At 39.7% G+C, this 144,179-nt stretch overlaps 2 protein-coding genes and 1 non-coding gene across 5 annotated transcripts; 2 read left to right on the forward strand and 1 right to left on the reverse strand.

Annotated features, from left to right (window-relative positions):
- Positions 1-20,997: 20,997 nt before the first annotated feature.
- Positions 20,998-27,845, forward strand: LOC124266290 ((Lyso)-N-acylphosphatidylethanolamine lipase-like). The gene is made up of 6 exons (XM_046701107.1): positions 20,998-21,081; positions 22,740-22,834; positions 24,040-24,561; positions 25,108-25,225; positions 25,603-25,789; positions 26,677-27,845. The coding sequence occupies exons 1-6, from the start codon at positions 21,032-21,034 to the stop codon at positions 26,818-26,820; spliced, it is 1,116 nt and encodes a 371-aa protein (XP_046557063.1). The 5' UTR covers positions 20,998-21,031; the 3' UTR covers positions 26,821-27,845.
- Positions 27,846-33,703: 5,858 nt separating this feature from the next.
- On the reverse strand, positions 33,704-94,928 carry LOC124266291. Of its 3 annotated transcripts, none has more exons than XM_046701110.1 (6): positions 94,710-94,928; positions 56,464-56,628; positions 40,245-41,228; positions 37,310-37,474; positions 36,386-36,805; positions 33,704-35,940 (listed from the first exon to the last, which is right to left on the reverse strand). In XM_046701110.1, exons 2-6 carry the CDS (start codon positions 56,537-56,539, stop codon positions 34,619-34,621), a joined length of 2,967 nt encoding a protein of 988 aa, XP_046557066.1. In that variant the 5' UTR covers positions 56,540-56,628; positions 94,710-94,928; the 3' UTR covers positions 33,704-34,618. The 3 variants fall into 3 exon arrangements, with proteins under 3 accessions (XP_046557066.1, XP_046557064.1, XP_046557065.1); XM_046701108.1 differs by having other exon boundaries at positions 37,310-37,486; XM_046701109.1 differs by lacking the exon at positions 94,710-94,928 and having other exon boundaries at positions 37,310-37,486; positions 56,464-56,690.
- On the forward strand, positions 79,249-79,322 carry Trnan-guu. The gene has a single exon. It is a non-coding gene; the product is annotated as a tRNA-Asn (tRNA).
- Positions 94,929-144,179: the final 49,251 nt, after the last annotated feature.

Below are 144,179 nucleotides of genomic sequence, written 5' to 3' on the forward strand. Positions count from 1 at the left end.
ATGGAACAATCCTTTTCAAATCCTCCTCCTTCACTAATCCTCAAGGTTTGCTGATCCTGATGGTCCAACCTTAAACTGACAGCGCATGCCATAGGCGCGATGGGAACTGTACGTGATGCTATTACACTTAGAGACATTTGACCGGTATAGCCTTCACATGTATCGGTAACGTTGACGCTGGGGTATTGACAGTGTATGTTTTCCCATAAACTATGGTATATTTACTGTTATGTTCTGCCATATGTGTTCCCATGATACATCAGGGATGACCACCATTGCTTACATTGCAAAACGTTTGCAGTGATTGGTCGTTTTGTTGACGTTTTGCAATCTGTCTTTCATTAGCTGTTTGAATATCGCATTTTTAAATCTTTACATTGTAAACGTACTCGATTCACTGTCGTATTATCGCCTATTCAGCTCTATGCATTCAATTCGGTACGGCGGGTAGCTAAAACGACGAAATGTGAAGGTTTAGATCTTGTATACAACGTGTGAAATTTGTGATCAGTCATCACCTAAATATCATGATACAATGTTCAAATACGAATGTAAAATGGATTGGAAATCACTGAATGGATTGGTATCTGTAAGCGTTGATTTAAGGTGCATAGTGTATAAAATGATTGTATTGATGAATATAGGGTATACTTTGCAAATATTTACAAGGACTGCACTTCACTTATACATGGCATTTTTAAAATTTTGATTTTTTCAGACACAGTAGAGGCTATTACATATTCAAGAGACCGCCGCCATATGGCTGGAATATTGCTGAGTGCGGGTTAAACAACAAACCAACCAACCAACATATTCAGGGGCACTTATAAATCTTCTTCCTGTTCCTCTTATCCCTTACTATATATAAGTTTGCTTCACAACGGTATAAGGATCAATAGCGAAACGTCACTATGTCCATCAAGATAAAGAAATTGTTATCTATTAAGTCTTGTATACTTAGTAATGCTAACAGCACCGGAAGACGGCGAGAAGTAAAACAGATGCGACAGAAACGTGATGTACTTCGTGAGAGCAATTTGTAGACATTGATGGTATGTCCGATAAAAGGTCATTATATCCACCAGGAAACTAGAAATCGGATAATCATTATACCTCACGTTAATGGGATATTACGTTCCGACACAATACGTCCTTTGTAATCACAGAAAACAGATCAAGTTGGAATATTGTTTGAACAATTGTCTTTGAATCCAAAGTATAGGCAGATAAAAACTAAGGTTTGAAAATCCCTCTATGAAGACTCAATAATCCTTTGAAAGTGCTCATCATGAAGTTAACAGATGACAGTTGTTTGTATTTCAATAATCCTAAATGGTAATGTGAATACTTTCAGTGAGGGCATATATCTTAGGATACACGAGTGATGAATTCTGGTTGATAGTACCAGCTGCACAAATGGTTGTGGTTTTGTAAACCAAGCTATACTACGCTGAGCCCAGCAGGTCCTTCTGGACAGAACGGATCTCCACCAACCTATGCCTCTTGCAAGAGGTGACTGAATGAGATAGATTGCCAGGATATTCATGGATGTAACGCCAGACCCCACAGTTGTCGAGTAGCTGTTACACATTTGCAGAACAAACATTACCATGTCCAATTAGAAGCCCGATATGAACCCTATCCAGCATCTTTTGGACTATCTCGGAGTTCCAGCTTGACATCCTCCAGTTCAAGATATACACTCCATGAGGAAAGGCAACTTCAGATGATGAGAGTTCGACGCCTACATTGGCAGAATGAGGATGACGGTGGTGTCCAAGATGATGATGGTGGTGTTCCATGTAGTCGTGATGGTGGAGGAGGTGTCCCAGGTGGTGGTAGTGGTATTGTCCCATGTACTTGAGGTTGTGGCGGTAGTGTCCCGTGTAGTGGAGCTGGTGGCGGTAGTGTCCCGTGTAGTGGAGCTGGTGGCGGCAGTGTCCCGTGTAGTGGAGCTGGTGATGTATGGGTGGGGGTTGGGTACACATCATGTTCATACAGTAGAACATAGGCCTGGTTATACATTATTTACTCTCTGACCCCTAAAAAAGATTGTCGCTATATGGCTGAAATAATGCCGATGCGACGTTAATAAAAACTCTCTCGCTCTGAAAAGCAAATGGTTGGTTGAACCATATATAGAGAACCCCCAAAACACACTGCCTTCACTAAATACACTGCTTTTCCGGGATCTGCTGGGATGACATTTTGTCTGATGGTGGCTGGCCGTAAAGACTTCCGGCTCTAAATTAGGTGCCCAGCAACCAGCAACTACTACCCTTTAGAATGCATACATTATCATCACCGCATGCTTTACCTCATACTTTGTTGTTCCATTCCTTGTTCAATAATAGGCATGACCCTAATATTCACTTAAGTTCTTACGTTTGTGTTTACCGAATGTCGGGTAGATCTGGAAGAACAAGTGTGTACAGATAGTTCCTAATTCCGGCTTATTTCACGAAACATTTAAATATTTTATTCCTGCATTTAACCAATCACAAATAGGAAATGCAGCAAATATCGTAAATTATCATGTCGTCCTTTTTCTACCAAGTATATCATCTCCAGCTTCTTTGCCTGATGCGACACTAAACACAATATACCAAATACGTTTTCGATCACCTGGATAGGCATTGTGCAAATAACTGTTTGTGAGCACTGTACTTTTAGACTGCCTCAATCCAAACAGTATGTCGTTAGGACTAAGTTGCACTGGTTTGAAAAGCTTAAGTGAACTTGGTGAAGACATGGTTTTGAACAAGTACATCTTCACATGAGTTTGTCCCTTTTCACTATACAGTGAAATCCGTAGCAAGTTGTTTAGCAGTTATTGAGACAACAGTAGGTCTAACATTGGGGCCATGCGTTCCTAATATAGAGAGTTCACAGTTCAGACAGCAGCTTTCGACATCTCTGGCCATGTAAGGTCAAAAGCATCTGGTTCTGAGGAGAGGAGAGAGCTCTAGTTCTCAGCGCTCAGTTCAGTAGTTTCTTTGGAGAATGACTCAGGAGTATCAGATTCCAGCATACTGATAGTATGTGAGTGTTTCTATGTGATTTGTCCTGTGCATAAATGGCTTCTACACGTTGAGTTTAAACATGCACAGTCTTTGTTACATCAGAACTAACCACCACATTCTAAAACTCGATGGTGACGTTGCAACAATGAAACGACTTCAGGCCTTAGAATTTCATCGACATACGGCTGTGAGATTACTATGGTTTAAAGGTGAGTTTACTGTTCCTTAAACTATAATATTGCCACCGCCAAATCGATATCACTGTCAGACACATACATTGGGAAACGTCCACGACATCGCTGATACACACGTTTTCCGCCATCCAAACTGAAATGCAATAACACAGCCCATCACAAAACACAAATCCATTGAAGAAAAGCCTTGTTTTTGCCCATGCCATTGATGTCGAGCCTGACACTGAACACTGAACGTTGGCAACGTATTCCAGCTTGTCCCAGCCGTTGATTGACTGCAATGAGGTGATATGATGGCTGCAATGTTCACCAACTGTGTTTATTTCCTTTGTTTTGAACTGACATCGGAGGTGTTCAGGTCAAATCTGTCGGTTTTGCCTGACTGTTGTAAACGGAAGCTGTCCAGGTCAAAGGTTGAACAGACTGGCAATGGCAAAGTTCATGCCTCGAGCAGCCCAATTACACGCTCTACTGTTCCTAAGATGGGCAGATGTGTTTTCGTGATCTTGTATTCTTCGAGAATGGAACAACAGACCCAACACACGCCATTTCTTGCATTTTCAAACGTTCTCTATTTCATGTATCTTTGTTACAAGTAAAAAAACTACCTTCTTTGCGTTTTCAAAGTGTGTCAGTATATATTAACTGTTGTCACTGAAGGACTGACTAACCACTGACCTTTTGATGTACTGTATTGCATGGCAACTTTCATTGTGTAGGTACCGTTTGTACAAGGGGATAAGGGCAGATATTTGATGATAGAACTCATAAGGGTTTTGTATTTAAGGATGGTAACTAACTTATAATTTTGGTTTTAACTTTAGAATAGTGCCAGTGAGCACCTTAAGAAATCAATCAATTTAATCGATATTATTATTCATCACTATATATCTAGCTCGTCAATGTCTATTTCTAATACATGCTATTTACCATCCCAGAAGACACAAGCGTGTTTAAGCCAAATGTTATAGAGAAGCATTACGTCACAAGTGGTAGAAATATGCTGTTTTAATTTATGACTCATTTTACTCGAGAGACTTCGAGAACTCTTTGTGTTGGAACCGGTGTACTTTTTAAGCTATCTACCAACTTTTCAATTATATTTGCTTGAGAAAATGTGGAATTCTTTAATATAGAACATTAACATTTGATTTAATGTGATCAAAACTATATATGGCCCCACGACTGGTCTAAACGTTCGTTCATATCGCGCGACATGCTACACAATTCCCAAAGACAAGTGGAGAGAACCTATTTCATAAACGAAGGCAACGATGTGCAGAGACTATTTACCCACTTTTTCCCTACCAGTCTCTATCAAACTTGAAAATCTATTAACAAATACAACGCGCCTTCCCAGCCTTTTCAGGCTTAGTACATATATCCATGACAGTAGCATGCTGAATTTTGCAAAAAATCCTTTGAAAGAAACAGATGATAAAGCAAAGAGTTCCTGGACAAATGGATTTTAAAGATTAAATGGTGACGTCTCATCCGATTTCAATGCTAATGTTAATTACAAAACACATTCTAATGGACTAACTTCACACTACAGGCAATGTACTGTTGAGGTTTTCGTATGCGTCGCCATTATCCCGATCAGTGAAGCCGGAAAACGGGTTCTCAATCAATACCTTTCAACTCAAATATTACTCTTTACACGTTGACGCGTCTCTAAAGGGTACATCTCGTTATAACTTTCAAAACATTGTCTCATTGTGTGGGAATAATATTGTTATACTCAAATTGTATGTCATATCGACGATGGGAGTGGTGTGTCTTCTACTATCTTATACAGCTATTGATCATGATCAGTAACGTCCGTATGATAATGTAATACTTTGTAATGCTGGTTGTTAAAGATAAGAGTTGACATGGGTTCTAAATTCATTATTCTGTTCATATGAAGGAAGTCACAATTCAGCTGAACAGCTTTTGTGATGACACTGAAAGATATGGTGTATTATTCTGGTTAGAATAGTCGTCTGCTGTTGTTTTGTTGTTGCTTTTTTGTGTTTTGCTTTTGTGTGGTTTTTTTTGTTTTGTTTTTTTAATTTTTTTTGTTATTTATGGCTTTATGTTTTGTCCTTACTTCAAGAACAATACCAAACCTTCTGATTCTGTAAACATAGCAGTTGTCATATAAATCAAACTAACGAGAGGCGTACGATGTCTAAATGGTTTATGTCGGTGGTTTTGTATGCTTGCTGTTAAAGGACCTTACTCTGTGAGTGTGGTTTCGAATCCCAGTTGGGACTCCATTCACAAATGTAATTGCATCTGACCACCTTCTAAAATACACTTTGTGGCACTCTTGAAGGGCACAGGAGCCATCAACCGTGTTCATTTTGCCAAGCACATTACTTCGACCCCGACTTCACCTTTTGGAGATATGGAATGGGCCCGGTTCTATCAACCGGTTGGTCACGCAAAGCCATGTATGGTGAATTTATTTGTACATTTAACTTATTATTGGGCCTTTGTCATTTCGAATTTCAGCCTAAAATTACTGATGAATAACATGGCCTTGACTTGTGCCATAAGGCGGTGATTCATGGGTCAGTCTGGTTTGTCTGTATAATGTATGTCTCCAATTTCTTGTCAAGAGCCGAACCAGTCTGTCATTGAGTTGGTAGACAACTAGAGCTGTTCATGTCACATTCACTTGAGTATAACACCCCTGTATCCTTTGTGTTAGCATCTTGGAAATCCGGTGCAGTTTGACACTGCCTTTCTTGACACCCCATGGGGGGCAGGGGAGCAGGTGTGCTGGATGTTTTCGTTTCGTCACTGAGAGACGCATCTTAAATTCAATAACTAAGTCCTCTGCAAGTCCACATATTAGTAAACGATAGTTTTATAATGAACGCAAACATGCCAGAAAGTGTAGGAGGAGGAGAGCCTAAAAGTATTTCCGCCGACAAGATTAAGTTGTTTCTTATTACGCTATAAGACATCCTATCTTACGTCGTTGAGATGTGTCCCACTAAGTTGGTTATTGGTGGGAACACACCAGCCCGCCTGGCAAACCAGCAGTTTTGTTAGTTTTGTTCAGATGGCGTTGAAGATGAAAACCTTTTCCTGCTTCAACGCTCTGTTCATAATGATATCCGATAAAGAAGAACTTCCATCTTTACTCAGTGATTGCTCTGCCACTACTTTGAAGATATTTTACTTAACCAAAATACCCGGCTCCCGTCATTATACATCTATTATATACATTTACCTATATTCCTTTTGTGCACGTATGTAGAGATCAGCGTATATGTGTACCCTTTATTGATAGCACGGTATATACGTGTTCGTGGATTACGATATACTTGTCTCTCAGTGTGAACGTAACAACACGATTCCGTTTATTTATTCAGGACTCCACTGTCTCTCATAGCCTTTTGGTAGGGTTTTGTACCTGTGTTTTAATGTATCGTGCTCCGCTGACTTCTTTGTGTACAAACCGGGAGACAAAACCATGCCACTTTGTCTACTGCTGTTCATTTTACAAACAGTAGCATTTCGTGTGTCGTCGAGTGTGTCAAAAGACCTTTGATCTTCCCTCTGTTGCAAATAATTAAATTCACAAATGATGTCTGAAACTAGCTTGTTTGATGACTAAGTCCTCTTCAGGTACAATAAGCTACCTGCAGCCTTCTGTCCATTACACACAATTAACTATTCGCTAAATTATTAATATTTGCAAATTGGCAATGTTAACTGTTCTTTGAATGTTTGGAAGCCTGACAGGTTATTAGTCATTATGTGTAAGAATGTGCAAAAGGATCGTAGTAACGTGTATAACATGACACAAAGCCAGCTTTTAGCGCTGTCCAAAGGTAAATGTGAGATAATAGTTGTAGTTTTCGGAACCATTTATGCACATACGGTGCATTAGCCACAAGTCATTTGAGTTGCAATTTATAACACGTGAATATTTGGTGTCAAAACATGATGTCACTTAACAACAGCTCAGACAGGAGCACACTTGGAGCATGCGTCTCGAGGGCTATAGCGTTGACTGGTATATGTGTCGCATGGATTCTGATGGCAACAACAGTCTGTCATGAATACTGAACACCAATATAATGCTACATTCCACCCCTGAACAATTCACAATGAACATTTGTTGCCAATTACATGAATAATATCGAAAAACCATACCAGAATGAATATAATTACATCCCCGTATCAATTTAGAGGTTGGTTTAAGTTTCAGTTAACGGGAATGAATTTTATATTTGTTTGTGTGTTTAGATGAGTGTGTGAATGAACAAATCAAGGGAAGAAGGAACGAATAAAGGTATACATAACTGACAATAAGTTTTAACCTTAACATATGGAGCACCTGAGACGTTTTGAAGTTGTGCTTTGAATGCTGCCTGCCCCAAGGACACTTATCTAATCAACCTTATTTGCCGTCACTTTATTCTGTAGAAATTCGATTTTCGTTCTGTGATCGGATCAGTTTTAATGTTGATTTGATTTTCGATATAGCTGCACTTCATTAACATTTCAGGTTGTAATTAGAATTCATCACATGGCAGCGTTTCTTCAATTAACAAGTAATATTCGATATTATCCTAAGGATACGTCTTTGATGTGTATTTGACTTGGTACAGAAAACACCAGGTGCATCCGAAACGTCTCATACTTAGGACATAGTGCGATCATTTTAGTCAAATGAATTCCATTGAAGCTGTACAAGTGAATACCCCACAACCTGAACTGCAATTGTAAACAAGTCAAGCTCTTCACATCGGTGTTTTCAAAACCAGAGGGTAACAAAGGCATCATGCACCTGAGTTCGAACTACGAAGGGAGGTCACTTTGTTCAACTTAACATTTTGCGCCACAATCAAATTTCGGCCAAAATAATCATTAGAAATTATAAATTAAATATAAAATGCTACACAGCATAAATTGCATGTTCATTTTCAGCATTAATTCAAATTTCAAATTCCACATATCCAGTATGCCAAAAGGGGTCCTTATCCTACCTCGTCCTTTGATTTGCTGAGATAGTCTGTCAATCATATTTGGTTATTATTTCAATATTTTCGCGAGTATTCGGCAATAGCTTCGTGTCTGTTTTATGTAACCTCTGACGTAAGTTTTAATAACAGATTTTGTTCTCTTCAAGATTGGTTTGCTTTTACTAAGACGAAGACGTTCAATGAAGTAAATTGAAGTAAATTTAAATGTGTCAAAGTTTTGTTAAATGAATCTTAAATTAGGATGCATGTATTAGCACGCAAACAAAATTACTATCTAAAATAATTATTCCAGTTGTGCAAAGGCCATATATACATATTGCATTGTAACATTGTAAGCTATCATATGTGATGACAGGCAACGTGTAAATCACATAGCAAGGGATAGCACCAGTCACCATGTTGACAAGCAACGTGTAAATGACATAGCAACAGATAGCACCAGGCAACATGTTGGCAAGCAGCGTGTGAAGGCAAAGCAAGGAATAGCATCAAGGCAACGTGTAAAACACAAAGCAGGGGATAGCATCAGGCACCATGTTGGCAAGCAGCGTGTGAAGGCAAAGCAAGGAATAGCATCAAGGCAACGTGTAAAACACAAAGCAGGGGATAGCATCAGGCACCATGTTGACAAGCAGCATGTAAATGACATAGGAAGGAATAGCATCAGACACCATGCTGACAAGCAGCATGTAAATAACATAGGCAGGGATAGCATCAGGCACCATGTTGACAAACAGCATGTAAATAACATAGGCAGGGATAGCATCAGGCACCATGTTGACAAACAGCATGTAAAATAACATAAGAGCAGGGATAGCATCAGGCACAATGTTGACAAGCAGCATGTAAATAACATAGGCAGGGATAGCATCAGGCACAATGTTGACAAACAGCATGTAAATAACATAGGCAGGGATAGCATTAGGCACAATGTTGACAAACAGCATGTAAATAACATAGGCAGGGATAGCATCAGGCACAATGTTGACAAGCAGCATGTAAATAACATAGGCAGGGATAGCATCAGGCACAATGTTGACAAGCAGCATGTAAATAACATAGGCAGAAGGGGATAGCATCAGGCACAATGTTGACAAGCAGCATGTAAAATAGCCATAGGCAGGGATAGCATCAGGCACCATGTTGACAAACAGCATGTAAATAACATAGGCAGGGATAGCATCAGGCACAATGTTGACAAGCAGCATGTAAATAACATAGGCAGGGATAGCATCAGGCACAATGTTGACAAGCAGCATGTAAATAACATAGGCAGGGATAGCATCAGGCACCATGTTGACAAACAGCATGTAAATAACATAGGCAGGGATAGCATCAGGCACAATGTTGACAAGCAGCATGTAAATAACATAGGCAGGGATAGCATCAGGCACAATGTTGACAAGCAGCATGTAAATAACATAGGCAGGGATAGCATCAGGCACAATGTTGACAAGCAGCATGTAAATAACATAGGCAGGGATAGCATCAGGCACAATGTTGACAAGCAGCATGTAAATAACATAGGCAGAGGATAGCATCAGGCACAATGTTGACAAGCAGCATGTAAATAACATAGGCAGGGATAGCATCAGGCACAATGTTGACAAACAGCATGTAAATAACATAGGCAGGGATAGCATCAGGCACAATGTTGACAAGCGGCATGTAAATAACATAGGCAGGGATAGCATCAGGCACAATGTTGACAAGCAGCATGTAAATAACATAGGCGAGGGATAGCATCAGGCACAATGTTGACAAGCAGCATGTAAATCAACATAGGCAGGATAGCATCAGGCACCATGCTGACAAGCAGCATGTAAATAACATAGGCAGGGATAGCATCAGGCACAATGTTGACAAGCAGCATGTAAAATAACATAGGCAGGGATAGCATCAGGCACCATGTTGACAAGCAGCATGTAAATAACACAGGCAGGGATAGCATCAGGCACAATGTTGACAAGCAGCATGTAAATAACATAGGCAGGATAGCATCAGGCACAATGTTGACAAAGCAGCATGTAAATGACATAGGAAGGAATAGCATCAGGCACCATGTGCTGACAAGCAGCATTTAAATAACATAGGCAGGGATAGCATCAGGCACAATGTTGACAAACAGCATGTAAATAACATAGGCAGGGATAGCATCAGGCACAATGTTGACAAGCAGCATGTAAATAACATAGGCAGGGATAGCATCAGGCACAATGTTGACAAGCAGCATGTAAAACCTAAAGCAAGGCATAGCACCAGGCACAATGTTGACAAGCAGCATGTAAAGACAGCATAGACAGGGATAGCATCAGGCAGGATAATGTTGACAAGCAGCATGTAAACAACATAGGCAGGGATAGCATCAGGCACCATGCTGACAAGCAGTATGTAAACAACACAGGCAGGGACAGCATCAGGCACAATGACAGACAAGCAGCACAGACATAAACACATAGGCGGGGAAAGCATCAGGCACCATGTTGACAAAGCGGCATGTAAATAACATAGGCAGGGGATAGCATCAGGCACAATGTTGACAAGCAGCATGTAAATAACATAGGCAGGGATAGCATCAGGCACAATGTTGACAAGCAGCATGTAAATGACATAGGAAGGAATAGCATCAGGCACCATGCTGACAAGCAGCATTTAAATAACATAGGCAGTGGATAGCATCAGGCAATAATGTTGACAAGCAGCATGTAAATAACATAGGCGTGGATAGCATCAGGCACAATGTTGACAAGCAGCATGTAAATAACATAGGCAGGGATAGCATCAGGGCACAATGTTGACAAGCAGCATGTAAATAACATAGCAGGAGGATAGCATCAGGCACAATGTTGACAAGCAGCAGCAAATAATATAGTAGGCAGGGATAGCATCAGGCACAATGTTGACAAGCAGCATGTAAATAACATAGGCAGGGATAGCATCAGGCACCATGCTGACAAGCAGCATGTAAATAACATAGGCAGGGATAGCATCAGGCACAATGTTGACAAGCAGCATGTAAATAACATAGGCAGGGATAGCATCAGGCACCATGTTGACAAGCAGCATGTAAATAACATAGGCAGGGATAGCATCAGGCACCATGTTGACAAGCAGCATGTAAATAACATAGGCAGGGATAGCATCAGGCACAATGTTGACAAGCAGCATGTAAATGACATAGGAAGGAATAGCATCAGGCACCATGCTGACAAGCAGCATTTAAATAACATAGGCAGGGATAGCATCAGGCACAATGTTGACAAGCAGCATGTAAATAACATAGGCAGGGATAGCATCAGGCACAATGTTGACAAGCAGCATGTAAATAACATAGGCAGGGATAGCATCAGGCACAATGTTGACAAGCAGCATGTAAAACCTAAAGCAAGGCATAGCACCAGGCACAATGTTGACAAGCAGCATGTAAATAACATAGGCAGGGATAGCATCAGGCACAATGTTGACAAGCAGCATGTAAAACCTAAAGCAAGGCATAGCACCAGGCACAATGTTGACAAGCAGCATGTAAATAACATAGGCAGGGATAGCATCAGGCACAATGTTGACAAGCAGCATGTAAAACCTAAAGCAAGGCATAGCACCAGGCACAATGTTGACAAGCAGCATGTAAATAACATAGGCAGGGATAGCATCAGGCACAATGTTGACAAGCAGCATGTAAAACCTAAAGCAAGGCATAGCACCAGGCACAATGTTGACAAGCAGCATGTAAAACCTAAAGCAAGGCATAGCACCAGGCACAATGTTGACAAGCAGCATGTAAAACCTAAAGCAAGGCATAGCACCAGGCACAATGTTGACAAGCAGCATGTAAAACCTAAAGCAAGGCATAGCACCAGGCACAATGTTGACAAGCAGCATGTAAATGCATCTGAATGAGAATCCATGGAAGGTCTGGAATGACTTCTCCGGGCATTCGATGGTGGCGCCTGAATTGGAATAATTGGTTGCACCAGAGGCCGTGTCATTTGAATACGACGTACGGATAATGTACAACAGTGAATCGACGGTATGAAGCGGTGGCACTCAAATTCAACCACCAACACAATCATTGATATTTTTTTACGTATGTTTGAGTCTTACAAATATTACAATCTATGAAAGCATGAACAATACACGTTATTATCGGCTCCAAGACACAAAACATCATTATCCAAAAGGACAGGTGAAATCTTCACTGTCATATAGATTTTGCTGAAATTTTACACTAAGGATAGAGCACTGACAAACATGGCGTCAATCAATAGAGAGGCCCTGAAGGGGCTTTTTGTCACTTGAATACTGTTGAGTTAAAACATGCGTCAAGTACAATTATTGAAGGTCAAATGTCCACGCATCTTCCGTCAGATCTCTGAGTGCACCAAGTTTCGGTGTCTGGTATATTGTGTCCGTTCTGGCTTCACCAACAAGACGACATACATCGTTGTTAAGCAGTGTGGTCTCTGTTACGTGATAAATATCAGCACGCTCGCCAGTGCGTTGTAAATGGCAGCGTCACGGTATTTGGTAAAGGAAATATGTGTCTATTTTTATGTGTCCATACGTAATTGTTGAATAACGTATCAAATGAACAAGCACTCACAGAAAAGCTTACATAAAAAAGAAAAGGACACGTTTTGCTGTCAACGCAAATTATCGTGACTATAATGAAACTTTGACCCGTGAAGATCCAGGTTAGAATTGGTCTTCAGTAACCCATGCTTGTCGTAAGAGCCGACTAACGGGATCGGGTGGTCAGGCTCGCTGACTTGGTTGACACGTATCATCGTATCCCAACTGCGTAGGTCAATGCGCATGTTGTTGATCACTGGATTGTCTAGACTCGATTATTTGCAGACCGCCGCCATATAGCTGGAATACTGGTGAATGCGGCATAAAACTAAACTCACTCTCTCACTTGCAATGCAACTTTCGATTGTGTTTATGAGAAGCATACATGATGTATCTATCTCTCACAGTCTTAGCGTTAAGTGGGATTGTGTGTGTTCCCTTTACATAAACGCAACTGTTAATAAATCTATATGATCTACTTTTGGCTTGAAATGCGTTTGATATGGACGAATATACCTTTAACCCTTATTATAATTGGCTTTCAGCTGGCTATAACTTGGTAACTTTCATAATGTTCATAATGGGCGTTGTGAATTGTTAGTTTCACTGATTAACGCATCTTACGCTAATCTATTTATACAACCATTAGCACGCTGTACCTTCACAATACACACCTGCCAACTTGGAACGTCAAAAATATATTCGTCATTTGCAGTTTGTCTGAACATTGTGACAGAATCTCCCGTCTCTGTCATATACACTGCTGCACTTGAGTGTAAAACATTCTGTGACTGTGAATCGTGATATGTCAACACCATTACCGCGCTCATTACCTTCAAGTGTTTTACGATTAATGTCTTCAAGCTATCACGTTTTCCTTCTACTTTAATCTCACACGCCAATTTTAACTGACAAAAAGTAATGTTCATACCCAAATCATTGTGATTATAAACTTGCAAAGCCATCAAATGTGTCACATACGTAAGAATCAAACGTACTGCCTCAGATACAAATGTTAACTTTGAACAAAAAGTATTTGATTAAACGTAGAGTATACCATATACGATGGAAACCATGTTACTGCAAGACAGGATATTTATATTACATCATTTCCATAAACAGTCGAAATCTTGTGCTAGATTTTGTGTAAAATGTCATTGTAAATACAGGTTTGCCGATTGTGAAATACCACGAATAGGCTGTATATGAATAAAATCAGTCGATACAGGTGTCATTACGTTTGGATACTGATAATTGATAGTAACAATGATATTGTCCGAATGCAATCTTCAGATCCCACCTCGAACGTCCTTAATGTACTTGCTAAGCAACGGCTACGGAGCGGATCATGATTTCCATATCTAGTCTACTTCATTTGACTTTAGAAGACATTAATTCCTGGTAGCAGTATTAGTCCTATTCTTCTGGCTATTCAATTTCGCATTTGACTGCACGTTGCATGTTATTGCTGGGGATGTAAACATTCGACACGAAATAAACCAATTATGTTTTAACCTTTGCCTTCGCATGCAAAAGTACAGCATGTAGGAACAAAGGAAATGGAAAATAAAGTTGACTTCAAGATACAGCCTTGTGTCTCTGTGACACGATGAATGATTGATGTGGTAAAGTTTGATGTCAGGAACGTTGTGTATCTGAGGATACAGTACTGTCTTCAAACTGCAATACCCACTCAAGTCTTGTGGTAAAACCGTTTGTTCATGATCCCAAAGAATGATTCGATTCTGCAGAATTGTACATAGGACAATGAAGCATAAGCAGTCACTCACTCACTCCATTCAGGGAAGGAGGGATGTATAGGTTGTACTAATTATAGTATGATGGTATAAGTCGTCAATAGTATGTGACATATATGATACTGCACTTGGTACTGCATGGCATGTTAAGTATGTATGTCATATTAGGTACACAACGTTTGTGAAATAATTATAATATGTACTTATTAACGACAATTTAATATTGCATACCAAAGTTGTTGTTTTTTTTAAAAAAAACAAGGACGGAATTTGATGACATGACAATATCAATACAATTATCATTCACCATGTCCATATTCCTCAAAGGGTTATTGGGAATACTAGTAATGTAAACAAACACAATGTGAGGAAGAGTGTTTTACTGTTTTACTTATGAAATGAAGTTCAGATTGGAAGCATTGGATGATTGAAGGATGAAAACAGGAAGTGAAACTGACAGGGACCGAAACATCATTTGTCAGGAGAAACACAGAAACATTCATATGTAATGTGACCAACAGATTGGACCTAATTGTAAATAAAAGAGGGTAAATACATATCTCCATTCAGGGAAAGGTACATATATCATTGCATGCCTAACTCAAGTATTCAAACTCCTTTCTTGATATTTTTAATCCGTTGCTTCTACGAACTCTTTCAATCTTTGCTTAAGGTAACATTTCATATTGATCAGCAGTTATTTGACGACCAGTTTCATCGAAAGCGGACATGGTGAAACTTGTGTAACCATACATTGCAACCTATCTTTTTTCTGCATCATTACTGAAATATAACTTACCTGTATTTTATGTTGAACATTCTTCACAAAGGTGTTTAGCGTAAAATAGAAAAGTAAGGGACCTACCTATTTTACCACTTCATTTATTTTCAATGCTTCAACCGTCTGTCCACATCATTAATCTCAAACGCCTTCTGATCATGATCAAGTTTCATATCAAATATCGATCCCCGCCTCCAGCAGGTACCACCTTGGTCTAGAAGGTTTATGTCAACTCAAATGAATTACCGACTTGGACTGCAAATGGATCATGCGAACATAAATAGTCAGTGGATATACCCTGCATCAATGGAAACAGAATCTTGTATCTGTACGTTCAAGTATAAACTGAGGAATTGATAATCATGTTTGGAAGGCGAAGTATCAACAGCAAGGAAAACGACTCTTTATGGAATTGCCACAGGTAAGAGTTCCGCCTTACCAGTAACATGTAAACACCAAGTAATCATAACTGGATGTACACAAACATGCCCTGAGTTATCCGTGTGGAATATATATGTGTAAACACAGATGCAAGAAAAATATTGAATGTCTTCACTACTACCCTTGTGGTGCTGTTGACGATGATCAGCTGGTCGATGTGCAATGTACGTAATCAAGTACATGAAGGCTTGTCATAGTTTTTTTCTAACCTATATCAACAATTAGTGGAATCAGATCATGATTGTTGATAAGATTTCCTTTTCCATTGCGTTGGTAACAAGACATTTCAAAACAGGACAATACACGCTACAGTACAAGGGTCCAGTAATAGTGAGAGAGTGAGTTTAGTTTTACGCCGCTTTTAGCAATATTCCAGCAACATCACGGCGGGGGACACCAGAAATGGGCTTCACACATTGTACCCATGTTGGCGATCGAACCCGGGTCTTCGGCGTGACGAGCGAACGCCTTAACCACTAGGCTACCTCGCCGCCCCAGTCCTGTTACAACTGTCCCAAGAGGATCAGTTATTGTAGAGATGCATGTCTGAAAGTATTATTCACTGGTATCACACATTAGGAATTCGAACTTAAGAAAATTGAGGACAACTTCAGAATTCATCTGATTGAATCAAGAGGTTATGGTCATAAACAATTTACCAAAATGAAATTTTGAAGTCCTACAGTTTCTCACGAACGTTGTGTAATATTCACGGTGCTTTTTATCCATAAACTACAAGGGCACATATCTTTCAGTGAGATACTGATAGAATCCACATGTTAACATTTTGAAGGGATCCGTGTCATCAAGTTGAATACGCATGTTATAGACATGTGCAAACATGTCTGTACTTTCTGTCATAATATTTCTGTTGGGTCTTGTCATCTTATTCTGTGCCATTACTGTCGCGCTGTGTTTTTGTCGTAAATACGTATTACATATTGTCTGAGGAATAGCTGAATGTATTATTTAAAAAAAAAATTAAAACACAACAAAACCCCGCATCCCTGAAAGCTAAGTATATCAATACAGAAGCGTCAGTCCTTCATAAAGACATACAACAAAAGAACGCCATCTATGCTCATGGTGAACTGAGGAATGATGCCCCAGGGAATTGGTTGAAGACCGACTTTGTCAGCCAACATGGTATTAAGTGCCCACGAGATATGTACGTATTCATTATAAAAAGAATGTTTAGCTATATTTATACTCCTGCATAAAGGACTGAGCATCACACTATTGAAACTCAGCAGTCAGCAGGACATGAAGGTATTGTAGAAGTTTGTTCTTCCATAAAGGATTGAACATTACCAGAGAACTATATCCGTAGGTCGAAAGATTATCAATAACGAACCATGTGTGTTCTATTGGAATATAAGGTTTTCATTTACTTGAATGTCCTACAAACAGTCTAGTGAATATGAATCCCTATATTCGTACAATGTACTCCATATGACTGAAGTGTATGTCCAACAATCTGACTATCGTAGGAGATTGATCGCCTTCTTCGACTGGTCAAAGCTTTCATGGACATCCTCACCCGTATCCATGCAACATTCTTCGACCCGTCCGGATGTACAAGTATTAAAAGTACCATATGATAAGATTGAATACGACATATCTATGTCAATATCTCTGAAAAACATACACCCATATTGGACTGAGACCCGTTTAGAGGGTGGGGTGAGGGGGGGGGAATTATTTTTGACAATATTTACTAATGCTAAAACCGTTATACTAACTGCGTCCATCCCGCCTGGAATAGTAACACTACACTGTGCCTTTCTGAATATGATACCAACCAAACAGGGATAAGTAATACATTATATATAACGTAAAGTGAAATCAGGAAATATCCAGTTTTGTGTTGGATGCATTTTACTCGCATCAACATTTGCCCATGACTCCTAAAGTTGAAGAAATGTCTGCTCAAATCCGGGAAATAACTTCTCGAGATTCCTCGGTGGCCGCTGCCACGTGTCTTATATGACGAAACACGGACATATCATACAGATATCACCGTACAACAGACATTGTTCTATGGTTCATATGCACAGGGTTTTCTATTAGAGTGATTGCAAGCCACGCAATCTCAACCATTATGAAAGATTACAGTAATAATTGTTATTTACTGCATCAAAGGCCAGGGCGCACTTCATTTTCAAAAGGACAAGATGTACATATGTCGACTGAATGTCGGTAAAAGAAATTGTTGCCATATTTCATTTACACGTTCAGAGGACCAAACAGACCTCGTTTTAAAATGTTCCCCCTCTTTCTTACGAAGTCAAGTAAATTGACTGTTAGTGGAATCCCTCGATTAAACAAATGTGTGTGTCCACTGTCACTTAAATATTAATTTGTAACAGAAAGAAACCAAACCGATCCATTTTCAAGACAAGAAGAGCCACTTTGCATGTTTTTGGCCATTGTATTTCTCGAAACAAACATCATAGTGGATACGTATTCAGACAATTTAACTTTATATTGCGGTTGAACAATGAAGGAAAGTGACTTTGAAGCCTTCGGGATAGACAGCATTGATTTATATGTGAACAAAGCAGACTGTACCTGACTGGCACTGAAGGATGACATGTTCCAACGCAACCTGAGACGATGTTGCAGGTCGTTGTAGTGAAAGATGTGGGTGCACAGCAGGGTGAACAGCTTCAGCTTGACTTATGTAATCTGTTTAGAAATGCCTTGGTGGCAAATGCCATCTTGTTACCCTTGTTACATGGCGAAATGCCACAAAGTTAAAATGTTAAAGGATAGACTGTTTATTCCAGGAAGTAAGGTCCTCTTGAAGAGTTGTTCTCTTTCGTGTTTCCTCGTTCAACATGTGCCCCAATCGATCTATGAGTTACTGTTACCTTCAAATATTCTGATGTCAAGATGTCTACCGGACTGTTTCATTCTGAGGTGTATTTTCAATGGCATTTTCTCCTGCAGTATATTATGGCGCGACTTATGACACGACTCCTGTGTCAGCTGCCAGCCTAACAGTTCCCATGAAAGTTTCTCATAATCTTCAGGGGTGTTGGGGGTAGCCGTGTGGTTAAAGCGTTGTCTTGTCACGCCGAAGACCCGGGTTCGATTCCCCACATGGGTACAATGTGTGAAGCCCATTTCTGGTGTTCCCTGTCGTGATATTGCTGGAATATTGCTAAAAGCAACGTAAAACTAAACTCACTCACTCATAATGTTAATGTTTGCAGTAATGATAATCCGTGTACTTGAATAGAGTCAAGTCCCATACACGAGGAATATGCTCACAGAGCTAACCATATTACCCAAGTCAGTGCTCGACGACCCAAGCTGCCCGTGAGGTGCTAGAAAGGTAACAGTCGTATGAGCATTTCATCCCACCGGGTACCCATTTACTGCTGCTGAACAGAGGCAATATTTAACAATGTCACTTGCCTTAGTTTAGACCACATATGTGAGGACAACTCTTCATGTGCTTCGTTGAAGGGCAGGACCAAAGTCTTAGAAACCTTCAGGGGTCGAGTTGCCAAACTTGGTCACCAATCCAATCCAAGGACTCTGCACGACCATAATTACAACTGCTTTGAGGCCAATGCTCTTTGCACTAGACCAGGCACCACCGCTTACGGTTTGGGTATTTGTATCGGAGTAAAACATCTCATTATAATGATATCATAATAAGATTAGTCATCTGTGATATATAAAGGAGTAGCCTGGTGGTCAAAGCGTTCGTTCGTCACGCCGAAGGCCCCGGGTTCGATTCCCCACATGGGTACATTATGTGAAGCCCATTTGTTGTGGCGGCGTAAAACCATAATCACTCACTGGTATATTTAAACTGAGGAGCAAAAGAAACTATAACTCTCAGTTGATTTCATTATATGTTTAAATGTTTATTGAAGATACGACTTGTATGATCTTGATGTATCTTGCCAGTTGTTTGAAAATGTACATCATGTACCAACTGTACGGTTGGACATGAGATTGAAGTATTGATTGATCGATGATTGACAGATCGATTGCCTACTTATCCCAGTGTATTAGTTTTCTACTTAATGATGTACCCAGCTTGCAATGATTCCTCTACTCATGTAACCAACTGTTCCACTACCTTTCCATATAAATTTATAGTACACCCACCCTGCGGCTACAATATATCAATTTACCGTAGTGTGAAATGTCAATGGAAATGTATGGTTGGTGCAGCCCCAATACCATTTAGGGAACCATGTGGCCTCTACATCGGTTTCCGTGAAAACCAGGGGTCCTGAATGTGTTGTTTGGTGAGCACGTACCATGGTGACAGGACGAGAGACTAAAGAGCACGGCTATAAGAACTGGTATAAATAGACATTTGTATGAGTGGAGGTTCAGACAGCTTGTTAGCAAAATTGTTTTTATGTGTGAGAATACAGCTTACTGCCAATTCCAACTGACAGATGCAACTGGATCATATATATGTGTTACAAATGTCCATCGGTACGGTTGGTTGCCTTTAATGCATAATACTGTTAGGATTTTACGTTCGCTTTCACAACTCATTTGGCCACTTTCCACAAATCAATATTACGGAGCGTTCATAATTTATGGCTATGGTTGATGACGATTTTAAGGGGGGATCGCCTATTTTGTTCTGTGGAGTTAATAGGACAGGTCATCAATTTTGTACATAAAAATGATCACCACCTCCTTCCCCCCACACCCCCACCCATCACCTGGGTCATAAATTGTGAACTCTACCTAAGGATATAATAGATCTGCTGTTTCAAAATTTACAATTTTGTTAAACTGGTACGACTTCCACAAATCTCAAATAATATATTCTTAACACTGAAACCTAACTAAAAACAGTCCTGTCATGTACTTTCCGGTCTAAAATCACAAATTGAAAACACAGTGTACGAGTCACTCTCTATTGTTTGTGGTATCATAATCATACACGCCTTCATGTTTTCTTTTTGACTTTATTAATCAGTTTTTCAAGTATGTCCTATAACCTTTATATGGTTTGATATACCGTGTCGTATGGACACAGATATGGAAATAGTTTTATACACACATGCTCGAACACTTCACTTCATCTCGCACTCGCCAGCAAAGGGGGCACTGTACGTCAACCTTATACTAACGTGTACTTATGAATAAAGTTCACAGCCAAATATGAACTTACTCAAGTCCTGTGATTATGAGTCAGCCCCGTATGTCAACAAAGGACGCGCCTGATTCTGCCATGTCATTGTATACTCACCACGGCGCTGTTTAGCAAGTCACGTGACTACAGGGCAACATGGCGCACATCGAGCAGGAAGGGAAGATCGAGGAGAGCGAGAGTCCTATGTAAGACGAATTAAGAATTGAATCTTTAATGTACAAATTGCTAAACATATATCTAGTTATGTGTTATTTATCAATGTGATATCATTTCACGACATCGTAAGGTTTTGCGGCAAGGGAGTTCGGATAACGCCAGAGTTGATGCTTGGGCTATGCTTGTCAGAAATGTTTAGTTACCGTTTAACCTCTATTAGGCGCATCGCTTCCAGCTCCAATACAGGCCGGCCTCTTATATTAGTGACATCAAGTTGAACACTCTGTCCTAAAACTGAAATGGTGTGTAGGAGGCCCAGGGAGTGACCTGAGCTGAGGCTAAATTATCTCAATTTTGAAATTATAAGAGACAGTTTAGCTTATTAAATCTGGCCGCTATCTTACGTCTGGTCTGTATTAGAGACCGGACTTATTATTTGCTGAAGTTAATAATACTTGTCACATTAACTTTCCGCGTGTAATGATTACTCCCTTTCACTTAGTATTGACCGTTTCCTGCTAGTGTAGTGTTTGTATGCCTGGGTAATTTGGTAATTTTGTACTGGGGGAGGTTGAGACTTGCCAGATGGCTAGCATTCCAGAATAGACACCAGGCCTTTAATGAACTCCGTGTCAACAACTAGTGTGAAAAAAGAAGTACCGACGTCTAAGTGCGGGAATACGGTACACATTATTGCTGCTGCTGCAGGATATTAAACGTAACGTACATGCCACAGACCATGAACTAGAATAATGGAATATTGATTAATGTGAGAGACTCGTTGTTGGAATATGTTATTACAAGCTCGTGTCATGTTGACTAGACCAGTGTCCACATTCAGTGTGTAAGTCCCTCGTGTGGTACACCTTATCTCACTTACTCACAAACACACACACGCGCGCGCGCACACACACACACATATTGTTTGTGTGTTTATACCTAGTTTAGGCAAACACATTCACAATTCAAGATCACAGGAGATCAGTTCAGTAACTAAATGTGTGTAACTACCATGTGTGTAACTACCATGTGAGGCGGTGGGGTAGCCTAGATGTTAAAGCGTTGGCTCGTCACGCCGAGGACCCGGGTTCGAATCCCCACATGGGTACAATGTGTGAAGCCCATTTCTGGTGTCCCCCGCCGTGATGTTGCTGGAATATTGCTAAAAGCGGCGTAAAACCAAAACTCAGTCAGTCAGTAACTACCATGTGTGTAACTAAATGTGTGTAACTACCATTTGTGTAACTAAATGTGTGTAACTACCATGTGTGTAACTACCTTCTGGTCTAAGGTAACGTCAAACGTCCTTGAAGCAGTATCCCGTGAAGATCCGGGTTAGAATTTGTCTTCAGCAACCCATGTTTGCCGTAAGAGGCGACTAACGGGAACGGGTGGTCAAGCTCGCTGACCAAGTAGACACATGTCATCGTATCCCAATTGCGTAGATCGATGTTCATGATGTTGATCACTGGATTGTCTATTCCCGACTCGATTATGTACAGACCGCCGCCATATAGCTGGAATATTGCTGAGTGCCCTCGTTAAACAACAACCAACCAACCTTAGCCTTACTCTATAGATGAAGGCCCCAACAAGAGTCAGTTTATAATTACACAACAGTGGGGACTGCCGATCTCGCATGATGTGAACAACGGCACTGATGGTGTTGCTTTAACCGTGTTTTCAGGGCTGACCCCATGGAGAGTAGGAGACGGTGTAAACTGCACTGGAAGCCGACATCTGCGGGGAAGTTAGCTGAGGTGGAACAGAAGATTCTTAAATGTAGGACCTTTCACTTGTAGTAGAAAACCATGCAATGTTGTATGTGACTGATAAGGGTTGAATGTATTGAAGCACCTTAGATACTGACAGATCAACAGAGAGAAAGCCATCAGATTCAAATTATGTTGAGATGAATTCAGCTGCATGCCAACACTATGACACATGTTTAGGAAGATACATGGTGTACACACTGGTACCGCATCATTATTGAATTGTTTTGTGATGAAATATTGTCTTTTCTTATCATTTAAAGATGTTTTTTAATAAAATTCACGTAAATATGTATGTGTATAATCAATTCCTATTGCGCACAGGTTTGCTTGAATTTTTGTAGATACTCAATAAATTTGATCTTACATACGTACACACAAAAATGTCAAATCTTAGCTTGCGTACCGGTGGATAGATAAAATAACAGGTATACTGAGAGGTTCTATTTCAACACATGATGTTAAGCCCATTTCTGGTGTCCCCCGCCGTGATATTGCTGGAATATTGCTAAAAGCGGCGTGAAACTAAACTCAGTCAGTCAGTCAGTCAACACATGAACTTCGCAACATGGAGTCTTTCTTATCGTTTCTCATATTACAGATCAAATATAATTAACAAACACGTAAACCAACATTTAAACTTTATTATATGTTTACAATTAATGGAATATGGCAAAATACCCAATTGAGTTTGAGTGAGGTGGGTACAATTTATTTGGTTACTCAAAGGAAAAATAAGATACCTAACTGAGATGAACACAAGCGAGTACATAACCCAATGTGATCTGTAGCTCTGGTAATAATGATATAACTTTAATCATTTGTTGAGATATGTGTACTGTGTTACAAAATTACAAAACCAAGGACAGGGGAAATTGTAAACAAGGGACGAAGTAAGACAAGCACTGACAAACTGTAAGTCAATGAATATGGTTCCGCGGTAAACACTGTGAGCTGGTCATTATACATACATGAAATCTGCAACAAAATGACTGGACTATTACTTGCATCACACTGGTCAATATAGTACCCAGTACCACTTTATTTGATCTTGCAAGTCAATCGGACCTTGAAAGTGTCAGTTAAATGCTTGTTAAACTGTCTGACATACAGTATTTTTTTTCTGATATTGACTTGAAGTTGAAACCTGTCTTAGACATACTGTGGATATTAGTACATTTACACTTACTAATATACTGTTGTTGTTTGCTGCAGGTATGAAAAGCAAAACAAATGGCCGTTTCGTGAAGACAACCAACTGCAATATCTGGACAGTGATCGTTAACGCTCACCTGGATGCCGTGCCCCTCGTGTTGGTCCACGGGATGGGAGGTGGGGTAGCCATGTGGATCCAGAACCTGGACAGTCTTGCTGAGAACAGGCCCGTGTATACATTTGACCTTCTTGGATTTGGCAGAAGCTCCAGACCCACATTCAGCACAGACGCTTGGGAAGCTGAGGCTGAATTCGTGAGGTCATTGGAGGAATGGCGCCAGGAGGTCAAACTTGACCGCTTCATACTCTTAGGTCACAGCCTGGGGGGATTTGTTAGCAGCTCCTATGCCATACTGTACCCTGAAAGAGTTGAACATTTAATTCTGGCTGATCCTTGGGGTTACCCAGAGAAGCCATCGACCACTGAATCCAGGCGAAGCTATCCGCTTTGGGCTCGTGCCCTTGTAAAAGTCCTCCAACCTTTCAATCCATTCACAGCCCTCAGATTGGCTGGACCCTATGGCAAGTTTATGTATGCGGTCGTGCAGAATTTTCGTTTTGTTTACATTCCTTCATGAGAAACAAGGGGCGGTGGGGTAGCCTAATGGTTAAAGCGTTGGCTCGTCACGCCAAAGCCCCGGGTTCGAATCCCCACATGGGCACAATGTGTGAAGCCCATTTCTGGTGTCACCCCCCGTGATGTTGCTGGAATATTGCTAAAAGCGGCGTAAAACCAAACTCAGTCAGTCAGTCAGTCAGTCATGAGAAAAAAGTCACAATTAATTTACAAGTGATCTGACGCTTCCAGTTCCGCTTCAAAATAGTGCCTCTTACCTGGCTTGCCCAGTAGTACATCCAAGACTTTAGTTCACCAGGATGATGTGAGCACCAGACTGCCTATAAGAAATAGACTCAACAGATTCGTAAATGCCCACGACTCGCTTCTATAGACCCCTGACACGATACGTTTAAACGCCAAAATGTATTTATTCTTTATGGTAGGTAGTATGTTACTTTTAAGATTTATTCGTCATAGCTTTTTCAGATTCACTTTATCTTTATTTTCAGGGCCAGGTATTGTGAAACGGTTCCGTCCAGATCTGAAGGCGAAATATGCCAACTATTTGAATGATGACGAAGATTTAATCCTTCAGTACTTGTACCACTGCAATGCACAAAAGCCAAGGTGAGTCCCTTCTTTCAGTGGAGTACCGTTTTGTGACAAGGTTCAAACACATTTATATGTATATGTAGTGGATGTCACAGACGGAATTCCAATTTGGGCAGTTCATCATGGATATTTGACATACGTGTATCGCTATTATACACTGATGGTGTTATCATCTTGTCATGTTTTGGTGAATTGACTCTCTGTCATTGTTATCAGAAATGTTTCAGCTCCCCTGGTTTGTTCGGTTTATGATCAATTCCCTCGATACAACCTTGGGGTAATCTTCATGAAGTTAGGTCCGGCGTAACAATATTCATTTTGTAATGTGTTTTCATATTTGGAAAAAAAGCAAAACTGAGTGTTGATTAATTGAAGATTGTATGTCCTTACAGTGGGGAAATAGCAGCCAAGACATTGCAGACCCAGTTTCGCTGGGCTAAACACCCAATGATCAACAGGATGGGTGACTTGGACGCCAATGTGCCAATGACGTTCATACATGGGAAGGAGTCCTGGTTGGACGGCGATGTCGGTGACAACGTCAAGCAACTCCGTCTTGGCAGCCACGTAGAATCACATGTACGTCCCATTGCTTACAAAAACATGTTACTGGTTTGTTGAACGTGTGAAGTGGTGTGTATTCGTGGTTTAATGTATAGCAAATTAAAACGATTTTCGCATAGTTATATACTTTCAATGTTTAACCAGCATGTAACATTAATAACTGGTATGTTTTGCATTCGTAACTACTCGCCTCTTTCCGTTACCTACAAGAAAGCTCGTACCCCGATCGTACGCCAATATTGCCAAAGAATCGTGGCAAACCAATCAAATCGCGCGTAGTAAAACGCATTTCGAAGCATGAAAATGGCGGCCCCGTTGAACTTTGAAACTTCGCTAAACTATGCAAAGCACAATTCAAACATAAACTTTGAGCTAAAGGATCCGCGACTTTCAACACTGAAACATATTTACAAAGGGAATGACTCTATTGCTATTTTGCCCACGGGATATAGGATCTAGGAGCCATGTTAGGAAATTCAGAGTTATCTTTCCTTGGTAATAGTAATAGACTATTTTCATCTTCATGTCCGTTTGCGCTTAGACAGGGCCCAGTTGTAAACATGGCCACGAGAGGGGTACGAGACTACAAATGGTATGTTTTGTAGTCCACTGAAACCCCGACAGACCGGGCAAATGGGACGAAATACTTCCAATGGAATCGTCAAGAATAACAAATTTCAGGACTTAAGAATCATGGATTATGTATATATGGCCCACGAATTAAATGATGATTCACGATACAAAGATTATATGTCAGGAAGAGATGTTTCTATGTAATCTGGACCAGGAACAACTGGTAATTAATGGGTTATAAGTATTTTAATACAATCCTACAATAATGCTTCATGTGCAAGTGTACAAACTCTTTCTGTCGCTGATGTCAATGTGTTTCCTTCATCTAGACGGTCTCGGAAGCTGGTCACCATGTGTACGCTGACAGGCCGCAAGCCTTCAACCACATAGTACTGCAGATCTGTGACACGGTGGACCTTGCTGCACGTGGAGAACTGGCCGGAGGGAGCAGTCTCAAGAGGACGTCAACTTGATTGTCTGTGTGACTGTCATATGACGATGGCATTCCACATGTATACGTGAAGGTGCCTCGTCATATGACGATCGAGTGCCATCTGTACACGTGGTGATGCCACGTCATATGACGATGGTGTGTCACCTCGGTGATGGGGGACCTATACGTAGCGTTACTGTGATAAAACATGACATGACAACACATACATTTGAAGGTGAATTACTGCCACGAATGTATCTTTTTATGACCCATATAGTCCACAGTTGAACAATATTTTCAACACTGATGTTATATTTATCTGAATTATGAAGTCGTATGATATAATAAGGTATATGATAAAGTCCTTATGCGCTGGTTGTTTGGGACAAGACTGACAAATGACATGCAGTGAGAGTGACGGCTTGTACTGCTTTTTGCGATGCTCCTGCACAACCGGTTCAAATCAGCTTATATATTGTCTTAGTCCTAGCTTAATCTATGTACTCAAACCTATATGCTCTTTCATAGAGTTGAGTGATAACAGACATAGTTGTTAGTTCTGTAAATCTGCGAATTACATTTTCAAAGAACTACAAACCGAATGGAAAAGTTGAAAATGTTTTGCTCTGCAGTTGAAGGGAAGTAACTCGTGGAGTGCTCTTTGTCGGAGCGCGACGGTCTTTGTTGCCAGCGTACTACAGCAACATAGCAACAAGACGCTACCTATTTCACGTGTTAGGCGTGTGGGGGCCGGAGTGGAGGTGGGGTTGGCAAGGGTTGAAGAATATATATGTCTGTCTGTTATCTGCGCATTGATATATTATTTATATAAATATACATATACAATTGATGACCGACATTGCCTTCCGATTTTTCAGGTAATCACATTTTTTTAGTTTAAAGATCTCGGGGAAACAAACTTAGCTTTCCTAAGTAACTGCGGTTAAGGTGGAAGTATATTTGTACATTTATATGTTTTTATGGTTATATATTATATGTAATTTGTCGTTTTGTGTTGTTTTACAAAGATGTATTGATTTTGTGAATAAAATTAATATATGAGTATTATTGTGTACTGTAATAATTACTACTTCTCGGTACAACAGAAACATCATGCATTATATAACAGTTAACAGGAACAGTCAGGAACATTGGATATATACAGATAAAGTCTTTACTATATACTTGTTAGTCTCGTGTGGTATTATCACAAGCGGTAGCCTAGTGGTGAAAACATTCGCTCGTTTCGCCGAAGGCCGGGGTTCGATTCCCCACATGGGGTTCGATTCCCCTCATGTCTGAAGCCCATCTCTGTGGTCCCCCGCCGTGATGTTGCTGGAATATTTGTAAAAGCGGCGTAAATCTAAACTCACTCACTGTTATCACAGGCAGATGAAATATTTAGCCTTCTGGTCTGTTCATGAGTAGACAGATACTGGTTGGCTCGCAACGCCGAAAGCCCGGGGCTCGATTTTCCACATGGGTACAATGTGTGAATTTCTGGTGTCCCCCGCCGTGATATTGCTGAAAGCGACGTAAAACTAAACTCACTGTATCAGTCTGGACAGGATGGCCAGTGTAGCGCAGCTGGGATATGTCTGGCCACGGCGAGCATGTCGGCGGAGCCACGAACAGCGAGCATATAGGTCATAGACCCTAGCCTAGCGGAAAGGGATGTATGAACCACCCCATCATACTTGTAATAACTGCTTTCTCTGTTTTAGACAACATTCTTATCTACCACAATTCAACTGTCACATTTGCAGCGTTGAATGCAACACTTCAGACATCCCACAGTTTATGAGACTCGTTTTGTTATTTGTTTGTTTGAACACTTCAGACATCCCACAGTTTATGAGTTTGTTTTGTTTTTTGTTTTGGGTGGGGGGGGGTTGTTTGGGGTTTTGTTGTTGTTGTTTTTGGGGGTGGGGGTGGTGGTGTGTTTTGGTGGGTTTTTTTTGTAGCTCTCACGTTGAATGTAATTGATGCATATATATTGAGATTAGTGAAACCTTCTCAACCGTCACGCTACCGGCTGCACCATTAGGTGAATAAATAGTTCGATCAACTTATAAGGGTTAGGATAAGGATTGTTTTAAGGCAACTTCGTTCAACTTTAAACAACGCAGCCAGGGGAAGGGAAGTAACTCGTGCTGTGCTATCAACAAACAGAATAGTTCGTTCAGTTAATCACAGACAATATAGTTCGTGAGTCTGGGTTAACGCTGGGATTCATACTAAATATTTGAACAGGAATCAGTCCATAAAAGAAGCAGCTGTGAAACCAACAAACAGAAAAGCTATGTGATGTAATTAACAACTGTGTTCGAAAAATTAACCAAGTTTACAGATCAATATAAACAACACAAAAGTACCACTGTGGCAGTACACAACTGAGTGGCAATTCAAATCTAGAGTTAATATCATACAAAAGCAGTGTATCAGCAGTAACGACAGTGATGGTAACATTGACCTCTCAGCATCAGTAATCCAGCTTGGCCTGGAGGGTATATGGTTATCACACAAAATGCTGGTCTTCTTGTGGTTCGAGGTCAGGTGAGGTGAAATTGGGTTTAACGTCGTGCTTGAGAATATTTCGCTCATATGACGACGTGCATGCGTGTGTATTTGTAGGTGCGGCTGCTTGTACTATCCCAGACTGAAGCTGGTTTTATAGTGCTAGCCCACTGAGACACCATGCCGCAGTGAAGCATGAATACCCCACTCAGACACATTATACTGACTCCGAGCCGACCAGTCCTTGTTGTACCCATTAATGCCGAGCGCCAGACAGGGACCAACAAGTACCATATTTTAACGTCTTTTGGTATGACGCGGTCGGGGATCGAACCCGCGACCTTCCGCTCTCCGGGCGGACACTCTAACCACTACACCACGGAGGCGGTCTGGTTCGAGATGTAATGTGTAATGAGAAGCAAACATCTATCTACTCTTATATACATCTCTCAGGTAGATGATTCCGGAATAAGATCTTTGTTGCTATTTCTAGATCATTCTATATTCCGTGTGCCAGAACACGCTGGAAGCCGTGAAGATACAGGTTTGAATTGGTCTTCAGTAACCCATGCTTGTCGTAATAGACCACTAACGGGATCGGGTGGTCGGGCTCGCTGACTTGGTTGACACATGTTATCGTATTCCAGTTGCGTAGATCGATGCTTATAGTGTCAGTCACGTTTTGTTTGGTCCAGCCTCGATTATTTACAGACCGCCATCATATAGCTGGAAATTGCTGAGTTTGACGTTAAACAACAAAGAAACAAATCTAAATATAGCACACCATTGCCTCTTACTGAATCCACAGGTACAATGTACAAGAGCGGAGACACTGTTGCGCAATGTGTAACACTGCCTTTGTTACACTTTTCAATAACTTATATTTCCAAATTAAAGAAATTATGGAGACTTAGCAATGTCCATCAATGTTTTTATGGACCTTTCGAACAGAACTCGTTTGGAGGCGGAGTTCCCAGACAGGGGAGATCATAAGCACATCCTGATCTGCGTCTCACTACACATATTATCAGCAGTCTATTCTTAGCAACTAATGACTTTCAGTAACCTTTAACGGTAACGCTGACTTAAGCGGATTAGTTCAATCCCCAGGAGCGTTATTTGTCTGCCGTTGTTCACAGTAGAACACTTTTGAAACTGACACTTTGTAAGGTGTGAGGTATAACTCCAAATCCCAACTGTCAATACACATGCGGTCGCCCTTGTCACCTAATGTGTGGTACTCGACCGTATTGTTGTCAGTCATGTTGATGCAGGCGCCGATTAGGAAATGCCAAGGGTGTTAATGCTGATATTATACAGATATATGTATGACCATCGTTTTGTCTGGGATGTGCGGACAAAGTAAGGCGGTAACATAAGCGTTTAATCAGCTAGAAACAGTAATTAGTTGAAAACTACACCATATCTTCCGATGCTAATCCAAGATCCTACCATGTAATAGCAGTGACGCGGTCGTCTATCTGAATGGTCACACATTTAACATTTTCCAACGGTAGCCGAGCGTCTGAATGTGAACCCCGGTATTCTCGACTCCCCATTGCAAGAGGAGGGAACCTGACCGTGCAGCAACTGAAGGACCAAAGCGGCCTTAGCGAAACACAGCAGCGTTACACATTCCACAGCCCGTGCGTTCATCAAAGGAATGGAACAAGTATCCATTATAGCACCAAGGGTTATAGAGGAGGTGCTCGGTGACACTTTAAAGACAGGTGTTTATCTTTCAAAGCACGCTTGGCTCGGTGTGGGCTTTAGTTTTAAAGATTAGAAAAATGGCATTTCAAATAGATACTCAAGTGTTGCATAAATTGCAACATTTTTGAAAATAATTTTTTTCTGCGAAAGAATCAAACATCCACACAAACATTCGTACATGAATTCAAGCATGGCTCATTGTCTGTTTCGTTGGAAATGTGGTGACCTGAACTCATATTGCTGAGTCTACATCAGTAAACGTGGCGCGGGAATGTGTATCGGCGAGGGGTCACCATCCTCCACTTTCCTATCTCACTGGGGCATTGATGTCAACTCTATTTCTGGATCCGTTGATTCCAATACATCTTCATTTTCCAATTTGACACGAAGAACACGCTACACTAAAACAAAACGCAACATCAATACAGCATTCGTCATTAGAGACATCCACAATCATTCGGGAGTCAATAAAGATTATAGGACTCGTGACCTCGTTCTCGTTATCCAATCAGCACTTCCGTTATTGCAAGACCCCAAGGCGCCACTTGGTTCAGATCTCTTAAACCCATCTGGCTTGATATCCCTGCGCCGCAGACTTAGAGCAGGTTAACAGGGTGGGTCACTCAATAGGTTTGATCTAATATGAGCTGAGTACCGACTAGAAGGAGATTAAATGATCGTGTGAAAGTTGTAGGCTACTTTGTGACAATTGAAATGAGGTCTGTGGTCATGCATGTGGACAGAGGTATCCACTGAAGGTGCAGCATGTTGAAATATCACTGTTTTAATAGACTCGGTGCTGATAGATAAAGGATCATAACTGTGGCGGGTCTTGAACCCAACCTGCAGCTGTAATCACCGGATTCTGTAATGGGGCTAAGGATGCAACTTTATACAGCAATGTGCCCGGCATTAGACCATTGCTACCCAACCCTGCCCCCCGCTTGTTAGTGAATATTACTTAAAGGTTAAACGCCCATTGTTCATTACAGTATAAAGCATAAATATGTGGCAATCTACTCACCCCATGTTGATAAAAAGATTAATCAATATCAGTTCATTCAATGTTATTATCATTAAATGTCAGTTATATATCAACTATAACAAACGTAACAATGAATCGATGCACGGTACTTCATATTACATCTCTGCTTGCTGTTGTCAAATTAACTAGGTTCTGGGTTCTATTTAGTATTGTAAGACGGAAGTCTAGCATGCATGTCTGCTACTGACCGAAGACAAAACGTTACATGAGAAACCTGCTGGATATTTCATGATTTGTGCAGAGTGAAGTTATTTGATCAGCATTACACCTGCGTGTCAAAATCAACTGATCGAATTGTCGAGACCAAGTGTGTTTGAGCGTAGAAAACCATGTGCTGTGGGAACAATGAAGCTTGTTGGTGATGGAGAACGATTAAATCCTCGGGCGAGATTGACATGTGTACATAATGGCGCCGATAAAGTTTGATCAGGGCTCAATCCGCCATCCAAATTGTGGAATTCAACAACAAACGTACTTCAGGTTAAGTGGGATGTTGGAGAATTCCGTCAGCGGTTAAGGCAATTTACGACTTAATACAAAGACAGTTGTTATACGACGTGATAACCAAGGTTCGACGCTTCGTGTACCGCTAAATGAGCTCGGTGGAGCGATGTGACGGGTTGCCGGCTTCCCAGGTCAAGGGTCAACAATGATTAAAGTCATTTCTGTTTTGTCTAGGGAAACAAAAGTATCAAACGGATAAAACAGACCCGTTTTGCAGCCGAGGCCTCATTGAAGTATAGGGCAGGTATGTACGATAAACACTGTCCTACATGTTAAAATCTACATTGTCGTTACTACAGAACATGGGTGTTCCAAATTGAATCATTTTTCTGATGTTTCAATATCGTCAGTCATGTATTTAGCTATTCATCAGAACATCCTTCTAAATTATCTCATCCCTTCGGGCGTAATATGCAACTGGGTATAATTTAGGTATCTTGATGTGGTCGTATGCACGTATGACACCGAGGTCATGTTCATACATGTCTCAGATACTGACAGTACCTTGGAAACAATGAAAATGTCGCAAACACATAATGCACATGATACATCGCATCACATGATACATGTGGGAAATCGAGCCCCGGGCTTTCGGCGTTGCGGGCCAACCAGTATCTGTCTACTCATGAACAAACCAGAAGGCTAAATATTTCATCTGCCTGTGATAACAGTGAGTGAGTTTAGTTTTATGCCGCTTTTAGCAATATTCCAGCAATATCACGGCGGAAGACACTATACATGGGCTTCGCACATTGTACTTATGTTGGGAATCGAACCCGGGCCGGGTGAAGAGCCAGCTCTTTAACCACTTGGTAAAGTCATCCCTATATGACACAAAGACGCGTGCAGGGAAAGTAATTGATAGTGTTACTGATACTTATACAACGGAACAGTTATGAAAGATGTACAAAATCGATTTCGGTTTCTGTCCGCCAATATGAGTATGTCACTCTGTAAAGTATGCGACAGGTCAGAACATTAATACATGATCCGGTTTCAAACCATTATATATGGAAATTGTATTGTGCACATTGTTTACTTTCTTCAAGGCGGTATATATATCGCCTCCATCATGATCAAGACCATCAAGTAACATACAACTACAACTACAATTACTGCATACAAAAATAACACAAAGTTTGGACATTTGATGGACATTTTAATCTCACCTTGAGCGATAAAACCATTGCAATGATCAATGTGATATGCATCATAAACAAACAACAAATACATGTCTTTGAGGTCGTGTTGAGAATGTACATAACCTGTCGAAAGATAAAGGACACTGGATCGTTGACCCGAGGAGATAAATTATATCATATCATATATTAAATCATTAGTCATTTATCTTTGAATACAAATGTCATATTTTAATGTGTATATTTTATCATACTCATATTCAGTCATGATATTTACTGTAAACTCTCTATCCCTTGTGTAAGAGTTATTCGCATTTTTTCAGTTGATATTGACCTGACCCTTTTTAATTTATGTTAAATTCATTATATTCCATGGATTGAAGGGTAAGCCGTTGCCGCGGCTTCCTTAATGGTATGGATTTGATCAAATTGCATACATTTAGGACTGACGAAAGTTTCAACTGCCAAACGTTTGTTACAATCTTTGGCAGAGTTGAACTTATCAAACCTTATACTAAAGAGAATAAGTCGTGAGTTGACACAAATTACATTACAGCCACAAAATGGACTTACAATACAAAACACTGGTGTTGATTTATATATGAAAATGCAGTATGTGGTAAAATGAGAGTGCTGTAGGCAATGGAAGCACTATAAAAGTAGAATGCAAAACTGACTAAGCAAACAAATTATATGGCAAAAACTTAACTCAAAATTTCTTAGTCTCTAAAGTTTAAGTCGCTTCTTTGTGTAAACTATGTAGTCACAAACCTTCAAATCTTCACCAGCAGTCAATTATATTATTCAATTATTTATTAATACTGATATAAACAAACAGTGTTAAAGTCTTTCTCTAGGTTCAAATATATTCATATATTAATACTTTAAAATATTTTACAGGTGCGTTAAACTCAAATTTTCTAATCCTTCACAGGTTTTCCTATCTTTTCTCCCCCTTGCCATCGAAGTTTTTGGAGTTCTGACACCTCAAAGTAGGACAACGGGTCGTCTTCTATAAAGTCATCATATTCTAGTTCAATGTCCACAGAACCGACCTCAGAAGGCGTGTTAATGCTCCTGGTAGGAGACATAGTTTTAGCACTTTTGGAGCTGCGACTGCTTTTTGTACTGCGAGGTGTGGAACTCTTGGAATGCTCCTCCCTAGTGGGAGATTTGGGACTCTGCCCGTCTGGTTTAGGCAGCAGTTTTTGACGCTCCTCCATTGCAGACGGCTTCTTTTTTTCTCCTTGTGACTGTTTTGTAGTTCGTATTTTGGGTTTAGCACCAATAGACTCTGTTGAATAACTCTCTGTGAGAGACGTAGGCCGTCTTGCTTTGACAGACGACTGTATGAATGAAGTAGTCTCATTATTTGCATCAGGATACTTTTCATCCCCATTTAACCGGGAATGTTCCTCACGAAGACTCTCCAGTATAATCACTTCATTCTGGGGTGTCCTGTCACCTCCGGGGGTCCTAGCAACCGCTAAAGAAACTTTCACCGGTGCCACACTTTTATTCACTACTGGTGTGGGTGTCTCTGGCGTGACTATTGGAGCATCTTTTGATGATCCCGAGGAACCAGTTACTATCCTTTCGGATTCAGTAGTCAGCTGCTCCTTTCTCTTCTTTGTAAGAAGTTCATGTTTAGTTTTAGATGGTGAACATGGAGTTGCTGCCCCAGGAGAATGTTTGAACTTTGGTGAAGGATGAATTTTAGGTGATCTTGGTCTACAGTTTCTTAGATTTGGACTAGCTTTAAAGAAATTTGAGTTATGCAGAAACTCTTCTGGAGGTGAGTGTGCAGTATATGGACTAGGTAAGGGGGAATAGTTTTTGGTGGAGGGTTTAGGACTACCTGTTACAGATTCTGCCTTGGACCGCAGTTTCTTGAACCCAGCACTGCATGTACTAGATATTGAAGAACCCCTCGACAACATATTGTCTTTCTTTGTCGCCTCACCAGTGAGGGGTGCCTCAACGTCGACGTTAGTTATTCCAGGAGGCGGGCTACTACACCGACTACTGTGCATACTGGTGCTACGAGCTATGTGGAGTGGACTCTCAGAGGCCGCCATTGCGTATTTATGCCGTTTGTGATAGAGTCTGTGGAAAAGCACGAAGGTAATGACAACTAACACTATGAGAACACACAAGGCAATTCCAACGACGGCTACTTTGCTGTCGAGAATAGATGACTTTTCCCGGCGAATTATGGTTGATGTACGCGTACCACCTCCAGCTGTAAAGGAAATGAGACACTGTAACAAGAGTTCGAGAGACAGGTTAGAGGTATTGCAGAGGAAGGTATAAGTACGTTTCATGCTGAAGCAATAATACAGTACATTCGATCTTTAAATTCTCGGGTGTATACTTTATTTTACCTGGCATTTAATTATTCAGTCTATTTTCAATGTGTTAAGTTTCTGCCATGACCCCGAAGAAGATGCATTAAGCAAGGTATATCTGTCATCATTAACAAAACATCATCTATAAGTCTGTATTTGTGTGTAGAAATGCATTTGATCTCACATTCTCAGTCAAATTAGTCTGATATAGCATTGTGAATATTCTCTAATAGCAATATTAATCTCAGTCTACATATTTTTACTCTCAACCTTTTCTTTAAGTGGTGTTTTATGTATCTAAATCCAAAACAAACCTCTCTTTCCTTAAAATGCACTTACCGACTACCCTATAAGATGCGATGAATCCATGGAGGTGAATTAACTGCGTTGCGTTGATGGGGAATATTGCTATAGAACTTGGGGCTTCATCGGAGGCAAAAGTCATCAGTTCAACACTCATCTTGTTGGACGAAGAGCTGATTTCATTGTGAGGATGTTCACCATTTATGCTACTGTACAATATGTCTGACATGGGTGTGTCTCCATCGCGGACCTTCACCCACTGTTTGGACTCCAGTATATTGAAGTGAGTAAACGTGAGTTTAATCTGCTGGGAGTCTTCTACCTCTATCGTCCACATAGCTCTGCCGGAGCATCTTCCACTTGCAATTATTTCCCCTGAATCAGAAGACATCCCACACCCACAGGCACACCGCATGTCGAACTTTGGGGATTTCAGAGGGCCGTTGGGTAAATATCCTAAAACAAACAAGACGAGCAGGATGTCAGTGATCGGTGAAATTTTACCGTATGATTAATATATTTTGTGATTGAGTGAATGAGTATAGCCTTACGCAGCAATTAGCAATAAATATTCCAGCTGTGTTACTTTGACGCATACCAGGAATCAGGGCCATTGAGCTCTTCCTGGACCAACCAACACTTTATCAAATACGGGTACCCCTACGTCCCACAATAGTGCTCATTCGTGGTGTAAAACATATGTATCTTCCATCAATGCTTTGTGGCCATCTAAGACTGAAAAGCTACCTATAGGCATTATACTATATTTATGTACATGCGTTCTACACGCAGGGTATCTTTCGGAGAGTAAGAATACATTTTACCTCGGAACACTTGCACAAAGCAATCTTAGCGCTACAACCGTCTTGTCAATGTCAGAGAAGTTGATTTACGATCATCGTAGCGCTAAGATCGCTTTGTGCATATCCGCCCAGGAGTTGTGGGATTGTATATATCTACCTGGACAATTCATATTACAAGGCTTCCACTGGACGGGGTCACCCTCGCAGAACTTGCCCCCATGGAGAGGGGCAGGGTTATTGCAAATTCTGAAGCGGTTCCTTTTACCAGAGCCACAGGTGACGGTACAAAGAGACCACTCGGTCCATTCACTCCATCCACCATCTATATAAAACACTGCAACAAAGAAATACATGTTTTATTTCAAACCTGGTTGCAGGAAATTTCTTAACAGACCAACATTAGTTTTGTACCTGTCTCTATCAATGTTGGTGGTCTAGAAATGTGAGAGAACATGTTCTAAACTAGAGGCTACATAAACCACGTATAGCCTATATTTAAATTGAGCCATTTACATATACATTATGATCAAATTCATTTGTAGTGTGCATGTGTGAGGCACAATTACCGTATTGCCTGTGTTATGAATTGCGCTTTTTTGAGGCACACAAACTAATTAGAGTATACGGAGGATTATAAATGCAACTTTACAGCCATACATTTATGCATACTTCATCTAGAAGACGAAATATACTTTTTGCCCAATCTCAACATCTTAATAATTGGTTTCGACATGTCTAAGTAAGCAGAGATACTCCTGCACTTCAGTTCAGTAATGATTGACAGTTCTAAGGTATGTAGCTGATGAGTGCTATTAGGAACACTGACATTATCAAGCACACAAAGGATTCACACGCCAATGGCCACATAAACGTGCATTGTCAGTGCTCATTCAGTGATAACATAAGAGAATAGGTTTTTGTGTTTTCCAAATGCGATGACAGATCAACACACACTTTTCCAGGACTGACAGTTGAAGTCAGCTTGATAGACAACTCAAGCCGAGCTATTCAGAGAGGTCTCACTTGGAACAGATCAAATTGTATTCCCACTGCGTTGTCCTGGCCTCGACAATAGCCGTTAAAACCCCAATGTCAAAGCTTCAGGACAGCATCTGTCTATGCTCCTTAGATATATATTCTTCCTTCTTCCAGAAATATAATTGATTCATTCAGCCATACCGACATATTGCTGGGAATTTCACGGACTTGTCGTTTTACAAGCCGTGAACATGTTTCTTGGCTCTCGCCTTATAACACTAATGGATCTGAACAAAATCACGGCAGAGGTATGTATATCCGGCGCCATATGTCCATCAAGGTCTATCTACATCTAACAAACACTGATCTTTGTTTACCCTTTATACGTTCATACGACAGCATTCAATGCTGATCAACAAATATAAAGATAGTACATGAAAGGAGTTCGCAGATGATGCTAAACGTTAATCAAAGGAAAGATGACATGCATAACATGCATGGATAATGAGACAACACCAAGTAATATAACATAAACTTTCTTTCACAATAATAACATAAAGATGTACAGTATACCTAAAGTGTGCTAAAGAAGACACAAGTGAACTAAACACGAAACACAAAAATTTCTATGCACAAAGTGATACATAAATAGTCCATGAAAACAACAGTTTGACGCGATATACTTACCGGAAATGTAAATATCCATATAAAGTGAAGTTGGGAAAAAAATCAATATCTTTTGTGACAAATGTCAATGGGTGAAACATACATATTTGTACATAGTTGACATTGGTTTTACAAGGTGGTATTGTGTGCATTTGCTGATTGATAGATGCCATAAGTGAGCGGAAGTTGGAGGATAAATAGATAAGAAGGGTCATACAAACCCTCGAAAATCAAAACAACCATGTTTAGGTTTCATAAACAACAACCACTCTAACACTCACACGATTGCACATGTAAGATAAGCGTATATGACTTTATGTGACCTTAATCATTGCTCCTGCACTTTATACCATTCAGAAACGAAACCTAGACCATTGGGGTTATTATCCAAAGCAAATATAACCACTGTCACTCACAGCTCGTCACTGGTGTATATTAGAAAACGTTTAAAGCATAAGCACGTTACACTAATTGTATAGATATCTTAATCAATTCGGGTGCGGATTTTGCTTTGGGGCTCGAATGTCAGTTTGTAACACTGTCAAACAGTTTCATAAGATAATAATAGTTTAAACTGTGTTTGACATTAAATAGTTAATCCATCCTGGAAATCTTGAATAGGACTTATTACCTACCTAATCCCTACAGTTGCAACGTGTGCTGGAGAAACCAATTAAGCAACCTTTAAGAGTCAACAACCAGGGATTCCATTCAATAACAGTTAATTCACAGACCGAGTGCAACAACCTTATCACTATTTGCCTTGCACATCCGTAAATTGAAAGTAATTGATCTAGACTTCCATGGTCTCGTGGTCAACCACTGGAAAGGTCAACAAGAAAGTTGATAGGTGTACATATGTATCACTGACAGCGCCTATTCACAGACAGTATATGACAGTACATACAACAGTATATGAACAAGTAGTATTTTGATAATGGTGATAGACTAATGAAGGTACATCAATAGAGGGACACCATATACTCTAGACACTTATTTAGGATACAATGTGCCAATTTCTAATAATTGAGGGACAATATTAATAAGATGAGCAACAGACCATTACAAATGCTATCAATTTTAAAAGTTACAAGGCAGTATGTAATTGATGCCAGTATGTCAGAGCCATGCTGGTAGCATTCATTAGATTGTTAAAACGTATTGAGGTCATGCGACTTTTAGTGATGTATTTCAGTAATAATTACCAGCTCTCAAGTATCATTACATGAAGCGTTAATATACATAAAATTCATAGTATGGAATGGTTGTGAGTTTTCTGGCGCTACAGTAAATAGTCTTAGAAGTGAGTGTGTGTGTGTAACAAATACGCTAAATCCACAGTATTACTAGCGTATGGTATAATGACTCAAGTTAAGTGGAACTCTGTATGTATCGGGTTTGGAATCATTAATTCAACTCCAACAATACATTGATATTCAGAACCATACCTGAATTAGGATGAGCAGCAAGACACTGCTGCCTCTGCAGATGCACGGCTCCACTTCTTGAAATGCTGACATATTTGAAGCAAAACCCGGCAGCTGTCCTGTTGAACAATCTACAGCTAAGTTCAAACGAGTTCCTATTTGGATTTGCATGTTTCTCAATGATGTATTTCTGTCTGAGAGGAGCTGCCAACGAACCATTCGTTGTCGTCCTTAGCTCGTACATTCGTATCCTGTCTTGAAGATGTTTCTCAGGTCTGGCACATGCCGGTTGTATATACAAGACAGTTATTGCACCTTTACAAGGAAAAATACTCTCCTTCCGGATATTTACGCTATAAGATTGACTCCATGAAACATTGAAAACGTTGCTTCTAGTCACGACTGTTCCTGAGTTGAAGGTTGACTTTAGCACTGCTTGGTAGGATCCATCGAGATCAAACAGGTCACACTGATATTGAATTGTCTGTGTACTCTTTGACAGGTCTGTGTAGTTAAACGTATGCTTCATCTTGGAACTTTCCATTGGTAAAATATCCACTGCAGAAGCAGGTCTTTTGAAATATAATTCTATGAAAAAGGATTCACGGTGTATTTTGGGTTCACAAGTTGCACGTGATTGAATTCGCAAAGGGACATTTTCTGTGAGTGCGAACCTTCGACGATCTGGAAGAAATAACTGAATCCTTGGCCATTCCACCATGAACGTGGTTTGTGTAAGCAAACGGCTGCCTACAAACATATACATTTGTAATGTGTAGGTTCCTGCGTATTCTAGGACCCCACATGTTAGGATGAGTTTGCCAGTATGCGTGCCTGGTGGAATGTGTAAAGAAGTGATCTCGTGTTCCTTCAGTCCTTCCTCGGTGAAGAGGATAGTGACGAATGCACTGAACATAGAAACATTTTGTGGAACACTGTATCCTATTTCTAGATCCCCGGAGAAGGCAGCGTGAGTGGACGGCACTGTGAGCTGGTATACGCCTCCTGAAAGGCATGAAACATAGTTATAGTGAGAATATTTACTAACGTCAATTATATTATAAAATTACCAACATAAACAAAAATCTGGTGTAGAAATATGACCTGTAAATATGAGTATAATTGACTTGACATTTCTTTTTCTTTAACAAAACACACTTGATAATACTCATTTGCCCCTTTCATTCTATGGCATCTTTAACACACAAGGAAGGCTACATGTTGAATCATAGGAATAAGTTATATAACTACATGTATTTATAATCATTTTGCAAAGACTGTGTGTTAGGTTTCGTAAAGAATATTTCATTTATATGTATGCTCACAGTTTTAAATTCAGAAATCCTGTGTTTCGTATTGAATCGGGCTATACAGCATACATCAACAGTTGCATCCATTGGGTCCCCAAAAGACCAATCCAGATCCTCACTTGCGAATCTTAGCTACAACCAGTAATACATACCAATACCCCTTCTCGTGGTAATCTTAGAGTGGTCTAAAGTATGATCTAGTGCAGTCATTATCAAATCTATCATGGAACCCTGTTCACTGTGTTCGTACGTGACATTGCTGTAGCCTTTGTGGCTATAAATGCTTCAGGTGAGACAGACCTAACTATCGATTACCTGTCGGCAGTTCCCTTTGATGTTGACCAGGTAAACAGGTCTATGATCAGAACACTATGTTTAATAGGGGACCCATATATGTGATACATTCTTTTGATCTAATGTCATTTATTGATAGAAATTAGGTGACGGATTGTCTGGGAACATTATACGACAAGTCTTAGTACAGGAATCAGTTTATTGTCCATCATGCATACTAACACTTGACTTGGATGTAATACAAATGTTCAAAAACTGCATGTAGCATACGGGCAGATAATAGCCGTAGTCAAACTTGGAGTTTTGTTATTAGGGACATAATTTGTTATTTGAGACTTGATGTGCGGCTTTATCTGAGGCTTGTATCAGTTGGTATGGCATTCAAGTCATAAAGAAATGATTATTACGAAGCCCCATATCCTGTGAAATGTTCAGATATCAAACAGCTGTCATTATCGTGATGCCGTGCACATGGCGCGAAGACCTCACTAAGACAAGTTTATAGAGAGCAGAGCTTAATGAAAGTCTGTGAAAGCCCCCATTTGCTGCTACTGCTTGGTTGGGTTAGTTATTGCAGTAGAATGCATGTGCGAGCCAGGCCATAGAAATATGCTAACATAAAAATCCACTGAGTGCTCTCGGTGGACAAAGGGTCCATAAAAAAGCATAGAAGAACGACAAAATTGATTCTTGATACTGCCCCTAAGGACCCAAGTTTCATTGATGGAGAGAGATTTTGCTTATAATGCTACATTTGATCTGTTCAAGGGGAATGAGGTGTGGGTGATTCACACATGTCAGTACCAATATGGACATATTTTAGCAGTAACACCAGCAGAGTGTATATCCTCTCTAGGACGTAGTAATTCAAAGCAAAATTGTATTTGGTTTTAAGCATCAAATTTGACTATGAATTGATCATGATTGCAGAATTTAATTTGCTTACTGCACTTAAAAAATATTTTCATACGAGCAGAGCGGTAGTGAGTGAGTGAGTGGGTTGGGTTTTACGCCGCTTTTAGCAATATTCCATCAATATCACGGCGGGCATAGTGGTATGTATACAATATTGCTAATAAGATAAGAGTTTCTAACAATGATAATTGTAACTTCCTAAATTATACACATTAGTGTAGGAAAATCTTGTGAGCCTACATCTAGTGATGTGGAGAAGAACACGTGAAAACATAACCCACTGAGAAATATACGTCATCACTGAGTACAAGAAAACACGAATATACAAGAATTAATAAGAGAAAGTATACCTGGTCGATTACCTGTCACAAATACACAAAGCCACACGCCTCTCTGTAATGCTTCCTCGTTACTGTCATTGAGGAGTAAACTTAAGGAGTATATAGTCACGTAAGCAGTCCATTAGAGCATGAATACCTGCGAGTTATCCCACCATTCACGACGTGTACTCATGTAGCAAGACCCATAAACATGGCAGTCACGGCCATATCAAGTGTCTACTTGGAAACCAACAAATATTTTAGGCTATACGTTAGGAATACTGAAATAATCACGTCACTGGCATTAGTGTTTGCATACAACATACAGGTTAATCTTCCATCGTGATTGTAATCTTCAGATCTTTACTTCAAAGTGTACAGAGAATAAAGCCAATATATCTGTACCAAATAAAAGTGAGATAAGTGATTATGGTAACACACGTCCAGCCCGTCTTGTGTCTGACGAATATATCGTGCCCCTGTACCGGTGCCACGGTCCACACATCACATACTTTTGTACAATCGACATAATTGTTTCCAATAAAATCGTTTAGATTGTTGCACTGCTGGGTGTAGAATTGTGGTACTGTCAGTTAGACAGGTTGTGGGGTGTTTCATGTTATATGTTTCCACATCTCACGGTGCTCGGTGCGCCTGGTGTTATGTATGTTTATGTATGCATAAACCCCACTCTACCCACACGACCTATGACACGGGGTGTCAATATGATATACTTCACACAACATTACCGTCCATTTACACCACATTTAGATGTACAGTATGTCACCAGTGATATGGATATGTTAACACAACTCCGCATTGTTTTTCGGGGTAATAAGGGTATTAACAATTCTCTGTCACGGCATATACGGGAAATAAAGTAGTCGAAATAGAAGGTGCCGTCAATGATGCGTATCTCTCCCTGGATATGAAGCTTTAAGAACGTGGAAGCCTATTCTTGGGGAGAACTTAGCTCTCTCTCTCTCTCTCTCATGACGTGCGACATGTCAGAAAGACAAACAAATTACCGTTAAACCTAATTATTAATCTGGGGACTCTAAGTATAATACTGACAGTCCATGTTTCGGAATCGTAATAATGCGTAAGTGTCAATATTTCATGAGCCAGGTGACAGATGGCAAGTGGAAAACCACGGACTGTGAACGCTGCTGATACTGTTACATGAAAATGAGCAATAATTTATTCAAGAACACCACCATGGTATGTGATTCTTTTCAAAGTGATTTTCAGATATTCTTGAATAAATGTTCCATATTCTAAAAGATCTCCCTGACGTGACCCTGGAGACAGAACATGACTGATTGTCATTTTTGAAAGCGACGTGGAAACCGAATAGTGTACACAATGATACCTGTAAGTTAACGGATACCTAATCTGTATTACATTTTTATGCTGACCACACACCTTGTCGATTTGTGGTTTTCGCGTTTTCTTACAATATATTAACTTAAACATAAAAACATTTACATGAAATACTTTAAACAGTGAAAAGAAATTGCCTAACATTACATACAGGGACGCTATATGTGAAACCTACAAAAGCCGCTGGTGTGCCTGGAACAGAATAAGCACACTGAAATTGTGTGATGACGAAACGATGTAAGAAGACTTTGTGTATTTTTAAAAAGTTGTTCGACTTTGGAAGAAAAATCAGCAACGTGCCCTGAAATGGTTGCCCAGTATTAGTGTGTATGGTAAATGAAATTTTAAGCCATCTATGCAACGTTCAGGCACGTATCGGAAACCACCCTGAGTGCCTTCAGTGTATGATAAATGACACTGTTGAACTTGATAATACCTCATGCCCGTCAATGTCAAACCGAGAGAGACAGGGAGAGATGGAGAGGGGAGAGAGAAGGAGAGGGAAAGAGAGAGAAGAAAGATAGAGACAGAGAGACGTCAGCCGACGTAAAACGTAGGCGGTTCGGCTTCATGCAAACATGATATATAGAACCTACAGCCTTTGAATATAACAAACTGTTTATTGTATATCCTTTAAACGGAATGTCCGTTATATTTGCACCCAATACAATATGATCCGGAGACGGTGTAAGGTACAACCTGGTACAACACATAGCTAATTATTCATGCAGGTTTGTAAACCAAGAATCTCGTTTTGTCCTCTCACGGTATTTATTTATGATGCATCATAAAAGAAACACTTTCACTTTACTCACCCTTTGATATGGTGGTCTCTACTGAAATCATTTACGTCTTCTGTAGTGGCATTGTAAACGGCTATAGAGGCATGTCAATGCCACCAATGATACTACCATTTGGCGAATCGATGTTATTGGGCATTCCAGGCAGCTGCTACGATCAAAGGATTGAGTAATGCAGAGATCATGTACACTGGGTTATATGGTCGTGTGATAGAAGATATAAAATCTGTAGAACATATTGGTCTTTATCACGCCATGCATAGGATTAAATCGAAATAAAATATACAGCAAGTGTCATTGACCAAGGATGAATATCACTTGTCACTTCAAAGTGCTTGCAACTATTTTACTTTAAGTATCAGATTCAATCGGATCTCAGCGTTTTATGCAATGGCGTTCTTTTCCTTCACCTCATTAAGGCTGGGATTAAACCACTTCTAACACACAGGGCACTACTGGTGGATGACAGGTACACAGCAACCACACATGCTGTGGTGCTGCCGTATGTTATATCTGTTTTGGAAACATACACAGCGTAGATTCGGACAGCAGTTGGGACAAAGCTCCTTCAGTTCACGATGTACATCCTTTGGTCTGTATGGCTGGCGGGTTAATCCCGATAATCCTTCTTTGTTGCACAATTTTTGTGTCACGGTGCTACTCTTTATCGTCGTCATTTTGGGACGGCAAATTAAATCAGTTTGTCGCAATAAATACATTACTTTAACAGGTTGAGACATTCCTTCCAGTTTAGTGAAATGATACGGTTCAAATCGTAATGGCGCAGTTTGAAAAGATTCTGATACCTGAATCTCACACATGAAACATATTTTAATGTCAATATCTGTAACTGTGATAATCTTTATTTACACGATCGAAGCCTGTGATAAAGGCACTGTACGTCTCATAAATAATCATCCCAAATACATGCAAATGATGAACACATAAATATGCCTGATGCACTGGGTTACACAAAAACAGATTCAGAAATTGCCAAGTGTGGCATCAGTCTCAATGAAATGGAAGATGCAAACTCTCTACATTACAACTGCTCATTGTCTAGCTCGTGGTGAAATGACATTTACCGAGTTCAAAAACGGATAGAAAGTTTCCTCTGGAACGAATACGTAACTTCAAATGAGTGGTTTGTGGCACTGGTGACAATATACTTTTATATCCCTGTTTAAGGACTTTAATCCATTAAACTCTTGTCTATAGTTACAAGCATAAATCGATGTTATGAAGTAGTTTTATTCATCGGTGTTCAGCTCTCTGTCTCGCCTAGCGATGTCGCGTTGTGATAATCCAACTTACTACTTAACTGGCCTCGTAATCTGAACTTTGACGCATGAGCGGAAAGACTAATATTGCTATTTACCTTTTGTGACAATACAAGCACTGCTAGATCTGAACCTAACACATTGCGTACTGTTTGCACGGTAATTCATCCTTAGCAAACACAGGAATTGCAATTTGGCTGGGTGATCTCAATGTGAAACAGAAGTTATTAAGCAAACCATGTAAACAGCAACTACTCTGGATGCTATCGGGTGTCACTTGGACCGAGTAAGATCAATGCAGCGAGGGGATTCTACACTGAGTATTCAGTGGGACACTTAGCATGGCCTCTGTGGACATAATGATCACCTGTCGTGATAAGAGGATCGAATTCCTGTGTAGAGAGTCTCGCAGGCCCTAGGTCAATTATACGGCAGTCAGAACACAAAATGATTGCAGTTTGAGATCATAATACGTCGCTGTGTATAATGATCAAAGGTAGGTTAGGCCATTATAATCTACGATTTGAATTAATGTATATGATCAACAATATAATACCTGAGTGTTTGACTCTAAGAAAGCCAGATTGAAATCTAGTAAATATAACATTTACCAATGTCAAACAGTACATCCTGACCGTACGTCTTGCCCGGAATATATTACCCAAATAGTGGGCTGTTTGGTCTAAAGAGTGGTCAACAGCATGGGCAGCTATCTCTGTCGTGGGAGTTTTAACCAAATTTACATATAGAAGTCACAGCTGATCTTGGAATCGAGGAATCATACAGTGAAGGTGACAATACGATCTCCATTTTAGATAGAGTAAATGTTGTTCAAAGAATGAATCAAAAAACATTTCATCTATATTTAGTAAATATTTAACTCCGACCAAGACAACCCAGTGACTAGAACAGCAACGGTCAGACAAGCCCCTAGGGCCCATTCCAGACGGCGACCGTAGTGCTAAGGTAATTTACGACAGTCGTAGATACCTTTATTTCAAGTTAAAGGCCACAGGCCCATAGAACATAACATTACAGTAATACACTTACTCATAAAGTTACTTAAGTCTGAGGATAGTCAAGACTGGGTATTCTTAAAGCACTGACGTTTATATGTATACATATAATTGCATTACATGTACACTTGTGTGTATGTCAATAGTAGTTTAATGATTAGAAGACATCAAGAGAACGCGTTTCCAGCGAAGAGTTTAAATAGTATTTAGGATCGATAAAATGTATTCCTAAATTATTAAAAGCAAAAGAGTAAACAATGATACCCATTTTCAACTAGACTGCTATTGATCGGAAGACAATATTTGCACAAGCGACACTCTGCACCCATGCGTCTCCCCTATTCGATCGTCAACTGATGGCAACCACATCTAAATCTTGACAGAGCTTATTTCACTAGTGTATAGTCAATTTTTGTTAGATCTATATACTTCGGTTTGCAAAACGGTTTTGTAAGTTGATTATTTGGTTAACTTTGGGTTTGATATTGACGAATGCCATCTTTGGATGTGAAATATCATGTTGTTTACACATTAACAAGTTCAGCTGGAAAATCAGTGGAAAGGAATTGGCTATTTGACCACGACTGAATGAAATCAGATCATCAATGTACATGACGTTGAAGTGCAGGCCAATTTTGATGTTGCCAATCCGGGAAAACATCCGAGTTGTTTGTATAAATAAACATATCAGCAAGGATGTGGGATACCTACTTCTGTGGCAAACGTTATCATTGAGGAAGTCCAACATTTGATACAATCAGCAATTGCATTCATTTCTGAAACGTTGTCCTGACCCTTTGAACATATAGATATAGATATCATGTTCATCATGTCAGTGACATATGCGGTATAGATCGGATATTGGATTAAGATATCATTATTACGTCTGCCGTATGGGATAGTCGTGCACAAAGATGGAAAATCTCATTTTGGAAATAAATCGACTTGCTTCGTTTCTGATTTTGCAAAATATGAGAACCAATTATTTGCGTTTTTTCAGAATCTACATGATATTAATTCCACATTTCTAAAATACCTTCTGTGAATAAGAAACCTACATTGTATGAATGATTAATAAACCTTATGGCAAGCCTTAAGTGGTGACAACATTCCTGCGTATAATAACAAGCTATATTTACCATAATTATGCGTCGAAGTTAGAGTTCTTGAAGTCACTTAGAGACAAATCAATAGCATTTTGGCCATATTCCCCCCTTGACCCTGGCAATTCAAGCCGTCCCCCGAGGCCTGCACTTCGCACACTTAACATGTTTGACTACTGTCATCAGCAACATGGACAAGATGGTCCTGCAATGGCACTCGCCCTCGGCTACAGCACCACTGAAGATGATCAGCTCCGACAAATTGATATTGTGGGCTTGTCGTGCAACAATAGACGTCAGATTTATCGGGGTATTGAATCATGGGTCACACATAGTTCAATCAGGAGATAACTGTGACACGGGAACAGCTATGTTACTGAGATGCTACGTTGAAGCAGTTGATAAACCCTTATCTGCAAAGCACAATCGTACATGAAAGTGCTGTGAGAATAACTAGATAGTGGACGTCATAATCCATCACAGGTCCACAGATGGTTCATGAAGAACACAAAACGCATTTCCAAGCCCAGCACTTGAACTCACACCTCATTTGAAATGTGCACGTTTCATATTTTGCACAATTCTTTTATGATGGTCCGTACTACCCTTTGCAACAAAGTTAACAGAATGCATTATGTTTAACTTCTAATTTAAATTTTGAAGTGTTTACTGAAAACTTTATACAGGTGAGAAAAGGCTTCATATCTCGCGTGTACCTATTGTAAATATCACGTTAGAAACGCTCGCCTGCCCCTAAATCTACAGGCAAACCTTAACTAAACAATATACTTACTGTCGTGGTCTTGAGATCCTTGTCTTTGCAATTCAATGATGCACAAAGGTAAACATAATCATGTAAAAGTAAGCAAGGTTATATTGACGTAGTCATGTCGTATATAATGGGTCGTACACACCACCCAGGCTCTCAATCTATTCAACGCTTTCAATCAAGGTGTTTAGAACTACATATCGGAGCTGGAAGGACCACGACATGTAAGCTTCTGAAAAAGTGACACTTCCAGTCGTTTAAGGGCTAAAAGCTCTGATTACACGCACCGAGGGACTCACAGACACAGATGTCTTGACTCATGTTGAAATCCCCTCCACTTAATCACATACCACAGCCCAACAAATAAAGGCCGCGTATATTCAACTCTGTCTGCACTGTCATAACGCCCTTCACATATTCAAATACCGAGAGCGTTATTTGTTAGGTATATAATGCACGGTTTCTGACGATGCCAACTTCAAACATCTACGACTTGATGGTGCTGTATGGGCTTTAAGAATAGAAACATAGCATAAAACTTGTTTAAATGTTTCCTTTGAATAATTATGAATGCTTTAAAGACATATCCGTTGCGGTCACTCGAGACATAAATTTAAGGGTTTATGTGTTATTCGGGTGACACTTTTATGCCAGTTTTATGCATTGACATTCTAATAAATTCATAATACACACGGCCGCAGTCAAATCTAGAGCACTAACCTTGAATAATTTCTAATTCCAGATCACTGTAAAGATATTCAGTGTTTAAAATGGATACACCACTGCACATATGGGCCTGTGGTCTTCAGTATAATATATGTACCGAATAAGATTCTTTACTTGAACTTGCACCCAGCAAGGTTATGTGTTGCAACAAATCATTTAGTGAAAATATTGTAGATTTTCAATATTGTATAAACATATAGCAATTGATGTATAGATTGTGGGATTCTGCGCACTAGGAACAAGCAACACGGATATCAATGTCATCAATAGTATCACTCCGCCCACCCTGCCATCACCTTGTCGCAAACTTAGATGTAGCACGTCCACGTATTTGTCACAATCGCAATACAAACATAATACATCAGATAGTAACTCTGACTCGGTGTCAGGACAACCATTCAATAATGTATATCTCACAGCTACTACAAGTTGCAATGGTGATTATTATGTGCGAACATCTGCCTACGCCTGCTGTGATGTTCTTGGCCTCACACCCTCACGCGATACAAGTAATGCCCATCTCTGACCACCCGCTAATATCCCCAGGGCCACGACTTCCCTCGTACACAGTTAATTATACCCTACCAATAAGGCGAGAAAGCAGAATTGCGTAACATGAACGTTTCATATCTAATCAGGGGAGATAATTATTGCATGAACAACCCATGACGACGTGACAGGTGACATAAGTGAGGACCAGGTTCGTGGCCTACATTTGTCCGAAAGTGCTAGAAATTGAATAATAATCAGTTAATGTTTGTATTCTAAATGGAAGTCAAATATCGCCGTCATATTGGCACACTATTAATCCCTAACACTGATTCTGACTCGGAACAGGTTTTGTATTAATCCATACAATTGCTGACTACACGAATATGTCAGGTTGTTTCGAAGGGGCATTATATACATTTTGGGTGACATGTTTAGATATCGGATAGACTGGAAATTGAAAACATTAAACAAGTAATGTTATCAGACATCCAGATATCACTTAGTCATATTTTGTAATGTATCCGACAAACATGAGGCACATATCGACATTTCGACATCGGCGAAGTTTTGACACTCACACCCAATGAGAGGATCATTGTGTTATCATGTATTATGCATACTTTTTTCAAATCATGTATCTAGTTTCAGGTTTCTCTGCATTATGAAACGGGACGGAAAAAGATATGCAATGTCTGTGTGTACCTGTGACCCACATCCAGACACCAGATAGTTGCACAGCTGATGATATTCAAGAACGACAACCTTAAACCCAACGTGAAACGCGTTCAGTAGACCGTGGCAGAAGCAATAAAATATAATCCCCTTATGGGGTTTACTCAGACTGAATTAAAAGGACATCAAGGTTGGTTTGGAATGAGTTTGTGTTGTGTTTTGTATGAGGCTGTTCAAGGGGTCAGATTGTGTTTGTGTATTTGTATTACAACCTCTGGGTCTTGCAGAGTACTGAACCTGGGCTTGGAGAATTGGAATATTTGGAGGGGTTCCATTAAAACATTCCTTGGTGAATTCATACCTGGATTAGATTTCTTATTTCATACAGTATTTGGGGTCAAAGCGTCCAATCTTGTTATGATGATCTGTGTATTGGAGCAGTATATTCCGAGGAAAATCACATACTGGAATAACTCAAAGAAACAGCTAATTGTAAAGTAGATTTTCTTACAAATATTACACACGAAAGTTGTTTCAAATCATTAAATCCCTAGTCGTAACCCGCTCTGCAGTAAAAGTATTGTCCAAATGTGTCGTAATGTTACCTTGGAGTGTTAGGTATTTTCGTAAACTGTAAATATGTACACGTATATGTATAGATCATATATATGCATCTCACCATCTTCAATCTTATATATTCAATGTATTATATTCGAACAGTGAAGTTTCAGTGCAGGACACCCATAGGGAAGAGTGCCTGACACACATTAAGTCAATAACCATGACCAAATACAACGGTAAGACGCGATTGTCTGGGCGTCTGACTCCCTCTAATCCCAGCCTCGGGATTCCGATGTCCCACCGTTGTCACCCTAGCGTTAAAATCACAGGTAGTATGCACAGGTAGTCCAGGAAGGTAGTCCAGGACTGATTCAATACCCCGGGGAAGGGTAGAGAGGGAGGGGGGTCAAGGGACAGAAGGGGGCATGGTGGGTGTGTGGCTTGATTAGGTTAATCTTGAAATAAGTAAGTACCATCGACCTTTGGTGGTAAATGGTATGTTATATATGTACGTCACATAACGTAGATATAATCTTCGCTAGAAATAATCAACGAACCAATATGAAAGTAGCAAAATTTGCTTACTTCATATTTTTTAACAATATCTCCAGGTTGTGTTGAGTGTTCCCATACATACACATCGCCGATAGATTACAGAGCACACTGGGATTTACTCTACTGGCAAGAATATATAACCATGCTCAGTGCTCCATTCTTTTCTTTTACCTCCTTATAAATAACAGTCACGCATTAAGGGTTTTGCACACATTATATATTTTTAACTGACAAATGCAATATATTAGCACGTGTGTTTTTTCAGAATTTGCCATGGTGGCATGTAAGAGAGTGTAGTGTTATATTGTAGGGTGCATGGGATTACATTTAGTCTGTAGAAGAGCATGGTCCTTCGTGCAATAATTATGCCTGATCATAAATCATATAAGGAATGTTAATCTTGATTCTTGAGGTTTTCTATTGTGACAGCATATTACTATGTGGAGTGAAACATGTCCTGCATTATTCCTGAACAAACTCTGAACAATGGCCCTACCCTAATCACAATGCGTAGATTACGGAAAACAAAACAGTTCAACTCATATTCATGTCAACAGACGGTCATTTCATTCCACGGGCTATATTTGTATGAATGTATACGTAGTAAGTAAGATTAAATATATTCTAGTAAAATATTCTACACTAGCACACCTGGTACACGCTAACATTTTGAATCGAGTGCTATCAGATTCCTGTCATATATTACCTTTGTTATTTATATGGCTGTGACAGGTGTTTCCTCGTCAGCTGATGTTTTAGTTGAAAGTGTCAGAACGATGTCACAACCATGTGTCCCACTACTAGTATATAGCAGTTGAAGCGCTTTCTGGTATGTCATCACCTACACACCTCGATCTCCAGACACCATACAAATATCTATAAACTGTATAATTTCAATTTAAAACTACGGTACTGAAATGTCGTAACTATGAAAAAGAAATTAAAAAAGAAGAAAAATGGAAGTCTTTTTACATTCCCGTTATCGTTGTTTTAATTTGAGTTCGAGGTCAATTCAATTTAAGCTATCGTAAGCATTTATTTTCATCCAGTCAGCAAAACTCACAGTTACCTTATGTAATTAACATTTGACCGATAAAATATAAATGGCCTTGCTTCGCGTTCCATAAGCTATAGGCTATTGTTTCCCTGTCAAACAAATCTTGCTTTATGTTCTCACGTGATATTGAAATCAACCTTTTACTCGTGAAATAACCTCCGATCACATGCTACCTCCAACCTGAGCATGTGCAACTGACAAGCTATCAAGTAACACTGGCTTTATAGCACGCCTGGTACCAGTGCGTACACAGCGCTATTGACATGAATATTATGCAACGAGACAACAACCAGCTATCATTCAGTCATATGCTGTTTGAACAAAGCATGAAGTTACAGTGTCGCTCAGTGCATTGACAGTCCCAGTCGTGAAATATGGCATGTACCGAGATCACACATTTTGTAATAACACGAATGAAGAGATCGATAGGCTATATTACCTGTGTTAATCAAACACATGTTTCTTACATCGACGAGCGAACCAGCTGGAGTCTCTGGCTTAAGTTACACAGAAGGGGTGACTGTAATTGCCATGGGTACTGCAAAACGATCGCCTCATTTTGATAATACAATCGATCATACGGCTAAGCAGTTCCTATTTAACAGACATCTCATCAATATATATCAATGATAATGTTCAATCTGCACCATGTAATCTATCTTTAGATCTGACATTTTACATATTAGAGAAGGTTAAAACATATGACGTTATTAAGTGTTATTATTTGCTAAATATTAAAGGCGTGTACCACAACGATGACTTAATGGTGCGTTTATACCGTCAACAAAGATCGGATGCATTGTAGTTTGGCTGCTAAAAGTTTATTCAGAAGTGTCTCCAATGCCTTTCTTATAATATCACGTCATTTCTTGTTCTAATAATCTGACAAGCAGACATCCTGAAACACGACTGATATAACCAGCATTGTTTTCACATAGCAGTTAGTATTTGCAGAAGGTAATAATTTCATAATATAACATACATGAGTGAATGTTCAGATGTATCTCTGACGTTGTATCGGAATGAGGTCAATTATACCACGCTGCGCCTCGTGTTTCTGCCTACTGCTGCAAATAAAGCTACCGAAAGCGTCCTATTTAACAATGCCAAACCTGCTGTGAGACTGACATAAATCTTTGTACCATGTGACGGTGAGAGGAAACACCCAAGTCACAACTGTAAATAATAGAGTCAACCCAAAACCAAAAAATTAAACACCATAGATGTCTGCGAAGGGATTAGATAAGATTAATTGAGGAAACAGAAAAAATACCAAACTCAAACACCGTGTACACATGTCGATTTACTAGTATAGCATGATTTTTTTCGATTCTTGGCTCGATATGCTGACAACGGTAACTATGAGAGGCTACAGAACAACAAGGTGGAAAAGTCATATTTCTTACTTTCCTACGCTTTCTATATAGAAATAGGTGGAACCTTACATACATGTCCATATCTAAGGTAAAAATTGATCATTATTAATCAAAGATCACTTCGTGGTAAGCAAATAAGAAGTTGTCATCCATAAGATTTGTCTTGTATTATATCTAAGGTATCGTAACTTCGGGCTATTGTACATGTTTTACATAACAACACCAAATTGATATTGAAATACCGTCATCTGCTTTGTGAAGGCTGGGTGTATTTAATGAGTAAACGTTCATATCACAAGAGTAATTATAATATCTTGTGTTCGCGTCCTCTAAGACCCCAAAGAAATGATGCAGCTAAACCAGTATGGACCGCGGATTACTGCTAATGCGAAGGATTACACGCAGCTGCCAACTAATCAAAGATCACATCAAATGCTGGACAAAATTGCCAAAATGCCATCGTTTCACCCTTTACGCGAGTGCAAATTAATTCTTAAGTTCGTGTGTAAATGGTAGAACCCTATATTTGAATGCAGACTTTACAATGAACTCTCACCAACAAAGCCTTGTTGCATAGTGTGCTCTGTAGCTGTTAGGTTCAGCTCAACAAAGTGACATGGGAAATAATAGTAACCATTCAGCTATCCAGAACTTGTAGCTAGGAATTTAGCTGAAATTTGACTCTGTGCTGGTGATTAACGTGTGTCGCTCGGGTTAGCAAACATCACTTCGTGTCCTAGGCTCAGTGTTTGCTGTTGACAGACGGTTCTAACTGTAAAGACAGTATTGTAAATTTATCTGTTCAATATGTCTTCCATGGCGATACGCGTTGTTCAGTTCAACACATATCTCTCTGTGACAAGTTCTACAACTCGCATGCACTGCGAATGCGTAGAGACGCGTTTATGTTGAGCCGATTTCAAAGGTGCACGGATTTGGGAGATTTCCCTGAGGTCATCAGTGTCAGATGCGAGCTAAAACTTTAGGAGATATTGTTTGCATAACGGTCTCCATTTCCTCCTAGCATCGACTAGTGAGACATAACATAAGACACCACACACACACACACACACTCACTCACTCACTCACCACTGCAACTACGGCCTCATGTGAATGGACGCCGTCACACGTGCATTGTAATAATGTAAGTATAAAACCATAGTGTACGTCGAACAGTAGCATCACTTGTATCATATTATAATTACGATTAGAACTGACACAAATATTTGTCATTAAGGTTTCTTCGATCACTTCCAACTACCACTTGCCACATAAGATTAATCTTTACTCAATGTCAATGGAAAATACGACTTTGTTACAACATTACGTAATACTTCGCAGTGCTTAAAAGATTAAGCCTTGTGATATCTTTCGCGTCAAGGATTTTAAAAAATCAATAGGGAGTGTGACTCAGAACGCAACACAATGTACAAAGCGGCATAAAAACATCTGCACAGCTGTACATAAGGCAACAAAGGAAACAAGTTCACAGAAGGACACAAAGTAGGGTTTGAATCTGGCAGCGTGTTATACGAATACAATGACTGTTTATTATTGATGCCACAATTGCTTGTCGACAGGGAAGAAGAATGAAAATATGTTCAAACTTACCGGCAACACGAGCAGACGACAGGATGAGCAGCAGCCCAGCAAGGTATTCCCAACTTTTCGGGACACATTTCTGCATTATGGACGGACTGACGTACGCACGGACTCATGTGCGGTGAGAGGAAGGTATCCACATTCCTTGTCGCTCACGTTCCTTCAAAACTTTACCTGGAAATAATCGGAAAGAGGCACAACTGTTTACTTCGTCAGCCATGTTTGCGTACACACAATGTACATTTCAACCTGTCAGTCACTTGTTACAACCAATCAGAACGCTCGCCTCGCCGTGACGTCTCGATTCTAGGTCAAGGGTGACACGCTCCTGAATGAGGTGTTACGTCCGCGCAGCGAGTCACCTAGAAATAATGCAGACTCCCTTTTTTCTTGCATCAGCTTTCTCCACAGACTATTGTGAAGTTTAGCGTCTTCAGTTAACTTGTTGATTGCGGGTCACTTTGACATGGGTAATTTACCACTGTGCGTAGCGACAATCTTCACCTAAGCTTCATTTGAAGAGATTTATGACCCGACACTCTCTCAACTTTCTAGCGTGTTTCTTAAGGGGCCCAGAACTTGACTACATTACAATTTTTATAGCTTGTACTTGTACTGGTTGATTGAGTTTTATTCCGGCAAACCCCATATAAATGTTGACACTAGTAAGATGTGTTTTGGTATTTGGTTCCATCAATAGCTATATTTAATCCTGTCTTTAATTACCTTTTACCGCTAATGTACAAATAAAGGCGAGCTAGATGAAAGGAGAAGTGCAATTTTACATCTCTAGATATATCTCATTACATAAGTCATACATTTCAAAAGTATTGTAATGTGTATCTCTATATTTCCAAATTATATAACACACATTGAATATGACATAACAGCAGTGGTCTGATGTATGTTTGGTATTAAATTGTCAGTCTTAGGCAGTCTACATATTTATACATTTAAAAAAAATATTCAAGCCTGAATTTTGAAAGATTAAAATAATACTTCGATATGGACATGAGTCTTATACACTATCATGAAACTACATATATACACCGTTTTCTTAATTCGTATCTTCTTAACAAAGGTACAGTTTTAACGTAAATCTCCATACTGTACAAAGGAATCAGGTTAATCAATATGTAACTTAAACAGCTGCATCGCCTCTTCAATCACGTAACACTTAAGCCACTTTGTAAAACTACAGATCGAGTCAAACTTAAGTTGCTCTTGCTATGATCCACGGGTAACAACCAAGATGTACAGCTCGAATATCGGAATATACACATTGATACAACTTCTTCACGGTAACAGTGCCTTACATATGAGTATTTCCATAGAGCGGTTGTAGCTCTGAGACAAGACAAGACGTTACGACACGTGTGGGAGACAGCTGCAGAGTTAAATCTACTTAGTGTAAGTGCAATAGAATCGGTTAGGTTCACGATCATTTCCCTAATATACAAATCTGACAGGTTCAATGAAAATGTCAGAATATGTACCTATATGCGTTTGTGAAAAATGCAGTGGTTAGTTATTGCTGAATTTTGCTGTCAACAAACTATTTAGCATTTAATTCATAAACGTTTTGGATCATATTAGCAAAGTGGCCTGCCATCGACTTTGAATACACATGATTGTGAACCTAGGAGGGAGGTAACTCGCAGAAGCATGCAACATGGCTGTGACATATCCACATTACCGAGGGACACCGAAGTAATATGCAACGTCCACGTCAGATAATATCTTGTCTGGAGAAACACATTCCTTTAGGCGTGAAAGGCAACACAATGGTGTCAGTTACATTAATGTATACTGAACAGCAAAAGAAACGCAAGCCTGGCTTTTTTGTCACTTTACCATGAACGTTCCATCAACATGAAAGCTTACTTTTATGAGATTTCATTTTTTTAAGCTTGCGTTTCTTTTGCTGTTCAGTATATCAACCAAAACCACTGATGACACCAGGTGTTCACAAAAAAGCAAGCATATGTTGCTCTACCGAAGGCACCCGATCTTGACACTGACAATTTGTACAACAAAATGAGTCACAAACAAAATATTTCTTGTTTTGCTCATGATGGGTTGAAATGTTTAACAACAAAACAATGGCACAGTTAACCCCGGGACACTGTAGCGATATACATGATGTCAACAACATTGCAATACCGTTGATTTAGTGCATTCCGCCGAAACCGTTACTGTCACAATCAGTCAAAGGGAATATACGCACCATCATAAATAACGCTGCATGAAGCACAAAGAGGCATAAGTCAAGCTAATGCTTCGATCCACCTGCCACTCCGAACTAACTGTCTCCGGACTAAGTGCTATAGATCCACCCTAATTAGTTACACAAATGATTGGATAATGTGCCGGAATGAGATAGCGTGGTCCTGATTGAATGCACCAGTTGATGTTTGCATTGATTTTGGCTGAACTAAAGAACCACTGAGGATTTCAGGGTAATCTTTAGATGATATTATATAGGTGTAACCGACACAGACATTTGTCACAACATACACTGAAGAGACATGTAATAATTGCTATATATTGTCTTGGATATTTCTTAATTATTGTATTTATTCCTTTATAACGAATGACAGGACATCATAGGGATGTGTGCTGCCTAAATCAGTTCAATGTGAACCTTTGTTTTCGTGAGGTTCTATCTTATGTGCGGATGGCGTGCTGTCATTAGTTCTCTTTTTCGAAAGCGACGAAAGAGTAAATTATACATGAAAACAACATCTCATTATAGGTGTCAACAACAGTTATCAGGATACAAGGACACATCACGTGATTGAATGGCAATGACTCCTTGTGTCTCTGTTGTTACATATATTGATCTCATGTTAGGTTTTCTGTGAGATTTCCTTAATCGTACAATTTTCTTTCACTTTTCTTTCAAGCTGGCCTCCGTTTCGTAGCCATTACTAGTTGTGTTAGTCCGGGACACAATGTGTCCGTAATTAGAGAACAAATTGAAAAAAAGTAGGCCACAGAATTGCAGTTTACATAATATAAACAGTAGATTTTGAATTTGAATCCCGCTTCCTTGGAGTCTAGTCCGCCTTTAAACCATAATACAAATTTGGTGTTGATAATTCCTCGGCCAATAACGTAAAGATTAAAGCTGTCACATTAACGAACATAATGCATAATCTATACACATGCACAATCCAGCATGCACGAGACTGGAAACATGCACCGTCGCCTATAGACAAGCTATAATCAATACTTGTACGATGCAGTTTCATTAGGTCTAATGGTGCTCATCCTCAAATGCACGCCTACTGTAGTGTGTCTGTCACGCGCAGCCGTTGCTAGGTAACTGCCAACAACTGTATTGGAACTCGTGTTCGGTTGTCGTAAACAGCAGATTGGAGATTATGAATGTTCTGTGTTCTCTTTGATCGCAATAGCTGCACCAGAATTGTTAATTATTCTTTGTTGTTACGGCTAGCATTCATCCACCGCTATGATTATTTGATGACCTTCGGTGAACAAAAAAACCGCGAGTCTGGTAACGTAATGAATTACCTGGTTTTTGTCAGAGGCATGGTTTTCCAAGTATCATAAATCAATCGTAATTGCAATCATTCCAACAAGCGTGTCTGCCTTTAAAACACCGACGTCTCTACTCAGTATAAGTCGACTTTAACTCAACTTTACATAATAATTTAACGTACAGTTTTGATCTTTGTTGTGATAATGTATCAGCAGAATTTCTGTGAAATGTGATTTTGAACACATTTTGATTAAAATTTTATTTAAGTGTCCGTACCAACTTCAAATAAATGAAGAAATAGCTATAAGAATTTGTTCAATTTCCAATCATGAACGACGTCCTTCCTTCTAAACTGCATTGAGAGCTAACACCTGTTTCGATGTCTTTCATCTGACAAAACTGATCTTGTCAAAGTATGAGGGGGTTACAGTTTATCAACAGATAAGATACCACGGGTGAAGGAGTGTTTTAACAATGATAACTCCCGAGCGGACTGCACGATCTCGAGGTACATTCAAGAATCTAGATATATTTCTAAAGACTTGTAATAAATACCCCGCAACATTGTCTGCCGCTCGTTCACTCCCGTGGGTCTGTTCAGCTTGAATGTTATCCGTAGTCTATCTATGTCATGCAAGCATTTAACAGGACTCTCAGGGAACAAAGCTCTTTTCAGCTACTGCATATGTCTTCTATATCAAGTCATCATTTAGCCTAATGCTATGCATGCAGTAAGTATCGTATGCCACTAGCTATTGAACTTTTAAACTTTCATGTACAAAATTTGACAGTCCAAAATACATGGCAACTGATGGACCGATATCTTCTGAATATAACACGCATCATGTTTATCTAGAGGGCTCTATCAACAATGATAACAACACGAACAACAACAACAATAAAACAAGAACCAGATTTTTGTGAAAATGGGAAAAGCACAGCACATCGTCACCTGTTATGTGACATAATATCAATTGCAATATTATTTTATGTTCACAAATGTGAAACTAAAGACATATTTCCATCTCTGTATTGATGGTTCAAAATCATAAACACATGTAAGAGATATCTAAATATTCATTTTTCTGTTAGATTGAAGATGCATCATTTCAGTTAAGTTAATCTACAATGATTCGAACATATGCTTCTATGTCTTGATGTTTGTCTAATCAGACCTAACATCGGATTTAACTGTAATGGGCGGACCACAAGAAACCCGAACTCTGTACTAGCTTCACCGACTGCAGCCCAGGAGATTAATTTTGAATCTAATCTGGCCCTACGTCAACCTAGAATTAGTTGTGATTGATGATGGAAGACATGTCTGCAGACTCTTCATTAAGACGAAATACTACGTGGAACACCACGGATAATTGTGCTGTATATCTTTTCGATTACCTGCAACACGATGTGTTGACATTTTATCTGCCGTGTGGGGCTGCAAGGTGTAAAGTGATGCGCGGATATCTGCGTTGGGTGTATCAGCATCTTCACAAATAAAGCATAGATGGATGGCTGTGGCTAGAAATTATGTTCACAGTCAACAGCAAACTAGGGTCCAGTAACCTTAGGCGTCTAGGTACATCATGTAGGACCTGATACGAACGCGCCCTACACAAACATTGGGAATTGTAGATAGGTGAAGTAAAAAGCACATTTGAAAAGTTAATTTTACAAAAGTGACGCAACGCTACTTGCCTGAAAATAGTCGCGGACAGAACTGAAGACTTTGGTCGAAAACACATACATGTGATACCTGTGTCAAATACATCACCGCCGCATCACCTATTTCACCTCTAAATGCTATATTCAGTTTGTTCTAAAACGCGCTGTTGACGACGTTTATTGCCCGTGTATGTCGTAACAGATATGTTTGAAAACGTTAAGCTAAAATCTGGTGATCGCGATCGAAGGTGACCTAATCAAGACCTTTGCGGTTTTCCAGTATTTCAGTTTAATAACGATGTGGTAGGTAAATGTATTGAGAAGTCCAAAGTTTGTTAAAAAACGTTTAACCACCTTCACAAAATCTAAAGTCACATTAGGAATTCTAATCTACGACGGTCAGATTCAAGTAGGAATGAGACGCAACAGCGATTTATATCACTGGACCACCCTCTAATAGACCGTCTTCAGTTACCCATGCTTGTTGTAAGAAGCGACTAACGGGACCGGGTGGTCAGGCTCGATGACTTGGTTGACACATGTCGCGTAGAACGATGCTCATGTAGATGATCACTAGATTGTCTGGTCCAGACCCGATTAGCTACAGACCGCCGCCATGTAGCTGGAATATAGCTCTGAGTGCGGCGTTAAACAACAACCAACCAACACCCCTTTAATAGTACTCTTGATATTCATCCAGCCATGTCAACCTTAACACTTAACAAGAGCATGTTTTATGTTTTTGTAATCCACATGAACATCTCGTGTCCAGTCTTACTAATGAGACTCAGAACAGATAGCCATGAATTCTTTGTTCAGGGTAAGTTACAACTCAGATAGTGACTTGTTAATCTGCGAATCTTGTGTTTGTATGTCTCATGTGTCCGTCACACGAACCGAAAGGAGATATTCAAGGTAGCTATACTGGCATCTGACGCAGTGGAATGTCATTGTGTTTACACGAAGAATAGTTTGATATCGGAAGCAGTGATCCGCGAGAACAGCATCGCTATGAGATCTTATGTTTCTACGGCATGAGATAGAAATTAGAGATCTGGTCGTATACGTGTCAATACATATTGTACCGTTTAGTTTATATATTGTCATGATACAGTAAAGCAGATTTGGTTTATTCGAGCCTAGTGCGTGTAGATTATAAAATTGAATTAAAATTAAAATAAAAATAACGATTAAAAAGCATTTATGGAAGTGTTAGATATAACTTGCCTGCGTTTTTAGTTAGTTCTGCACGGGGATTTTGGTCGAATGAGTGAGGCGGTGATCAAGGATACACAACTTGCAAGATGGCATCAAAAGTAGAGGGTCGTGTCTCCAAAAGCCAAGCATCCATGGACTTTTTGTATGTCAGATCCACTGAATGCTGCTATTGATGTTTACCGATTCCCAACAACATGCATGAATACTTAACGGTAAATGTGAAGATTTCATTAGAATAACCCTTCAGTAAATCATGAATCTTGTCGTTAGGCGATTAACGGGATCGTATGGACAGGCTCGCTGACTTGGCTGATGGATCTTGCATAGATCGGTGCTCATGATGTCAGTCACTGAATTGTCTTGTCCAGACTCGATCATCTACAGGCCTCGGTCATTTAGCCGGAATATTGCTGAGTCGGCGTCAGACAACAAACAAAACAAAGGCAGGGGTTAACGTGAAGACTGGACCATGTATCAAGTGTATTGTTCCCAAGCTGTCACTATTTATACATGGCACAGAAGTGAACAGATCCTTACAAACGCTGGTCCCCAACATTCAATCGGATTGAAACATTTCTGATCCACATGAATCCTCAAATGTCAGTATAAAACTCCCAACAGAAGTCTCCCCATCAAAAGAATCACAAGCTGTATCTCTCGGCTATAAAGTATAAATGTCTGACCCCCTGGAGATGTATTGGAATCTGAAGTAATGCCACTTTGGGAGGCAGTCTGGCAGCAGTACATTCAATACGTTCATTGGATCATTATTAATGCAGAACGTTTGGGTATATTATCAGAACATGTCTTTGACTTTGTGCTTGAACATTGTGTCGCTGCTAAGTATACAACTCAGTTCTCTTCATTTGTGCTTTATTACTTCCAATGATGCTTTCAGTATAGACAATTGCCAGTGTGTCTAACCTGGTGGAACAAGAATTAGAAGTAGTTCGATTCCTCCATTGTTCGATACAACCGTCGCAATCATTTTCGAAAGTAGAATACGTGAAGGTTAGAATTGATCTTCGTTAACCCATGCCTGTCATAACGGGATCGGGTGGTTAGACTCGCTGACTTGGTTGACTCATATCATCCTATTCCAATTGCGTAGGTCGATGCTCATGATGTTGATCACTGGATTATTTACAGACCGTCGCCATATTGCTGGAATATTGCTGAGTGCGGCGTAAAGCTAGACTCACTCACTCACACGAAAGTAGATAGCTATGTAAGAAGACCTGCTGTCGCATTGCCTTTTTTATTAATGACTCAAGACAACAACTCTTTATTTCGTTATTAATCTCTAAGTCATCTAATTTTGCATGAACTTTACCCCGTGGTGATGAAGGTTGGAACTGACGTTAGACTGAAGAGATTTATGTGCTTAGGCTCACATATTTGAGGGATGCATGTCATCATAAACAATTCGCTACAAAGGATTGTCTGGTCAACGATGATGTACAGACTGTCGGAATATAGGTTGGACATTGCATATCATTCGACACATTCAATGTTATGTATAAGGAGAATATTTATGGAAGCGATATCCGCATTTGATGTTGTCAAAAATCTCACATATTACAACAAAACAGTGTAACGATTGAAGTAACATTGTGACCTTCACCTTCACACCCAGCGGGTAGGAGCTATCATGTCTTGGTATTCATAAAGTCGATTGTTGTAACCCTGCATTGTAACACAGCAGCACCACACTGTTACAAATAGTCACCAGTCAAAAGCGCAAGCCAAGCAAGAATTATGAATCAGTAATCGATATGCTTGCATGGTCGAGACTCCGCATGGCGAGATAATGACTTGTAGAACACCTAGGGCAAACCCACAGGCACAGGTGCTGGCGAACATGACAGTCACATAACACTGGGAATTAAGCCGATAAGAAGTTGCGATGGTTGCAAAGAAAAGTTCTGAGAAATCAGGGGTTGTATCATGACCTAATAAACGAATTGAACAAGTGACCAAGGACACGAGAGCGTGAGTGATAACCGGATGCGATGCAATACAGAGTGTGTATAGACTGCCCCTCATCCTCAAGCAGACCCGTGAAGATCCGGGTTAGAACTGATCTTCAGTAACAAATGCTTGTCGTAAGAGGCGACTTATGGGATCGGGTGGTCAGGCTTGCTGACTTGATTGACATGTGTCATCGTATCCCAATTGCGTAGGTCAGTGCGCATGTTGTTGATCACTGGATTGACTCGATTATTTACAGACCGCCTCCATATAGCTGTAATATTGCTGAGTGCGGCGTAAAACTAAACTCATTAACTCATCCTCAAAGTACCCTCGGCGCCACGACGACCGCAACATGCTGACGGTATCTGCAGCGCTGTGATCTTACAGAGCGTTAGTTACAACGTGCCACATACGCTATGTGACTGGCGTGATTCGGTGCACTTACAATAAAAACACATATGATGATTATACCTCGTAAACGAGGAGATGTCATATCTAAAAAGCACTCAAGTTATACGAAGACAAGCACAAGCATTGTTTGGTGAGAAAAAATATTTAAGGGTCCGACGTTTTCACCACATAAATTGATCATTTTCAGGAACAGAGGTGTGTTGTTAAGCGGACGTATGTGTCGGGACTGTGTGTAGTCACTGTTGTCCAAATAGATAATCTTATCTTAAACATTAAAGGTGGTTTGAAGGTTTCAGTGTTTTTACAGGTGAACCATTGTAAATCAAGAATCTCAATTTCACGTACATAGAGTAATGTCTATCAGTCACATCATACATAATTTACAACACCAATCTTGTTGACAGCACACCTTCAACTTATCAACGGGTGCAATTACTATAAACAAACAACCCTTTGAGAAATGTGATTATTATCTCCCTTGCATGACTAGACGTTTGCAACCAGAGGGCGCACTTTACGCTTAATGATCGAGGTATTTTCGCGTTCGGTTCAGTTTCGTCACGGCCGCTCAACGAAACTTTGATCCCAGAAACCTATTAAAATGATCAAAAGAGCTTTGAAGATAAAACTGGAATATTTTTCCCAGTGGGACTTCTAAAACGTCTAGATATGAAATCAGGCGGAAGTCATACGCAGTATAGTCAGTGGGTGGCAACACAAAATACCTTCTGTAGGACAGGGAAGTTATTGCTATATAGCAGTGTTGCATTAGGTTTATGTTTACGTTTAGTTTCCATACAATGCATATAATGTAAATGTAAATATTATATTTTATGCTCGTATTCATCCGCGGTGTTTCCTTAGAAAAATATATTAAAATAACACACACCACATGATGCAAATACTGCCAATCTTTTCATCAAAGGTTTAAGCACTCGAGCAGTTTCACAGATCCACGGGGCAATAATGGCGTTGAAAACGTTAACGATGTCAAACCGGTGTATTCATACTAAGTACATGTAACGTCACTCTCACCCCTATTTCTCCCTCGCACTATGTTACAGATACTTCAGGGGCGGCGGGGTAGCCTAGTGGTTAAAGCGTTCGCTAGTCACGCCAAAGACTCGGGTTCGGTTCCCCACATGGGTACAATGTATGAAGCCCATTTCTGGTGTCCCCCTTCGTGATATCGCTGGATTATTGCTAAAAGCGGCGTAAAACTAAACTCACTCACTCAAAATAATTCAAAATAATTAATGACGAGCTTATACTATACATCTAATTATTGTTGATTAAAAGATTACCGCCTTTAAGCTATCTCCTGAAGCTATTTCCAGCTAACATTACTTCACTAAACCTGAAATATCATCACCCGATACTGAAATTCCAGCAAGGTTCCGTGAGCACCTGGGCATTTCGCTACCGCCTAATGAATGTTTCAACCACCTGCTTGACAAATAGATGCGCGGGGATACAATTACCAGGACGACTGGTGGTCGTTATCAAACACTCTTGGTCCGAGTTCGATACTGAAAAGCCAGCAACGTCTTGCCGCTGAGTATGTTTGGCTAAGTGCAGTCTTTTGCTCAACATAGTTAACCTAGCAACCGCAACTTAAGGAGTATCGAGGCCGACTGAACGATCGTCAGATTACGATGGGACTAAAGTTCATCGGTGTTTCTATTTCTATAGGTTTAAAGGCCGCTTTGTGATGGAGTCGCACCTGTCAAATGGAAAGTGGTCTAATGTCATCTTGTGATAGCGGGCAACGCTGTATTTACACAGAGGGTAGGGCGATGTGCATTTCAACTGGTCCAAATAGATGGGGTTATGTTATTAATACAGTATGGCAAGATTACGGGTATACTATTACAGTAGTTTTTTGTTGAACCAAATGTTTGTCACACTGAATGATGTATGACAGTTGTAAATTCATTTTTCCTGATTTATTTCCAGGTATACACGCATGTTGAAACCCAACTTCCCGATGATGTACTGACTCCCTGTGTCTCAAGACCATCGGTCGTACAGTAGAAGCAGGGGATATAAACACACGCATATTGATAACATGTACTTACAATGAACTATAAACAAAATATTACAAAAGTTGTTCATAATCAATCAATGTTTTACCTGGTACGGACTCGATCACTTAAGACATCCGTGATATTCATGTACATGGAAGTGGAATATTCCAGACTGTGGTGTTAGGTAACACCCACATAATGTCATGCATTTACAAATATGTTTGCTTCTCAGATATTCTATGGAAATTCAGTATCGTCATATGACTGATTTGAGGCAATGCATCTGAATCTCTTTAGAATAGTGAAGTGACCTCAAAAGCAAACAAACCAAAGCGAAATAACAAATACGACGAAATTGTCTGAACGACTTAAACCAATATGCATTAAACAAGAACATTGTTACTTTTGCTTAAATTGAAATGTAAACTTGGTGACTACAACAGAACTGTCAATTAATATTTTTGCAGCAACACAGAAATTCCTGTTTGAAACGGTATATATTTTCTTGAAAACAAGGTTGACTAGTTTGTTAAGAGTGCAGAAAACAAGATATTCACAACACAATTAATCTGCAAGATTCATGCAATGTCTTTTCATCGCAGCAGTCGGGTGATCTGTCTCACTAGTTGTTTCAGATGTGCAATGTTTGTGATTGACAACTCAATTATTTAGAGCGTGCAGAGTCATATACGGCGGAAATATTGGAGCTTCAGTTTATGGTGCAATCTCACAGACATTTCCACTTCAGCAGAGGAACGAGGTAATTGAAGACGCATGATTTATTGGGATGTCTGCATGATAGCTATCTGATAGTGTTGTAGTCCATGAAAGTATTAGGTTTGTCAGTCTCGCTGATATATCTATACCATGTGCCGATTTACCTGCTAGTGGTAACTATTTTCAGAAGATGTGAACACAGTTTTGTATCTGTTATGCCTTGCCGAGTTAACTGCCGAGTTTGATAACGACGTCATTGGAAGCTATGGCGTCACGAAAGAACACACTGCCTTATTGTATTAATCTGTCTTATATGTTGTAGCATGAGTGAGTGAGTTTAGGTTTACGCCGCACATAGCAGTATTCCAGCTATAAGGCGGCGGTCTGTAAATAATCAAGTCTGGACTAGACAATCTAGTGATCAACAGCATGAGCATCGATCTACGAAATTGTGATACTATGACATGTGTCAACCAAGTCAGCGAGCCTGACCACCCGATCCCGTAAGTCAGCCTCTTACGACAAGCATGGGTTACTGAATATCAGATCTAACGCGGATCTTCATTGGTTGTAGCTTCGAACTGCAATTAAACCTTGGTCACGGATATAGAAAGTCACACATACACATAAATATATACACACATTTACGTTTACTTATCTTTAAATAAATTTATGTATTATCTGGTACAGATATATTTCACTCCACGCTCTTCTACTTTATCTTCAGGGCTAACTGATGATGAAATTGAAACACTTCTGTACACTACTGAACTATATGTACAGACAGACAGACAGACAGACAGGCACACACACACACACACACAAACACACATATATATATATATACATCACATGAGCATGAAGAAAGAAAGGGAGTTGATAAAGCTTCTCGCCTTGACTTATCACTGAGTTATCGCTTGTTTCTAACAGTATTTAGCTATAGCAGCTCACACAAACAGTAAACGATGTGAAAGGGTAAAGCAACTCAGATGGGGATTGTCAGGTATAACGGTAAATGTACGTGCTATTTCAAATAATTATAACGTTTACTATAGTGTTTGTAGAATTCAATACCACGTTGTCATGGCAACTTGAAAAGGACAAGTATGGCTGAAAGCTCAGACTACAACCAGGTATTTTATGTGACATTTCTCAATATTGATGCTTTGGAACACAAAAGACAAGACAAATGTAGCGTGATTCTCCTGACTCTCTGCTGTAAGATTCGTCGTATAACTGTCGGTTTCAGTTTTGGGGGGTATTAATCCTCCTTTTATTGCAATACCGTGTTGCTGACAAGAGCTCCGCGTCCCTTTAGAGTTTAATTACTACATTTGATTCAGGATTTACGACAGTTTATGTCAGAAAACCTTTTGGTCTTTTAACGAGTTTCTCTTATTTGCGCGGCAATGTGTAGCAACGACAGGAGGAATGTACATTCTACACAAAACACAACTAATCTTCAAAAAATCGTTATGATAAGCCGCTTTCCAGACGTGATATTGGCTCTTAATGAGAATCTGAAAGGTAATGTAATTACCATGGTTACAACTTCCCCTGGCATTCTTATTATTTTGCGTTGTGTATTCATGAAAACTACACGTCATAACAAATTCAGCCTCGAAATATATTTACCGGCCTAGCTATTCCCACTATTACACTCCCGGCGTGTGTGTAGGACCAGATGGGACAAGATGGTTTCAGCCGACATTCCTGGATGTCTGGGGTTGGGATGGGGTTAGTTTTGGGGGTTTCTGGTGGGGTAAGTGTCGGGAGGGGGCTAGTGTTGGGGTTGGGAAGGGGTTAGTACTGGGTAAGTATTGAGATGGGGTTAGTGACGGGGTTGTAATGGTGTACGTGTTGGGGTTGGGAAGGGGTTAGTGATGGGTAAGTGTTGAGATGGGGTTAGTGACGGGGTTGTACTGGTGTACGTGTTGGGGTTGGGAAGGGGTTAGTATTTGGTAGGTGATGAGATGGGGTAGTGACGGGGTTGTACTGGTGAGATGGGGGGAAGGGTTAGTGGTGGGATGGGGTAGTGACGGGGTTGTACTGGTGTACGTGTTGGGGTTGGGAAGGGGTTAGTATAGGGGATAGGATGGGGTTCGGCTTAGGATTGGGATGAAGTTAGTTTTTGGGTTGGGATGGTGTTAGTTTTGGAGTTGTGTTGGAGCTGGATTAGAGTTGGGATCGGGTGGTTTTTGTGAAGGGGATGAGCTATTGTTTCGGGATAAGTTTGAGTTGGATCTGATGTTTCCGCTCTGTTTAATATATACAGTAAACACGTTTGTGCCAAAGTTAACACAACCGTAAAGTGATGACTTCAGAAGAAGTTCAAGGGCTCAGCTTTCGTTTCGGGACAGCCGGAAGTTCAACATGCGAAAGTTCGACACAAGGAAGTTTGACTTTAATATATTGTTGCCCATTCTGGTCGTGGATATATGCTTTTAATCCCAAGCTGAACTTTATCCCACTGTGAGAATGTTCCTGTGGAGGCATTGAGACTGATACCAACAGAGCATATAAAACACAAATTGCACAACATGTATTCTAACAACAGACAACTAGGGTTGGTAATTAGTTTGATGAGGTTTGACCCCTGGTCAGATATGATACTAAACCCATGGCTCGACATTAATCTCTTCAAACTTGACCGCGCTGACATCAATCAGTCTAGCACGTGCTCGCTCCGTACCGGGTCTGGCGCCACTCTTCGATGATCAGTTTTTATTGAACGAGAACAGGATTTGACTTGATTTAATGTGTGCCGCTCGGCCTGGCATGCAGATAATACTTGGTAATGTCTGCTTCGTTACTGTAAAATACCTGGTGATGACTGCTGGGATCGTGAAATGCATGGAGAATTCTTTGTATGGACTGACAGTATATGGTGGTAGTTGTATTGGTACTTGTATGTTGGAGACTGTGTGAGACTAACTGTATATAATGCTATTAATATTGGTACTGACATGTCTGGTGACGTCAATAGACCGGCAATATATGGTGGTCATAGCTATGTATAGTGGAGTCTGCATATTGTTAATAGTATATGATGGTCATGGACATGTATAGTGGAGTCTGTGTAGGGCTGACAGTATCTGATGGTCATGGACATGTATAGTGGAGTCTGTGTAGGGCTGACAGTATATGATGGTCATGGACATGTATAGTGGAGTCTGTGTAGGGCTGACAGTATATGCTGGTCATGGACATGTATAGTGGAGCCTGTGTAGGGCTGACAGTATATGATGGTCATGGACATGTATAGTGGAGTCTGTGTAGGTCTGACAGTATCTGATGGTCATGGACATGTATAGTGGAGTCTGTGTAGGGCTGACAGTATCTGATGGTCATGGACATGTATAGTGGAGTCTGTGTAGGGCTGACAGCATCTGATGGTCATGGACATGTATAGTGGAGTCTGTGTAGGGCTGACAGTATCTGATGGTCATGGACATGTATAGTGGAGCCTGTGTAGGTCTGACAGTATCTGATGGTCATGGACATGTATAGTGGAGTCTGTGTAGGGCTGACAGTATCTGATGGTCATGGACATGTATAGTGGAGTCTGTGTAGGGCTGACAGTATCTGATGGTCATGGACATGTATAGTGGAGTCTGTGTAGGGCCTGACAGTATATGATGGTCATGGACATGTATAGTGGAGTCTGTGTAGGGCTGACAGTATCTGATGGTCATGGACATGTATAGTGGAGTCTGTGTAGGGCTGACAGTATCTGATGGTCATGGACATGTATAGTGGAGTCTGTGTAGGGCTGACAGTATCTGATGGTCATGGACATGTATAGTGGAGTCTGTGTAGGGCTGACAGTATCTGATGGTCATGGACATGTATAGTGGAGTCTGTGTAGGGCTGACAGTATATGATGGTCATGGACATGTATAGTGGAGTCTGTGTAGGGCTGACAGTATCTGATGGTCATGGACATGTATAGTGGAGTCTGTGTAGGGCTGACAGTATCTGATGGTCATGGACATGTATAGTGGAGTCTGTGTAGGGCTGACAGTATATGATGGTCATGGACATGTATAGTGGAGTCTGTGTAGGCTGACAGTATCTGATGGTCATGGACATGTATAGTGGAGTCTGTGTAGGGCTGACAGTATCTGATGGTCATGGACATGTATAGTGGAGTCTGTGTAGGGCTGACAGTATATGATGGTCATGGACATGTATAGTGGAGTCTGTGTAGGGCTGACAGTATATGATGGTCATGGACATGTATAGTGGAGTCTGTGTAGGGCTGACAGTATATGATGGTCATGGACATGTATAGTGGAGTCTGTGTAGGGCTGACAGTATATGCTGGTCATGGACATGTATAGTGGAGTCTGTGTAGGGCTGACAGTATATGATGGTCATGGACATGTATAGTGGAGTCCTGTGTAGGGCTGACAGTATATGATGGTCATGGACATGTATAGTGGAGTCTGTGTAGGGCTGACAGTATATGATGGTCATGGACATGTATAGTGGAGTCTGTGTGGAGGCTGACAGTATATGCTGGTCATGGACATGTATAGTGGAGTCTGTGTAGGGCTGACAGTATATGATGGTCATGGACATGTATAGTGGAGTCTGTGTAGGGCTGACAGTATATGATGGTCATGGACATGTATAGTGGAGTCTGTGTAGGGCTGACAGTATCTGATGGTCATGGACATGTATAGTGGAGTCTGTGTAGGGCTGACAGTATATGATGGTCATGGACATGTATAGTGGAGTCTGTGTAGGGCTGACAGTATATGCTGGTCATGGACATGTATAGTGGAGTCTGTGTAGGGCTGACAGTATATGATGGTCATGGACATGTATAGTGGAGTCTGTGTAGGGCTGACAGTATCTGATGGTCATGGACATGTATAGTGGAGTCTGTGTAGGGCTGACAGTATATGATGGTCATGGACATGTATAGTGGAGTCTGTGTAGTGGGTCTGACAGTATCTGATGGTCATGGACATGTATAGTGGAGTCTGTGTAGGGCTGACAGTATATGATGGTCATGGACATGTATAGTGGAGTCTGTGTAGGGCTGACAGTATATGCTGGTCATGGACATGTATAGTGGAGTCTGTGTAGGGCTGACAGTATATGATGGTCATGGACATGTATAGTGGAGTCTGTGTAGGGCTGACAGTATATGATGGTCATGGACATGTATAGTGGAGTCTGTGTAGGGCTGACAGTATATGATGGTCATGGACATGTATAGTGGAGTCTGTGTAGGGCTGACAGTATATGATGGTCATGGACATGTATAGTGGAGTCTGTGTAGGGCTGACAGTATATGATGGTCATGGACATGTATAGTGGAGTCTGTGTAGGGCTGACAGTATATGATGGTCATGGACATGTATAGTGGAGTCTGTGTAGGGCTGACAGTATATGATGGTCATGGACATGTATAGTGGAGTCTGTGTAGGGCTGACAGTATATGATGGTCATGGACATGTATAGTGGAGTCTGTGTAGGGCTGACAGTATCTGATGGTCATGGACATGTATAGTGGAGTCTGTGTAGGGCTGACAGTATATGCTGGTCATGGACATGTATAGTGGAGTCTGTGTAGGGCTGACAGCTGACAGTATATGCTGGTCATGGACATGTATAGTGGAGTCTGTGTAGGGCTGACAGTATATGATGGTCATGGACATGTATAGTGGAGTCTGTGTAGGGCTGACAGTATATATATGATGGTCATGGACATGTATAGTGGAGTCTGTGTAGGGCTGACAGTATATGCTGGTCATGGACATGTATAGTGGAGTCTGTGTAGGGCTGACAGTATATGATGGTCATGGACATGTATAGTGGAGTCTGTGTAGGGCTGACAGTATATGATGGTCATGGACATGTATAGTGGAGTCTGTGTAGGGCTGACAGTATATGATGGTCATGGACATGTATAGTGGAGTCTGTGTAGGGCTGACAGTATATATGATGGTCATGGACATGTATAGTGGAGTCTGTGTAGGGCTGACAGTAGTATGCTGGTCATGACATCATGGACATGAGACAGGGGCTGACAGTATATGATGGTCATGGACATGTATAGTGGAGTCTGTGTAGGGCTGACAGTATATGATGGTCATGGACATGTATAGTGGAGTCTGTGTAGGGCTGACAGTATCTGATGGTCATGGACATGTATAGTGGAGCCTGTGTAGGGCTGACAGTATATGATGGTCATGGACATGTATAGTGGAGTCTGTGTAGGGCTGACAGTATCTGATGGTCATGGACATGTATAGTGGAGTCTGTGTAGGGCTGACAGTATATGATGGTCATGGACATGTATAGTGGAGTCTGTGTAGGGCTGACAGTATCTGATGGTCATGGACATGTATAGTGGAGTCTGTGTAGGGCTGACAGTATATGCTGGTCATGGACATGTATAGTGGAGTCTGTGTAGGGCTGACAGTATATGATGGTCATGGACATGTATAGTGGAGTCTGTGTAGGACATGTATAGTGGATCTGATGGCTGACAGTGGCTGGTCATGGACAGGTATATGGAGTCTGTATAGGGCTGACAGTATATGATGGTCATGGACATGTATAGTGGAGTCTGTGTAGGGCTGACAGTATATGCTGGTCATGGACATGTATAATGGAGTCTGTGTAGGGCTGACAGTATATGATGGTCATGGACATGTATAGTGGAGTCTGTGTAGGGCTGACAGTATATGATGGTCATGGACATGTATAGTGGAGTCTGTGTAGGGCTGACAGTATCTGATGGTCATGGACATGTATAGTGGAGTCTGTATAGGGCTGACAGTATCTGATGGTCATGGACATGGACATGTATAGTGGAGTCTGTATAAGGCTGACAGTATTTGATGGTCATGGAACGAACCGTTTTCGTGGTATTCTGTCTTCACAATCTTTGGCACAATACATGTACTGCTTAAGGGAATATCCCATAGGCTAACACACTCCCCAAATGACCAAGATCAGTAGGACGTCAGTTAATGCGTGCACATCCTCTCCGGAAACCCATCCATCTACCCTCCCCGCCTGTCAGATGACAAAGTCATGAGAGCCTCTTTGTGGCATCCAATCATTGTTATCCTTGCCGGGTGTGCATCGATCACCGCTGAGTGAGCGGCTTCTCCAGGTGGTCCCCTCGCTATACGGGAAAGCACACTACAATACTCCCTCCTTTAGTCAAGCATATTAAGTGAACGCACCAAAGGTTAATGATTTCATCAATGAGTTTACAACAATCAGGTTGGCGATTGTGGCCAGAATCCAGTTCTATATTTAGACCCTGAAGGACCCCCTGACGTATGATCACAGAAATAATTCCCTTTCCAAGGTCCTGCTAAATTGTGGTAGTCATCTATTCCCCATAAACTACGTGATTGCAATTCCATTTCCAGTATATTTCCGTGAAATATAATATGGATACAATTAGTATTGATAGCCCAAGCATTAAAAGGGTAATATACTATAGCAACCTCTCGTGTCAAGGATAACGTTACGACTGCCCGTCCTCAGATCAGCTTCTGATGGCCTCCTGCCTCCAGTTCTCGTGATATCTGTTCCTCTAATTACAGGTACTGCTTCAACTCTTATTGACTGCAGTGATAGAGAGTATAACTGCCACAACGTTATTACATTCATTACAGCGTTGTCTGGCTGCATTCTCAAACAGGCAATGTCCCTAGTGTTCCAGATATTACAGGCGTGTATCGTTGGTTTGTATTCTTTCTGTCTTGAATGCGGATACTTAAACTGTTTGTAATAGATAAATATAGTCGGCGTGGATACCATTCACACACTTACTGTGTCAACCGAGCGCATAGTGGTTGCTTTAACGTTTGATATTGGCCATATATAGTACGTGATATTTCCTTTGGAATATTCATATGTATTCAGGCGTTATATAAATTTACACATTAATATACGTGTGTGTGAGTGCGTGTATTTGTTTGTGTGTTTCTTTGTGTGTGTGTGTGTGTGTGTGTGCGTGCGTGCGTGCGTGCGTGTGTGTGAGAGAGAGAGTGAAATTCGTATGCAGATGCAAAGGAAAAGGTGATAAGGGCTTCATTAATTGAGTGTATTAAAGTTCCTGTTTTCGACTTTCAAGAAGCATAGAGGCGATGGGGTAGCCTAGTGGTTAAAGCGTTCGCTCGTCACGCCCGAGACCCGGGTTCGATCCCCCACATGGGTACATGTGTGAAGCCCATTCCTGGTGTCCCCCGCCGTGATATTGCTGAAATATTGTTAAATTCGGCGAAAAACTAAACTCACTCGCTCATTCAAGATGCATAACTGTCTCGCGATGCATCCTATTTTCCACTAATTTCGTAGTATACATAAAATGATACAATACATAGATATGCTGGCATTAAGTTGAATATGTAGTTATTATATTCTCACGACATTGAGGACAGTTTAAGGATTGAACCTGGCATCTGAACTATCACGTTTTAGAGGAGACAGATTTCCTGACCAGGGCCTTCCAGGTTCTCTAACTGAGAGCATAGTGGCACCTGTAGTAATAGCCAAGCCAAAAGACATGTCACGTATATATACAACGGTGTCTATTTCACGTCTGAAAGGAAATATATTTCATTTACCTTCACCATTTCCGTTATGCAGCGACACACAGACCGTGTGATGCTGATTGCGTGTATGGCGTGACACGTATGTGACAACCGTAGTCTGTGTCACAAGCGAACGTGACTTTAATACACAGTTCATTTAGGGATGAGTCCTCGCTGCAATATTTTGTAGCATAACTGAACGCAGCCTTTCCTGATAGGTAAAAACATTAAAAAAAATATTGATAAAATAGTGTGTGGTTAGAGCCTGTTACTCAAGTGACCTTCACAGCTGCAACAAGGCAGTCTTGGGCAAGCCGTGCTTGTCGTAAGGGGCGACTAACGGGATTGATGGCCAGACTCGCCTACTTGGTTGACACATGTTATCGCGTCCCAATTGCGTAAAACGATGCTCATGATGTTGATCACTGGATTGTCTCATCCAGACTCGAATATTTACTTACCGCCGCCATATAGCTGGAATATTCCTGAGTGCGGCGTTAAACAACCAACAAAATCATATTAACTGGGTGGTACCTCGTCATACGGACTGTTCCATTTTCCACGTAACATGTATATTTTGTACATAAAACAATCAAATGCAATGAGTCTCGGATCATCGACATCATCCACCATCCTCAGTTTGTGAGCGGAATGTTGTCCATGTTGAAAGTGTTGACACTGCCGTGGCTTCATCACTCCACTGCATATGTCATATATCAACACTGAACCAAACCTTTCCGCAATGAACTCACATTCGTCCATTTAGCTCAACGCACGGGGATGAAAAGAAGCAAGGATCTATAACGACCTAACTGTAGAACGCAAACTAGTCCTCTTCCTTGTGAAAGAGATGGTCCCGCGCCTCCGACGCCTCGTATTTGCATAATGATTTCCTATATTGATGCTATCCTCCCATAAGTACACGTTCGATAGTTAATCTTAACCCACCCGTCTTCCAGGGTTGTGCAATTTCCGAGTATTGAGTTTTCCAGAACCCCGTGCAAATTATTTCGTTATTGGAACAGTGGTAGGTAATTAGTAACACCGCTCGCTGAAGATCAGTGTCAATATATATTCAGACAGTTTAAAGATCGGCGCATCTACCCGATATTTTCACAAGGTAATCACCTGTATGTGATCTGCACTGCTTCCTCCAGCATTCTGAGTGTCAGTTTATGAAAGTACCTACACCCTACTCTCACGTGTTTTCTGCTTCTAAACTCGACAAATACAAAAATTCTTTCTCCTTTACCAAATATACCAACCATGGTATGTATGATAGAATATATTGTATGTCAATCTGATATGACAAATTGTCGTTTAACTAACAGTAAATCTCTATGTAGACAGATGTTTCAATGCACATTATATTCACGGGCAACAAGGGGTCGCTGAACTGTTCTGAGCCCCACTGTGACGGACTGCATGTATGGTGGTCGGTTGCAAATTGTGTCAACATTGTTCCCTTCTTATTTTGTTAACATGCAACCTAGAAACAAATTGTGCACTGCTGTCATTTGTGAAAGCATTCCCTTGACTTATTATTTTGCCTTCATTTATCATTGAAGAAACGTATCTATGTGAACATTTGCGAGCCTGTGTTTGTATAGATGTCTACGTATAATTTTGATGCACACAAGGTGATGAAATAATGTATCATTGATCTAAAGTTGCTATTATGATGGATAACAGAGTGCTCTCCAGGTCATTGTTTACGGACACATCACGACCTTTATTGTTATATTTACGATATGGATCAATATAATGATAGTATGCATAACTATGATTACATGCGTGGGAAAATGTATAACAGAACAGTTCTGGTATGTAGGATACAGGTTATCTCAATGCCTGCAGTTTAATTGCAGTCAGTTGTCACTTCGTGCAGTCAGTAAATTGCAGTCAGTTGACACTTCTTGCATCTTGCATGTAATTGATGAATTTTCGATAACTCAAATCACTTGCTACTTTTCAAACGAACAGTTCGGACAGCGCGAATTTAAGTGTTTCACTTCTGAATGCCGTTCAAAGCCTTTACAAGTTCGGAAGTACCTCCGTTTCACAGAGATACAAAACGGAAGGTCTTGACTTATGGGGAACTCCCCGTTTAATGATTGCCAGTGTGCTTTACTCCCTTCAAACCATCGATATCAAATACTAGTATTGAAATCTTAATTCATTATAACATGAATTAAGAGTTGACTAGAGAATGGTGCGAAGAATAAACTCAAACTGATTTACTTTTCACTGGCATTCACACCTGTCATGATATCTGTCATTATAAAAGACCAGGTATTTGCATGGAAATGTATTCATGTTCATACACAGTGCAGTAATCATTCCAAACCTCTATGCATTATAGATAAAGATACACATTGTATGTTGAGATCCATTTCACGGATCATATAACAGAGACGTCGACGTGTACTAAATATTAACTCTATTCTTATTTGTGCGTATATAGTCAATCACGAAGACTACGTACATTACCCGGAAATTAGTATTGATTTTTTTCAAGGAAATTGGTGTACTTGGATCTTTCCGACTCGACTGAAGTCAAACCTCGATATACGAGGAAATAACGAAAGTAGAGCATGATGCAAGATACAGGGTTGCAGGATCACTAGACAGAGCCTAGCCGTATGCTGCGCGCTATTTACCCGTCAATGCGTGACTTCTATCTTTAACCTCCACCTAGTACAATGTCTCTGTGGCGCAATCGGTTAGCGCGTTCGGCTGTTAACCGAAAGGTTGGTGGTTCGAGTCCACCCAGGGACGTTTAATATTTTGCCGTTTCACCCTAGCGTCTTTTAACTGAGATGATGAAATATGGTCAAGCTTTCTTAATAATGATTCTGTTGTATTTTGAGAGGACAGTTCAATGTGATTCAGCTCACAGTTGTCCACGAGCGTGGGTATGATGCTAACTTGACAAAGACAATAATCAGAGGCCATTTTGGATGAGAAACCCTTGACTGATGATACCCGGCAATGTGCCCGGTCTCAACACCACGCCTAGATACACAGGGCCACTGAGGCAAATTGTGATTCCAGATATTTTCAGACTTATAACTTTCTGTGGAATAGATGTGTGTGAATATCCTAGCGTCACATATGTCGGCGTTTATTTTGTCCCTGTGTATACTTTCCGATATTGAGGTTACTTGTGTTTATACGCGGCGTTTAAATGTAAGCTGGAAAATGACGTCTAAGGACGCTGAGAATTTGGACTGTTACATAACATGTGTGTCCTAACATTAGACATAGTTACTGAAGCTGGTACTAAAGTGGCAACTTGCTGGGTTCCGTTCGGTCTCATTCTTCTGATATAACGTAAACGACGCACATGTGCGTTTATAACACATTGTTGTTACCGCAATACATCGCATGCGTTATATCGCATCGTATCGCTGGTCACGTAATGCGATAATGATCTTACGCCTGCGATATAGATAAGAACACTAGGTTATAACACGTGTCAAAACTGTTGTTTTCACTTCATTAACATTTCAACACCACACATATGAGATGGTGTGATAGACAACTTTCTCTTAGTCACGAACATGAATGCATCTCAAGCTATGTGGGTCTTCAGTTCAAGTTATGCGTGACACCCTGTTCAGTGCGTGACACTGGAGTGGCGAGGATGTGTCACATATGACAAACTGTGTTGTGGTGGGAGAAATAACGCGTGACAACCGTGACATGTTTTCATAATTACTTGGAAGGGAAGTCAAATCAACTCATATTATCTGGGTTCAGTAAAGTACGCCATGTAAACGTGATCGTCAATCTTGTGCGTGGATGTTTTCCCAGTGGTAGGACAGTGGTGGGGTTATTGTTGTGGAAGAGTGACCGTGGGGTACAGGTGGTATGTACGCTGCTCAATATAGGCTTTTGTGTTGTTTGTTTGTTGTTTAACGCCGAACTCAGCAATATTCCAGCTATACTATCCAAAAAAAGAAACGCATAGGCCAGAAATCTGTTGCGAAAATATTGTATATTCAAACATGTATAACTCGTCCAGAAATAGACTTTCGTACATGAATCTTTACATCAGTTTAGAAGAAGAAACTGTCTATACAACCAATTGGATGATTTTAGATAACGGAGACGTTGAGCGCGATGGTGACGACGTGGCGGTCCCGACGTCGGTGTCTCCTGGCTCTCAGTCCAATCTCTCTCAACCTGTTCCGTACAGTTTGACCGAATATGTTCCGAAGTCCAGGTACCCTGGCTGCTGTTCTCTCACCCGTGGCAGTACGAACACGCAGATGTAGTACCCGGATGTACCGATCTCTGCAGTGGTGACTCGAGGTCTGCTTGTACGGGGACGGTCATTTGTTATACCTGTTTGGTTGTAACGAGCTGCAAGCCGTGATATCGTGCTCAGACTAACATTCAGACGCCTGGCACAGAAGATTAGTAATCTCCTGCGTGCATTCTTTCAATGGCGATGTACCGTGTCGCAGCGTCAAGACGTGGCGTAGTGATTTGACCTTGAAACTCCTTCAAAACGAATGCCGATTTCCGAAAGTAATCTGGATTTTTATAGCCAGACAGTGTATGCTCTTTGCTGCACAATTTCAACTGGAAGATTATTTCTGTTGTGTTGTGGCGATGCCTTTTTAATCCTTGTAAGAAATCTCATCAAAATCAACATTTTAGGGTAAATCGAATTTTCACTTGTGTAATTGTGTAAAATCATGTTATCAACACTTTTCTTACATATTTTGACGATTGTTTGAACACAATAGTTAATTAATAGATTTATTAAAATACAAAACGGCTATACGTTCATTTTCTGGATAGTATATATGTCTGGACCAGACAATCCAGTGATCACCAGCATGAGCATTGATCTGCGCTACTGGGATACGATGACATGTGTCAACCAAGTCAGCGAGCCTGACCACCCAATTCCGTTAGTCGCCCCTTACGAGAGCAGAGGTTACTGAAGCTCAGTTCTAACCGGATATCTCAATGTAGGCACAGGGTGAAGTGGTTATAGTGATATTGGAAAGGATGGTAGTACCAGTGGTGGAATCAAGGGTGACACTGGTGGGGATAACATTGACACTGGCAGTGTCACCGAGAGCAGTGTCATCACCAGCCTTTCATTTAACGCATCTGTGGAGGTACATTTAGTTTGGGCGATACAGTATCGATGAAAGGTTCTGATTCCCTGACTGACGAGGCTGCTGTCTGAAGTAATGTCTGCAATGCACGTGGATGCACGTGTTAGTGGAGCAGCGACTTTCAGGGGATTAAAGAACACAGCACAAGAACACAGCATCTTAATCAATGTGACATTAACGTGCCCTCAGTAGTCACAAACACAGCATCTTCACATCAAAGATATGACATTAAAAACTAATCATGCCAAAACCCACACATTCAACGCAATATCACATGTATGTATCTATCTGAAACTACACCAGAAGCTAAGAATGTTGCAGTGGGCATTTGTCTCCCATGCTCGTTAAACAAATCATTTCTACAAGATAGAGTATAAGGAAAGCAATTTTGCACAGGGAAATAACCTCCGAACCTTAAGCCAGTAAAGATAAATTCGCATATCGAAAAACCACCATGTATCATCAAGCTGCTTTTAGAAAACCTCAATTAATCTTCAAAAGCTTTCCCCAAAGCTAGCGATCAGAACTAAACCCCGAAGCTTCTAATGTCCCTTGGCGAAGTATCGATCGTCTTCAGATGGCTCAACTCAGCTTCCAGAGATCGCAGGAAGCAGAAGATTTCACGCCGAGATGACAATACATAGACCTTCTAATGAACACCGGCCTTCATTTATCTGTTTGTAAGGCTACCAATTTGCTGGGATCATTGGATGTTATGGGAAGGAAAGGTATTATCTTACCTGCTTTGGTTTGGACAAAACTGCAGTCATTATTTCTGAATAGGCATGATAAACAGGAGTTCATTCAAAGAAAGTTGATTATAATATTTTTAAAGAAAACAACATGTTATCAGCTTCTTAATGAATGTTTTCAATTATGTAAGTAATCGATACAACGTGATATACACTGTTTGTTCACATGATACATGATTTAAAGAAATTGCAATTTGAAGTGCATAAAAACCTTTTCTTAAATCTTGATTGATGGGTATTACTACACAAATGATGTTTTTGTATGTTTGTCTCCAAACTGTCACAAAGCGGCATTTCTTATTCTTCCTGAATAAACAAAACTGTCATTGATTGACAGACAAGAATAATTTGTATTTTTCTGAAATTGTCTGAAAACACAATACGTGAGGCTTCGCAATTTTGAAGAATCTACAAATCGTGCAATGTTATCACACATGGTTGGAAAAAATCAGTCTCATTTTAGAATGGGAGGAAAGTTTTAGAATCTACAACCTTTCATGCATGTATTGGTAATATATGATATCATAATGAAATATGTTAGAGATGGTAGAGATAACGAAAGATAACCATTGCCATATATAAACATGCGTCGTTCTTCTATGAGTTAATAGCCTGTGACACTGCTATAAGACGCCTCTACACGGAATAAAGCGACAAAACAACCATTACTTTTGTCAGATTTGACATGATGAGGTATGACTGCGACGTATAATGGGACGACTACATGACCGTATATCAGAGCTGACAGGCAGTACATTCCGCCTACACGGAAGACACAATTATGTTGACTGTCGTGAATAGTTTAGATGTGTGCTGTGTGATAGGTCTATTGTAATGGTATCATAAAGGTACCGCCACCTGATAAACAGCGCCGTTGATAAAGTGTTGAACTGTGTCGTTACGAGTATCTTAAGTTGACTTCAGCATTCTCTGTCGCAGTGTGTAGTTGGATGTAATCTGGTATTGCTGTCAGTCACAGCAGATACTCTATTTACCTTATGTATTTCACATATTTTGAAGAGATGTTTATTGGTTGTCAGAACTACAGATAACATGTTTGGTCATTGAGTTATGAACTCACTTGTGTTCATCTCAATTAGGTATCCTAATTTTCCTTTAAGTAACCAATTAAATTGTACCCACCTCACTTAAACTCAAATTGGGTATTTTGCCATTTTCCATTAATTGTAAAAATATAATAAAGTCTAAATGTTATTCATATTGGATCTGTAATATGAGAAACGATGAGAAAGACTGCCAGTTGCCAAGTTCATGTGTTGAAATAGAACCTCTGAATATACCTCAGTTATTTTATCTATGCACCGGTACGCAAACTAAGATTCGACATTTTTGTGTGTACGCATGTAAAATAAAATATGTTGAGTATTTTAAAAATTCAAGCGTACTTGTACGCAATAGACTTAATAAGAATTGAGTTTTCACATAAATATTTACGCTGATACGCAGCTTATCCGTACCTCTGCCAGGTAGATATTTTAACGTAATCAAAACGGACAGTTGTTCCAGTGATTTATTTACCATTTCACATAAAACGGATTTACGTTGTTCACAGATGATTCATCATTGCATTTGACCTTGACCTTCAGTTATACGATAAGCTTTCACGGATAGATGACCTAGATTTTGAAGCTCTCTTTTGTCACGACCAGTTATGCGATCTGGATGCAACGCTGTTGACACATTAATAATCTGGTGACGATGGATACTGAAGATGCTGACAATGCTGAAGATATTGGTTGTACTGAAGCAAGAGATACACCTCGTAGGGTCTCCGTGATCAAACTATTCGGTAGACTATTAAACAACCCTTTATACATGGATTCAAATAACATGTATTTAACTAAAGTATTTCTCATCAGCCGTTTCATATGTGTGCCATGGGTATCATGACCCATATCACCCGAACCCGAACCCTTGTCTCTTGCAACCCAACCCTGGTTGTGTTTGTGGTCAGACACACATCGAAAATGCCACTTCCGCAATCTCGCTTACAATGGCTACTGCAAAAACATAATGGACATCGCCAAGGAAAACATGTTTCTCGGCTACCCCCGGAGCTGTGTGACCTGCGTCTCACCATGGCTGCTGTCTGTGGAGACAAAGTACAACGCATTGTCTAAATAGCAGACACGGAACTGTCTGTCGTCACAGACGTCTTGAACTAATTTGTAACACGCACTCAAAACATGGCATCACGTCACGTCCATTAATGCCCTGGAGCAGCTTACCTATCTGCACCTATCGTTTCATTCATTATAAATCTGAAGTCAGTCGAAGGTTTAGGTTCGATAAAAAAAATCGCAACATTGCATCAGACAACTAATCAATTTCTATCACGCTGCCATTGTCTTTGATCATTAATGGTTGTCCATATGAAGCTACCTGCAGGGCATATCGATACCACCCAGACAAAATGACAGTAATTATGATGAAATAAATGAAGCCCTGATTACTAGCATCTCGAGGCTTGGACATGCGTTGACAGTAATTATGAAGAACTCACACAATTACTGAGGAGATGACGGGAACAATGACGACGTTTCTGTCCGCTGGGTAGGCAAACAGCTGTTGTCTATTTCAACCCTCGTGTATCCAATTGCTGTTAACGTTGATCAGCTAATCAATATCACATGGCACTTTATCATATCGAGATCATGTCATTTTCATGTCACTTTAATCATCTACGTTCGCGGAAATTGACATAAAAAATGGAATAAATGGGTAAGGTTCCTTTATTACTTCAAAACATTCCATAGAATGATAAAGAAAAGACAAAGCATTGCCAGGACATATGCACGCGTTGTCTGAATCTATTCACATATGAAGGATATTGTTCCAGGCGTTTTAGCAAATATTGCAAACTCTTTCATTACTTTAGGAATGTGTTTGGCATTTGGAGAAGTTGCTGGCAGTGACCGTCATGTAATACAATACATTTCCAAGTATGTTTGCATTCAACGAGTCTTACCAGAGCATGCAATGCAATCCAGTGTGGTATTTGTAGTCTGTGTATCTATCAACGCAATTCACTTACACGGTCAATAGGTTACTATATCAATGTCTGAAGTAATGGCCCGTATCTACCAACGAGAACATCGCAAGTCTGTGTACTTAGACATGAAACGTTTTGTAAATTACATAGAGCAAATACTATCAATTACTGACTGGAATGAATGTCGTTCACCAGTGACTACAGCTGACACTGCCATGTTTGTCTGGGCAGTGATAATTGACTCGGATGTTAATCAGGTCTCACCAATTTGGCTCTGATGCCAACCTTCTGTTGTCTCTTGGGATCAGCCGGACAACGACTGCTGAGGAAATTAGACAGTGATGCATGTTATTGCTCTGATTTACAGATACATACAATCCCTGGGATTCAGAAGGGATTTGCATCTTTCACATGAAATTGATTAACCACACTTCTGTATTATTACCGCTGTTTATGTCAAAGAGCCAAAACTGTTACGCTGATATACGTAACCACAAAGATAACCTACAAATACAACACCATTATTATTTTCTTCTCGGGGATTAGTATAGATTATTGATTTAATGATCACTTCATCATTACTTTTGATTGTATCAAAATTAATATCAATAGTATTTACTTTTGTAGACAACGAAGGCACGAATAGCAGTTAGCTGAACATGAGACGGTGGGGGAGGATAAATCCTCCTCCCGAAGATCCGAGGTCGATTCTGTATTCTTAGTACCCGTCCCCCCAACCATCATCTCATACTCCAACCCTACCGTCATTGCTGAAGTTATGCTTTGCCTCGTCACTCATGCATGCACAATCAGAATACGAGCTGAGCTGAGCTGAGTATGGTTTTACGCCCTTTTTAGCAATATTCCAGCAATATCACGGCGGGGCACACCAGAAATGGGCTTCACAAGTTGTACCCATGTGGGGAATCGAATCCGGGCCTTCGGCGTGACGAGCGAACGCTTTAACCACAAGGCTACCCCACCGCCCCATCAGAATACGAAGGACGGAGTCTGTACGAACATAAATAATTTACATATTCTATGTATCAAACACTATAATACTAAAACCCAAGGATATCATGTTGTCTACACAAGCCCCTGCGGCCTAATCCCTAATCACTTCCACATGCTCCATGTCAGTTCACAGACAGCATCACAGACTGTGGGCATTGCAGTTCAGGTTGGTGTACCAGGATACAACGCTAAACAAAGAAAGTTTGATCATAACAAAACACATTAATGAAAAGTCTTTTACCCTTATGAAATTCGTTTTCACAGTCATGTTCCAATTTTCACACAACGCTTTGCATAGAGAAATGGCTTCATGTTCCGGTCTAAAGTAGCTATTCCTGTCCTTAAGCTCTCATTAGATGGTGTCACCGGCATTGGGCATTGATCTTTTTGCCTCAATTATAACAGTCACGTTTGCTAGTCTTACAGTGAGTTGGTAACAAGTGTAACGTCCCCCTTACAGAAAATACTTGTTTCTCGCTCAATAATTTCCCCACCGAAAGAGTCATTTTCCTATTGATCCGAGTGAACTACGAGAAGAAAAAAACAAGCCCCAGCGTGTAAGATGTCAAGTCAAAGATCCCATTCCAGACTTTCAATATCAACCAAGCTCATGCAAAAGTCAAATCAAGAACTCTGCGAGTAATAACGGTCATTTTCCAGGGTGACACCGAGGCTTAGCTTCAAACGAGATTCGTAGTCTCGTTAATGCTCTTCGCTGACAATTTTTTGTGGAATGTTTTAACATTATTTGATTATTTTTTAGAGACTGGATGACATCTCCCATTGGGTATTAGCAGCGGAAAGGCAATATTAATTGGGTTTGGTGCAACATTGCTGCAGAAATTGGTTTAAATCTAAATCGAATTTAAAAAGATTTTATTCGGCAAGCATAATTAGTTTGTATCAGTTTACAGTGTTAGCAATGCACGGAAACAAGACGCATAACGCAGGGGCGGATCCCTGGGGTGCATTTCCCCCCAACCTTTTGACTTCATTATTTATGTGCACACCCCTTCTCCAAAATCCTGTATCCGCCCCTATAACGCCATCATCGTGTTTACGCTTTAAGTTCGCCATGCTTACATTCAGATCATGTGAATATCATAATACATTTGATAGAAAAGCTTTACAGTCCATTTGACAGGAATCATTTGTTCCAATCATTGTTTCCTTGATTTCGAAAAATAGAACAGTATCAACTTCGAAAAGGTATGATAGAGATAAATTATGTTGGTTACTTTTAATCAGCCATCACTTTCAGATCAAATGAGTTGTGGAAACGTGAAGGAAATTTGGCAATATTATCTGATCAATTATTCACGAAGAAAAGTGATATTTCACCCCCTCCAGATTTGCAGATTTACACATGGGCGATTTCATTAAACTTGAATCTGAATGGCTGTCTGTTATCTGTATAGCAGGACTCAGGCTTGTTCTGTGGAGCTCCTGCAGTGGGACCTGTAGCCCAGTGCTACAGTATTGATTGTGCTGCAATGAATTAGCGCACGTTACTTAAGTGAAGCAGCAGTTTACAGAGAAACCACCTGATGATTGAAGCCAGTAAGCCGTGCTTTCAAAGACCTCCAGGGGGAGACTGAGGACGTGATTGAGAAACAATTCTTAAAGCTTACGTATTTTCTGAAAATATCTTTCCCGTGAAATTCCCTTTCTGCCAAATATAAAAGTAAATAGAATGTATGTAAAGAATATTGTATATTCTTACGTTACAAATAGGACAATTAGGCATGGCTTTCAAAACGTTTACATGCTATAACTAACTACACGTTGAAATAAAATGGATGCTTTCTGCATGGACTTTGAATATACTATTTACTTTTGATCGGATTATATAGTGGAAACTGAGAAACTGAATCAAACAGATTTGAACAAAACATAATTAGAACGGCGACATGAGGCAGGAGATAACATGGCAGTATTAAAAAATGTTGTTCAAAATGTGTAATGACCTTCGATGGAAAGTTCAAGATGTGCCCTGACCTTCGATGTCAAAGGCTTCAAAGGTTACGTTTGGAAAAAAACATAGTCCGAAATATTACACCGCTTTTATAACTTTAATTTGACATCTGGCGGGTTGTGATTATCATCAAATGTATTTTTCATCCAAAATATGAAAGAGATTGACAAGGATCGCAGTCACCGTATCTAAATGTCAAAGGGACGTTCATCCTTATGACCGGATAGAATTGATTTTGATATAACATTACGCAATGTGATATCTCAGACTTCTGGTAGATACTCTTCGATGGCAATGATAACTCCACACAAACTGGTTTGTGCATGCAAAGAATAAATGTATTTTGTCAATTTTATCTAAATGCCAAACGCGTTGCTGGAAATCGATTCACTTTTTACAAAACCCAATAGCAATTTATTTCATCAGCGACACCACCGCCGTATTGCGTGTATTGACAGGTAATGATTTATCCCATAGTCACCTGTTTGACACTATCAAGGGAAAACGCCACCCTATGTTCTTCACCTCACGCTAAAGAGGAGAAATGATCTGTCCATATGATTTGGATTTTCCATCTACTTTTTAGTGAGTGGCGCCACTTTAAAAGGATTTCAGTTTCAAAATGATTTGTCAACTCAGTATTTCAGAATGGTGTTTTTGATGCGGGGTTATCTCGATAACGTCATCTCCGAGGAAGGATACGATCCTGACAAAGAAGGGATAAACTTCAAGACGAATCGTGAATTCGAACTTATGGTCATAGCATCCTGGCACGGCTAAGGGAGGCAACTCATCGTGTCGTGTTTGTTGCCCTAGTTGATTGAGTCACTCGTGCCCTCCGCATGAAACCTACTTGTAGTTGTTACTGACAATAAAACAAATATCATTACCATTACGATTATAATAAACATGCATGTGAATGAGTCCTATCGCTATACAACTATTGACAAATATTTCAGTCTCACAGACAACGTCAAATGAGGTGACAGTAATGGCGTGAGCCATCAACAGGCAGTGACGTAGACGGCATCCCTGAGGAACGCAAGATGAAGCTAGTTCAGCACACTGGCAGGTATTAGCGGGGATATTGGCTTCAGTTGCCACCAGGACAAGGAACTATCCTCGCTAAGCCAGCTTGGAATTGATGTGTCTAAATGAATATTTTATACTCGAATCTCGGGTTCAACAATTCCTACAGGCGTCTTGTCCCATTCATGTCAGTGACAGGGGCTAACAATATCAATCTAACTTATCCTTCTCCAGCTAAAGGTGTGATCTTCATCGATATATTTTCATTGTCAATTGCCTTTCAAGGAGGGTTTATTGCCACAGGAAAGTAAAATACATATGTTTGATGCAACTTGTCATCATTTATATACCATTTCCTGATTTTCAAGGTATCGAATATTATATCAAGAAAACTTGTAAGAAATTGAGCTAGGTGCAAGAAAACGAAACTAAATAGTATGTTATTCTCTTCGACATGTTGTTACTGAAACACATCAGAACTCGTACAGTATTCATTATATGAATGTACGGTTTCTCAAATTAACAATTTGATAAACATCAAGTATCATATCAAATTTAAGTTGAGATGTTCTGTTTTTTTCACAATTACCAATTTGGAAATTGAGAATTGTTTCACGAAACGCATTTGTGTCTCCCTGAACAGCAATAAAACGCATTTAAAGCAATAAAGTCATTTCTCCAGCAATATAATGTGAAATCTATAACCATTATCTTCAATGTCCCTGACTACAGACTGACATGTCAGCACTTGACACGTACAATAATGTTTTAGTTTCAGATTCCTATTTTCATGTTCACAGTTTATACTACCATGATTATAGTGTCAGGTATTTCCCAACATACAATCTTTGGATGTCTGTGAATGGAGGTTCAGATATCCTTCTTATCAACTGCTTCATAGTGTTGATCACACAACAAGTCATTTTGGTACTTCGCAGTGTAATTCATTGTTAAATATTTGTATATTCTCTGTTCCTGTCAAGATTCAGCATAAGTTCATGACATTGTGTTTACCCAAGAATTAGTTGTCGGGGATATATTTCTCCATACATTGGGATAATTTTGAAGTCACGTGTAATCTGGAATCTTCTAGCACAGACTAGTCCAGTATAGGATACGGGCTACCAAGTTGACACGCGCCTGTCACATTATATAAAGACTAGCCATTGTGGGAAGATCATTACTTTCAGCCAAGGTATATTTTGGAAGCTTGACCACTGCTGCTGCAAGGCGGTTATTATTATCACTGACTAATAATACAGTTTACCACTCAAATCTACAGACTTTTATTTGCAATACTTTGTGAACGCATTTAATTATATGATGCATTGTTTGTTTGTTTCACACTGAACTGAAAGTGAGTGAGTTTAGTTTTACGCCGCACTCAGCAATAATCCAGCTATATAGCAGCCGTCAGTAATTAATCGAATCTGGACCAGACAATCCAGTGACCATCAGCATGCGCATCCATCTGCTCAAATGGGATACGATGACACGTGTCAACCAAGTCAGCGACCCAGACCACACGATCCCGTTAGTCGCCTCTTACGACAAGCATGGGTTACTGAAGATCAAATTTAACCCGGATCTTCGCGGGTCTCACTGAACTGGAAATGTCTGGGTAATTGTTTCAATACTTAAATCAACGCGTAACAACTTACAGATCGTAAATGAACTAGTTTCCTCAGGACACAAGATATATTAATCAAACTAGTTCTGAAAGGGAATGATTTAATTTTCATACATGTCACAATTTATGTGAATTATCAAAACTTTGAATGTGTCCAGTTTAGTTCTGTTCTGAACCAAGTAGGATTTCAACTTTAGCATTTAAGCTTCTTGAAACACGACTCACTCAAGGCAGAATAGAGAGAAACCCATAGCGTGAAAATAACCGCGCCTTACATAGGAACGTGATACTACATAGAAGGAACTAGATCACAACATGGCACATTTTAAATCACAGTGGTATAACTGTGTTAATCCTTTGGAGATATGGACGCTTATTAAAGGTTGTTTACAAATCCCTTGATCCCTTTGGGTTTGGAAGGACCATTGCTCCCTTGATCGCAGAGGCGTCGGGAAACACAGGTCGCGTCAGACCTAAACAGTTCTGGCTGTTTAGTAGCTGTAGGGGATATTTCTGAAGTTATTACGTGCTTCAATTACTTGTATGTGAGAATAAGGTTCCTTTGAGAAAACTAGACTAAGTTGTGTTTCATGAGGCACGAGAGTGATTGTGATTACCTTCCACAAGGAATGATCATCTAAGTGTTATTCGCCGTATGTTGGCGAATTACTGAATGTTCATACATTATGTGTGACCATGGTTGTCTGATTGAAAGGAAAGAAATAAGAGTTTTCCTAATTCTTCAAAACACAAAACACTATATGTAAGTAAACTTTGAACAAGGACAAATATAAATAAAGTATCTATAAGATTATACTAGTTTATATGGATAAATGAATGGTTTAAATATGCGTCATGAAGGAACTCTGCCTTACTCCATTACAATTACTTAATATCCACTCTCTCCATGAGATTAGTGATTGGATACAATTGTCGTCACAACAGTATATAACAGAGAAAGCACGGACATCTATTAACAAGGGATATGAACAAAGCAAACCGATGGATGATAGCTCCAGCACCAATCTCGGGACACGACCAGTACGGTTAACGTGAAAGTAGCAATGCAAAATGGCCCGACCTATAGAGCCTCCTTGACATATCCCTTGAATAAACACAGGAGATTTCACCTTGATATTCCTACACGAAATTGAGCGCTTTGACGTAACGTGACAACGGTTCGTAGATATAACGATTTAAAGTTTCTTTGCAGAAGTATTGATGTGTTGCGTTAGGCAACAAACAAACACTAACTTTTTTCTGCATATTGTATGATTGGTCGGTGATACAGGTAGCATGGTTATCCTTCCGCGAATTGTTGGTATTTCAATTATCCATTCATAATGGTCAACATTAGTTTACGCCCATTGGAATCTGTTTCTCAGTTGATCGAGAGTGCTTTTGCTCCATCAATGAAGTTTTATATTAAGTAAATTATAGACGTCATGTCATTAGAGAAAATCCAGTCTGTTTCAAAAGTTAGATGCCGTCTAATCTTGCAACATGTTTACATCAGCCAATCAGTGTTGCATCATATGCAGTCAGACTCTGGGCCCAAGTGAAACTCGATACTCGGCAGATAGCGACTGAACAATGTCATTGTTGCCATCACGAACATGCTGGAACTTAGGCTTTGGTACAGCACACGTCCCGGGAAGGAGGATCTGGAAATACCGCCATAAGCCAGCACTCAGACTAATGTATGGCTCTCGTATGTGAGCTCGGCCCCAGAACAGCTGATTACATGATTGAAATAATGTAATGAAATATAGCGGGATTACATTAGTCTACTTTGGATTAGCCTTCATGCACATAGGCCAGCGTGGAACGGATCAATAGCATTTGCCATGTCTTGAAATGTCCAGGTAGTCATTTATGCAAACAATTTCGATCAAGTATATTTGACTTAAATGTGCAGTTTCATAACGTTAATGTATCATTAACTAATGTAACGCAAGCGGCAAATAATAACAATAAACATAACAATACGTATTTCTAGGATAATATCCACGTGAATATATATTATTTAGACGCACTTAGAACTCATTAATCGATTATTGCACTTTCGATAACTTAATACAATGTTGATTTTTAATTGTTTGTTTAATTCAACATAAACTTTCGATAAATTGTGTTTGCTCTGTTTCTCTCACTTGCCTGAGGTAATGACGTCTGTACAGAGACCAGACCATATAACTCCGCTCTCGTATTATATCGATGGATTACAAGATTGACAAAGAAGAAACTAATATTGAGCGAAGTAAGGGCAAAGGTTCAATGGGAATAGTTGTAATCACTGAGCAATCGACCAAATCACAAGAACGTGATTTGCACGCTCTTAGGTTCAAAGAATATTGACCACAATGTGAACAAAGGCATATTTGATCAGTTCCAGGAACAATCAGTCCTCCACACTGAACACATTTACCCAATGATGCCGTGAGTTATCATATAGTACGTGGTCCAAGAAATATGAACATATTTCCACTTCAGTATAGATGATACCTAAATTTGATTTAGGTAATTGCACAAAGATGTTCCGCACATATATATGTATATAATGCCGTGTCAACATCAGGAGAAATTTGTCATCACATGTACATCAGTAATTTAGAATTCATTTGGAAGGTTTCAAACAATCACGTTGCCTTTACTTATTGCTGAGCTGCACCTCTGGAAATGCATTCGTGTCAGTTAATGAATTGATGCCTATATTTGATGATGGTATAACACGAAACGTCAGAGTGGGAACATACCGATTTTTTAAAAATAGCTTCCATTCAGGTTCTCTTTTAAATGCATAATGAATGTATACAGATCTTATCACGTTATTTTCGTGCCTTTATACGGAACAATGAGGGGTGGTGGGGTAGCCAAATGGTTAAGGCGTTAGCTCGTCACGCCGAAGGCACGGGTTTGATTTCCCACATGGGTACAATGTGTGAAGCCCATTTCTGGTGTCCCCCGACGTGATGTTTCGGGAATATTGCTAAAAGCGGCGTAAAACTAAACTCACTCACTCACTCATTCAGAACAATGGAATTTCGAGAGAAATAAAACAGTAAAATATGTGTTGAAATGAAAACAGCAACGCACACGCGCGTTATTGGGTAAGTGATACCTTCGGTATAATCCGGTATCCGGTATAGCAGTATCCTGCATCAAACAACGGCTGTTTAGTACGCTCTATTTGTGATTTCATATGCCAGGTTAAATACTGTTGATGGTAAATGTATCTTTATTGCTATTATTTTCATGAGATGCAGCTGTAATTAATAATGGAATTCATCCTACTCGAGTAACACCTGTGGGAACCCTCGGCAATATAAACATCGGCCTACCAATACATCACACATGTCTGCCAGGTAGAGGGAGATAGATACACACACTTCATCACTCTACTGCCTGACAGACATACACGACAGACAAAGCTTGTTCATTTCACCTGAAACATACAACAAAATCGCGACGTTTGCGACGCGCGCCCCTAGGCTAAACCCATGACTTAAAATCGATACATTGAGATCTTTTCTCGTTAATACGACACCATAAATGTAAAATATACTTTAAAAAATAACGAAAACTTGAAATAGAATACTGATCATGCTTCTCACCTGGTGTGAAAGTTAGAAATCCATCACCTGAAGTCTATGTCAGAGTCTGTCGCAGTGAAATGGACATGCCCTGTCACATGGAACCATGGTCAGGGTTGCTGCTATCGACAACTAACGATGCCCGCGCATGCTCAATAGGCAAAGGTTGCTCCCCGGTTGAGCAGTTTCATTCAGCCGTGCACACTCAGATGAATAATTGACGCTCGCAGACAGCTCACCTGTACTGGGAGGAGTACAGTTCGGTTGCACATTGCACTACAATGGAAACTTCCTCGTAGACGCAGCACGTGACGTGAAGCAGCGATGTGATTGGTCCTTTCTATTGATTCCATAGAGTTTGGCGTATGCTAAGGTGTCTGACTGACACTGGTACGTCTTTGTATTAAACCGCCGTGTTCAGACAAAGAGAATTGGATTTTAATTATATTGCTTGGGCAGTTTATAATTAGACTGAGTTAGTTTATTCACGCCCTAGATTCATTGTTTGTAAAGTTTGAACTTATCAATGTGTGATCAGTATTTCATGAAATATAGAATGGTGGTGACGCACGGTGTCACAGTCACGTTGTGACTCAGTGCACTGTTTTACCCACATTAGCAACATCGTCGACGGTTATACAAACATCTTTTTATCATGGTCGTAGTTTTCGGTTTGTAGATGGAAACAAGATTAACCATAGCTATATCCCTACAAGGACTTTTTATCTACTTTCATTGTATTTATATAGGATTTCCAAAATCCCAAAAGGAATCCATCAACATACTGAAGACTGAGCAGGTGATAATTTCTGGCAGTTATGTCGCTTTACATGCAAGAATTGTTAACACACCAACAGTTTCCAGTGGTATCGCTCACATTGAAACAACGTTTAGGAGCTGTTCTGTCGTTCTGGATACAAAACATTATGCTTTTCCATTTATAGAATTTTTTTCTCAAAGGTCTCAACTCTTCAACCCCTCCAACACACTCCACTCACTACCAACTTCCATTCTCTGGTATGTAACACCCGCATTGAATATATGATGGCAATAGAACTATAGTGAACAGAACAAAGAAATACATTTAGCCGCTAAGCAAATATTTGGATATTCACGTGTGACAAAGATATGGGGATGCTGAGGATTGAAGCAGGTGAAATTGATCACTATGTCGCTGTGGCTCTGTGTACGACATGAACTGCTGTGCTTAATCATTCACTCGTTGGTGATCAAATATTTAGTGTCTTTTGAAAATGAAATGCATAAGTATATATATGTTCAAAGTTTTAAAACATTGTTTCAATTGATATCGAAAAAACATTCGTCCTTATATATTAAGCATTAAGTGTCGACCATCTGCTGATTCTATTGGACGTAAGAGGCAATGTAGTAACGAACAATTCACAAACTTAATCACTGAAGTTTAACAGTGAGACCGAGATTTGAATTTGATAAAGACTGATGACTGCGTATGGCAATGTCCGTTGAGTCTGAATGTGTGTTCAAGACAATGGGCCATACTATCGTTAGCACATAATATATGAAGATAGTCAGACAAGTTAAGTGTATTGATTCAAATAAGTCTAATAAGTAAAAGTTGACAGCCCGTTTGTCGTACAAAAAACATCCCTTCTAATTGAAATTCTACCACTGTGAACAATTCCACCAGCTTGTCTTCTATCTTTACTCAAGGCTTCGGCTCAACCAATGAGAATTGGCGTGCCGGAACTGGGATACCGTCTAATATCAGTGTCACAGACCTATATTCCGAAAGTGGAGCAAGTTGGTAAGCGTATTATTCCGATCTATCTCAGTCTCATTCACGATCGCGGCCATTCCAGGGCGGCTTACAGGTAGGCATTACAGCTACCTAAGCTCCGATCGATATCTGTGCCAACGAGTGCGGATTCCTTAGCATATAGCGTTAACCAGTCCTGCAGTTGGCATCCCTCGGCTACAATACAACCTAATATTATATCACAATCGGTATCTATTATATAGAGAAAGTTAGTTTGGCAATCGTATTAACAGACTGAAGAACAATGCAATCACGATCCGTAACGAGATGATTATAACGATGAAGCTTTTATCAATATTACATGACGTCCAATGGGAAATTGCTGCTGGTTGGGCTTGGTCCGGCATTGCGGCACAATGGAGAAAGTCGATCAGGCTGCCTGGTGGAACAAAGCCACAAGATCAATGCACGTGCATTGTCGTCAATGAGCAAGAGGTCGACTGCAGGCTAGACTGTCTGGGGCATCATACTGTAACGGTATATTTTGCAATAGTTTTACATGGAACTGGAAACTTCAGTGTTGCAGACTGACTGTTTCAAATACATTCATTTTGACAATAAATACAGTTTGGAATATTATATAATTACTTAATGCCAGTAAGATGGGAGAGGTTACATTACATATTTATCGCAACATGTTCTCCCATGTTGATACAGTGAGTAGTCAGACTGACGTGTTATGTAAGAAGCGGCCTTTATCAAGGACTCTTATCAAATACGACAATGAACATTGTTTGCTGAGATAATTTTTATACCATATTTTAATTTTCAATTTGCTATTGAAGTGATAATCAAATGTAGGTTCCATTTGGTTTATGTTAATATACAACGTCAACGCCACATGACACTTGGTCTCGATGATCTGCCAACACAGATTCAGATGGGGCATTAGCAGTGAAACGTTTATGAATGCATCCCTGTAAATCGGTTATATGTTTCGATTTATTAGCTAAAAGAGTGTGTAAAGGGTTGCTGAAATCAGTAGAAAGTGTTTTTAAGAAGTATGACAAATCATTGGGTCATTGACAAAAGAAAACAGACCCGAAAGCCGAAGCTATTTAAAAGTGATAATGATGGCTCTGAATTGCAGAGAAACATGGATCTAATATAATTCGCCTCAATTAACGATGTAATCTTGCGTCCCTTGGTCCTGTCAGGATCTGCTGTCTTTGATTGTGGCTCCCCAGATATACAAAAGATTATGTTTATTATTTGAGTAGAACTTCAGCATTGTACATGTAGGTGTAGGAAAGTGAAACATACAACCATTGGAGAATTCATGCATTATCTTCTGCAAACAGCGAGATGAGTATGTTGTTGAAATAGACATATCAATGACGACGTATCTTGGATTTTGAAACTATCATTATGACGTAACCAGGTTGTAATTAATTCCTAAACCAGGAAAGCACTGGCAATGTAGAACACAACTTTAAACAAGTAAACACTAACGTAATTATATCTCATTACGATAAAATTGTATAGAAGATATATACTGAATACAACATGGAGACTTACCTCGCAGCTGTTGATCCAGTAGAGCATCTGGGAATCTGTCATGAACCTGTCAAAATTTGTGAAAGTACTACGTTGAATTTCTGTGTTAAATACTCAAGGATTAAAGTTACCTTTTATATAGTAAACATAGAGTTGTGAAGTGTTATGTTATTCAAAAACAAACTAGTATTTGGTTATTCGTCTGTTCTACCTTGAAGCAGGAGACGGAGCGACACGCCCTAAACGAGAAACTAAATTGACAATATCGGGTGTGAGCACCATTTGTCCTGACATAAACGGAGCAGTGACGGCTCATGAAAACACCAGGTGTTTAAGCCAGTTAGTTGTTGTTCCCAGTGTCAACCAAACGAGCTAACGTAACCGGGAGGTTCTTGTCCTGTCGTAGTAGTTGTCGATCCCTCTCAACCTACACGTTCCAATGAGGGAGAGGTCGCTGCAGCTGCACAAGGACATGCTCTCACAGGCTGTAGCACCAGTTGTGTAAGCCATTCAAGTTGCTATGACTATGACGAGTTGTATTCTCTCAAGACATCACTATAGACACGATACTTATTCTGTAGAAATCGGCTACATTTCCATCCCAAGCACCCGTGAAGATCCGGGTTAGAATTGATCTTCAGTAACCCATGCTTGTCGTAAGAGGCGACTAACGGCATCGGCTGGTCAGGCTCGCTGACTTGGTTGACACATGTCATCGGTTCCCAGTTGCGTAGATCGATGCTCATGCTGTGGATCACTGGATTGTCTGGTCCAGACTCGATTATTTACAGACCGCCGCCATATAGCAGGAATATTGCTGAGTGCGGCGTAAAACTAAACTCATTCACTGACTCAATCCCGAGCTGACGACATGAAGTAACGCAAGCGTTTCAAAAGCATTCTCCTTGACACCTTGACACATATAGTCTCCTGCACGTCCATCATCTGTGAATATATTGTACAATGTAAGAATAATTTCCCTGCTGCAGATAACGCCCCTAAAATAATAATATTTTGTTAAGGTAATTAATGAACATTATCTCCATCGATATGTATTTAAATATGCACAATTCAATTTCAAATATTATAAGCATCTGTTTTAACATAGATGCATAGTTACATTATTCAGTAATTATATTCGGATTTTTTTGTGCTGATTATCATTATGATTCAGTAGATAATGTTTTGTAATATATTTGATTTTATGTACAACCGTTAATCTTGGTCTTCATCATATCTGAATCAAAAAGGTAAAGGCCATGTACCGTTATACTGTTGCATCCCAGAGGGTGTATTCACAAAATATGTTACATATACTGAGGGAGATTTATGTAACGTTCTACACCGATGGTGCATAATTCATCATTACATATGTTCATAAAATGTTTGAGATTTCTCGAAAACTCCATGAAGAACAAATTACGAAATGAAAACCAGAATGTCTTAAAATGAAACTATCGTCTTGAAGGTAATATTATCAATAATGTTGTAGGAGAACATGAACACTAGAAATGGAGATACTTTCTTCTAAAATACACTTCATTATTCAATACAAGGTCTCGAAGCTCCCATTATGAAAACCTCCTTTACGACAATGTTGAACGTGAGTGTTTGCGATCAATCAGCCAGACGCTGTATTGAGCATGAATGGAATCACATTTACGAGACAGAATTACGTGGTGGGCTTCATAATCGTTACGACGTCATAAAGAAATCATACAGTATTGATTCGCGATGAAATATTTAATAAAATTGATGGCCCTATTACAAAGGTGGCACAATGTCACGGAGATCAGCGTGACACATCGCGTGTAACGATGACTTACATTTTTCATGTTAACAACTTGATCTGTGTTTTACTAGAGGAAAGGACATGGGTGTTTAGTTTTCTGAAAATGCTTTCACAGCTCATGTATCCCATGACGATTATAGCAGAATCATACTTATGTGGTAAATCACCAATGACCAATAAGCAGAACATCCCTATCGCAAAGTAGTACACACAAGGCGCGTCCTTTGTTAATGATAAACTCAAGGGCGGGTCGAGAGGGGGTGGTGAGTCCCTCTAACCTTTGGACTCCATGATATATGTGCACACTGCAGTAATCCTGACTTGCAATAGCCGCCTGTAAAAGAAACAGCCAATCAGCAGATGGACCAGAAAATGTTGGATCGCGGCAGCGGATGGGTGACATGTCTGTAAGTTATTGAGTTTGTACGTTAATTTCCTTGTTGCGTAATGATATACAACATCATACGACACTCATCGTTACGTGAGATCTTACAACTTCATCTGTCCTGTTTTCGATTTGATATAAAATTGCAGAAGATTTAGGAGTGGTAAGAATATATATCTGTTATGCATGTAACTTTGAGATATACAGCTACTTTCGGGTTTAAACATATATAACGATATGATAAATAACAAGTTTTGACGAAGTCATTTTTATGCAAAGCATTCAAAAAGACATCTTTCAATTTGGAAAAATATAATGCATTTTACAAAGTCGGACAACTAGGTGTTAACGCCACCTGTCCTCTGGCATCAGGAACAGTGGAGATTCTTGTATCTTAAAAAATATGGGTTGCAAAACATAATATATTCTCGTGCGAAGGATGTTGCCAATAGGAATGTAGACAGTAAAGTCATATTTCAAGTGTGACGTTACGATGTTGGTCGTGAACATGATATCGCCAACCACAATGTTGGTGTCTCTGTGTAACATGGGTGGTAATATGTTCTCTTCGACTGCGACGTTTCCTCGAGATGATAATGATAGCCTTGTTTTATATTTAGGTTTATATAATACTATACGTATAACTGTATTTCTATTGTCGCAGCAAAACTCTTTGTGATGATATACATTAAGTTAGGTGTTGAAGGGAATTTTACGTCAATTACTGTGATATTTTCTAATCCCCCTGATATATTTTGATTGATACCTATCATAATATAACAATCGTGATACCCATTCATTGAATATGATCTTAATATAACACCCTGGTATACTCCGATTCTGTATGGTTTTAACACAACAGCCAGCCTAGTGTACGATATTGATCGCACCGTGGTGGAGGTGGTTTCCCATTTGTCCAGCAGCTGGCCAAGGGATAATCCCCGTCGGGTTTGCGTCAGCTGGGCGTCATGCCAGGGTACGCGTGGATGCTTGTAGAACACAGATAACAATACACACTAACATACATGACATACATATGTTCATTCAATGCAGTTTTATATCAATGAATATTGTAACTTGTACGACTTAAAATCATCACATGACATAAACCCAGCATTCGTATACTTCAAACAATAGAATATACCACTGATAAACAGAATGAGTTCTTCACAAAATGTTGTCTCTTTTGTCCAGTATCACAGTTAACATTTTAATTTACCATTTGCTGCTATTGGATGTGAAACAGCGTGACGATAATTATTTACTGGCTTCTGGTTGGCAGAAAGGTGTCCCTTCTCAAGGTCATGGCCTTGGGTTTGATACTGCTTTTGGAAGCATCAGACTGAGGAACTGAATCAAGGTTATTGTGACGTCTTGCTCAACCAGTGATTACCGGTGTTCCTTAAGTTTCTTTACTTTGTCTGTGGCCCAAAATTTTAAGTGGGGCAATGATGCAAGTTTCAACGAATTATTTGTCAGTAATGTAAATATTTTACCACCGCTTCAGTCAGTCAGCTGTCAGGATATTGCGATTGTGCTTTCGAAACAGTACGGATCAGCTGATCTAAAAATGTATTGATCGAGGTTCTATAGCAACGACTTTGATAAGGTTGAAATGGCGATATTGCCCGTTACCGGCGCGAGTTTCGAAAACCGTCCTATGTTACTTCACCGGTCGTGGTACAAACATATATCTATATTGTTCATTGGGTTTGGGAGTAGGGTTTAGTTGTTGTCTTTGTTGTTTAACCTGTTGTAATATTCAAAAATATGACAGCCGGCAGTAAATAAGCGAGTTTGGACCAGACAATCCATGACATTGTATTTACATCAAGATCATTGGGTGACGAATGACACCGAACCTGAACACCGGATCGATTAAGAATTTCAAAACAAATTTAACCTTATAGGAATTTGTTTGTGTCTGCTATATTTGTAACAATACGAAGGAGTTGGTGTATAAGTGAAAGAGTGTGAACATTTTTCTAACTCTGAGAACTGTAGAATAGTTGTCTTCAAGTAACTGAAATATGTTTTAGTTGTTTTAGATTTGTGACTCAATTGCATTGTATTAGAAATCTGTGTTGTCATTCATTGTAGATTGCTCATGGTTTGTTCAATATATTATTGAATATTTTAGACTCTGTGTTCTATTTTGCTGATTCAAAGGGGACTTTTACACCTTTTGTCACGGCAAATTATTAACCGTAACAATATGTTACAATTTACTACTTTCTAAAATGGCATTGTGTATTTAATAAGAAAACAGTAAGTAACAAACACATAAGAATGTCCATATAACAAGGAAGAATAAAGCACTCCGCTTATCAAAACAACTCAAACATAAAACCGAAGACACACACAAAAAAATCAAGCTCTTCCATTTTTTTCTTGTGGGTAGGTAGGGTCAAGTAATATCTATCGCTTTCTCATTCTGCCTACACAGTTGTGACCAGCAGACCATGACGTGTGTTGGTTTTAGCTGTAGGCAGAATGAGATGTAGGCAGAATGAGAGGACACCAATTAAGACGCCCCTTACCACAAACGTAGGATGCCGGACCTGTATTCATACATCGGATCCCCACGGATAAATGCTGAATTAATTATGTTTATTAGGTTGTTTATAATGAAAATATCAGCCACGAGACCACTTGCCTTGTTGTAAGACGTTGTTACACAATAATATGTCAGGTCTTCACGTTCTTCCAACTTCCCGATGCCTTTCAGTCTTCTAAAATAGATGATGTGAAACTAGTAGTGTATAGATTTTGTAAAGGCAATTAGGCTCATGATAGACTATTTCAAATGCTAGATTCGCAGGCAGATATGAGTAAGTTAATCCGAATTTATTGGTACTACAACTTAATGTCACACACACACACACACACACACACACACACACACACACACACACACACACACACACACACACACCTGTACGGGTGTAAGGTATTCCTGTTACACCCCGTGTAAGATCAGCGTGGGAGGATACCTCAAATTGATGCAGGTCTTTGACGCTATCTAAATGATAACAATGCTGGTGTCAATGAGCGATGCTTTATATCGCCACGCCACCAGCAGATGTGTAGGTATGTAGTAAACTAGCATGGTAATTATAACCCTATAGAGACAATTACCACAATATAAGACATGTTCAAATCGTTTCAGTGGCAAAACAAATTTTGACGACACATGTGACTTTAGATCTGCTCCTATAGGTGGGTTTCATTATCGAATCAACAACATTATTAAACCAACAGAATCCTCTCCTTTACCGTAGGAGGTCTCAGTCAAAGGCAGTCCTTGTACATTGCCAACTATGTTATGAGCATGTGTTATTAATCACTGTCAAATAGTAACGATACTAGGTGTTCTCGAAAAGATTAACGTGTCCCGCCCCATCGATGGAACCAGTCACAAACCTATGCAATAGCAAATAGATTGGTCATTTGAAAAGCATAAACACATAAATATGGTACATGTCATGATTAGAGATTATTACATACGACTTGTACGAAACGTGTGTGACTTTTGCACGAGTTTCGTATAAGTCGTATGACACACTTGTTCGAGTGTACTAATTTCTTTATTTTCCATTTTAGTCATGTACATTTGTGCAGTCAAACACGGTAAACCAGAGTGACGGCGATCTTCATTGACGTCATGTTCAGTTGTATAATGACGTCACAGACGACGAAATACAGAATCAATGATTGATAGGCTAAAGTGATATGTGCACATGTGCACATATGATATACCAGCCACATAAAGAAACTGTGCATTGTCAAAATAGTATCCCAGTTGATAAGTACGATAACAATGTCAAAGGTACATATAAACTTTAATGGAGGGATCATGAGACCATAACAAGTCGGGAGAATTTCAATTGAAAAGTCAATCACAATGACGTCACGAGTCCAGAAGCGGGACAGGGGTCAAACGACCATGTCACAAGCTCAATAACGGGTATGTCCACCATCGGCATTGAGAACAGCAGTGCATCGACGACGCATGGAGCCTATCAAACGTGCAAGGAAGGCTTGTGGGATGTCACGCCAGATTCTCTCAAGTTCTGTTGCAAGGTCAAGGACGTTATCTGGCGGATTTGGAAGACGGCGTAGACGTCGATCCAGCTCGTCCCAAACATGCTCTATCGGGGAGAGATCCGGTGAATTTGCAGGCCAAGGCAGTAAGTCAACGTTGTGGTGTTGCAAGAAATCCATAGCAACCCTTGCCGTATGAGGGCGGGCATTGTCCTGTTGGAATGTTAACCCAGGGCCATGACGTTGCAGAAAAGGAATTGCCACAGGTCGAAGAATCTGATCCTTGTAGCCCACACCAGTTAAGTTGCCCTGAACAATCACCAAAGGAGTTCTTTGGCGTGCTGTTATTCCACCCCAAATCATCACGGAACCACCACCAAAGCGATTCCTCTCCAAGACACAGGCCTGTACATAACGTAAACGTTGTCGAACTGTGTTGGGGTGGATACGGCGAAGTCCTGGGATGGTTCGGGCAGTCATCACTGCAGTCTGAAACCTTTGGCGAAGATGGGTCACCCTTATCCATATGTCCTGTCTTGGCGTTGTTACACGTGGACGTCCAGAACGTGGCCGATCGATGACGTCATTTGTGTTCTGGTAGCGTCTCACCAGTGCAGAAATGGTGTTCCGGTGGCAGTGGAAATGTGCAGCCACTTGTCGTTGAGACATTCCCCCACGGACCATCCCAATGGCCTCATGACGTTGTGCAGACGTGAGCCTTGGCATGCTATGCGTTTCAATAGCCGTTTAATGTTGTGAACGATCGCAAGGGCATGGGTTGAGCTTTCCAAAGTGACAGTATTGTGTGCATTCATTTGCTCTGTTTTCTTTCCCGGAATGCATGCGCAACAACGTATTCCACGTATTGCATGCATGTTGATACATGTCACTAATCTCTGAGTTTAAATCCTTATGTGTCTACACAGGTTTGATAAATTTAAATTTTAAATTTTGTATGCACAGTTTCTTTATGTGCCTAGTATACACGACACTGGCTACGTATCACCATATGGGTAATAATAAGGGATATTAATTGAATATGGATTACAAATAGAATGTACAGGCAAATCTATCATGCTTCCACTTTGTCATGAGTGTGGCGACTTGCTGACATTCTCAATGAGGTACAAGGACGTGTAATCCATCCACAGCACCACAACATCGATGCAAACGTGGAAGATTGCTGTTAGACCCCTCCAACTATCCAATCCTCAGTGTCATATTCAAAATCAAGAATTCAAATGAAGTCGCTTTGCATCTAATAGACACGTTATACGTTTGTTTTGAGTGTTAAATGTTTGCACTTCTGATAACTAACGTCAAATTGTCCCCCTGAACGGACAGATTGTCCACGGGCAGTTGTCCAACCCTCTCCATACGACTGCATGTTTGAGCAAACATTTTTTTACTTTTAAACAACAGCCACGAACGAAATTCATCACCCAAATATTCTTATCTGAAACGTTCTTTCCTACTGTTCGTGTCACACGGCTCTTCTCTCTTAAAAATAGCCTGCGGAATGTTTTGGTTAACTTTGTTTTGGACACGCGTCGGTTCGCACAAATTGCTGTGTGTTGCTTTGTGGTGAGGTTTGTACGAGTGACACAACGTAATACTGACTTGTGTTACCGCACGTTCTGACATTGGATGTTTATGTGTTACTTAAAACTGCACAGAAGGGGCCTGCTTGATAAACTGGTTATGTGAAATATCGCTGGAGTGCGCTAACTATAGAAATTCATGCACTGCTTACCAACTCTGAAGAACTTCTTGCACATGTTTGTTATGTAAAACGATCCGTGACGATCCGAGTTATAATTGATCTTCAGTAGCCCATGCTTGTCGTAAGACGCGACTAACGGGATCGGGTGGTCAGGCTCGCTGACTTGGTTGACACATGTCATCGTATCCCAAGTGCGCTGATCGATCCTCATGCTGTTGATCACTGGATTGTCTGGTCCAGACTCGATTATTTACAGACCGCCGCCATATAGCAGGAATATTGTTGAGTGCGGCGTAAACCTATACTCATTCAATCAATCATGATAAAACGAATGTAATAAGTTGTTGTTTTTAAAACCATTGTTCTTAATTTTATATGGTTAATCAAATTATAATAATGTGGACTGATGGATTTTGATCTAGGTTTGTATGGGTCATGTGTCAATGACCTTCAGTAAATGCTCAATCCATCGATTTGATCATTTGTTACAAGAAACAGGAGTTGTTGTTTTAAAAAGAGTTATTACATTACGCCGCTTTTAGAAACATGCCAGCAATTCACACCGGGGACATGATTGATTGATTGACCCATGTGGGGACTTAGGTTTACGCCGCATAGCTACTAGGCTACCCCGCCGACCCCTGGAAACTAGTTTAGGAAAAGTAACATTATCATTAAACTTTTATTGCAGATATTGATTCATGTCACGATTATATCCCACATGTTGCCCTATATCATAAATCACTCATGATCATGACGTACAACATGACATTATGTGTCTACACAAGATATGGACCATATCTCCTCGACAAAAGGTATTAAATGTTATCCTTCCCTTTTTGTACTTGGTCTTCAGGAAGGTCAGCTGTTTGGAGATAGTGCGATGGGTATCATCTCCAATCTTGTTCAGTCGCTTGTGGCACTGAATCTTTCATGACTTGGTTCGTGGTACAGGGGCGATGTTAGAGGACTAGAATGTTCGCACAACCAACTGGAAGCGTTACCAACATGCTCAGTGTTGTCTTATAAAGATTGTGAGACAACAAGCCTGTCTCTGTCGTCATCGTCTTTGAGAGCTCTCAACAGTATATATCTGGAGCACAGTTCATGTGTCATATGTGTACCTGTGACATTGTCAACGGCACAAACAGAGTTTTTCGAAAAACTAAAGTGCAGGATCTAAATGTTGCTGGGGTGTGTGTGTGGGTGTGTGTGTGTGTGTGTGTGTGTGTGTGTGTGTGTGTGTGTGTGTGTGTGTGTGTGTGTGTGTGTGTGTGTGTGTGTGTGTGTGTGTTTCAAATAAGAATGTAAACTTCTGTACACAAGATAAGAGTCATACTTGAAATGATTATTCTATATTCAGATTGGGTTAGATTGTGTCTTTTGCTGTGCAGTATACCGAGTAAAGTGAGTGAGTAAATGAGTTGGGTTTTACGCCGCTTTTAGCAATATTCTAGCAACGTAACGACGGGGAACACCAGAAAAGGGCTTCACAAATTGTGCACATGTGGTGAATCGAACACGGCCTTTGGCGTGACGAGCGAACGCTTCAACCACAAGGCTAACCCACCGCCCATACCGAGTAAAGGTGAAATGGCTAAGTTATATAACACGTGCAGCACGTGATCAAACGTCTTAAACATATGTGAGTCAAATGTTTGTCAGTCAGGTGTTTCATACCGTTGAATACCTGTTACAATTTAGAAAGAACAAAACTAAGAATTTTACAAAAGAAGTTCAGCAATAGATGTTTGTGTAATGTTTGGTTTAGGGCGATATATGGCGGTGTCTTAGAAAAAAGTGGTCAGTCGGATTTACAGTCAACAATCACATTGACATGCAAATAAATATATCTCGTTTTAACTTAAACTTGAAGGACTGAGATGACAACAGTTATGCCTTAACTAAAACGTATTTACAATTTGTAACAACTGATATGTGCTTGATTGCGATTGGATCAAATTTTGTTTACGTTAATATCTATGTAGATATCCATGTAGGCACCACAAAGGCAAGTACAGTATGCAGATGTGAGAATAATGGCAAATGGAGTAACGAAGAAGGCCCTGTGGATACAAACACATGGTATTAAATAATGCAACATCTCTAGCACAATACAAGTGAAGTTTAGCAATAAGTACTACAATCTTATATAATCAATGCAATCACTAATTAATAAGGCTATTTTAAATATACTGAAGGAAAAAATAGGGGAACACCACTTGATTGCAGTGTTCCTTTATCTGCTGACAGATTTTACCCACAGTGCAATACAAATCTTGCAAAGAAACCCGGAAAAGAATATGGAAACACCAGCGCCCTCACGCGTTCCCTTATCTGTTTCCCTCAGTATATATCAGTGAATACGCTAGACAGGTTTGTATATGTTTAATGTTGATAATAAAAGATAATCTTAAAGCAACATATGAGTGCATAACAAAATTATTTACAATGACACCCCCGATCTCCCACACACCCTCTCCAATTAAAATATAAAAGACCTTCACCGAGTGTATGGCACTGTGCCCTTTGACGTCATAAACATCCGGAAACAGGTTTGCCACACATAAACATATACAAAATCAATACTTTGTAACATTTTACATCTGCGTATTACGACTCTAATAGATTAAATTTATTCTAATCATACATACACATCATACATACATCCATTCACACATGCAAGGTTAGGTGCATGAGCTTATACAGGTAGATGTCTAAAATATATGTACACATTGTCTTTACCTACACAATGATTAGAAAACATACTCATGAGAATGCTGTTTAGGATTAGCTGTAATAACCTTACATATGTATGTACAGTATTTGCACAGACATATTTCTGCTGCATGTATCAGATTGTTAATTTGGTTTATATTTACCATACAAAACATGATACATACTTTAGAATCTAAGAAATAATACATACACACTAAACATGAAGACATAAAGTACACAATCCAAATATAGAGAAATCTCTTATAAACTGCACAGCGATGACCAGTGACCAGACACTATCGAGCCATATTGAGACTAAGAAAGTTTATTTATCAATGAATAAAAACAAACTTAGATAATATACTTACCTGTGTGCAAAGGACAGTACAATAACTAGAATATCACAGTTATAAATGTAAAACTAGTATGAAAACATCTTTACTATGAAAGACAATACAATATAAAAAACACAAGCTCTAGATTGCCAACAACTGAAGGTAGATCCCCATACTAGTCACGCTGAAGACCCGGGTTCGATTCCCTACATGGGTACAATGTGTGAAGCCCATTTCTGGTATCACCCGACGTGATATTGCTGGAATATTGCTAAAAGTGGCGTAAAACTAAACTCACTCACTCTTGAACGATATTGGGTCAAACTGAAGCGGGTATGTCGATACTCATAATCGTGATATGGGGCTGTGGTGGACGTTGAACTGTCATGCAACGGCTGACTGGGACTACCCTGCTTCCAAACCTCCATTTCGGTCAGTAGCATTCAATCATGGCATTTCGCTTACGCTTACGTCGTAAATGTCGTAATGAAATGATGAACTTGGTTTGGTCTTTTACAGTCGATGTCTTCACTCATGTTTCCGACACACTGCATTGCATTACATGGAAAACAAACGTTTTCTGCATGCACTTTTCATGTATCGTTTTCATTTTTTATGACAAACGTTTACAAACACATTTTGAGATGCGTTTGCGCGCCATACACAACAACCACGACATGATTAACGGGATTCAAACATAGGCATTGTCTTAATGACGATTGCTGTCAAAATATATCGAAATGAACTGCTGAAAACGCCTGCGTTTCTGTTTTTGAAGAGTACAAAGGTTAAGTATTTGCCTTACATTAATCGTCCAGACATTGTGTTCATTATTACCTACAGATTGCAAATGAGAAAACAAGTAGATAATTTGCGTTAATTTTGGGAAAGAATCCAGATTTATGTCAGAAACTAACTACCCGTTTAGCTGTATAAATCGATAATGGTATTCTACCTAAATCCCCATTAACCATAAAGTTTGGGGTTGAATGTCTAAGACCGCAGGCAAGTTTAAGGTATTTTAGAAGGCCCAGATTTCTCAGTCATAAATAATATTGGTGATATCTTTACGTCAAAAGCCTTATGTCCCGGATGAGGCTCAACCCAACAAAAGTACTAGAATCTGTATTGAAAGAGTAATCCTAAATATAACATTTGTTACACGAGCATGGTTTCAGACAAATATGTTACTCTTTCTAAATCCAGCTTACGCAGAAGTTAAAATATTATTTAAAATAAAATATATCCAGGAAAAGATTTAACCTATTATTCAGAACTGTAGCAAAGCAGCCAAGTGTTGTGATGGGTCTGTAAGCGTTAGGATCGAATCTGGCACCTTTGCCTGTGTAGTTAGAGCGTATAGAGTCAGAAAGCCATGCATCAGGTAATATTCCTGAAGATAATATTAAATTTTAAAAACGACAGATTTCAAAAGACATCAAACGAATCAATAAGATAATCATTCTCAGTTATATTGGTCCCTGAAGATTTGCTACGTTTAAGACTATTAATGGACTGTGCTATTTCATCCAGGATTGACATTAACATCATAATCTAAAACGTCAGTTTCTTCGTTTATTTCCAGGTCATCCACATGGTGTTCACCATTTATGTTCAGAATCTTAAAATGTTTTAAAAATTCAGTGATATCGAGTATTTCCGAATTTTGGTTTTGTTTAGGTTTATTGAGAATTTTCCAGAATTCTTTAGGTGAATGTTTTGCTTTTTCTCTTTATCAAGACACCTCTTCTATTCTTTTGAACTTTGTCGATAATAACGTTTGACTTCTTTGAGTGGCATATTAGAAGTTGAAAGTCAAATAGAACAAGTATAACAAGTTTTATGGATGACAACTTCTTATATTCTAGAGCACAACGTTTCGATACGGGTTCTTGTATCGTTTTCAAGTCTGAATGGTACAGGGAGAGAACAGGTGATATGTATACAACAAGACTAATTAACAAGGCAAGGCGGAATAACAATGTGATGATAACAAATACAGGGATAACAGAGGATTTCTATAAGATAATTACATTTGTTAATTGCTGATTTGTTTAAAGTATCGACGTTTTGCTTTGTAAATTTCTACATTCTTGATTTGTAGAATTCTACACTCTGTCACAAACCAAGGTTTATTATTTTGACTGTTTCTCGGGCTGGGTCGAGCTGCACGCCTGAGATATGACATAATTAATTTTTTTCATTGCTATTTTAAAAGAAACTATTTACTGTATCAATGCATAAAACACTGTGCAGAAGTGGCCAGCATTGCCCATATTTAGATACAATTTATTATATTTTTACACATTAGCATTGTTATTAAACCATAAAAACAATTTCAGTGCCATTCACATCATATATTTTCTGGTTCTATTTGTGGGCATACACACATGTTGTTAAAAGGAATAATTAACTACATTTTATTATATCTTTAAATATTGCAAGACAGTCATTTTTCAATGAATGTATCGTTATGAATAAAAAATGGATGAATGAATGAAAAAAACCCTGACACCTAAATCCAGTCCTGACACCTAAATCCAGCCCCCACAACCAGGAACACAATTGGTCGCGCCCTTATGGTAAACCGGGACTCCCACTCACGCAATGCCAAAGTAGAGTAATTACAGTAAAATGAATTCTATTCCGTTTCAGTTGCACGCTTCAATTTTTTTTTTCAGCTATATTTAGCTATTATGACGGACATCGACTATGGAGCGCTGCCATTGGCATTTTTTGCAATCAGTTGTTAAAATAAAGGACACGACTTGTGCAGCTGATTTTGATCTTAATAATTGTTTGTCGAATAAATACATACTATTTGTTGAAAGCAACACGTATAATTCTTCATGGTAGTTATCCCAGTTCTGGTCGCTACAGAAGCCTTTCCCCGAATGTTGCACACGTAACACGTATAATTCTCCATATTAGTTATCCCAGTTCTGGTCGCAACACGTTGCCTTAGTGAGCAGACGCGCGATCTCACACTTGCCGGGTCGTCGTGACCTTTTGTTGATTTCAGTAAATAGGTCAGCTTTGAGACAACCCCTGTATTGATAATATTTACAAACACATTTGCATTATCCTTTTCATAATGTTTTGGTTTTGCGTCATTTAAGGGGATTAATGTTGATTTGCTCACTTCTAGTGCATGCTATGGTAGTAGTAGTAGTAGTAGTAGTAGTAGTAGTAGTAGTAGTAGTAGTAGTAGTGGTAGTAGTAGTAGTAGATAAATTAAGTAATTGGGCCATGTATATCTGAGTACAGATGGGAAACTTCAGAAATATCAAATTCATTAAAAGATGGACGGCACATACCCGAGGACAAAACATAGTCAACTAAACCGGAATCTTTACAAGTGACCTTACCTACTCCCTTGACTGAATCTAGCCTTCCATTACATATAAACATCTTGGTATTATTACATAATTCTACTAACATAAAACCTGAGTTACTGACTTTCCCTTGGTCTTGATTACCTCTTTCAGTTGTTAAAGATAGGCGGTCATTCACCGCGAAATGTTTTATAAAGGTCCTTGTTAGCCACAACATGATCATGGAGTGTGAGCAGCATATAAACACACACACACGCACGCACGCACACACGCACGAACGCACACACATAACAAATACACACAAACACAAACACACACACACACACACACACACACACACACACAGACCTTGGAAGGAATGTGTGCAGTTAATGCGTATCACCATTCATCACTTGGGGCTGTGCGATTGAGTTTAGCTTAGCTGTATTTGCATCTTAAGTCTGGTTTTGTCATACAAGGGAACTGTGCTCCTGAGATCAGGGTCTCATTCAATAGCAATAAAGTAATACCAGGTTAATAAAAGGCTGTACAGGTCCACAATGTATTATTAACCTCTAACAGTAGCTAAGGGCAAGAAATCAAAAGCCTTCCTTACACATATGAATAACTCACTTGCATGGCTGTAATATTGCCAACTAAGGAACTTGATCTCACTCAATCACTCACATAGAATGGCGGTACCGTCCAGGGCCCCGTTTCACAACTCTCTCGTAAGCCTAAGATCTCGTAACTTTTCTCGTTGAAATCTCTTTATTCGGTACAGTGGTGTGGGCCATCAACCCTATGTACAACATGGTCCATACATTGTAAGGGAATTTATGCAGGTACAGCAAGGCTATGTGACGATAAAATCGATTTTGCATAATGCTTGTATAGGTGTATCCAGAAAGATATAGCATTCCACGAACAATGATGCATAAAATTTTACAAGGTAATCAAGACAAATTCTTGAGGCCTAGGGGATATAACAGACTATATCCAATGCTACATGTTACAATGATACCCATACATGGGTTCAACAAAGTACAAATGTATCTGGGTATGAAGATAGTAGTTTTACACAATAAATAAACAGGTACATTAAAGGCGGAGATTTGCAGCATGGAAAATAAAACAGACCATATACAAGTGTATCAAGGCATGGGAGATGTAACAGCATGTACAGTGATGCATAGCTTTACAGGGCACTATATGAGTGCCTTAGAGCATGGAAGATATACCAATCCATATACAGTGGTATATAGTTTTACAAGATAACAAGCATTGTCACTAAGGTGACATAATCCCCCGCCGCAAATTATCAAATCAAACTTAAAAAGTCATGGAAGTGAAGGTCGTAATTTAAGATGAAGTTAAATGTCAACAAAAACATGACCAGTCAACCTCTCTTGATATCTTGCTCTGTTGTTGTTCAAACGCAGAAATATTTTCAAGACTCACTTTGACCTTGACATGAATGTCTTAGTGTATGAAATATGCAAAAATAGTAATAAAGAATTGCTTATTGAAAAACATTCAAGGTAAGTCTTGAAAGTCTATGAAGAAAATCCAGTGAAAGGTTCTTGAGATATCTCGCTGACAAGGGTAAAACGTTTAAGTCCCCTTGTGACCTTGAAATGAAGGTCAAGGTCACCAAACCTGACTGGGACCTTTCCTTTAGTGTGATGAACCTAGGTACCAAATATGAAAAGAATCCCTTCAATGGTTCTTAAGATATTCCAACTCTGACGGACGGACGGACGTACGTACGTACAGACGGACGGACGGAGCCTAATACTATATCTATACTATTATACTAGAGTTTTAAGGCAAAGTCTTAAGGCCTAGAGGATATAACAGTCCATATCCAATGATACCAAAACAAGGACATCAAGACATGGAGAATAGAACGGTCCATATCAAGTAATCCATGGGTTTAACAAAGTACAAATGTATCATCGTATGGAGATATTAGTTTTACACTGTATATAAACAAGTGCTTGAAGGTCGGAGATGTGGAGCATGGAAGATATATCAGACCACTTTCAATGATACATAGTTATACCGAGCTCTTATACAAGTGCATCATGACATGGAAGACCTAGCATTCCATATATGCTTAAACATACATTTTATACAAGAGTTGATAGAAAGAAAATTTAAGGGATGGAAAATATACCCGTCTTAATAATATGATACATAATACGAGTACAAGTACAGCAAGGGACAAGGATGATATACCAGTCCCCGTACAGTAACATATACTTTTTACAAGGTACTTATACTATACCAGAGCTTTGAGGCGAAGATTTGAGGCATGGAAGATGTAGCAGGCCAGATTTCTAATGACCGATTCTTGTTGAGAAGACATGAGTAAATTAAACTTTGCCAGAGTTGGCAATTCAGAATATTTAAGGCGTATATATCTCTGGCGAAGATTATCATAGACTTCACAAGTCAGCAAAAAAGTGGTATTCAGTCTCCACGTGTCCAGTGTTACAAACTTTGCATACTCTTTCATTCCTTGGGATATCGATCTATCTGCCAGTTTCAACGTCTAGTTTATGGAAGCTGCAGCGAAACTGTGAAAGTGCAATTCTAAATTTATTTATGGTTATAGCAGAGAGATAAAGCTCAGGTTGGAAAACAGTAGCATTCGTACCTCCTATACTGCAACATTGACTTACGAGAGCGCTACGAGAGTTTTGTGGAACGGGCACCTGATGCTTGTTAATGCTCAATGGCTGCAGAACACGATCGAAGTGTCCCAAGTAGTATGTGAGGTAAACCTTGTATTACTATCGCGTTAAGCGGCGCCTGTCTCAAGGCAGATCTAGCTGCCTCACTGCGAGGAAGCATTTCACAATCAGAAACCACGTGCCCTCTGCAAATAGACACGTTCAGAACACACTGGAGTAGCCCTTGATTTGTTACCCTATGAATACGTCTGCGATGAAACGGAGTGACGTTTCTGACGTAATCCGATTGCTCCAACATCGCTGCAGGAACTCCGACAAATTCTTGCTTGGATATGGAATTATCTTCCCCACGACTTCATCGACGTGTAGTAGTCTCAATTTGTCACGACTGCATCAGTACATAGGCTGGACACACTCGCTATTAACAGGGTGAACTTGTGAACACAATCTTGTGGCTTACTTGCAAACGCAAGGTGCGCTGTTCTAATGGACTGTTGATCGTTACCATACCTTAAAACATTTGTCATTCTATATAATAATATTTCATGTGCGTCAGTAAAGAAAAGTTACATTGACTGATTCTGTTTGTTGTTTGTATGTCACAGAAAACATTTGTTCTTTAGTATAAATGACGTATTATATTGCCCCGTTTGGCGGAGGGTGAGTGATTGCAGTTGGCCGAGTCCACAACAGACAACACTAACGTTGTACTTCCAATACATCGGCCTTCGCTCCATTCCCTAAGTTTTGTGTACGACATTGGAAAAACGAAGATACACAGAAAAGGTTTCCATTATAGAAGCCAAGCAGAGTTGTCCAATGACCTTCCACGCTCAGTTAGGTGTCTATTACAAATAGAAAAAACCCATGGGTTTAATCACAAGAAGCAAATAAGCTTTTTGCCATAAATCTCATGAGTAGACATATGGATACTAACTAGAATTAAATGTCAAACATTTAGACACTGCAGGGTTGTTTCTTGTCGGTAAAAAGTGGATACCCATTCCTAAAGTATAGAGAGAGCAGGTCTGTCACGATTTGGGTTTTTTGAGAAAGTGTAACTAAACGAAGTTACAGAAACGAAACGAACAAATCCTAATCATGAAATCATAATGCTTATGTATTCCAGCACTTCTGACTGTTTCTGATTACGACTGTTTCGCTACATCCAAAGTAATCAAGTTAAATATTCTGTTAGATATCTTAAATTTAAAGCAGTCCCCAGTGTCATTTGCATCCATTTTTTTATTTCAGACAGACAGATATTTATTCAGTATAAAGGCCACTGGCCCAAAATACAATCATACTGACATATACATTCTGCGCATTGTACAAAATACATACATTATAAAACCATGAAAAAATTATATAAATTACTCATTACTCCTGTCAATAATTTGCTGGACCTTATATAAATATAAGGAAATCTTTCTCAACTGACTGAAGTCTTAAGCTGATGTTAAGCTAACAAGTGTAGTATCAGAATTACTTGTAGATATGCCCAGTATATTATGCCGCAACTGATGATATTGTTCACAGATTAATAATATTTGTTCTTCATTCTCAATGTAATATTCCCCTTATCTTAAACAATACTGGCACAACCTATCTCTATACAATGTAGAGGAGTATCTTCCATTATTAACAGCAATTCTAACGTTACTACATCTAAATCTGGATAAAACAACCTTAAACTGTACTGATAAGGATGACAAAAGATATGTTTCAACTTGTAAAAGAGATTTAAACTGTTTGTATAAAAAAAGAATCTGACAAATTATCAACTTGCATATGCCATTCCTGCTTAAGGTTATCCGCTAATCTCTGACTGAAGGTACAAATAAACATGTCAACATCACCCACTTCCTGGGACACCCATACAAAACCAAATCCATATTTGAAAAGGTTATTCTTAATATGACTAGCCCAAGTGATTCTACCTCCCTCATTTAATGATAGAAGCATCCTGGAAAACTGATAAGGTAGACGAGATTGGTCCATATAGAATAATTTACACCAATATTTGACAGCCCTCGTCATATAAGATAACTGCAGAGGCATCCTGCCACACTCACTTTTCAATTCACTTTCTTCTGTCTAGTTTGCCATGACATAAATATTTATTCATTCCCTTGCCAATTACATCCTAATTATGAATTTGTGAGACATCACCAATAAAAGGGAACTTCGACATTCTGCATCTATATTTCCTTGCAAGATTTTGATCAATATTTAATCCCAAATATAGCCTAGTTTGAAGCCATTAGCTTATTAATTTAATCTTTAATGTCGGTTTCTATATATTGTTATAAATCATTTGAAATATAGGTTAATGAATGATGATATATGGCCCTAATAGTTTATTTCGTCCAGAGAAAAGAGACAAGGTTAACCATCTCCAGTCACCGATAGTGGGTATCATATTTTAACTAGGATAATTCCACACAGGCTTCTAACCACTTTGGAAAGAGTGAATATTATACTTTTGGCTATTGACATTTACAACGATACACTGTTTTTATATGAATGGTTTTCAACGACATAGACGCACGCCTAAGATAAGAAAGTCAATAGGCCGCATTAGACATAGCTAGTAAACGTACTTTATTATAAGCGTGAACATTCACAAGTGACAAGACACAAATAGTTCCCCTCGCCATCTTCAGGGAGAGGTGTCTCGAGACATTGTGCCCCAATGGGCTATAAGATTTGGCGTGGTAACGGTTGTTGTATGGTCTCACATATGTATTTCATATTTCATGCTTTACGAGTTTAATATTTTGGTTTGAACCCATACTATAATTACTGCGTGTCACGGGGCTGGGCTCCTGATACCTACATGTCAAGAAGTACGAGTAATGTTACACTAGAAAATTTGGTTAACGTTTAGAGTTGTATTGTTAGCAGCTACATGTAACCACCAAGGCGATCTAAGGGGTCAGTTAACACTTACAAGGATCACTGCTAAACAAATCATGAACAAATATATACTCAACGGCAAACGGTATTGTGACAAACAACAAACAGAATCGGATTCGGACTTACACGGGCACGAATTGAAATGTTATTGCATGCAAAGACAAATGTTTCAAAGTATGGTAAGGTCAGTAACGAGTATGTCCACCTTGTGAATTCCTGGTACCTTCGCCTCACTGAAGCCTGTAAACGTCAATGACAATCCTGGGAAAGACCATTCCAAATGCGAGGAAGGCAGTTCCTAGAGCGTTGTTTTGGGGATTCGGATTACGTCGTAAACATCGCTCCATTTCAACATGTGACAAATCAAAGCGTGCGGGTCAGGGTGACGCATTAACACTGTACTTATTAAGATACTGCTGTGCAACCCGAGAAGCCTGCGTCTCTCCCCATGACCGTTCTGTTGCTACAACGGCAGAGCCGCAGTTGGCAAAATATCGCTTCTATACCTTTCAGCATTCAAGTTCCCCTCAATCAACCCGTGAAGGTCAGGGTTAGAATGAACCTTCAGTAACCCATGCTTGTCGTAAGAGGCGACTAACGGGATCGGGTGGTCCGGCTCGCTGGCTTGGTTGACACATGTCATCGGTTCCCAATTGCGCAGATCGATGCTCCTGCTGATGATCACTGGATTGTCTGGTCAAGACTCGATTATTTACACACCGCCGCCATATAGCTGGAATATTGCTGAGTGCGGCGTTAAACTAATCTCCTCAATCAAAATCGTTGGCGATTGCAACTGCTTTCCCACCTCATAATAATGCATCAGAAACGACCCCCTTCCAGAACACATAAATCATTTTTTGAATACCACTACCTTTGTTTTATCCAAATTAACTGTCAGGATTGACTGCTCACAAGGGTTTTCCAGTTCATATGTTTGCCTTTCCAGGCCAATAATAGTGTTTGATATTAAGACAATATCATTAGCAAAACGCAACAGAAATAGTTGGAAGATATCCGGATGTAATGTACGCCGTGTGTACAAGTATTGTCGATATGCGTGTCCAATTCATTTATAAAAGAAATAAGAAGGGGCTCAGTACAAAGCCTTGTTTGACACTTACTTGGAGGTTTCTCAAAGGTTTCTGATGATACATCATTATTTTGGACACAAGCTTTAACATTCTCATATATTTGTCTTCAGAGATTATTCAGTTTAGGGCTATGTCAACGATAATGAAAAAGTGTAGTTCCTGTATTCCTATTAACTGAAGTGTCATTGTATTCATTTCCCTATGAACGTAAAACAAATATGCCATGATTACCAATGAACACTACATTCACCACTTCAGACTGTCGAGAACAGTCCAAGCAAATCCCTTTTATGATATTGATGTAGAAGATGAACTGGCTAAATATAAGACAACGAACACTGAAATAATTCTAAAATTCAACACAGCACTTGCAATAGTCAAAAGAAATAGAGCAATAGAGTTTGTATGGGAAACAGACGTGTTCAACAATAGATGTTACGGTATTAAGTCTAACAAAAGCGTCAAATGAAAATAATTTAATATTTGGATTTAAAAAGACACAGAGTGCGAACGACGCCATTTTAGCAATGCACAGCTTAACACAGAAGACATTAAGTCAAAACAAAATATATATACTGTATATTTATGGTCTCTGAAAGAGCATCCAATAGCGTATATAGGGTGGATTTTGACTTAAATGAACAAGAAGGGGCCGTGGAGGAAAGGTTTTGAAAATGTGCAGACCGATGTAGTGAAATCAACAGTGAAATTACAGAGTAAGTTGAGTTTAGTATTCAGGTCTCCGGCAAGGGGAAATGTATCATCACAATTCTTCTCTTGATTCATTGAAGATTTGGAGACACACGACTGCTAGATAAAAACGCGGGTTTGAGTATAGAAGACCTAATGCTATATCTGTTACTTTTCACGAACGATATTGTTATGATGAGTGAATCACCGGAAGGTATTGTTATCGGTTCATTTGTTTGTGTATGTGCATCTCATTAAAATGCGTGGAGTTCATGAATGTCAAAAAACGTTTGACGTTTTGGGAAGCCTAACTGATTGACGTTTGATCATGCAAAAACATTAGCCGGCTAATGAACCACACATGATGCCACGACTGCACAATATCGTGAGGGTATTGGGGTGGGCCGTGGAGGAATTTGTCAACGTCATGTGGCTGCGTATTTCCATTGCCACCTAAACACCACTTCAGCACTGTTGAGACTTCATCAGAACAAGAAGCAGTTGCCTGTCTGTGTCTTGGAGAGTAGTCGCTTTGGGATGGGTTTAGAGAACCAATATAACTGTTATTCAGGGTAATGCGGCAGGGGACAGAGATCAAATTATCACATGAGTGGCAATTTCGTTTCTTCAGCGTCATTACCAAGGATTGACATTCCAACAATCTTCAACAATCCATTAAATACCTTTAAACATTAAACATGCGTTCCCGTCGCGTCCTATCGGTCTCTGTGTGTGTCTCTTTATCTCTCTCCTAATCAAAAGCAACATACATAATACATTTCTGAAAGGTCAAACGAATCGAAATCTACAGGCTTGGCTGGTTTCACTTTTCACTTAGATATACCGAACGAGAATTTAAAGTAAGACTCTGTAACTGACAGGTTGTAGGAAATTAGTGTCAGCCACCAGTGATGTGCCCAACCTTGCTTGCTTTCCTTTGTATTGTCTCTTGTATTCTGGCAGCAAATCATGATGTTTGCATGTACAGACAGTTTCCTCAAATGTCTTTGAACATCTCCATGATTACCGTTAATTACACTAATTACGATTTCATGGAGTGTGTTCAAAAATGTAAGATGGACAAAACTTGTAAGAGAGTGTATTTTTGCATCAAAAGTGGACATTGCATCCTTTCAGAAAGCCTTAGGGATGAGGATAGAGTTGACAAATCCGGAGCAGGATACGTCGTGACAACTCCGGACACGTGGCCATCGGTAAGTTCACATCGTCCTGACGCTTCGGTCCTGCCTAATTAACTCATCATACACACTGCGTTTAATTAAACACCTACAACGAGTCATATACAGAAAACCACGTCATATATTTGCCTTAAAGAGTACATAAGAGATCAAATATGATAACATTGCGATTTGTAAATACTATTATATTCCATTCTTGGATAGAGGCAATCAATTTTCAAGATAAAATATTCGTTGGAGATAGAACAATGCAGCATAATGATTTTGATTCGTTTTCTGACTCTCTAAAGTATTTTGTCTGCATTTACACAGAACGCTGTATCGTCCATTCTGTAAATCACATCATCTGTGGAAATATGTCATTTTATATATACTCATCCAAAACAAGTAGGGGAACTTCATTTTTTTAGTTACGATTGAAAACATTGGGAGATATATCAATGTTGATATGATAATAATGAATATTCTGAGAGTGTATCACCACTTGCACTTCTTTATGACCATGGTTGTTTGTACAGTAATCGCTCTTGAAAGATGATTGGTGTCTGATTGGTGACAACAGCAGTGTGATGGTTGCAGGAGGGTCTACGGGGATTTATCGACCTTCTTGAAAACCGTCAAAATCAAGAATGACACTCCATGTGCGCTTATACTTCCTATCCAAACTGAAAGTGCAGGTTCCCCTACTTTTTTAAAGAGTATATATTGAAGTTTAATCAGATGAAACATGTGTGACTCAAAGTTGTTCCTGTGATACCAGGAGACATAAACATCCTTTACATCAACGAGAAAATGTATATCATTTTGGGGCGCCTGCTAAGTAATTAGTAATAGCACGAAATAGTGAGAACAAGACTTTTTGTTATTCTTAACAGTTTCATTTGAAGACATGAAATGTTAGCAAAAAGCATAACAAATATGTTTGAAATATGATAAATATTAAGTCAGAAACTGTTGCAAACACGTTTTATCACAGTTGGTAGTACTGCTAAAAAAAGCATGATTAAAGTGGAAGTTTATAGGGAATACATGATGAGGTAATTTTTATGTCTGAAAACAATTATATCCATTGTCATTAAGACAGTGTTATTCTGTTGATGTTTTAACTGACATCAACCAAAAGCATAAACTGACTGCAGAAAGATACCACAGCATAGGTTTAGACCAATCCTGTATAAAATTAAGGAAGATAGATGCATGAAGTAAATTGTAACTGTAGAGATGAACACTCCACGAAATCATCTTATAACATGACAGTCAGACAGCAACAAATATTGGCATGAGAGTTGCCCGAAGTGAGTTAGGGTAGCAAAACGAATCTTTCAACGTACAATGGGCACACCTAAAATTGTAATGCAACAGGTGAGCAAAATGGTAAACCCCGTAATGTCATTATACATCCGTTGCGGAAGCGGGGAGATAGAGTGTTTAACGGTTGGTTGAAGTGATGTGGTTGATGTCCAACAAGACGATCGATGACATCCCAAGTAGGGGGACCATGTCTGGGGAGCTTGTAGGCCAACAAGATGGCGTGGCTGGCTGCAAAGAAATTCTGCATATTTTGTGTTCTGGCAAATGGTGTTTTCAGCTGCCAACACATCGTACTCCCCTTCGGCACTAGTATCGTAGGCACTGTGGCGGGATATAGGTTTCATCAGGCAGTACAGACATGTTTGTATGTACTTTCTCTGAGTTAACTTACAGTTGTGTTATCTAAATCGAAATTACAGTGCTGTCAATTAAAGAAAAGCTTATTATCATGACCATCAGCACAGCCATGTACAGGTCACTTGTGTGCAATTAACCCTAATTAACCTTAGAGTATGGCTGATCGGCCAGGGAGGTTTAACATTGTGGATGAGGTGCTGAATATTGCAGGCTGACCATACATGGATCGTAATACGATACAGGGCTGCCTGACAGTCAGTAGTATGTATACATTGCATTCTTGTTGTAAGAGGACTGGACCCTCGGACAGCGGATAGGGAGGTGGGCTGACGATCGCCTCTGTGATGCTGCCTGGCCGTTGCTGCACTATCATGTAATTGCATATGTAGATGTCGAATGTTGTGGTGGACCCACTGTTGAACTTCTGTGTTTGAAGAGTCAATATCCCAAACCATAACCAACCCGGAATACAAGCTGCCTTCCATCAGCTCTGAACAGACACATCTGTGTTCAGCAGTGAAGACGATCGCGACCTTACGCCAGTCACGTCGCTGCCAACGACGTGCAGTCTCGGCTCATCTCAATCTCTGACGACGATGTCAGTTGTCAACAATCGTCCTCTGTAAGGCCTTTAAACCCCTATTCCGTAAGTATTGGCCACTGTCTGTCGACTAAGTGACTCGCTGATGACGTCACTATCAGGAATCGATTCCAGAGATCAGACTTCGCCAGGGGCGGTCATCAGTTGGCGTGGTTACCCTTTATCTGTCTGTTCTTGGTCTGTCTGGTGTCTGGCAAGTCTGTCTGTTATGGTTAACAGCAACACAGTAGCAACCAAAGGTTCCAGCAATGTGGCCATGACTGGCTCCCATCTGTTCGCTGTTTTCGGATGGCCAAAGATTTACTCAGAGTCTTGATTTCATGGACTGGCATGGACCGAGGCTTCCTTTCGAGCATCATCCGAACATAGGGGTAAAGCTATGTGACACATTTTGTGATGGGCCTGCAATGGTATGGGACGGGGTAACAATTTCTGCCAGAAAGCCATTGCCTATTGTCCCCAGAACGGTCACTGGAGGTACTACCCAGACAGCATCCTGGTGTCAGTAGGGTTGCCGTTTGCGCGCCTTGCTTGTTCACGTCTTGTATTTCTAGACGTTAGAGTCCACTGTGCACGTATCTTACCTGTCTACCTCACACCAGCAGAATGCCATGAGTCGTGAGGTTTACCCGACAGTGTAAGTCTGGGACATGGTCGTTACAAGTCAACCCCTGAGTTTGTATACCCAGGCAAGAGAAGAAGACAAGACTCCCTAACTTTGGGAGATTGGTTAGAGCATGCCAGGCAGTTATACACTTATTATACAACATCTTATATAATAATCACAAACATTTTAATACAATGCCAGGTTGTCCTTATTGGTCGTTTGTGCATTTGAACATGAAATAAACTTGTTTTTTTTTACTAAGAAAGTGCAATCCCAAATATAACATATGTTACATTATGTTTTTTTATTGATGTCACACCAAGTCCCTCCTATTCTTCATCGACCCATTACCTCCACTCGATACCTTCGCATATCTGTAATCATCAGGGGTTTTTTTTCAATTATCTCCTACATTTTTGGAGCGTAGGAAACATAAAGTTGCTTATCACCAGTTGAGTTGATATCATCATTTATTAATGCATAAAATTCTTGGACCATTATAGATCTACACCTTCCATAACAATCCAAAGATGTGGATGTTGTAGCAGATAACCTGACATATCTAAATGACCGACAATGGGTAGATAATCCGTTTCAGTTTTCCTTTACTGTGACGCAAAACAGATTCCATTGGGCGAAAGGTAATATTGAAATTATATGAACCGAGCACAGAAAATGTGATGGCGCCTATCGTTCAAGAATAGCATAAGTCATTCCAGGAGCACCCACCACTGACACAATTTGCAGAAGAACACAGCAGCTTTACACCTGCCGTACCATGTGGGCAGACAGAAGGTCAACACTCGGATGAACAGAACTATTATTGAAACATCAGTAGTAACCAAACTGAAGCCTCCATGAGACACATACGTGACCTGCATCGTTCTATTGCTAATGCTATTTACTAGTTATTTGTGACATCATCTTTAGCATTTCATGAACTATTAAAGCGGTCTTGAGGATAGTCCCCGGTCAGAAGAAGGTTCGTTGAATTACTTATAAGACCCGTTTCAGCGGTTTCGAAAATTGTCTGTCGGTAAACAATATTATGTTACATGTAGTAATTATTTTCCCAATTAAACCAAACATGCTGAAAAGATAAATTTATCAGTGACAATCGAAAACTGGAACATATTAAGAAACACTTGAATTTTCATGTGTTCTTTTCTTTGTTTCTCTCAGTATAATATTCTATAATTACTGCGTTTGTCTTATCTTTCAATGTATACTGATTGTTCCCAATCACAAAAATAAAGTGCTATGTATCCCTTGTGACTGTAAATCAAGTAGAAATCAATGACAATATATTTGATAATAGCCCCTGTTAGTATATTGACACACCACACCGAACAACCATCGGTGTGTCCTTGGTGCTACGGATACCCTGAGATATATGTACTTATCGTTTGCTCAATTATTTAGCAATACTTTTTTACTCAGAGTTTTACTCAAGATACTTTATCATCTCATTGTATTTCTCATAAGTGGTGTGAGTGGGTTTAAATGACTTCTAAATGACAATGCCTGTTTCTGGACGCAGGATAAATATCGGGATTGCATTAAGAAAGAAAGAAATATGATGAAACTATCAAGTACCGTTGTCAGCGCTGAAGTCAGTTTTGATGTCGGCATATTCTAATTCTAACGTTTTACCTTACTGTCCATCACAGTTGTCGGCAGCGCTATAAAACGACACCTGCATGAGTTTGTTGAAGAAGTTTAACTTTTTTAACCGTATGTAGGAAGTAATTAAATGCGTGCTAGTATCAGGGCTAGCACGACATGTCCGGGTTTTGGTAGTAACATTTTTTTGTTTAACATCTGACATTTGACCTCCTTTCAAACACCATCTCTGAATCGGTCCTTTTCACGAAGATGAACCTAAACAGAATTTGTTCTTCTTTGGAATCGTTGAGATGATTTTGATTGTATTGTTAGTTGGTATTTGGATGTGATACCGTACAAATATACCTCAGAAACATGTTGGATTTAGACAAATTTAGTCGACGGCTCATCATATCTTCATGCCTCAGGCCACAGTATATTTATTTATCTGAAACAGATTTCCTCTGTCACCCATGCAAGGTTGGTCATTTCAAAACAATTCATGATAAAATCAAAACCTTTAGTGGCGATACAAATGCTCACAGCAAAAGACATTTTGAATCATATTCACTTACAGCAATGGAATTTGCAGTATCAAATAATATCAAAATGTTTCTATTTCATTATAATTTATAAGCACTTGCTTATGATATAGTAACTTACGTATACGGGTGATTATTTAACAGATTTAGTCGCTTGTGTCTACTAACACTTGCCCCTTCTCATGTACAAATCTGGGGTCTGTCTGTTCTATTTACCTATTGATTGAAAGGAAAAACATGTACATCTTCAAATATATGACTACATTATGTATGTGCACATCTGTGTCAACTTAAAATACCTACCTGTAGTGGGAACAAAGGGAAATAAAAAAAATCTCAGGTGTGGGGATACATTTGGAATACTGCGACTTATTAGTTCATTATATATGTATGTAAACATTATAAGGCAATACGATTAACACTATTATGTTGTATAAATGTGGCCACTGTATATTTCAGCCACAAAAAATGTATTTTTAACAGATGTTAACAATATATATTCGAATATTGTCATTAGAAATATATGCATCATGAAATTGATAGTTTTATAATGGCATGGTCATGTCATTATTGTGTCTACAATATAAGACTGTAAAACATATTCTGTACTTCAGAGAATGATATTTGGACCACCTGAAGCTAACGATGTTTCGTCAACTGTCATCAAACAGGACACACAGACACCACACGGAAAACACAACAGTACACTTACCAAACATGAATCGAAAAAAGCAGATGGAAGATCAAATAGAAATAGGCTCGAACATCTGGACAAGGCTATACACAACGATAAAGACACAAAACTGAAAGGGAATAACATTCAAAATCGAAAACAGTCTCTGAAAGCGAAGAGACAACAATACGCCAAAAGGGTAGAAAAACATTCAGCTGGTCAAAAGCAAGTTCAAGCGCCAAAGAATCGGAGACCCACGAGACGGACTGATAAAACACCCTTCAAGCCACCCATGACCAGAGGTAACATTCAGAGGTCTTCCACTTACGTCTTAAGAAATGTGTAGACTTGTTTCCATCTATACTGATTTTGGTGCCCATACCAACATGCGATTTGACTAAAACTTATGTGATTTAAGCCGCATTACGTTAATTTAGTTCCTTCTATTGTGTGTAATACCGTCTCAGCTTGTTAACTGTACGGAAAACTTAACAGTTCTCTAGGGTTCGAACCCACGATCAAATGTGTCTGATATTCCAATTGCAGGGACGTCTGCACAAGAAATTGTGGAACATTTATAATTCAGGCTCTCCACTGTTTATGTACCTTGACATCTTGATACATTGGAAACCTAGGCCCCCACTGTCTATTTACCTTGACAACTTTATATCAGGGAAGCCTGTGCTGGACGTTGTCTATTTACCTTGAAAGCTTTATGTCAGGGACACCTGTGCCCCTCGGACAACTTTATATCAGGAATGCCTCTGCTCCCTGATGTTTATTTACCTTTACAACTTTATATAAGGGGCATCTGTGCTCTTAAATGTGATTTACCATGAAATCATTATATCACGGCCACATCTGTGCTGCCTGATATTCACCTTGAAAGCTTTATATCAGGGACACCTCTGTGCTCTCCACTGTTTATTTCCTTTTCAACTTTTTATCAGCGAAGCCCTATCTCCCATATGTTGATTTATCTTTGTCAACTGTATGATGGCCCTTGTGCTCCTCGCTGGTCACATATACCATTGATGCTCATACACCACAAAACATTGGCCTGTGATATTCGTGTACCTTTGAAAATCTTGTACGAGGGAGCTCTCCACTAATAGTTAACCCTAGCTTGGATTCCAAAATGGGAAACGTTTATTTCCAGATGATATTTCGGCCTCATTAAACTCGATCCCCCTTTTCAATAGCATATACATGTATATACCTCTGTATAATTATTGATGTTTCCACAACACGCAAGATATCAAATGTTACCAGGAAAAAAAATGATTGTATATTTCCTTTCTCTTGCAGCGAGATGTCTTGCCAACAACAGGGCCGGATACACATTTGACTCATCGTTACGCGTGTGTGCTCTGTACCAAACCTCCCCGATGTCATGGCACAGGTCTAGGAAATTTTGCAGATCAACAGGGGGTGACCTTGTCCAGCTGGAAGCAGATTTGCTTAAACAGTGGCTGAAGTATAATGGTAGTCGAGCCAACATTACTTATTTTGTTGTCAAACGTATTAAGAAAATGAATGCAGCTGTGATTAGTTCAGATAATTCTGTATTTACATTTGTCACGAGTCTTGTTATGTCCCTTTGCTTTGTGACAACGTGTCACGCCGAAGGACTCCCTTTGCACAATATATATGAAGCCCATTTCTGGTCTCCTCCTATACTCAAATAAAACTACACTCATACACACAAATAACAGAATTGCGGATCTAATTTTCAAGATTTGTCAAGCACATTATGGAACTATCTTGTCCCTATAGCATCACAAGATTATTATTATGTTTTACAGATTGAGATAAAACATGCAGCAGAGAGGGTTCGGGTGATCCTGGCACAGTCAGGATGGTAAGGCTCATCATCAGCTCAGGGCCCTTGCCCCCTCTATATGCAACCCAAATAGCGAATGGGACTTCACCCAGGAAACGCTGCCTAGTCGAACCCAACAAACACTTTCCGGAGAATATGTAGACACCCCAACACTGCCACCTTCTGCATTACCCTGAGTGTCAGACGGACTGTGCTCCCGGTGGAGAACCCGGGCACTCTCCTGATCTGCGCCAAGAGATCAGGAGGTACCCAACCAAGGGCACCGAGAACAATGAGGAGCCTGACGACAGTATACTTGGGATGCAAGCGAGACATTTCAAAGGCGAGGTCCGCATATATAGGATGCTTTTCATGAATCTTGCCAACAACATTGCTGTAAAAAGGGACAGATAATTCAATAACATAGATACATTCATTGCTTTTATAAAAAAAACAAGAGCAGATTTGTTGAATTCTTCAGAGGCTGTGTATGGGCCTATTCAAAAGAGGTTTACAAGCAGGATTTTCCATGACGCTTTGGACATGTTCAGAGTCGCACCATGGATTGACCTCGGAGTCAAAGCCACAGGCATGGCGAAAGTAGAAGCAACGAGACACGCCATCATGTCGTTTAAGATATGATGTTTGTGCCAAGGCGGGGTATCCACTGAGAAGTTTGGGCAGTCTCTTCAAATTCATTACACAGTCGACATTTCATGTTAATATTTTCTTTAAGAATCACATATATGCGATTGCGAGTGGGAAGTGACTGGTCTTGAGCAGCAAAAAGGAAGCCCTCAGTTTCACATTTAAGACCAGCCGACGTCATCCAGGCGAAGGAGTCGGTTGGATTGCTATTCTGTTCTACACACTGCGTGTACACACGAAACAATGGTTTCTCAGAAAGTTTTTCCACAAACGACCGACTCTGGGCAGACTTGGTGAAGGACTTCACCTGGTTTACTCCCATCGTAATACCGTCCAGCAGTACATTGCCATCAACAAAATCAACCTCAAATTTCAGATTCTGTCAGCAACCTTGGCATGCTTAAAATAGATTTCTCGCTTTCATCATGAATCTTGACATCAGAGGATCATCCTATGAATAAATGTGTGCAAACGGACACAATAAAATTATATTATGAAGAGCCTCCAGATTAATCAAACCACGACTTATTATTATTATGTTTTACAGAATAAAATTAATATGCAGCAGAGAGGGTTCGGGTGATCCTGGCACAGTCAGGCTGGTAAAGCTCATCGTCAGCTCAAGGCCCTTGCAGCCCAGACAGCGAATGGGACTTCTACCAGGAAACGCTGTCCAGTTGAACCCACCAAGAACTTTCTGGAGAATATGGAGACTGGGTAACACTGGACCATTTCTGCATTGGTGTCAGAAGAGCTGTGCCTCCGGTGGAGAACCTGGACACATGCTGATCCGCGTCAAGACAGTGTACTTGTGATTCAAGTGTGGCATTTCGGTGGTGAGGTCCGCACATTTGTGTTGTTTTACGTGTCAATCACATTGCTGTCAAAAGGCACAGAAAATTTAATGATCTATATACTTCATTGGTTTCATCAAAAAGGACAAGATCAGGTTTGCTGACTGATTTATTTCTTAGGCTGTATATGGGATTATTCTAAAGAATTTTATAGTTGTCATTTTCCATTTACTTCTACACATTCTGGGTCGTACAATGGATTGACATCGGGGTCAAAACCACAAGCATAACGAAGACAGTAAGAAAACGAATGGGCCACGCCATCATGTGTCTAATGATAGATAGACAGGCAGATAGTTTATTAAAGTCTCACCTCATTACATAGTTAGAAGCATATACACACAACACGATGGCAATAAAGCATGTAATGAGCCATTCTTGATAGAGTTACGGGAGACACAAAATGATTATATTACATATGTATGCACATGAATGAAATACAAATGTTATAAATTGCTACATAATAAATGGTAGTAAAATAATTATAAAAGTGAAAAGATTAAAATATATTTACATACACATATAAAACTGCATTAAAGATATTAATGCACATTTAATTTATTCCTTCTCGCAACGAGAATAAAATGGCTGGTTTGGGCAGCTACAAACATACAAAGGGGAGGACAAGATATAATCTAGTTTGCTTGTATTACAGAAGCTAATAAAATCGGGTTCGGTATCTTCACAAATCGATAGAAGCTGTTTTCGCTCATTTGCATACAGTGGGCATTTCAGTAAAACGTGGCATTAATCCTCCATTTGATCTTGGCAGTTAAAACAAGTTCTTTCCTCTAATGGTATATTTGTGTATCGACCGGTTTCTATCTTCAGTGGCGCAACTCCACACCTGAATTTAGCAAGAGCACTTCAAAAATTCTAAAATGGCGAGGCATACTGTGTATTAAAACGTAAGCTTCGGCTTCATAAAATGTTTAATCTGTTGTACTTGCGTAACTTATTGCCCCCAACTCCTCTTCTTCCATGTGGGCTTCCTAACTCATATTTCCATTTTCCAGTGAAATCTTGGTATATTTTCGTGGATACTTCACGCACAACGAACTTCGGACAGTATCTATTCCAAAGAAGGATACTGTGTCTGTGGCGACGCTGGACATCCACTCACATGGTGTCTGACGGTCTCATAAAATCTACAATTCATGTCTACATTTTGACGTAAATCATACATTGATGGCTACGAGTGGGAAGTGACCTTTTCACTTTTCAGGCCAGCCGATTTCATTGAAGCGAAGGACTCTTCTCCACAACACACTCGCGAAAACGGTGTAGCGGTCGTTCAGGGAGCATTCCCTTGAAAGCTGAGTCTGATTTGATATGGCACTTCGCCGGTTTGATGCTCATTTCTGTACCTTCTAGTCGTAAAGAACCATCAACAAAATCAACAATGACGTTGAGATTCTGTCAACATCCATGTGTCCTTTTTGATAACTGTGGAATGCCTCGTTTTTCATGCTTTCGACATGCTTTACAAGAGGATCATCAGACAAATACAGGTGTGTAAACATGCTCAGTACACTTCTGTCATGAAGAGTCTCCGTGTTAATCAAACCAAGGTTACCTATTAGAATTGACAACTTTAAGCGACTGGAGGAGCAAGGGTCTATTGGCTAACACGATTCTTCTTGTGGAGGCGTCATCACTGTCAGTTTCTTGGTTAATCAAATCAACAAAACCAACAGAATATGAGAGGACGCACAGAGCATATAAAATTTGACTTTGGTACGATCGTTAAGCTTGTCTCTAGCCTGCATCCCTTTGTACAGATAGGTCTAACCTTCCACGATGATCAGTAACTCTTCACTCAAGTAACTTTACTGATCCTCCTTCTTCTATCTTGTCATGTTTAAGATGAATAATGTTGCATTTGTCGAGCCCGAACGACATGCCAATGACATTGGTGGAGGACCAAACGACATATTAGTCGAACGCCAAACTACAAACCATAGACATTGTTGGAGGACTCGACAAGGGGGGTCTGGGGGGGTTGGGGTGTTTCAGCGTTGAGTCTCCATTGGTAAGACGTTCAAGGTCATCCATGTAAAGGAGGTGAGTAAGAGGTGGTGGGAATCTGTGCCAAAATGGTCCAGGATGATAACCCTCCTCTTTGTTAGGCAAAAAGATCAAGAGATTGAGTGACAAACAGAAACGACTAAATCAATCGCCTTGAAATGTTCCACTTCTATAGGAAATGGATTCTGAGGTCAGTATCTGCCCCTGCGAATACATCTCAAGTTGAGTTCATCAGCAATGCATCACATACAATAACTACTTAAGTAAAATATGTATTTGCTCAGGGAGGCTAATACATTCAAGTGACCTCCAAGTCTATTTGAGGTACTGAGTGAGTGAGTGAGTGAGTGAGTGAGTTTAGTTTTACGCCGCACTCAGCAATATTCCAGCTATATGGAGGTACTGAATCATAGACTTAAGCTTATCATAATGATGTTTTACAGATTAAAGTTAAATGCAGCGGAGAGAGATTGGGTGGTCGTGATAGTAATAGTAGCAGCAGAAGCTGCAGTAGTACAACACGATAATGATTTTCTTAGCAGTTTATTCATTTTTTCTACAGTGAGGTCGGTTGGACTCTTTCGTTCCATGTCTGCACCGGGGATATGGATTGGCTCCAACGGGATGAAAGACGGCATGTCATCGTGTTTTTATGTTGGAGAAGGTACATTTCATATGACTTTTAACCATCCGTGTGACAAGCCTAAAAAATGTGTATGTCAGAAAACATGAAAAAGAAAATAACATTTCTTTCAGGGTTTCTTTCCTGAAAACAATTGTTCGAGTTAAATGCATACTGATTGACATGATAACCCGGAATAGTCAACTATAAACCGTTTGAAAATGAATGTCAATTACGGCCTTCAGATGTCTTCTTTTGACTGTGAATTAGAAATATGAGCTTATTACAAATGACGATAAACGTGTTTTCTGGAGATACTTCCCTTCTATTCGTGCATAATGTTGTTCTCGAAATGTAGCCAGGATTCCTAGCTTCAATCAACAATTGTATCCAATGACAGTGGAACAATAAACGAAGTTATCGAAACCTCATTGTGCTGTGTTGTTCAAAATATATTGCCACCTCAAGCAATACAAAAGAATTACGGCATAACATATTTTTCAAAAATTAGTGAAAGTTCTGGACTAAGTTTACAGACAATACAAGCTCTGACGCAGGAATGTGATCTGTAAGAGCAGGACAACAAGGAAACACAACCAAAGTAAGCTGAGGTTAAACTATCTTCGTTGCAGAACCATCAAGGACATATTTCTTCCCAAAGAGTTGATACGACGGTTTTCGTGTCGATTTGAGTGAAGATCTGACTAGCAATTGTGTGATATAAACCCACAAATCTTTACCAAGACTCTTCATAAGTATCAACTGCACCCTCCACAATTGAAAGATGCCTGAAGCTCCTGTGTGTAGGCCCAATTCCTGTTGCTACAAATCCCCTTTCGTCCATCCAATACATGGAGCATGTTAAAAAAAGGACGTGTTAGAATATCATACTGGATGCTATGTAGCACAATATCTTCTGGCGGTTGTGGGGTTGTCCCTATTTTGGACCCTACCAGTTTCAGAATTTGAATTCCATGGCTATTGTCTCTCAAACGTTAACCAACGCTTACTCAGAGTCTAAACATTGTCATCGAAACAGCGAAAATGAAAATGACAAAATGATATGGCATAGATAGGTGTTGATAGTCATCCGACGGCTCCAGCACGGAGAGTATCCTGCATGATACACGTGCTGGTCAAATTGATGAACACTCAAAATACACTTTGACCTGGCAATATCTTCACCAGTACATATTAATGATGTTCAACACGTTTCCAAGGCTCAACGTCGGGTAACTAATTTTAACTATATTCGTCAGAAGTCTGGTATTTGGCATGATCTGCACTGGGATGTCTCGCATGGTCATCGGACGATGCTCGAACTATTGTCGTCAAGAACCAACCAAGATCAGGAAGGCTTTGAGTAACCACAGTTATAGAATATCTTGGACAACCCACAGAGGGCTAGCTATAGGACTGGCCATAATTAACTCATCAACAAATGAATGTACCTCTTAGGTGATGTACAGTATGGAAATCTGGCTTGCTGACTTAACCAGCACGGGGGAAAACGTACTCAAGATTGTATGTAACTGAATGTCGTCATTTAAAGAGAACGTTTCAACAAGCAAAGTCCCAGGCTTACACATTCACTTGATAAATCCATACCCGTCTAGATCCGGGTTAAAATTGATCGTCAGCAACCAATACTTGTCGTAAGAGGTGACTAACGTGATCGGGAACCCAGAAAGTACTAGAATCTGTACTTTGCAGAGGAAATGTAATCCCATATTACAATTGACCAGTTTCTAAAATGGCATTGTGTAATTTTCGGACGATACTTGATTCAATTCATCCTTTGATTCCCTTCACCAGGGGTTGACTGTGTAAGCCGATTCATATCATTTGTACATCTATACTTCCATCACAGATAGAAACGTTCATTGTCTTTTACATTCAAAATATTGGCATTTACACGATAGTGAGCATGTATACACATGATTTAGCTAACTTGGTTTCTCATTTGAAAAGACTCACAAACACATTAACTTGGATTTTCGATGTCTTTTCTATTTTCAGATGATAATTATTGCAGATATAATACACTGATTGAGTTATGTAAAAGTATGCTGTTTAATTCTGTGATCATAGGTTACTGCATACAGGACATTTGACAATAAAGTAATATTTCCGTGTTTAATGTCAATACTGTTACAATAAATACATCTTTAATGGCTTCTCTCCCCTCTTTTACTGCCGTATCTCGGTGTATAAATGTGTAGAGTGTGAGATGATAGCTGCAGTTTACTAAGGGCTTTTTCAGGAGATAATGTTTCATCTCAAGTAGCTGTTTGTAGTCTTCATACAGACCGAGTGATGCTCATTCTCGGAGTTGACTTTGCCAGAGAGCTGTATAAGTGTCTGGAGACGTAGCTTTAGAATAGGAATAATTTATAATTGCTGCTAAACTGCTGCATACTTGAGAAGGGTTAAACCAGACCATACCAGTCCGCTACTTTGTATTTCATATATCCATTAAGAAGATGTGCTTTTCGGTGCTGAACAGGTTCTAGTACATATACAATTCTCTGACTGTACAGTCCTTAGCTACTATGTTATCATGTTCATATGTCAATCGATCATTGAAAATCCGCCAAAATTTGCATGTTGCCTAGTTTTGGAGTGAAAGAGAGTGTCTATAGTGTACATGAATTTCTGATAACACTACAGAAGCTACTGCATTAATAGGAACCAATGTACGAGTATCTCTGATAGCAATACAGTAGCTTCTGCATGAATAGGAACCAATGTACGTGTATCTCTGATAGAAATACAGTAGCCTCTGCATGAATAGGAACCAATGTACGTGTATCTCTGATATCAATTAAGTAGCTACTGCATGAATAGGAACCAATGTACGTGTATCTCTGATAGCAATTCAGTAGCTACTGCATGAATAGGAACCAATGTACGTGTATCTCTGATATCAATTAAGTAGCTACTGCATGAATAGGAACCAATGTACGTGTATCTCTGATAGCAATTTTTAGCTACTGCATGAATAGGAACCAATGTACGTGTATCTCTGATAGCAATACAGTAGCTACTGCATGAATAGGAACCAATGTACGTGTATCTCTGATAGCAATTCAGTAGCTACTGCATGAATAGGAACCAATGTACGTGTATCTCTGATAGCAATACAGTAGCTACTGCATGAATAGGAACCAATGTACGAGTATCTCTGATAGCAATTCAGTAGCTACTGCATGAATAGGAACCAATGTACGTGTATCTCTGATAGCAATTCAGTAGCTACTGCATGAATAGGAACTAATGTACCTGTATCTCTGATAGCAATCCAGTAGCTACTGCATGAATAGGAACTAATGTACCTGTATCTCTGATAGCAATTCAGTAGCTACTGCATGAATAGGAACCAATGTACGTGTATCTTTGATAGCAATAGAGTAGCTACTGCATGAATAGGAACCAATGTACGTGCATCTCTGATAGCACTACAGTAGCTACTGCATGAATAGGAACCAATGTACGTGTATCTCTGATAGCAATTCAGTAGCTACTGCATGAATAGGAACCAATGTACGTGTATCTCTGATAGCAATACAGTAGCTACTGCATGAATAGGAACCAATGTACGAGTATCTCTGATAGCAATTCAGTAGCTACTGCATGAATAGGAACCAATGTACGTGTATCTCTGATAGCAATTCAGTAGCTACTGCATGAATAGGAACTAATGTACCTGTATCTCTGATAGCAATTCAGTAGCTACTGCATGAATAGGAACTAATGTACCTGTATCTCTGATAGCAATTCAGTAGCTACTGCATGAATAGGAACCAATGTACGTGTATCTTTGATAGCAATAGAGTAGCTACTGCATGAATAGGAACCAATGTACCTGTATCTCTGATAGCACTACAGTAGCTACTGCATGAATAGGAACCAACGTACGTATATCTCTGATAGCGATACAGTAGCTACTGCATGAATAGGAACCAAGGTACATGTATCTGTGACAGCATTAGAGTAGCTACTGCATGGATAGGAACCAATGTACATGTATCTCTGATAGCAATACCGTAGCTACTGCATGAATAGGAACCAATGTACATGTATCTCTGATAGCAATACAGTAGCTACTGCATGAATAGGAACCAATGTACCTGTATCTCTGATAACAATTCATAAGCTACTGCATGAATAGGAACCAATGCACATGTATCTCTGATAGCAATTTAGTAGCTACTGCATAAATAGGAACCAATGTACATGTATCTCTGGTATCACTACAGTAGTTACTGCATGAATAGGAACCAATATGCAGGTATCTCTGATAGCAATACATAAGCTACTGCATGAATAGGAACCAATGTACATGCATCTCTGATAGCAAAACAGTAGCTACTGCATGAATAGGAATCAATGTACATGTATGTCTGATAGCATTACAGACGCTACTGCATGAATAGGAACCAATGTACATGTATCTCTGATAGCAATTTAGTAGCTACTGCATGGATAGGAACCAATGTACATATATCTCCGATAGCAATACAGTAGCTACTGCATGAATAGGAACCAATGCACATGTATCTCTGATAGCAATTTAGTAGCTACTGCATGAATAGGAACCAATGTACGTGTATCTCTGATAGCAATACAGTAGCTACTGCATGAATAGTAACCAATGTACATGTACCTCTGATAGCACTACTGTAGCTACTACGTGAATTTGAACCACGTGATAAAGAAGTAGGTTTTCTTTGTTTCTTGGCCTCGCACAAAACTACCCCTGAAAAGAACAACAGGACAGTAAACATTCTTAAATGTCTTACCTGTATTTCAACTCAAGGTCCATGCCGTTTGTGTATATATTTCAAAAACATATAAGTCCATTCTGTGACAGGAAAGAAGTTTAACGAGGAAACTATTTCATAGTTTTAAGTTAAATATGATGAATCCATCATGATGACATTAATAGTAGAGGTACTTATGATGTGTCAAGATGTACTTCTGCATGTGATCACAAGGATCGTGAAGAGAGAGAGAGAGAGAGAGAGAGAGAGAGAGAGAGAGAGAGAGAGAGAGAGAGAGAGAGAGAGAGAGAGAGAGAGAGAGAGAGAGAGAGAGAGAGAGAGAGAGAGAGAGAGAGAGAGAGTCTTTATTTCCTCCAGTAGTTACCGAAGATTACAAACAAAAACATCATATTTTTACAACACATACATGAATATTAACAATTGGATGTTTAGAGATATATGTGCAGAAATTTATGACATGAAGAGAATCATTCTGTATAACAGTTCACAAGGTGAGGTTTCAGGTCATATACATACAAAGAAAAGCGTAACAGTATGGTTTCCCATAGTGTTGAATCTATAGAGTTATAAAAGTCGTTTTCTGCTCCGAACATATCTTGTTCACCTTGCATTTCAAATATTACGTAAGTTTCAACATCAAGTTTATCAATTAAGTATGCAAAGAAATCATTTCGTTGTTGTATTAGGTTTTCACAGTGAAGAAGCATGTGGAAATCATAGTCAAATGTTTGTATATTACAAAGAGCACACTCTTTTGAGATTTTACCTCTTGATAATATTTTGACACAAAATTGCAAGGAAGATTTATAATTAGGGTGTTTATATGCCAGTTGCCAGAAAGTATGATAAGAGAGTGCAGTATGAGTTGTTGCGTAAAATGACATATTTGAACGATAGAGAGTTTGTGATCGCCATAATTGTTCTTCATAACTATGTACAGTAGCATTTACAATTCTTCTCCATACCCGTTTTGGAGGAAATATGCCTTGAGCAATATAATTGTCAACAAATGTATTTAGATTATACTTTTCAGATATTGATAAAAGATCATCACAGATGTTGTTAGATTTTACTGAAGTTGCAATAACAGCACAAAAGATATGTTTTGCAAAGTTGTTACACTCAGTGTTACATAGTCGCCCAGGAAATAGTAGTTTACATTTATCGATATACCCAGTTAGTGACCATAATCCCAAATTTGCAATGGTAGATATTGATGATGACCTCTTATCAAGACCTTGCACAAGACGAGCAAAGTATCTTTGTGTTTGTTCAAAGGTGTCAGCCTGTTGGACGTTGATGTTTGGTAATACTTCACAGCCATAGAGACTAGTTTTAAGAATCATTCTGATCCATATTTTAACACAAGTGATTGGATGTAGGCCAGAATCATTCAGTCCAATAGATCTAAGTGAGTTTACATTCTGTCTTGTTTTCTGACAATACTTTTCACTTCTAGTTTTTGTTGAGAGGTTACTTGTAAAGAGTACACCCCCATGTACGGTAGATTCTGATAAGGGGATTGGGATGTTACCAATGCTACGGTGGACGTTTACATCATAGCCTTTTCTTTTGCTAAAAACGATGATGCTACTTTTTGATGGGTTATATGTTAGACGCCATTTAGAAGCGTATGAAGAGACAATATCCAGTGATACCTGTAGGCCATTAGGGGATGTGCTTATGTGTGTAGTATCGTCAGCAAGCAAGACAGCTAGAACGTCCATACCAAAGACACGGATACCACAGCCAGCTTCTCTTAAAGATGTAATTAGGTCATTAATAAAAATGAGAAAAAAACAAGAGGATATAACCCTCCCTTGTCCAACACCTTGTTTGACCAAGTACATATCTGACCTCTCATCGTGGTATGCAACAAATGATTGGCTATTGGTGTAACAGTGATGTAACAGTTTCCATGTATTACCTCTAATACCAAGTTCATGAAGCTATCTATCAGAACTGATCTCTCCATACAGGCCTTCACGACGTCTAAGGTCTGAAAACCAACGCCTACTTGCAGTACCAAACTGAAGACTAAAATCCTATTGCAACAGCCGGTTTCAAGTAGCAGGACCTCAGTTATGAAACTCACTACCTCAGAACAGATAAAGAATCCCCCACCCTTGAGGCATTCAAAACCAGCCTAAAAGCCTTTCTCTTCAGAATGAAAAGTTTTCTATATCCTCCCGTGAACTTCGCATCTGTGACTATTGAGCATGCACCTTTGTGGATGGAACCCAGCAGAATACAAATAGACATTATGTTGTTGTTGTTGTTGTTGTTGTTGTTGTTGTTGTCCATGAACAATTCATTCATTATATACTTCCAATTTTTGTTTTATTAAATTTCAACAATATTAATCCGAGACAATTAGATCAATGAAATCCAATTTCTCCCAAATCCAAAATACAGAAACTTTCGTGTGCACAGGAAAACGGATAAGAAATAGTTCGGGATTCGAAAATGAAATATGAATTGAGACAACGCATATATGTATCAATTGTTATGTATAGATCGCCATTGTATGATTAGGATCAGCACTTACAAATAACATCCATAAAATAACTCTGTGATCTGTTCGTGAAGTTGACCGATTGAAGTGGTGGCGTAATAGGGCACGTAAGTAGGTCACGGCACTTCGTGAGACCTTAGTACACCCGGTGACAAAGGACACACACTTGGTCCGGTCTAGTAAAGTCATAGTTGGCGGTCGCGCAATTTGGAACCAGAACTAGGTCTTGAATATATGCTTGTCACCGGAAATCTGGTACCGGGAGTAAGCTGGGCCCCGTCTCGCATCTCGCAAGCTGGTGCGTGCAAAGGGACCGGAGCTGAGAACCACCTTAGTATCGAAGGTAGCGCCTCGAGCAAGAATTACAGGACCTATGGTTTGGCGAACATTTTGTGCCAACAGTCGATCTCAGTTGATTGTCGTGCAGGGGAGGTTTACTGCCGTACAGTATCGGGGCCAAAGTTTGACCCCAGTCATTTCACATGTGTTTGCTCTGGCATTTCAACATGACAACGCCACGTCCATATAACGTGTCAAATTTTCAGTTTGGTTGAGATTTCAAAAATGGATTTAATGTTTAATAGCCAAATGCTTGTGTGGAGTGAAGCCCAGACATGTCTTGCATCTCAGGCCTCTAAAGCTACTAGATCTTTAAATGGTTTCCAGAGGAAAATTGGTAACATAGTTTGTACTGATCTATTTAATAATTTTTATTCAATGGTTGTGCCTGTTCTTTGTTATGGCTCTGAAATTTGGGGAACATGTCATTTCAAATAATAGAGGCTGTGCAGATTAATTTTGTAAACAATACTTAAGGGTGAAAAAACTGCATTATGTGGTGTCGTTTTTGGCGAGTGTGGTAGACTCCCATTACAGCATTTGTACATGTCAAGAGTGATCGAATTCTGGTGTAGACTGATACATATGCCACAAAATAGACTCCCACATCAATGTTATTTAATGTTAAGATCATAAGATAGCTTAGGCTATAATACCTAGGTAACAAAAGTTAGATCATCCCGTTCAAGATGGATTTGTTTATGCCTGGCTAAGCCAAGAAATTAGAAATGTGGAATATTTTGTGTATCTATTCAAGCTAAGGCTAGGAGATAACTTAAAACAATCTTGGTACTCATCAATTAGTGAATCTCCTAAATGTATATTTTATAAGGAGTTTAAAACTTTGTTAAATGTTGAAAGATATTTGTGTTGTGATATCCCTATGCATTTAAGAATTGCTATATCAAGGTTTAGATGCAGTAATTTTAATACTGCGGTTGAATGTGGCAGGTATAATGGAATTGAATATAACGAAAGACTATGCCCGTTTGTAAAACAAGAGGTCAGCATTATATAGAAAATGAATATCATATACTATTTATTTGTAATGCCTATGATAAACTTAGAACTAAATATATAGCAAAGTTCACTGAAGAAGCACATACTCATTACTCTTTTGTAAATCTTTTGCAAAAAGAAAAATGAACATGTTATATACAATGTTGGCCTATAATTATATCATGTACCAAAATTGATTAACTCCAGGGCGTAGATTTGCAAAGTTGTTTTGCTCACCACATCATGCACATGTTAGACTGACTGACTGAGTTTCGTTTTACGCCGCTTTTAGCAATATTCCAGCAATATCACGGCGGTGCACATGTTAGACTGACTGACTGAGTTTGGTTTTACGACGCTTTTAGCAATATTCCAGCAATATCAAGGCGGGGCACATGTTAGACTGACTGACTGAGTTTCGTTTTACGACGCTTTTAGCAATATTCCAGCAATATCACGGGGGGGCACATGTTAGACTGACTGACTGAGTTTGGTTTTACGCCGCTTTTAGCAATATTCCAGCAATATCACGGCTGGGCACATGTTAGACTGACTGAGTGAGTTTGGTTTTACGCTGCTTTTTGCAATATTCCAGCAATATCACGGGGGGGGCACATGTAAGACTGACTGACTGAGTTTGGTTTTACACCGCTTTTAGCAATATTCCAGCAATATCACGGCTGGGCACATGTTAGACTGACTGACTGAGTTTGGTTTTACGCCGCTTTTAGCAATATTCCAGCAATATCACGGCTGGGCACATGTTAGACTGACTGAGTGAGTTTGGTTTTACGCTGCTTTTTGCAATATTCCAGCAATATCACGGGGGGGCACATGTAAGACTGACTGACTGAGTTTGGTTTTACACCGCTTTTAGCAATATTCCAGCAATATCACGGCGGGGCACATGTTAGAACCTAATTATATAACATCTTCACTGCTGCGGTTTTTGTTGTACATCCGAGTATTACATTTGCGTGATCGTACTGCCACGGATGAGAGCACAGCAGCCAGGGTGCCTGGACTTCGGACGATATCCGGTCAAACTGTACGGAACACGTTGAGAGAGATTGGACTGAGAGCCAGGAGACCCGACGTCGGGACAATGCTACGTGGTCACCATCGCGCTCAACGTCTCCATTATCTACAATTATCCACTTGGTTGTATAGGCATTACCTTCTTCTAAACAGATGTAAAACGTCATGTACTAAAGTATATTAGGGGACGAGTTATACATGTTTGAAAATACAACATTTTCGCAACAGATTTCTGGGTAATGCGTTTCTTTTTTTGAAAACTATATTATATAAACTATCGACATTGTTTATTTCTGGAACTATGGACCGATGCTGTATCATGAATCATTCCCCTATCCCCATGACCATGTGATATGGCCATAGCAGACGGCAGTGTGGCTTGTGAACGGTCTTTCTCCTCTCTTCTCCTCTCAATTTCAATTTTTTATTGCATGAAAGGCCATAGGCCCATATACAAAAGAGATACATATTAACAATGGCTTATATAATCAACATTCTATAGTCCGTTTGGCTCAAAAGCGGACCGGTGAATTACAATCTAACTCGAAAACTAAAAAACATAAAATACTCAATGAAACGCTGATCATAATCAAAACATCAGACCAACTCTGTGATTTGTTTGCAGAATTTATGTTCTAAAATTAAAAAAATTGTTTAACGAACTATCATTTAAATTTGACACAGTTCACTACTTGTTAACGAGGGAGGAGTGCCGAGAAAGGGACAGTCAGGTGTTAGAGAAGCAAGTGCCGACAACGTTATTGATCCATTAACCTGTGCTGTGCCGTCTCCATCCTTTCTCGCACACCTGGCTGTCCCTTCCTCTGCACTCCTCCCTCGTAACAAATAGTGAACTGTGTCGATATTTTAATGATAGGTTGTAGAAAATCGGTGTCAGCCACCAGTGATGTGCCCAACCTTTCTTGCTTTGCTTGTTTGCATGTACAGACAGTTTCCTTAAATATCTTTGGACATCTCCATGATTACCGTTAATTACACCAATTACGATTTCATGAGTGTGTACAAAAATGTAAGATGGACAAAACTTGTAAGACAGTGTATTTTTGCATCAAAAGTGGACATTGCATCCTTTCAGAAAGCCTTAGGGATGAGGATAGGGTTGACAGACCCGGAGCAGGATGCGTCGTGACAACTCCGGACACGTGGCCATCGGTAAGTTCATCATTGTCCTGACGCTTTGGTCCTGCCTAATTAACTCATCATACACACTGCGTTTGATTAAACATCTACAACGAGTCATATACAGACAGCCACGTCATACATTTGCCTTAAAGAGTACATAAGAGATTTTATGAATACTGTTCTATTCCATTCTTGGATAGATGCATTCAATATCCGAGATAAATATACGATAATCTTCGTTGAATGTTTTCAAATTTCCGTAACTGGCTCAAAAAACAAACTTTTCAGGAATGTTGGGTGGATTATGCTCCCGGAGCAACCTTAGCTGCCTCAGACCTGCAGGGTTTTTCTACTTACTGTTTTTTCCTTTGCGGGAGATTGAATGTGAAACTGAAATCTATTTCCTTCATAATGTATGGCATGGCACATAAGACTAAACGTATATATTTGTTAGAAGCGACACAATGGTTTCTGACTCTCTAAAGTATTTTGTCTACATTTATACAGAACGGTCAATCGCCTATCCTGTAAATCGTATCATCTGTGTACATATCCAAGTTTTAGATATAACATCAGTTGAAACATGTGTGACTCAAAGTTGTTCCTGTGATACCCCGAGACATAAACATCCTATACATCAACGAATAAATGTGTAGTTTAAGATACGCAAGTTGTAAATGCATCACTTTAAAACCCCTACTGTCATTATACATCTGTGGCGGAAGTGGGGAAATGGAGGTTTTTTAGGGTTGGTTGGAGGATGTGGTTGATGTCCAACAAGGCGATCGATGACATC

This window comes from Haliotis rubra, unplaced genomic scaffold, assembly GCF_003918875.1.
Source record: "Haliotis rubra isolate DU_JTF1 unplaced genomic scaffold, ASM391887v1 Scf1244, whole genome shotgun sequence".
NCBI lineage: Eukaryota > Metazoa > Mollusca > Gastropoda > Lepetellida > Haliotidae > Haliotis > Haliotis rubra.

Coding starts and splice junctions, on each gene's coding strand:
- LOC124266290 (XM_046701107.1), top strand. CDS start 21,032: ATGGCGCACATCGAGCAGGAAGGGAAGATCGAGGAGAGCGAGAGTCCT. Junction 21,082..22,739: donor GAGGAGAGCGAGAGTCCTAT/GTAAGACGAATT, acceptor CCGTGTTTTCAG/GGCTGACCCCATGGAGAGTA. Junction 25,790..26,676: donor GCAGCCACGTAGAATCACAT/GTACGTCCCATT, acceptor TCCTTCATCTAG/ACGGTCTCGGAAGCTGGTCA.
- LOC124266291 (XM_046701108.1), bottom strand. CDS start 56,539: ATGCAGAAATGTGTCCCGAAAAGTTGGGAATACCTTGCTGGGCTGCTG. Junction 41,229..56,463: donor GTCGTCTGCTCGTGTTGCCG/GTAAGTTTGAAC, acceptor CATGCCTTTCAG/GAGGCGTATACCAGCTCACA. Junction 37,487..40,244: donor TGCTGCTCATCCTAATTCAG/GTATGGTTCTGA, acceptor TCTTTGTTGCAG/TGTTTTATATAGATGGTGGA.